General features: G+C 51.7%; 6 protein-coding genes across 14 annotated transcripts in view; 3 read left to right on the forward strand and 3 right to left on the reverse strand.

The window, feature by feature from the left end:
* Positions 1-2,441, reverse strand: part of CFAP20 (cilia and flagella associated protein 20) — a gene marked incomplete at its 3' end in the record, with an annotated part of 11,177 nt that extends 8,736 nt beyond the window's left edge. For both annotated transcript variants that reach the window (XM_082489413.1, XM_082489412.1), the window contains exon 1: positions 2,280-2,441. In XM_082489413.1, the coding sequence (XP_082345539.1) occupies positions 2,280-2,363 (84 nt within the window). In that variant the 5' untranslated portion in view covers positions 2,364-2,441. The remainder of the gene's footprint in view (positions 1-2,279) is intronic.
* Positions 2,442-8,580: 6,139 nt separating this feature from the next.
* On the reverse strand, positions 8,581-36,323 carry CSNK2A2 (casein kinase 2 alpha 2). Of its 2 annotated transcripts, XM_082489140.1 has the most exons (12): positions 36,214-36,323; positions 35,797-35,908; positions 24,689-24,790; positions 23,788-23,838; positions 17,577-17,636; positions 15,342-15,425; positions 14,137-14,247; positions 13,824-13,925; positions 13,402-13,502; positions 12,567-12,715; positions 12,270-12,363; positions 8,581-9,027 (listed from the first exon to the last, which is right to left on the reverse strand). In XM_082489140.1, exons 1-11 carry the CDS (start codon positions 36,315-36,317, stop codon positions 12,287-12,289), a joined length of 1,053 nt encoding a protein of 350 aa, XP_082345266.1. In that variant the 5' UTR covers positions 36,318-36,323; the 3' UTR covers positions 8,581-9,027; positions 12,270-12,286. The 2 variants fall into 2 exon arrangements, with proteins under 2 accessions (XP_082345266.1, XP_082345267.1); XM_082489141.1 differs by lacking the exon at positions 17,577-17,636.
* Positions 36,324-41,931: 5,608 nt separating this feature from the next.
* On the forward strand, positions 41,932-48,997 carry CFAP263 (cilia and flagella associated protein 263). The gene is made up of 7 exons (XM_082489372.1): positions 41,932-42,009; positions 44,563-44,718; positions 45,157-45,237; positions 45,735-45,890; positions 46,583-46,690; positions 47,245-47,400; positions 48,869-48,997. The coding sequence occupies exons 1-7, from the start codon at positions 41,941-41,943 to the stop codon at positions 48,929-48,931; spliced, it is 789 nt and encodes a 262-aa protein (XP_082345498.1). The 5' UTR covers positions 41,932-41,940; the 3' UTR covers positions 48,932-48,997.
* A 6,318-nt stretch (positions 48,998-55,315) lies between these two features.
* LOC309676617 (diacylglycerol O-acyltransferase 1-like) lies at positions 55,316-85,869 on the reverse strand. Of its 2 annotated transcripts, XM_082489209.1 has the most exons (6): positions 85,731-85,869; positions 83,870-83,993; positions 63,015-63,057; positions 59,969-60,035; positions 58,301-58,388; positions 55,316-55,783 (listed from the first exon to the last, which is right to left on the reverse strand). In XM_082489209.1, exons 2-6 carry the CDS (start codon positions 83,927-83,929, stop codon positions 55,655-55,657), a joined length of 387 nt encoding a protein of 128 aa, XP_082345335.1. In that variant the 5' UTR covers positions 83,930-83,993; positions 85,731-85,869; the 3' UTR covers positions 55,316-55,654. The 2 variants fall into 2 exon arrangements, with proteins under 2 accessions (XP_082345335.1, XP_082345334.1); XM_082489208.1 differs by lacking the exons at positions 63,015-63,057; positions 85,731-85,869 and adding an exon at positions 72,080-72,163 and having other exon boundaries at positions 83,810-83,930.
* Positions 85,870-85,966: 97 nt separating this feature from the next.
* GINS3 (GINS complex subunit 3) lies at positions 85,967-92,874 on the forward strand. 2 transcript variants are annotated; one of them, XR_014269612.1, is made up of 4 exons: positions 85,967-86,174; positions 86,671-86,904; positions 89,967-91,759; positions 92,588-92,874. XR_014269612.1 is itself a non-coding variant. In XM_082489270.1 (3 exons), exons 1-3 carry the CDS (start codon positions 86,001-86,003, stop codon positions 90,195-90,197), a joined length of 639 nt encoding a protein of 212 aa, XP_082345396.1. In that variant the 5' UTR covers positions 85,967-86,000; the 3' UTR covers positions 90,198-91,882. The 2 variants fall into 2 exon arrangements, 1 of the variants encoding a protein (XP_082345396.1); XM_082489270.1 differs by lacking the exon at positions 92,588-92,874 and having other exon boundaries at positions 89,967-91,882.
* Positions 92,875-110,770: 17,896 nt separating this feature from the next.
* NDRG4 (NDRG family member 4) lies at positions 110,771-128,144 on the forward strand (the record flags this gene model as incomplete). Of its 5 annotated transcripts, none has more annotated exons than XM_082489170.1 (17): positions 110,771-110,807; positions 114,608-114,699; positions 115,014-115,058; positions 121,408-121,597; positions 122,821-122,941; positions 123,211-123,273; positions 123,481-123,541; positions 123,840-123,926; positions 124,023-124,079; positions 124,459-124,562; positions 125,077-125,133; positions 125,229-125,280; positions 125,979-126,026; positions 126,268-126,303; positions 126,498-126,549; positions 127,048-127,086; positions 127,725-128,144. In XM_082489170.1, 17 exons carry the CDS (start codon positions 110,771-110,773, stop codon positions 127,877-127,879), a joined length of 1,296 nt encoding a protein of 431 aa, XP_082345296.1. In that variant the 3' UTR covers positions 127,880-128,144. The 5 variants fall into 5 exon arrangements, with proteins under 5 accessions (XP_082345296.1, XP_082345298.1, XP_082345297.1 ...); XM_082489172.1 differs by having other exon boundaries at positions 121,492-121,597; XM_082489171.1 differs by lacking the exon at positions 127,048-127,086 and having other exon boundaries at positions 121,492-121,597.
* Positions 128,145-139,697: the final 11,553 nt, after the last annotated feature.

Here is a 139,697-nt window from a genome sequence, read left to right on the forward strand (position 1 = left end):
CTCGAGCCAGAGAGGCTTCATCAACAACTTAGCACCCAGCTCCCTGCTTGCAGCACCCAAACCATCAGCAGCACTTCCCCATGCCGTGAGTTCACGCAGTCTTCGCACTGCCCAACACAAGACTCAGCAGCACGAACAGGGTTTTCTGAAGGGGCTGAGCAGGTGAGATGCACCCACGCACGGTGGGGTGAAGACCTGAAGGATTCCTCTTTCTCAGCTCCAAGGCAGTGAGATGCCCTAGGTGCCACCCTTCACCTCCTGCTGCTGCAAACACACCATGGGTGCCAGATCAGGAATGCCAAAGCTATTACAAACCCACCACCCAAACTCCTTTAAAATGGAAATGCAAGGCAAAAGAGCAAGCAACATTGATATCTGCAGGCACAAAACCCACTCTGGTTTCACACCATACCTTTGTGAGCAGGGCAATCCTCACAACAAGCTCGCCTCAACTGGCCGTGTTTCCTCAGGACAGACAGACCTCTGAGCGAGGAAGAGCACCCGCACACAGCCCTGCTGCTCACAAGGACACAGGGCTGCTGCCACCAGACAGTGCCAGAGGAGCCCAGCCACATGCAAGCCCCACAGCAGGTGATGGAAACAGCCTGCACACCCATCTGCTGTTCTTGGGAAGAGCAGCACTAATTTTTCATTAGTCCTTTCTGGCCAATCCAGTGACTATTGCACCTGAACGGACCACTGCTTACGTCCACCCTGCAAGAAGAGCTCCTGCTGGCCACCCCACGAGCTGCACAATTGCAACAGTACCACCCTGCACAGGACAATTCATGTTGGAAGGTACCTCAGGAGGTCTCCAGTCCAACCTCCGCCTCCAAGCAGGGTTAGCCCAGATTGCTTATGGCTTTATCAAGTCTGGAAGCATGCAACATGCTTTTGACTAAGACTCTTTAACGTGTCTCATCCTCACACCATCCAAATAAGCTGCCAATCCTTTTTTAAAGTCATGAATATTTGTGCAAAAGCCCTACCACAGGCACATGCAGACAGCGGGGCAACCAAGTTCTCAGAGCTGCATGGGTAGCCCATTGATGGCAAAAGGGATGGGTCTGTGCTGCCTGTCCCCCATCCCACGACTTGTAAATGCTCATTTGAGCCCACTAAGGTCAAACACCACTGCTGTCCATTGAACTGCCTTGAAGGCTTTCACCCCTGCTGAAACCACAAGAAATTCAGGTTAGGTTCAAGAACAAGTAACTGAATACCCATTGCAACCTCAGAGAGGGGAGCCTGCTCTCAGACAGCATAACAAGTGTTTTGCCAAATCGCTTTTAGGCAATGATGCAACCATGGGTGCTTTGCGAAGGGGACGAAGCAGCAGGTCTCAGCACCTCCAAGCTTCCTGATACAGGTCCCCTGAAGCAAGATACCCAGGAGAAGGCAGGGAACTTCTTCAGGAGACTCCAGGGACACCTTATAGCAGCCTTCCAGTATCTGAAGGGAGCCTACAGGAGGGCTGGAGAGGGACTTTTTACAAGGACATGTAGTGATAGGACAAGGGGGAATGGCTTCAAACTGGAAGAGGGGAGATTTAGAATAGATATTAAGAAGAAAGTCTTCACTGTGAAGGTGGTGAGGCACCGGAACAGGTTGCCCCAAAAAGCTGTGGCTGCCCCATCCCTGGAGGTGTTCAAGGACAGGTTGGACAGGGCTTGGAGCAACCTGGGCTGGTGGGAGGCTTTAAGGGCCCTTCCAACCCAAACCATCCTATGGTTCTATGACCCTCAGCAGAGCCACTCCAGAAACCGACAGGAAGGAAAAATAAGCAGATCAAACATTCATGACTTCTTGTACCCTCTAAAAGCCACCACACAGCCTACCTTTAAATACCTTTAGCAAGCCTGTTTAAAAAAATGGGTCACATAGGAGAGAAGACCCCCACCCTCCATTATATCCAGCTACCATAGGGAAGCGTAATTTTGTTTTCTACTGCTTATTTCCAGCGTTCGACGTTTTTTGGAGCCTCTCGCCACGCTGCATCTCCTCACACCGGCCCTGCCCGCTCCGCTGGCGGGGCTCTGCTGCTCAGCAAAGGCAGAAAACACACTTCCCTCCCCCCCCGCAAAAAAAAAAAAACACAAATCCCCGGAGGGCTCCCGGTAACCTGGCACGGGAGGTCTGCCGAGAGCGGCCCCAAGGGTGCCCGGGCCCCACACGGTGGGCCGTCGGCGCCGAGCCTGCCCCGGGGAGGCTGAGGCGAGCGGCCGCGCTGCTTCCCCGGCCCCGGCCCCGGCCCCCCACCACCGGCACCTCGTCCTCACCTTCTTGTCCCAGATCTGGAGCGGCTTGCTGCCGATGCTGTACAGCACCGAGAGGAACCCGCTCTGGAACGTATTCTTGAACATGCCGGGGCCGCGGCTGGCCGGGCCGGGCCGGGCGCTGCTCTCCCTCCCGCCACCGCCGCTCTGCGCAAGGATACGTCGACAGTACTCTCTCTCTCTCTCCTCCCTACGCCGATCCCTCCGCGCTTCCGGGTGGCGGCGCCGCCGTCACCAGGGACCTACTTGCCGCGCCTGCTGGCTGACGCCGGATCTACTTCCGCCCGCCGCTGAGGTGGTGTGGAAGCGCGCGCTGCCATGGCAACGGGGATGGGCGGGGCCGGGGGAAGGCCCGGGGAAGGCCGAGCGCTCTGAGGGAGTGTTTCTCAGTTCGGGCTCTGCCGTTTCCTCCCGGGGGCCTCCGCTTCTCTCCGTGCTGGTTTTATGAGACCAGAGTGTCTGGACGGTGTTTACTGCAATTTGCTGCTTCCCTTAGCCCCAGGCTTGCTGAGTTCCCAAGCTTCACTTGTCCCAGCAGGTGATGCCCACCCGTCTGTCCATCCATCCACCTGTCCGTCCATCCATCCTTCCGTCCGTCCATCCATCCTTCCGTCCGTCCATCCGTCCATCCATCCTTCCATACGTCATTTGTCCATCCACCCACCCATCCATCCGTCCACCCATCCATCCGTCCATCCGCCCGTCCATCCATCCACCCATCCGTCCATCCACCCACCCTCCCAGTCCTGGTGCTGCTGGAGCAGGCTGTGGACACGCCCAGTGGAAATCCAGTGCGGCTGTGCATGCCAGCAGCTTCGTTAACACCCCAGTGGGGAACACCCTTGGCTGCACCCTGCACCTGTGGACCTGCATTTTTGGGTAGCACTACCGCAAAGTGTGAGCACCAGGAAGCACTTCCTGTTACTCCCACACCGTTTCCTGACTTGGGTCTCCCAAGACGTGGCTGGCCCCTTTCCTGGACCGCTGTGGCCCAGGGAAAAGCAAACACCTTTGATGGGAGTGGAAGGGAAGGATGTTCCGGTCACACAATGGCAGTGGGCACGTCCCACCAGGCCGTTTCTGATGCTGTCCAGGTGGGAGCTGGCCGCAGCCATATGCTCGGAGCTCTGTTTCTTCTGCGCATTAATGTGGCACTAACAGGGTTGCGTCGGTGCTGGAGGCTGCTACCTCGTTAGGTGAGAAACTGCTGGGACATCTGCAAATCCATGCTGTCCAGAGGAGCCTCCTGCATATCAGCCAGTGCGGGAGGTTGTCCCAGTCCTGCCTTATGCTTGCTGTCATGGTGGCATTTCCTCAGACAGCATTTCAGGCCTGAACTGCTCCATCTCCGTGCAGAAATGGGCTGCATTCTGCACCGGCTGACACCAGAGATACCCATCATGAGACAGACCAGTAGGAGGAAGGAGCAGGAAAGCTCTCGAACACAGCGGCACCGCCCGTGCAATACCTCCAGCTCCTGTTGCAGTATCAAGCACAAACGTATTTGCTCAAGCAAATAAAGGTGCCCGAGGAGTGAACCTCCAGAAGAAAACTTTCCCAAAGGCAAGAAACCAAAGCAGCTTCCCTCGGGTGTGAGGAACAGCTGATGGGATGTGGCTGTACACCCTCTCCCTCCCTGCCCTCCACCACCTGCCACTGCTTAAGCCAAAACAGTGCCTCTGGCCTTTGCCCGTACCGCTCGGTGAAACCCTTCTGCACTCAGGAGTCACAGAACTCCTTGCAGAGGAGCAGACGGGTGGGCAGAGCCCCCTCCCTGCTGCCCGCCTGCCATTTCTTCTTCTTCATGGACCATTTCTTTGTCCGGGGAATCTCTGGGACATGAGGGACCCAGGGACACGAGCCAAACCCAGTTCATCTCCAGAAGCAGCCTATACCTGCACACGAGCAAGAAGCAGCAGTGTACACCGTACAAGCCTAAATTTCCATGCTGTTTACTTATTTTTAATTGTTAGTGCATTTGGCTCTGGCCTGGCCTCCTGCAGAAAGCTTTATCTGTTGGAGGATGTTCATCTTCGTGCTCCAAGATAACAGTGCCAGCAACAACCCTTATCTCTTACTGCGTGACTGTAAAGAAATGTGGGGGTTTTTTTGCCCTTTTTGTGAGCCGGGATAAGATGCAGTACCTTGACATCATAAGGGGGGGCTGATGCACAGCTTTACCGGGGTGAAAATGCTTTCCAGTACAGCCAGGGCCTCACACCGCTGAAGAGCCTTAACGGGACCATCTTGGGCTAGAAATTACATTTTTAAACTGAAATATATTACATTTCTTCCTGCTGTAATAACACCCGTAGCATCTATTTTCAATGTACAGACACTAAACAGCATACAAATTACCATTTTGAATCAGCTTTATGGTCCTGCACTTTAACTCTGGGCGCGCTGTATAGCTCTTGTTGCTAACTAATGCCCCATCCAAATCCCGCTGACAACCCCAGTGTCATCTCCTAGTCGTGCTTGTCCTTCCCTTGGGTTACAAATGCTCTGACCATCCCTCGCAGCGTCCAGGTTTGCAGCACTTTTTCCTTCATTTACAACTCCTCGCACAGACGAGTGGAGAAATGACCAGCTATATTTAGTCAGTGGGTTAGAGTACACTTTACATGGCATGATTAAATAACTTCTTCCCTGAATGAGATGGTAAGAGACAACTGGGACAAATATCCAGCTGCCATTCCTGAACAGCCTGCTCTTTCACACGCTCTCCGCTTACCGTCTTAATGTCATGTTTTGCTGCAAGCGATGTACGTGGAAATACATCGTGGTTTCACGTTGTCCCCGTTTCTCAATGAATTTCAATGAAAAATAATACCCGTTGCCTCTCCTCCTTCCCCAGGCATGTGTGGCCTAAAGGTGAGGGCAGATGCAGAGAAGCCTAACGAGACGTTAACGCATGTGGATAGTCAAGACCAGCATTCGGAAAGAGGCTACTGGGAGATGGGTTTCAGTGAGACTCACACACCGATGTTATCCACCTGGAAGATCACTGGGAAGGTGTTGCTGTTACATCATCCCCCATCCCCAGTTCCCAGGGTGTAGAGCGATGGGATTTTGGGGAGCAGGTGGAAGGACCATCCTAAGAGAATCATAGAATGGCTTAGGTTGGAAGAGACCTTAAAGATCATCTAGTCCACCCCTCTGCCCTGGGCAGGGACACCTCCCACCAGCCCAGGTTGCTCCAAGCCCCGTCCAACCTGGCCTTGAACACCTCCAGGGATGGGGCAGCCACACCTGCTCTGGGCAACCTGGGCCAGGGGCTCACCACCCTCACAGTGAAAATTTCCTCCTGACATCTATTCTAAATCTCCCCTCTTCCAGTTTGAAGCCTTTCCCCTTCATCCTATCACTCCACGCCCTTGTAAAAAGTCCCTCTCCAGCTCTCCTGTAGGCCCCTTCAGATACTGGAAAGCTGCTATAAGGTCTCCCCAGAGCCTTCTCTTCTTCAGGCTGAACACCCCCAACTCTCCCAACCTGTCCTCACAGCAGAGGTGCTCCAGCCGTGTGATCATCTTTGTGGCCTCCTCTGCACCCACTCCAACAGGTCCATACCCTTCTTACGTTGAGGGCCCCACAGATGGATGCAATATTCCAGATGGGGTTTCCCCAGAGCAGAGTGCAGCAGAGGGGCACACCCCCCCCCCCCCACTCGCCCTGCTGGCCACGCTGCAGGGGATGCAGCCCGGGATGCCGGGGGCTCGCTGGGCTGCCAGCGCACATTGCCAGCTCACGTTGAGCTTCTCATCCACCAACACCCCTGAGTCCCTCTCCTCAGGGCTGCTCCCAATCCATTCTCTGCCCAGCCTGTATTTGTGCATGGGATTGCCCCAGCCCATGTGCAGGACCTTGCACTTGGCCTTGTTGAACTTAATGAGGTTTGCACAGGCCCACCTCTCCAGCCTGTCTAGGTCCCTTTGGATGGCATCCCTCCCCTCCAGTGTGTGGACTGCTCCACACAGCTTGGTGTCATTGGCAAACTTGCAGAGGTTGCGCTCAATCCCAACATCCATGTTGCCAACAAAGATGTTAACATTAAGAATAATCTGGTCCAAGAAGTGAGCAGAGGTTGTCTGCTCCAGAAATAACTGTCCACTAAAGCATTTCCTGCCCCTCAGAGCTGCCAGCAATCCAATGCCTTCAGAGGAATGAGATCTTCAGGAAGCTCCTGAAACATTGCTCCTCTTAAGTTTCACATTGCTGGGTGCAGTTACTAGAGCCAAACCCAGGAGCTGTCTCCAGTATCCCCAAGTCTGTGCTTGCCTTGGAGTACACAGTCCAGGTTCACGGCCTGGGAAATCCTAGCCTGGACCATCACCCTCTCAGCTTAAACCCTCGTTGGAGAGCAGATGCCTGGGACGGGCTGCATAGCCCAGTGGGCCAGCTGATGGGATGGTGCTTGGACCAATGAAACCAGAACCAGATTCAGTTAGTACCTTTGTGAGCCAAAAGTCTTCACCGCGTGGCAAAAAACAGAACAAAGCAAGGAGTGTGAGATCCTGGGATTTGTCCAGATGACTCCGGCCGTCTCTCCCAGCCTGGATTTTCCTATGGGAGAAGGACTGGATGAAGGGCAGCTGTAATGAGGAAGCCAGAAAGGAATTGGGCAGGAGATCCATAGCCACTACATGCAAAGGGAGGCAAGGTGCAAAAGTGCCTTGGGGTGCTGAGGGAACCTGGACGAAGGCTTTGGACCTCACGCTGGCTGAACTCCAAGCAGCACAGGAGGAGGAGGAGGAAGCTGTGCTGCTGCACAGCAGAGGATGAGAAGAGAACAGGGGTGTAAGCATCAGTGGGTGCAGAAGGAAGCAGTGCCAGTGTGTGCTGGAGCTCTTTGGCAGCTAAAGTCAAAGAAGTAGGACACACTGCCTTGGTGGGACCACCATACGATGGATGTCACAGTGGAGCAAGGGGCAAGAATGAACAAAACCTTTCTGACTCTGGACAAACTGGAGACAAAAAACAGGCAGGCAAAGAAGAGTTTATTTCTGACAAGTAACAGTTAAAAAGAGCATCCTTTAGCTGTTGACTTGGAGAGGACCTGGGCTGCAGCAGGCAGGAGGTGGGAAAGGGGGGCACAACCCAACAGTGTCGGGAAAGGGATGGATGAGGCAGCAACAGCACTTGGATGTGCCGCCATGCTGCAAGGACCTCAGTTCAGAATGTGCTCACAGCACTGCTTCTGCCCAGCACTTGTGGACCTCAAATGGACTCCGTCACGGACTCCTCCCTGCAGGGACAGGCTCTCACCACTGGCCAGATCTACACCAGCCAAAAAAGTCTTGCTGAATTTAGGCACCAGAGATCAGCCCAGTCCTGGATACAAGGCTATCATGGCACTGTGCCTTGGCAATGGACCCAGCCCTGCCTTACAGCACCAGTAGCTTGAACTTACCTGAGGTACACATCCACGCCTGGCCCCACAGCTCCTGGGGCAATGCCCGAGGACAGTGTTGGCCAGTTTCCACCTGTACCACTCACAGGCTTCACATGAGGACTCACTCCTGCATTTCCACTTTGGCCACTGCCCAGGGCTGGGGGAGAGCAGCACCAGCAGGAGCCCGTGGCTCACCTTACCTGAGCTCCCCTCCCAGGAACCAGCAACAGGTCTACCTTTTCCAGTCAAGTCTTGCCTCAGAGGTACCCTGAGCCTGGGCAGCTGTGATATAGGGGAAAACTGCTTAGGGAAAAACACATGGGCAGTGAAGGAATGGCACAACAGAAATAACCATGTACAGTCGTACAGAGTCCAGATGGAGGTTTTTGGACCAGAGTTTCAAGTGGTCCATTAACATCTAAGACCAGAGCACGGCTTGGACAACTGCCAGCATTGCAGCCAGGCTCTCCTGAGAGCTGCTGGTGAAGCACCATGTCTCTAGGGGAACTCCTGCGATGCAGAGGCCCATGGGCAGGAGCTCCAAGCTCAGGGCTTTGCAGTGATGGTGCTGGGGAGGAGGAGGAGGAGAGTCTCAGGCCAAGAAAAATGAAGAGATGGGAGCTCCTGGGGTGCAGAGAGCACCATGCCCAAGCCCCATGGGCTGGGAAAAGCAGGTACCAGCATTAGCACCTCCAGAAGAGTGTGAGGGCATAAGAACGGTCACCCCCAAAAGGTGGCAAATGGCTTCTTTGCCTCTGCCCATGGTGATTTTGTACCAGTTCCTCCTGCTCTCCTTGCCCAGCCTGTCCCAGTAGGGCACAGGGAACAGCTCACGCTGCCAGCATCCTCCAGTGCAGTCAGTCCTGCCCCACAGCTCCCTTCCCACTGAATACTCCTCCTCGTATGCTTCTTTTAAAACTTTTATTCAACAATATAGAATTCTTTTAGTTATAATATAGAACTGTCCATTTTGATACTACATCCCCTGCCACCCCTGTGCCCTGGCAGAGACAGGCGCAAGCTGGCTACCTGTGGTCTGTCAGAGGTTAGGGGCAGGGGGGAACAGCCAGAACGGAGGAAGGAACAACTAACCAACAACTGCTTCGCACACCCTTCACATTTCCACGCTTTCTGGGTCAGGAAGAGCTCAACAAGGAACCAAAGGCAGAAGAACCTTTAACACTCGGAGGGAAGGGCTGCAGTCATAAAGAGGTGAGTGCCGTCCAGCCAGGCGTGCTGCCCCGCTCTCAGCCCTGCCCGTGCCGCGCAGTCTGCCCGCCGTCGCTCTACACACACCGATAGGATGTTTGATTTGGTTCTCATTCTGCTTATGGAAAATTGGGAGCAACAGCATCGGACCTGAGGAGAGACGGGAGGAGGGAAGTGAGCATCCCGGGGCACTGCCAGCTCGACACAGAGCTCTGCCAGCCCCAGGTGACGAGGAGATGGCTGGCCACGCTGCCCCACATCCTGCCACACGGCTCCCAGCCAGGCCTGGCCGCAGCCTCCATGCCCCTCTGGATGTGGGGACAGTGGAGGATCCTCAGCCTGCTTTAGAAGGTGTGGCAGGGTGAGAGGAGAAGGCAGGGCCGAGCAAGGCAAGGGAGAGACGCCGTCCAGCAAAGCAGCGCTTTCACGGGTAGCCAGACACAACTTGGACTTTTTTCTCCCCAACCTCCTGCGTGAAGTCTCCCTCCACTGCTGCAAACATCTCCTCTAGCCCTGCTGAAGGCTCCTGTCATGCCACGTCACGCTTGCAACAGGCACAGACAAGCTGGGGAAGTTGCTTACCATATCCCTCTCCTACCGCATCCCTCAATGGCTGCTGCGGTTTGGGTTTTGAGCCTTTCCTCTTACAAGGTGCTCAGCCAAACCCACGCTTTACCTCTGTTAGAAAGCTGGAGCCAGGCCAGCTGCAAGGCTAGGCCATGCAGCAGGACTTTCCCAACTTTCTCTGGGAGAAAGCACATGAAGATGCATGTTCCCCAGCCTCCTTCCTTCCTAAGGACAAGACACCGTCTTCTCCAGCTCCCAGCTGTCCCTACAGGCAGGACAACGCTTTGCTATAGTCCAGAGGAGAGCAGGGTTTTCTGCTCCGAGTGCTGGAAGGGCCGATGGACGCAGAGAGGAATTGGCCCGAGCTGCAGCCAAGCATCCACAGGGTGCTGGGATCGGGGGACTCCACACCCTCCTCGCTTCCAGGCTACACTTGCTCAGCTGCCATGTGTCCCTCCAGGATGAATCTGTCACAGCAATCAACGTTTTTTGCCTCTCAAAATTCCCACACTGAACCCGTTCTTCTCCCCCAAGCCTCTTCTGCCTTAGCCCTCAGGAAGATGGGAATGCCAACACACAAGAGCTGGAAAATGGACAAGTTTCCCCCAGAGAAACTTGGAAAGGCCACGAGAAACATTTGCTCCTGCCTCTTCTCAATGGAGCGAGTCAATACGTGTTTAAAACGAGTTCAGAAATTGATGTTAAAACCCCAAACCAACCCTGCTGGTATTAGCACAGCTTAAAAGCATGAGACCCCCCCAAACTCTCAGGCCAGGCAGATGGAAGGACAAAAGGCTGAAAATGCTCGCCAAGGCCTTCAGCAGCATCTGCAGGAGAGTTAACGTTAGTGAGGGCCCTGTGGTGTGGCAGGAACACCACAGGTGACTCCTCAGCCCGCACACCGATAATTGAGCTCACGCAGCAGCCGCATCCAGGGTGGAGGAAAGAAGAGCTACTCCCTGCTCAGCACATCTTCAGAAAAAGCCATCCACCCAGGCTGAGAGGAGACAAGCATGGGGGTAATGCACGTGGAGAACACCCAACTTCCAGCCATGCATTGGTGACTTCTCTGACCAGCCATGTAAGAGACCGAGACCGCTACCGTGGGCACTGCCTGATTGAGTCCAGTGTACCGCAACAGCCGATTCTCACGCTGCACCCAAAACCTTGCGCCTCCTCTGCGGCCCTGTGGAAGCAGAGACAACCTGCCACAGTGAAACCCTCAGGGCTGACAGCACAAAGAACTGCAACCAAAGCCTACGAGATCCCAAAATACTCAGACAAGAGGGGCTTGGAAGAGCCAACCTGACCTCCTCGAGGAGGCGATGCCTTGAGCTCTCACGCTTTCTGGCTATCCCATAGATTGGAGACGGCAGACGTTCAGACGTATAGATATTTATTGGTTTCAGTGAATTATACAAATGGATTGACCTGCTAATTGATGCCAATAGAACTTTATTGGAATATGGAATGTAAACAGATGTTTCAAATAGAAACATTGCAACCTTATAAAAAAATCAACTATTTCAACAATGCCGCAGAAGGAAATTCTGTGTTTAGGTGCTGGTGGGAAAACACTATCTCCAGCTTCTAGGTTTGAGTGTCACCAGAACCACTTGATGAAGTTACACACAGAACAAGTAGAGGAGGCAACTGTGAATTGTGGGGCTATAAAGCCATCGAGGGATCTGATGAAAGAACCCGCAAGACGAAACCCCCCCACCCCCCACGACAGGATCGGCACCCCGGCATTCAACAATTGGCTGACTTTGTTCAAACACTACGTGGGATCCCAAGTCCTAGATCAGTAGCCGCACAGCCCCATCCCCAACAGACCACGCCGCTAGCTGCTGATCCCTTCCCCCTCCCTGCACTCTCCTCCCCGGCCTCCTCTCCACTCCTCCATCCCACGGCACTGGGCTGAATCGCCCCAGAGCTCTGCTCCGGGCACAAGTCTGCATCTGGCACAAATTCTCATGGGAGCCACGTTCATGAGGTACGTGGTTGCACACCTATCACAAGAAGTCTTGCAACACTGACTTTCCTGAGCTCGGTGGGAAAGTCTGGATAGCCCCTGCCCCCTCCTGCCACCAGCGCAGCCCTCATGCACACATTTCCAAAGCAGGTCTAATTGAGTATCTTCTCAGCTCAAGCTGTTGTCAAACACGCTTGGAGGGAGGATGTCACCTCTCCCCAGCAACTCGGATCAGTGCCTTCGTTTTAACGCTCCAAACCAATCCTGAGATGCTGCTGGGTTTGTGGGCTGGTTTGTTGTGGAACCTCCTCTCCCTCCCCCCAACCGCCCCCTGGCATTCACAATTGAAACTGGAATTCAAGGGCCAAATTCAAGCCCAGAGTGAGCAGTAGGACTTGGACCTCAAAACCGAGTTGCACCTGCTGACCCCCAGCCCGAATTTGGGTCATCCAGTCTACAAGTCAGAAAGGCATGTTTAGAAAGAGGCATGCTAAGGGCTGATGGTGGAATGACCAATTTGTCCCCACCAGTGTGGTGGGGAAGGCTGGACTGAGAAGGAAGAGAAGGATCCATAAAGATGTGAACCAGAACCAGTTGTGTTGAGCCCTGGGGAATATCACTACATATTTAGCTCTTGCAAGACCATTTGCCCAGGGCTTTGGTACCACAGGGTTAGAGTTACATTAACCACAACCACCAGAGAGGAACTGAGGTTTATGACCCCCCCCCGCAAGGTTAGATTTCTGCCGAGTATAAAGGGGAGGGGAAGGAGGGGGGGGGGGTCCTTGGTTCTTTTCCCTTCACTGTGTGACCGAAGGTTTTGCTTTTATTTGTAAACATCTTGAATTACCCGTCGTTTTCCAGTCTTCATCGCGCTGTTGTCAGGCCACTGGAGAGCACAGCGTTTTCTGAGCTGGGCTGGGACTGCTCCTTCACCACTGGATCTGCAAGAGACACAGACCAGGCAGGAAGGGGAAACAGCATTTAATAAAGCGGAAGCTCCACCCTGGCAAACCCTTCCAGAGAATCTGCCCTCAAAATCCACACAGCTGCCAAGGCTTTCACAGAGTGGGGAGCTGAAATTTGCCCCCTACCAACCCAAGACCCCTCTCCATCCCAGCTGGCCCCAGCTTCTCCACAAACTCACAGAAATAGGGGTGTTCCATAGCCTCCTTGGCAGTCAGCCTCTGTTGATGGTCATATCGCAGGAGCTTGTCCAGGAGGTCTAGGACTTCAGGACTGACCAGGTGTCTGTTCTCACTGTGGATGAAGTTCTCCCAACGCTTCCGGGAATGCCTGCAAAGGGACCAGCTGTCACTGGCCAGCTCCGACCAGCAGAGCAGTACCCAGAGGTCCCGGGGGAATCACCTGCCACTATCCACTTCTGAGAAGAGATGGCTGTGACAGACACTGCCTACCGGTCTTCCTTGCACAAGCTACTGCTCAGGAAGCACTTGCTGAAGGGGAAAAACCCTCTTTAGGTACATAATTGTGTGCATGTCGTATGCCTGGGAAAGGCACAGTATTGCGCATTCCCTTCTGTCTACAGGGACTAGACAACAGCATGCAGGGTAACACCCTTGGGACTAGAAGTGCTCCAGCTTGCCAGCCAGCCTCACAGAAGCTGTCCTCGCTATCCCATCCACCTTCCAACCTTTTCAGAAATCTCAACTGGGAGATTTTGAGCCCCTCAGCCCACACTCAACTCCAGCATCTACATCTCCACTTCTAGGATGTCAATGAGCAGAAGGAAGAAACAGGGGATGGCTCGTAAATCATGGGAGAGGCAAAAGGAAAGAGCCTGCACTTCAGTGGCCTCCTGAGAGGACATGAGCAGCCAGATGGGAAGCCAGCAAGCAGCACTGTGACCCAGAAGACCAAAACAAGGCCTTTGCTGAGCGTCCTTCAAGGGGATGGACATCAGTTTATCTCCCTCTCCGTGTTACAAGGAAACAAAGGCTGCATTTCACTTCTCCACTTACTGCCCGAGGATATCATTGAAGTGCGGGTCCAGTTCTATGTGGTACTTCTTGAGATACCCATACAGCTCATCTGTGCCCAGGACCTTTGCGATGCGAACCAGCTGGAACAAAAGGCACGATGAGAGAGAGCAGAAGGGCAGGCCACCACTCTTGCAGAAGCAGAGCTGCCCTGATCTAAGAGCTCTCCTTCTAGAAACATCCCAGATGAAAGGAATATCTCCCTTGAAAATTGTTTTTGCAACATGTGCAGAAAACAAGTCTCCAACACAAGGCACTAAAGCATAATCCCAGATGTCTTAACTAAGCAAGTAGCAATATCCTCCCAGCCTGGTGGTCTGACCCCCAGAACCTCCCCACTATACACACAGACATGAGGCAGTGACAAACGTCTCAAGAAATAAGCCAGGTAGCAAAGCCTTTACTTGGTCATAATTGTCCTGGCCGTGGAAGAAGGGCTCCTTTCGGAAGATCATGCTTGCCAGCATACAGCCTAAACTCCACATGTCTAAGCTGTAGTCATACATCTGAGGGAAAAAGGAGAAGCTGTCAGAGAAGGCATGCTCACCACAGCCTGGTTCCCCAACCGCAATGGGGCAGCCTCAGCCCTTTCACTTCACAGCCAGCTTCTTTCCAACCCAGGCAATGTCCTGGCAGGCAAAACCAGCCAATCCAAAGGTGGCCAAAGTGCAACCACAAATGGTGTCACCGGCTAGCAAGGAGGAGGCAGACTCTTACTTGGTAGTCCACAAGGAGCTCCGGTCCCTTGAAGTACCTAGAGGCCACACGGACATTGTATTCCTGAGCTGGATGGTAGAATTCGGCCAGACCCCAGTCTATGAGCCGCAGCTGAACATGTGATAAAGAGACACAGAGTCAGGAGCCTCAGTATGAGCCGGTGAAGCCACAGTGGCCAAACCCCTCAATTCTGTGACGCAAGCACGGAGCCCAAGATGCAGGGAGGCGCTCGGAGGACAGGACACGCTCTCAGCAGTGCTCTGGTCAGGCTCTTCCCTTCCCCCTATCACCAGTTGGTGGGCAAAGCCCAGCTTAGAGAGCTCCTCTGCCTCCTGAGACCAAGCACATTTACTGCTGGGCAACTTGCTCCTTACCAGCACCACCAGCCACAGCAGACAGGCCATCGTGTACTAGGGAACAGGCACAAGCCAGCTGACTTATCCTGCAGTTTAGAGGGTCTGGGCTGAAGGCAGTACTGATTTTTAACTAGAGGCTGAGAGCAGGAAAGGAGGTAGGAGGGGGGCCCACCACATCCTACAAGGCAGACCATCTCCTCCACAGCCACAGGGATGGATGACCTGCTGTGTTACTGAAGGACAGCAGGTCTAGTAAGAGATTTCCCCCTCCTTATAAACCTTGCCTTGCCTACACAGCCACCGCTGATTGTCAGGGACGGACCTATGGACCAGCAACTAATTCACTGCTGCAAATACCAGGTCCCTCGGGAGACAGGTATGCACAGCACCTGATGAGGTAGGAGTACCAGGATGGGGTGGGGAAGCACCCGATGAGGTAGGAGTACCAGGATGGGGTGGGGAAGCACCCTGTGCTGCCCATTTCCATGGTAGTGAGCTGGATACAAATGTTACGTGTGATGTAACTAGCATGCCCTGGAAGCGAGGAAGCCACTGCAGGACCAGCAGGCTGTACTACAGGAAGAGTTTATGTTCCTTAGGTAAAAATATCCACATGTGTTTCGGACAAGGCCACCCTTCTGGCCAGGGCCTCTGCACCCTACTGCCACACCTCCCCAGGTGGAGATTGACAGCCCAAACCCACTCCTCTCAGCAAAGAAACCCAGTGTGGGGAGCCGGTGAAGAAAGATTAAAGGGGTAAGTACGGCTGCCTAGGATTTGGGTACAGACACGGCAGAGTTTCAAGTTTCCCTGGAAAACCCCTGCTTGTAAGCCCTGGTGCCACAGTACCTTTTTCTGTTGGTGGTCTATCATGACGTTGTGGGGTTTGACGTCCCTGTGCATGATCCCCATGCTGTGACAGTAATCCAGGGCCTGGCAGACACATGCACATACATTAGACATGTCTGTAACCACAGGCATAGCATTAACACTATAACAGGCAGTTCTCGGCCAGCAGCAAGAGTGCCCCATCCATGAGGAAGCGCTGCAACCCTGGCACAAGAAACTGGCATTTTCAGGTCTTATGCTGCATGTGATGAAGTGACAAGCCGGCAATAAAACTGTATTGATCTTGTGTCCTACTGCAGTTATAGGTCCTGGAACCGTGTTCCTTGCAGAGTCTTTGAAGAACACGATGAAAAGAGGTGGCCCATCTGGTCACAAGCCCAATGCTCCAACCTGGGTAGCCCTGTGCTTCCTAGGTCACGCTCTCTTCCCCAGAAGGGGACGATTCTTACAGGCATACAGTTTTCTGGCCTTCCAGTGCACCTTTTCACTTGTGTCCCTAAACATGCTTAAGCTAGAAAGTCACCTCTGCCCTGCTCATTTAAGCCAAAACTGCACTTACAAAAGGCAGGTGATAGCACACGAGGGAGGGCAACGCTGCTTAAAGCTTGAAGGCAGGAGCACACATAAGCTCTCCAGCTCCATGACCTTGCACCACTCGCCTCCCCCACAGCTGTTCCCTTGAGCAAGGGGGCGAGAATGTTGTTTTCGCATCTCCAAGGGGGAGGGAGATCCATCCATCAACATCTATCAGATGCTCTGAGATCTCCAGCAGCACGGAAGGAGGGTACAGCCTGCAGTCATTCAATATCCAAGACTCCAGTGCCAGGGAAATAGCACCATCCTTGGGCCCCTGCCACAGCAGGAAGCCTAGCAGACAACAGCTTCCATCACAGCAAGGTGTCAGGGAATAACCCTGAAATGACACATGACCTCGCAACCAACAGAAGTCTCACAGCAAACTGTGGTCCTGGGATCTCCAGTACAGGAGAGCTATAACAGGTTGGACAAACTGTTTCCAGGAATGCAGCTGTTCTAGTGTCTTGCTTGTCTCAAGGCTGGATCATCTAAACCTCATCACCCCTCACCCTAATCCCGGGCTGCCTCAGGCTCCCTCCAACCTTCAGCAGGAAGGTCTTTCTCTTGCAGGCAGGTGCAGAGAAGAAAGCCTCCCTCAAGTCCACTAGATCTATTTCAGGAAGTCTCCTGTAGTCATCAAGTCCTGCAGCACAAAGGGCTTTCCCTAGCCTGTCCCACTCATTTCCAGAGGCAGGGGACCTGCAAAGTGCCGGCCCAGAAGTCCCAATGCCCCGCTAAGGACCTGACACAGCCAAGCTCCTGCTCCAGCAGGTCAGCCCTGGGGTCAGCTGAAACGTATAAGCTCTCCCTAACGCCCTGCTGGGTCCCGTGTCCTACAGCCAGAGACTGCAGAGAGGCAGAGCAGCAGATCTCAGATCTGCCATGTGGGTCCATGAGCATTTCCATGGCGAGGTACAAGCCAGGCTAGGTAAGGAGGTATTTAGGGCACTCCTCACCCTTCACCAGAGGGGCAGGGAAAGCTTTGCCTGGGAGGTCTCAAAGGAAAATACCAGTGTTATATCAATATGTAACAGCCAGCATAACCAGAAGCTTAGTTCCCCAAGACCCTATCCATGGGGTTTTCTGTGACCACAGGGCACTGAGCTGGCCAGCTTGTTCCTGAAGTACCCTAGATCTCCCACCCAGAGACAGAGGGGTCTAAGATCAAGTGGGCAGCGGTCACCTTCTGGGGCTGCATTTGAATACAGCAGCAGAAGAAAGCCTGGAGCTGGCAATCCCTCTCTTCCACTCTCCCTAGAGTTCTCCAGACCTGCAAACACCTCTTGGTGCTTGTACTGGGTCTGGCCAGGGAGGAAGTCGATTTTCCTCATAGCAGCCCAACGGTGCTAGAGACACAGGGAGACCAAGCACAGCTCTACCTGGTGACTAACAATCACAAATGCTTCATGGGGAAATAACAGACCCCAGAGAATCAGAGACACTTTGGAGGTGACCAAAGGTCCCCAGTTTTGCTGTAATACCTTACAGCAAGAAGTCAGGTAACCAGATCTCTTCCCAAACCTTCCCAGCTTATGAGACATGGATTCTGCATTGAACATGAGACAAGTAACCACTTAGGAGCACTGCCCTGTGAGCCCCGCTACTGCCTCTCTCGTTCCTGGTCTCCCCATCCAGACTGCCATATGCAATGCCACTCACCTTCAGCAGCTCATACATATAAAACCGAATATCAAAGTCTGTCAGGATCTGGTACAGTTGCTGAAACAGATTTGGGGAGGAAGGGGAAAAAAAAAAAGAGAAAAAAAATAAATACTCCAGATATGGATTAGTTTCCCTCACCCCACCTGCCTCCAATCACTAACCCCATTCCAGAACCCCTGTGAATGCTGCCACTCCTGAGGGCTGTCCTGGTCTCAGACTGGCCAGGGCTACACGCTAGGAAACCCAGAAAGGGCACAAGAGCTCCTGTGAAATGCTGCTGGGATCATTCAGACCTGTCACGACTTCTTTCCAGTGGGAGATAGGCAGGCTGTCTGTCCAACGAGAAGACAGCAAGCCCTTCAGAGCACGCTGGAGTTGGCACAGATGATCTTGACTCTCTGTGCATATACAGACTTGACAACATGGGTAATAGCATTCAGAGCAGGTAGGCTGGGAACACACGAGCAAGTACTCAAGGTGGGACAGGGAGAGAAAAACATTAACCTCCAGGAGCATAGGGTGGGGAAGCACAAAGGGTAGAGACAGCCTCAGAGCTGCAGAGGCTCCCCTCTATCCCAGAGTAACAGCTGATGCAACTCAAGACCACAGAAATGCTTGTGGGGCCAAGGAGAGCACAGCTCAGAGTCTCAGGGAAGTGCCTGTTGTCAGCACGTGTTCACCACCCTCCTCTCCTCTGTGTCCTATGGCTACTCACGCGGAAGTGACAAAGATCCAGGGTGCGCTTCAACCTGCACCGTGCCACCAGCACTGTCACTGGACAACTCATCATCCTGCTGCTCCCACTCCAGGTCACAACCAGCCCCAAATGTGCCTTCTGCTCTATGCCTGTCATTGGCAGAAGTGCTGGCTCAACCCCACTGGGCTGTGTTCTCATCCAGGGAAAGCAAGGCGAGAGGCCAGGACAGGGCAAGGAAGGACATTCACAGGGCAGCAAGACCAGACCCCTCTGCTCTTTCTAACAAACAAGAATTGTCTCGCAGCTCAGTCAAATCACCCATTGCATCGGCACTGGAGCCAGCTGCCCATCACAGGCACCACTCGGCACCTTCATGAAAAATCCCAGAGCAAGGGATTGGAATTCACATTCCAAGAAAGCAGCTCTGGCCCCGGGTCCCCTCCAGGCCCATGCCGAGATCCTCAGGATCCTGCCTTACTTAGGACCAGCTCCAAATAGTCCCACCACCCCCAATACTGCTCTGGGAAATCATTTGACAACACACAACACACAGGTGTCACTCACACGCAGAGCTTTAACAACCTCCAAGACACAAGCTGTATTGTATTCTCATGAGCTGGGATGATCCTAATGCTTTGGAACAACCCACTGAGGCAGACAAGTGAGGAGGGAGCAAAAAAGGCATAGCCACAAGCTACAGCAGGGACAGAATTCCTGACTCGGTTGCGCACGCCTTTGATGCACGACCCAGGGCCAGCAGAGCCTTTCCAGGAGTTTGTTTAAATGGCTTGCTTAGGTAACAAGCACTATAGGGGAGCAGAGATGCTTAAAACATGCATTTCTCGGAATCACCACCCTGTTCATCTTCATCTGGCAACAGCAGTGCACCTGGGGAAGGAGGAGGGCAGGAGAGGCCGTGGCAGAATGGGGCTAGACCCCAGTTTTCCCTGTTCCCTGGCTCCTCTGCCTCTGGCTGCCTGTAAGTAGGGTGGGGATGGAATGGAGGTCACCGATGCATTTCTTCTCAGGCCCACAGGGCTGTTGCTTCTCCAACTCATAGCCTTCAGCAGAGGCAGCCGTTGGGCAACCAGCTTTCAACAGACTTCCCTAGAAACCCAGCACCTCTGACCCTCTCGCTGTGCCAAGGCCAACAGTGTGGCTAGCAGCGCCCAGGCTCTGCTGGCTGCAGGCAACAGTCCCTGCGGGAGCATGCTCAATCCCACTGCAGGCAGCCAGTGAGCACAGAAGGCTTTTAAGGACAGAGACAAGGTTTCTACTGCAAGTGGGTCCCGCACAGCAGCTGCCCCAAGAAGGCTTTGACAGTGAGCTCCAAATCCCCTTTGCCCAGCCTAGCAGGGGAGACATGTCCCATGCTCTGCTCTTACAGCTGATTCTTCAGACTAAAACTATCAGAAACATCACTGTGGGAATCACTCAGACCCAGCTCAAACATATGCTCAGCTAGTTGCCAGCACTCAGGACCATGCAAGGCCTCGGAGACCTGGGCTGGTCTCCCTTCTCCATACAGAGCACAAGGAAAGGCCAAACTGACCCACCAGCAGCCTCTACCCCTCTCCAGCTTTCAGTGACATTTTGGCATGTATCACGTAACCAATCGTAAACTAATCCTGTTAGTGCTTGAGGACACAGAGACATGCTTCCCCTCTCCATGGGGCTAACAGGAGTTAAACACTTGTTCCCTTGCATGAGCAACGCAGCTGGCTACGTGCGGGAAGCAGCATTTGCAAAGCTACAGGACGGCTGCGAGGAGCTGTTGGAGGAGAGAGACGCTGCTTTGGGGTGCAAGGCAGGCAGCAGTAAAAGAAAAGGAAAAAGCTCTCAAAGCATCCCAGCCTCAGCAGCTACCCAAGGGAAGAGAATCTTCCACACTTCTGTATCGTCTATGCACGGCAACAACTGTTTTTTAAAACAACCTCGGATGTACAAGGATAAAATGCAGGCACACACTTCCCTCACAGCAACTTAGCCTAAAAATCCACTGAGGTGCACGCAAAGTGGAAGATTTGACTCAAAAGCCCTCTGTCCCCCCAACTCCAACAGGCTGAACATCCTGAAGCAACCTTTCATCGCTCACCTTTCTTGCCCATCTCCTCTTCTTCAGCTGCAAACCTGCTAGTGTGTTTTAAGAATGCAGTAGCAAACCCAGCTCAGCACCGCTCCCGGAGACCTGCCTCTGCCCCCTTCTTTCCTGAGGTATTTGCCTCTTCGGAGCAATGGAAGGCACAGTACCAGCCACGCTCATGGACTACACAAAATACGTGACAGCTGACAGTGGCTGAAGGACAAGCGTCTCATTTCTAATTTGAAACCAATTAGCAAAAGACAATTAATTTCACTGAGGGCTACTCAATCGACTGCATGGCTCTGCAGTGCAGCCATCATTTAAGGCAGATGACTGTGGGTAGCTTGAGTGCTCACAGATGACAAGTAATACAGCAGGTCTGAAGAGAAACACTAGCTCCATACACAAGCTGCCCTCCTCACATAGCAGAATACACACAGTCTAGTTACAACTCATCATCTCTGCGAGTACCAAGCCGTCACTTTCAGAAGGGACCCAGCCAGGTAATTTAAGAATATATGATCAGCTCTAGGGTGGCATCACCTAAATCTCCTGTTTATATCGCCATTTAAAAATAGCTAAACCACGTGGAACACAAGCCTGCACTTCTGATCTGGAATTGTCCACAGCCATGGCTTAGGTCCCACAGAACTGCAGCTTCTGCATGTGCGCAGAGAGCTGAGGAAACCCAGCAGCCGTTTTCATGAGTGCACGGACATGAATAGTGTCCTGCCGTTTGAATGGGCAAAGGGGTGAAAGTATTAGCATTAAGCAAAAAATAATAAGGTTGAAGGAAAGAAACTGCCAGAAAGGAGACAACTGAGGAGACATCCAAGCTCACGAGGAGCAACTATTGCCAACAGGACAGAGAAGATTGCAATCCTGTAAAGCGGTCAGCAACCAGCTGCTGTACACAAGCTGCCCTGGGAACCCCCTCACACACCCTGAAGGTGATTTGCCAGGGGGATGCATAGCACTCATCAGTCCTGCTGAATCCAGAAGTCAATGCAGAGATGGGCAGATAATCAGCAGCCAATTCCAAGCACAGAGGTGAGGTCCCTGTCACCAGAATTACCTCCTGTGGCACTTAACTCCAGCAGAATTTGGCTGCCTGGGGAGATCAAGACTGTGGAGCAAAAGGGACAATGACTGGGTGCTCTCCAGCTGCTTCATGTATAGGGCAAGCCAAGACCTCCAACAAAAGTGGTCTCATCTACTCTCAGCACTTTCTGCTCATCAAGGACACTTCAGAGCAAGGGAAGAGGCAGCTTGGGAGCCTCTGTATAGGAGACATCCACAGGCACTTGTGAGCAGCAGCAGCTCTGTAATCTGCCAGTTAGCTGCAGCCCCAAGAACCTACCCAAATAGGCAGCAGAGCTCGTGGGAGTGGCGCTCAAATAACCCACATGCCCCATACACAGCTAGTGAAATTCAGGTCACAAATAAGCTCTGAACACGAACTGCCACACTGCATGCCCTGGGGGACATGCTTGCATTCGCAAGACAAGTTATTCCTGCCCTGTACCAATCAGCATCAAAAGCGTCAATACCTTCTGTCTCGGACTTGTACAGCTGTGAATCTGGACTTCCTCAAGGACACAGGCCTTCTCCTCGGAGCCTAGAAATCATCTGCTGCAAACTCACACCACTGTTTCTAATGCAACAATCAGAGCTGAGCACTGTTACTTCTGCTGTGGCCAGATCAATATTGCCTTACCGGCTGCAGCAGTGACTGTGACGGCTCTCAGCATGGCTGGGACAGCTGACCTACCATGTGCTCCAAGCCCTGCCTTTTTCAGTTAGGAGTCCCCGTTGGCCACTGGCCTCAAGTCACTACTTAACGCTCCACTTTGTGAACATATTTCAGTTACTGGGTGATAGCTTTGATGATAATTTTTTCCTCTAAGGACGCGACAGAGTGTTGGAATCACATTTTGACTAGGAGACAAAGTGATCCTCAGCAAGGTGCGCTGCTGCCCTGGCAACCTATTTTATCTCAAGCCATATATTAAAAATAAAAATTCTCTAAATAGAAAGTTAAAAACTTCCAGGATCAGCCTTATGAAGAGTCCCTGGGTCACCAGGAGAAGCACAGTTCCCAACATACAATGCGGCACTGGAACAGCCCAGCTGATGTCGATGAAGCCCAGACAAACAAAGCCTGCTTTAATTAGCCCCGAAAGGTCACCATGTAGCACTCATGGCTGTTTACTTGATGGAGACAACACTCATCTCCCTGCCCAGAGCTGTCAGGGCAGACGCTGCTGCAAGTTACTATTATTCTACCCTCTGCACTAATTCTCTACATGAGATTAAATAGCACTAAGACTACCACCACCAGCATGGCTTCAGCTCTGGCTATGTGCAGGGTCCCACCCAGCAGGATTCAGCTCGCCAGACCAAACCCAGATGGACAGAAAAAACCCATGTGCTTCCTCAGAGTGCAGGGCCACAGGTGAGACGGTCTGTGGACCAGCTGACAAGCCGCCTCCTTTCCACCAACAACCCAGGGTCCTTCTTGGGGTGTTTGGTGTATCTGCTGAAGCTGCATCCCACAAGGTGTGCACCTACACAACGCTCTGGCACACACAGGAAGAAAAAAAGCACCAGCCCATAACATGGAACGAAGAGATCTCTGAACAATGCAGGAGGGGACGACTACTGGCTTTCAAATGGCAACCGCCCAATTAATTCTCCACCACTGACTTAATGACATAGGGTAAAGATTCACATGGGGGAAGCAAAGAGACCATTAAAATAGCGGCGGTTGCTAATTATATATCCCTTTTCTGTATCAGGTTGCTGCTGCCAGCCAGCAGCATCTCAGTAGCACAGGCAGTTGCAGCTGCACGCGGACAGAAGGACCCCTGTTTCAGGAAAGTGTAATACCACTTGGGGCTCCCCAGAAATCAGAAGAGCCAGGGAATACCCTGCAGCCTCAGGCGAGCAGAAAGGCTCTTAAGATGTATTCATCTTGCTCCCCTGCTACCAAGCCCACCAGCAGTGGGAGACCATGCTCTCCAGCCTCTGCTACCCCACAGGCCCCAGGTCTGAAGGATTCCAGCATAAATGGGTGTCACCTGCTCCATCAACTGCACTGCTGTAAATAGAGCATCACAGCACAGGGATTAACTTGGGCTGAATATATAGCACAGCAGAAATTACTAAATGAGAGGGGAGTAAGAATATCTAACCTGTTGAACTTACTCCTCTCAAAGTTGGGAGGAGATTCAGCCCACAAGCTTTTTATTCCTTCTCGTCTAGAGCCCGTTTACAGGTTTCTGATTTACAGGGGAAAAGGAAGGTGAAGCTGACATAAGTGAAAGCCCCAAACTCCTCCCACAGCTCTCAAGTAGTATCTCACAACCACGACCACAGCACTCAACAGAAACGGGAAGCCTCCCCCTTCCACACTCATGCAGACTCACCTTAAAATCTGTGTTATTGATGTACTCAAACACCAGAGCAGGGGTCTTTGACTGCAAGAGAGAGAGACAGTCATGGTTTAAAACACCCTCTTGACCTTTCTTTGCTCCAAGAGACCCGAGAAAACTTTTGCTTCCTGCCCAACCCTCACTGCAGAGTGGGGAGGGAGCAGGACAGCAAGAGAAACGCAGCCCTGCTCCCGCAGCAGGCAGAGGCAAGCTCCGCTTTACCCCCCGTGCAGCAAGCACCAACGCGGCATTTTGGCCAGTGCTGCTCCTCCCCATGCCACAGAGTGGAGACAGCACTGGGCAAGGCAAAAAGTGTCACCAGGGGCTAAGGCCTTGCAGTCCATCGCAGGAGGAAGGTCAGCCAGGACTGCCAATGCTACAGCAGTGTCGTTTTCTCTCCGTGGCTGCCAGGAGGCCAGGAGTCACAGACCCCAGCCAGCTGCTGGTCAGAGAAAACTTCCCAGGAATGGGGTAATTGTGGCAATGCAGACAAAGGATATGACCTCTGGTCACTGGGCGGGACAGCAACCGGAAGGATGAAAAGTGCTCAATATCCAATTGCCTTGGCAGATACTTATGTTCCAGATGCCAGGCAGGAGCTGAAAGGCTACAAGCTCTGCTTTCTTAGAGGAAATTTGTAGGGCTACAAAACTCGCATCAGCCACGGGAAAGTCACAGAAGGGGTGTAAGGAGTCTGGGGAGCATGAGCCGATCCAAACCAACCCATCTCAGGAGACCCTAATGAGCCGGACACTGCTTGCCCCTGGCTGGCACGAAGGCGCAGGCAGCCCCTAGCTCGAGCTGAGAGCAGAAGTCACGTGGCAGTGCCTGTCCCACACCTGCAGCCAGAAGGGAGGCAAGCCCATCACACACACCGCAACACACGGGCACCTACCACTGGATCCTTGACAGTGTCAATCAGATTAATGATGTTGGTGCCACCACGTAGATTCTCCAGAATCTTAACCTCGCGTTTTATCTTCTTTTTCTTCACTGGCTTAAATAGACAAAAGAAATTAGAAGTGAGAGTCCTTTCAGAAATTAACACGGATTTCTGCCACTGATTTTGATTGGATCCCATATCCTCCCTTCCTCTCTGCTCCCACCCTCACAAGGGAACATTTTTAACTTCAAGGAGGAGACAAGACACCTTGCACAAACTAGGATTTCCCTCTCATCAGTGGAAGCTTTCCCCTCATCAGGGGAAAAATCAAACCACTCCAGGCAAGCATAATTGTGACTCCAGTAACTGTGGTTAAAAGTGCCTTGACTGCTATGTGGAAATCTCAGCACACTCCTACATTATGCATTTAGGGCCACAGGACAAGCACGGGGGATCTCATATCTCAGATTCTTTTTACCAGCACAAACCAGTTTTTCACTCCTTGTCCCAACCCATTTCCCAACGAGTACTTTAATCCAATGAAACAACAACCTGAGAGTCTCCAACACCAAGATTTCTAGTAAGCTCAGACACTGCTACATCTAATTATGTGCACACGTCTTTCACAATCACCTCAAGACCACAAACCTAACTGCACAATGTGCCATCGCATCCATATATTGTGATTATTTTTAAAGCCTACAGACATTTTAAACAGTTTTGGATGACTCCTTGAATCTGTGTAGTCCCAGGAACTCCCCTTGCAAAGTAAGCTTTTTTTTTTTACATCACCCTGCAGAGAGTGACAAAGAACAGCTGCTCCCAAGGCAGGGGCTCAGAGGTTGGGTTAGCTTTCTGCTGATCCAGCGGTTTGCTTCAATGCAAAGGAATGACCATTTCTGCTATTCATCCACTCCCAGGACAACTCTAGCTCTCTGCCTGCTTGAAAAGAACGGCAGCTTAGAGCAGCTAAGAGGTGAGATTTTTTTAATGAGCTAATGACTGGTGTGGGCATCACCGGTTGTGAGTCACTGAGTCTAGCAGGCCTCCGTTGCAGAGCTGGAACATCCCCTCCTGCACCATGGGTACCACTGCAGAGACATCTTGCAGGGACTGGTAAAGCCCTTGCCCTGTCTGCGAGGTTTGCTGATGAAAACACTCCTCTCCAAACATTTAGCTTTCTAAAACATTCACCATCAGTCACAGAGTCTGGGGTGTGAGGAGGGGAGGAATGAGGAACGGCAAAGACGTATGAGGCACCTTACCAAAGTGACACATGTTATCAGATGTCTATGTGAAAAACAAGGTGCCCCAAGAGCTCAACAGCTCACGTTCGCCATCTCGCCTCTACCACAGCCTTCCACTTCGATGATGGCTGCAGAGTGCTGATGGGGCAAGCTTGCACTCCCGTTACAGGCAAATCCAAGGCAATCCCCGGTTTCAGACCCTTTGCAGGAATGTACGAGCAGACGGGAGAAGGAACAGAAGCTTTTTATATAGTGGGGAAAATATGCCATTTATATAAGTGATAAAATATGCTGTCTTTCTAGGCTCTTCAGGTGGCTGAAACCTTCAGATTCAAATCCTGCCCTTCTCCTCTTCCAAGTTAAAAGGCAGGAGCTAGACTTTCAAGCCAAAAGATGAGATCTCAGCCCGAAGCAAAGTGCCAAAAATAACACCGATACCAGCACAGGGAGCGTCGGCACCTCATAAAGCCGCTGTGGAAAACAGCAGCAAGGCCACTGCAGCTGTCAGCCAGAGCTGGAGCGACACGGGGCAGGATTTGCTGGGGAGGGGGTGACCAACAGCCCCAGGGCTGTACCCAGAGGGAGGTTGGACAGACAGGGAGAAGCCACCAGAGCAGGGGGACGGAAACCAGCAGAAGTGAGGACTACATTTCTGAATCTGAGAGGAAGATGCTTCATTAGGGACTAATTTCATTTATGTCAGCATGGGGACAGACACCACCCTCGCGTCGCCCACATGCACTGATCTTACCAGAAGGCCAAGATGGAATTAGAGGATGTAATTTGGTTACTCTGCTCGTCCAGAGAGGCAGATGCACACACAAGATGTTTTCCAAGGAACTTCAAAGCGGGAGCTGAGCCACTGCCGTCCTGAAGGCGCTCGCTGAATGGCCTGGCTACTGCCAGACCTGCATCACAGCCTGTCTGCTGCAACACCTGCACCTGATCAGGAGTTGAAACAGTGCCCGGACACATCCAGAAGAACTCAAAGCCCACTTTGAAATACCTTTTCCCTGGTACTGTAGTTATTTCAAGGGCGTTTTGCATCAGCTAGGCAGGGGAGGATATCCCTTTGAGATTTCCATTTCTCCTTCCTTAGTAACCACCACCTCACTGGGGCAGAAGATATTGTCTTCCAGTCACTTCCACATGTCTCTACCTTTTTCAGGATGGGAAAATGATGCCTGGCATGATCTCCACCAGAAATCTACCCCTACCCACAACACACTTGTTAAAAGACACAAGCAGACAGAATCAGCGATTTTTGGAAAAAAAAAGAACAGAAACTCAGTCTTCTTTTAATGCAATGCCTGCAGGTAATCACCAACAGCAGCATGTCCGACATCACCAAGGGAAGACGCTCCAGTGAACGCTGTCTCGGCAAGAGGGGGAGTTAAGCACCACTTGCTGCTTGCATGTTTTCTGCTAAGCCACAGCAGAAGAGAGCTCAGGCCAGGCTGTCCACACACGGCTACGCCACCTCCAGGTCAGCTGTGAGCCGGGGCAAGGGCCCCGCAGGCCTCTGGGCAGGGCGGGGGTATGGGAAGCCCTGCTCATTGCAGGGTGGTGAGCAGTACACCACCAGAGCACTCTTCCTGCCTGCGACCAGTGGTCAGGACAGGGTTTTCCACCACTAGGTAAACAGGGATGAGGCAGGGAGAAATGCCACAGGCTGAAGTAATGTCATCAGAGGAAAAGCTATTGCTGAAAGTTTCCTCAGAGAGCAACACAGGGGAATGGAGGATTTCCCCATTTCAGATTTGCAGGAGAAAACAGTAGTGACCACTGGCCTCCACCCCACACAGCCTACCCAGCCACATGCCGCCACCTCCTACCCACACGCTGTCGCACGCCATTGCTCCAGCTACAACTGCCAACACTGTTTGCTAGCCAAGAGCACATCACTGGGGCTCAGATTTTGCCCAGTAACTCGTTCCAAGCCCAAGCTCTTACATCTGGCAAGTTTGCGCACCTCAGTGCAAACCACTCCAGCGCATGGCCAGTACTGCACTGGAGCTAACCACGTACAACCAGAAAAACTCTGCTGACATCCCTCTTGTCCCCAGACCCCAATACTCCCAAACCCACAGGCAATCAGCAGTATATCCTCCAAGAACCAGGATTAAGTCTGGCTTGCTACAACCATCTCTGAGAGTCACTCGATCCGTCTCTCCAAGGATGTCTCCAAACACACATGGATTAAACGTGCACTAACTGAAGCTATTATGGCCTCCAACCATCTGCCTCTCCCAGCAGGGATAGCTTCTAAAACACTAGCCCTTGCTGCCACAGTACTCATTTAAGGCTATTTTATTAAACCAGGCTACGAACAGCGGCATCTCAGGTTGTGTTTCCTACATGGCTCAGTCCCCCTGCCCCGGAAGGTGGATTCCCAGCGGAGGAACAGAACAGGCACCCAGGGAAAATTAACTGCTCCCGAGTTTGATCTGCCTGTGTTTGCAAGGCAATGTTTTATACAGGTGCAGACTCCAACTCCATCTGTTCCCACAGCAGAAGAATTTCAAAGCTTTCCTCCATGCTGGGATTCTCCAGTGACCAGTATGAGTAAAAGCCTCGCTGCAGCCTTTCCCTCCAAGACAGGCTCCGACAGAGTCCCTCTGCTCTATGGAAACACCTATTTCCATGAAATCTGTAGAAACTTGACAGCTTGGAGACTTCTGTTGCATTTGGTTGAAATTGGCCAACCAGTACAAAAACTACTGGGGGGGGTGGGGGGGGAGGGGGAGAAAGGCTGACAGACAGCAGGATTGCATAAGGCTCGTTTCCATAGGAAACCAGGCTAAAAGACATGTCTCAGTTTAACCGCGTCTACATTGGGAGCGGTTTAATTACTTCAACTGCAGCAGTACCCTTAGAACACGACTTGTCTCGCGCAAGCCAGTTTTCCAGTTTCCCAGGAAATCGCTTCCTTCCTCAGGCAAACTGGAAGTGAGGTGGCTGTAGATGGTGGAGACCAAACACACAGCTCCCGGCTGTCCACTACGCTGAGCACCCAGAGCAGAGGGAAAAGGTGACCTCCAGCCACAGGAGGATGGTCTCTACTGGACCAGGCAGTTCTCACTCAACTGTCCCCAGCCAGCCACCCTTGTCTGCAGGTTTCCCACCCTACTAGCCAAAAGGATCCCATGAGGGTGCTTCAATCCACTTGGAAGTCAGGCAGAAGAGGCAGCGACAGTGGCCTGCGCTATCCCAGATTGGGGAGCATCACGCAATGCCATGCCTCTGCAGAGGTGAGAAATGGCATGGGCTAAGTAGTTGCTTTGCAGTCAGGTAGATGCAGAAGAAAACACCTCTCTGTGACTGAGAGATCATATCCTGGGTCATTTTCCATGAGATCGTGTAAACTTGTAAGCAGGGAAGGAGTCCAGCTGCAGCAAACACCAGCTGGGAGAATTAACATTGTTTGCTAAAATAAACCTTTAAATACAAGGCTCCAATCATCACTTCCTGTCTCATACAAATAAATGGCTGCCTGGTTAATCACCTTTTTTGCTTTGTTTCTAAAGCAAAGGGACTACACTCTTCTGTCAGACACTTCAGTTCCAGCCTTCCCCAACAACGTGGGGACCCACAGCTTGAATTCAAGTAAAGAGAAAAAGGAAATTTGTTACCCAAAGTTCTCTGCGCATTTCCACACTGATAAAGAAAAGTAGCGACCAGGAAGGCAAGTGAAACACGAGTTAAATCCAAAGCATAAAAATAATTTTACATTAGCCAAAAGCAGGCAGGGTGCACACGCTGCCAGCCGAGGAGCACACGTGCTGCTCTGAAGGAGTCACAGAAGGTACTGGGTTTTGCCCAGCAGGTGCTCTGAAAAAAGAACTGGGGTTAGCGCAGCAGGGGAGGAGGTTTAGCAGTCAGAAGATACAAAACCACAAGAAACTACAGTCTTGTGTAGTTTATGGGATGATTCCACCATCCCATAAAGAAAGAGATCTATTCTTTGCTCACCGAACCTGAATAGCCTGGAAACACCATGATGCTTGCAGTGAACAAGCAGGGAAATCTCAACGCACAATGTCCAGGACCAGCAAAAGGCTCACGCAGCATCCTTATGACAGGCTTTAAACATTGAAAAGCTGGCACTAGGAGCTCATTGGTCTCTAGCAAGTATTATCTAAAGGATCGCAATAATCGGCCTATGAAGCGCGACACCAATTGCTCAATAGGAAAATTGGCTTCAGAGCAGCAGTGCTTATTTTGCCAGATATCAGCTCGGAAACCAAATAATCATATTCAAAAGAGCTACGAAAATCAAGGAGCCCAGTTGTGTCAATATTCTGTCGGTTGTTTGCATCTTACAACTTCCATTATGGGAACTCACACTTTACCAAGCTGCTCTTGAATTTTAGAAGAGAGGGGAAAGAAAACCCCTACCCTGAAACTACTAAAGCGCTTTCGCTTTTTTATTTAAGTTCTATAGAATATGCCACCATGTGTTTTGAGGGCAGTGCTGTTCTTTTCTTCAGAATGCCTTTCGTCCCCTTATAGCACAATCCCAAACCAGCCTTCCTGGGGCTTCAGGACTGCCCACAATGCATCAAGACTTCTGCAGTCAACTCAAAGGAAGACGTGCAAGGACCAACCCCCGATCTCCACCACCACCATGACAACGGATGAGAATCCTTCGCTCAGGCTCTGCCCTGGGCCACTGCTGACAGACACAGTGCCATTAACTCACCCTCCTCCTTGCAGGAGCCGCAGCTTTGCAGCTCACCAGTTCCTGGGTGCTAGAACACCATTGCAAGAGTTATCAGCTGCATCTCCAGGCCTCTGCGAGACAACCGGTACCGTCTCAGTTGGTCTCAGTTCCAAACAAGGCTGGACTCCAGCAGCCAACTGTGCCAAGCTCAGTGTGGGCAACTGGTGTTTAAAAGAGAAGAGCTGTGTACCCAGCTCTCTTGCAAAAGGGGTCATTTCGAGACTGCCAGAGGAGGAAGTGGGCCAGGGAGAGCTGATTCAGTGCATGCAAACACAGGAGGAGCCAGGGACACAGATAGCTACCAGGAGCAGGCATTGAACGGCTTTGGTGGAATGTCACCAATGCAGTCAAAAGTTCCAGCCCGAGGGGCCAACATCATCCAATCCTATTTCCCTGTGCAATCCCTTCTGCGCACCAGCATGGGAGTCATTTCAGACCCCATCTAGGACATGCTGATGGATGCAGGCTCTAAAGCTTTTAGAGACAGAAGAGAATTTACCAGACCCACAGGGCTACCTCCCCCAAATGGTTCTCTAGCTACTAGAGCAGTAATTTGAGTTCAACACTGGAAGGACCTTGCAGCAGTGCCTGGTATGAGCAGCAGCTCTGGAGGGTTCACACAGCCCAAAAGGGGGAACAGGGGAAAAACAAAACCAAACAAACAAGAATGCACTTGTGAAACCACGTACATGGTTGAAAGTTCCAGCTCATGGACTAAGCACAGAGGGACAAAAGCCACCAAAGGCAAAAGGGGCTATTTCGTCACCGCCGCAGAGCCTCCATTTCACTGGTCCCTCTCCTTGTAACTGCATTCTTCCCCTAACCTCCTCCTGCGTATTGTGCCTATGCAGATAGCAACCATACAAGGAGACAAAACAGTCTCTTTATGTGATGGTTCAGTGCTTCACCGGCAAGCTGAGCGTACATAGACATGTACGTGCATCAGGAAAGCAGAAGGACTCCTGCACAGAGCTGACAACATGGATGCTGTAATCTCCGTACTGAGCGGACGCTCAGGTGGCAGCAATCGGTACAAGAGAACAGGCTGTGAACAAAGCCGAAACTCACCAACAGCCATCACTACAGGTAACTTTAACAGCAGCATGCTCACCACAAATAACAACCCACAAAAGTTACAAGCAATGCAGAAAGTTTAACTTTGGCTATTAGAGTGGCAACTTGCAATGCCGTTCACATCCCCCAGGAACACTGTTACCCCAGAGTGGAGGATTCACAAGAGGCACAAGAGGAGACTTGCAGACGCTTTGGAGCTGCATTAGCAGAAAAGCAAAATGAGAAGTTCATCAAAGAGACAGCCCAAAGGTCGCAGATGGACTTCAGCGGTCCATCAAAAATCTATACCTATGTGGTTAGATGCAAAAGAGCAGACCTGTGCTTTAGATACCTGCATTGGATGTAGACCATATGTGACTCACTGGAACCAAAGATGGCTTAAACTCCCTTTGTAGGCGCCAAGGAATGCCAGACCTCATCCTGGGAGTCAAACTATCGTATCAAACTTAAGCAAGACACAAAAGCACATACTGGACACATTTACAAGTTCCCTCTTCTTGGCTTGGCCCTCTCCTATGCATGCAGGAAGCATGCCTGCAGCTGTACCAAGGCCAGCCAGATCAAAAAGCCCACAAGAGCCTCCTATACCAGCCAGGGACTCCAGAAGCACAGCTGCTGGCTAACTCCATGCCCTACTACCCCTGAGGGGTAGGAAGGTCAGTACAGTGCAGAGTCCACCACTACCTACAAAGATTACTTCAACCCCACAGCTTTTTTTTTTTTTTTCTGAATCTTTCCTCCCTGAACAGGTTAAAAAGGTGGGGAGTTGCCCTCTGCTTCGCTTCAAGATCAAAACTTTTCGCTTCAAGATCAAAACTTTTGAGGGATGCTTGGCATGGGGTGTCTCATGTGGCAAATGAGGGCTCCTGCCTTTGCTTTGTCCTACAGGGCACATCCTGATGTCTTGCTGCAGCAGAGTGAGAAGTAACCTGCTTGCTTTGTCTGCCTTTATTTAAGAGGGCTGCAGAATTTTCCTGGGAAAAGTGACATTAAAAGCATTGTATTTGCAAAGAAAAGCAGTTGACCCAGGAAATGGTAATGTTATAGTCAACTGCATGACCTTAATTCTACTCCTTTGCTGACAGATGTTATAACCACAACTAGTGGCATGAGCACATCCCATTTTGCTGCAGGATTACGCCTGGTCCTGCACTTGGGGTAGCAGAACAGAAAGGCAATGCTGGGTACTGGCCAGGGAAATGGGGCATCTTGCTTTATGCAAGCCCGAAAGGCCTGGGGCACTTCCATTCACAGCCATTAGTTCCATGGCTTAGTCCAATGGTAAAGTCTTCACAGGGCACTTAAACAAACAAGGCAAGTGACCGCCAGAAGAGGAAGAGCAGTTATCTCTTCACAAAGCACTAGACTAGGACCTATGCTCTAGTCTCAGCTTTGTTGAGGCTAAGGGACTTGCCCAAAGTCACACAGGAAATCTCTGTGGCTCAGTTCTGCATCAAAGAAAGAGTGATAAAATTTCCTGACCTCTCTGGAGGAAGGTACAAGGCATTCAGGTAGCACAACACCAACGAAGGGGAGAAAAAAAGGCAGGGGAAGTACTTGCTACACACTAACCGGAGGTCAGTAAGGATAAGCTGGTTCAAAGAGCAAGGATGGGAAGAGACGCCAGTCACCTCCCATGAGGCACAGATACTAAAACAGTGACTCTTGCTAAAAATCACTCTTAACACACCACATAAATTGTCCTCTCAAAAAACTCTTCAAGAGGAAGGAGCAATTGTGCTGAACAGCCGCATCCATCGCCCAGCAACAGTCTTCCCCTTTGTCCTACACCGACAGGCACAAAAAAAACCTGAAGGCTTTGGGTTGCATTTCCCACCTCACAGGATCCAGCCTGACTTAGGAGGAACAGAGAGACACAGCCTCTTTGCTAAGGCTCCACTGTATGTACATGCAACTACATTTGCAATTAAGTTTAAGTCTAGCTACAGGAAACCAGAGGCACTTTCCACAGATCAGAGTGATGTTATTGCCACACTTCACAGGTTTTCATAACATGCACAACGTCGTGCTCTGAAACTCACTTTTCACTGACCCACTTTCCATGGAGAAGAAAGTTCATCTTTATTTATCTGGACTTTCTGCTTTTCCTTGCTCTCTCGCAGGAATGCCGTCTGCATGTTAATACAAGTGGAGGGAGCCAGGGGAACTGGCGGCAACACCATCCGCTTCAAATCTGGGACAATTCAGTCCCCTGCTCTTGGGGCATTAAGGCAATGCATTCACGCCCCAAGGAGGAGCACCCAGCCACCCTCAGATGACTCTTGCCAGCTGACTCAGTCCAACGCTGACAGGCTCCCTTAGACATGACAGAGTTCGGCTGCCGCAGGGAGAGGAGCATTGCTCCAGGGGAGGCTCTTTAGGCTGGGAAGAGGCAAGGAGGAAGACTTCTGACGACTTTCCCTGCAGTCTCTTCTCAGCCTTGTGGTGCCTTTCTACATGGGGCAAGACATAGGGTCTCAACAAACCACAGCAGTCCCAAAGAGACCATCGGGAGCTGCAGAGCAGAGTGGAGAAGCGCACAGTGTCCCCAGCCTAGCCACAAGCCATGTTGCTGTAAAACCCAGCTCTGCACTGGCTACCTTTGACTACTGTCTCAGAGCACAAACTGCTCCTACTTAAAAAAAAAAAAACACAACACAACAACAACAAAAAAAAAAACAAAAAACCAAAACCACATAAAAGCACCCAAAGAAGGGGGAGGCGCAAACAGTGTGCCAGAGGTGCTCAGCTCAGCGAGGACACGTGAGCCTCACCACTCTGCCCTGACGTCAGGCTCGGCCACAGGGGCTCTCCCAAACAGCTCACCTGGCCACCACCTTGACCACAGCCAAAGCAGGGGTGTGCATACCTCCTCCCAGAGGCAGACAGGAGATCACACCTTGCCTAGGAGCAGTGCCAGACAAACCCTGACAAGTTCTCTGGAAAGCCAAGGAAGATCCCAAGGAAGCAGGGGATATCAGCAGAGACAACTAGCCACACTATCTGAGTGGATCTAGCAAATGCCTTAAGGCTACAGCCCTGCAGAGAGATGTGTCCTAGGTAGACACTAGTTTTAGTGGCTGCAAGGGCAGGTTAAGCTCAGACCCCCCTGCACGCTGCGGACCAACATGTGCCCAAATTCTTAGAACACCCATGGTCAGACACCGGCTCCCACGTGCTCTTGGGGAACAAGTGACATGCGTTGCTGGTCCAACAAGTGACAGCCACAAGTGTCAGCCAAGCCCAAACCAAAACCACCTCAACTCTTAACTTTTCATTTCTGTTGGTTTTTTTTTTAATGTCCCTTTCTACCCTCAGATCACCAACACAGATTGCTGCTAGGACAGTTACCACAATTTGCTGTAAGCCTGCTGCTTCAGTGCCAAACACAGTAAGGCATGCTATGCAGCGGCTAACTTGCACCCCAGAGAACAACCTGTTAACTGCTGCACAAATGTCCCCACAGCCCAATGCCACTAGGGCCAACACACCAGAATATAGGTCACCGACAAATTTCAGCCAGTCTCTTTCAGTTTCCACGTTGGTTTTGGCCTGCCTGTGGTGAAGTTCTTTCTCATGTCAGATCCTCTAAAAGACTGAATATAAAATTTTTGCCTGCTTTTTTTGACTACTGAGTATCCCACAGCCTGGCTCTGAAAAGGCCACATGCCAGCCGTCTAGATGTTAACAGAAGGATTTGCCCCTCCAGGCTTCGCGTTCCCATTGACACGGCAGTCCCTGGGCTGTTTCAGACAGGCATTGCCAGACGCAATTTACCAAACACAGGCAGCACATGCAACCCTGTTCAAACGTGAGGGCTCGCCACTCTCCTCCTCCAGAGCGGCTCTCAGCCCACAGCTACGCTGGACAGGATGGATGGAGACACCAAAACATTGCTACAGCACGTGGGACACCACATCCATTTCCAAACCCACCATCCCGAAGTACTTAACAAGAAAACAAGACTTTTAGGGTGAAAGAGGAGATCCAACAGCCCTTTGGCCCTGCCAACTTGGCTCCGCTCCCTCTCGCTTCCAGCCACCGCAAGCCCCTAACACCATCAACGGGACACTCACCTTGAGGATCTTCACGACGACCCTCTCGTTGTTGGTGATGTTGATGGCCTCGAAGACCTCGCTGTACTTCCCTCGCCCGAGCTTGCGAACCAGCTGGTAATCGTCCTGATTGCTGCGGGCACCAAGGGGAGAGAGGAGGAGGAGGAGGAGGAGGAGGAGGAGGAGGAGGAGGAGGAGTGGGGGGGGGAGGGAGAAGCAGGATAACTGACAGGGCAGCAGGCCGGGAGGGGGTGCTGGGAGTGGGTCCCCCCCTCAGCCGCCCACAGCCCGCCGGGGACACCCCAAAACGGGGGGACGGGACGGGACGGACACAGGGAACCCTCCCGGTGTGCTGAGGCCCGCAGGAGGGTCCGAGGCCGCCGGTGGCCTGGGGAAGGGGGGTTGGGGGGAGGAGGGGGTCCCCGCGGGGAGCTTTACCCCCAGCTCGGGACGTGCGCCTCGTAGTCCCAGTACTCGCGGCTCCTCAGGCTGTTCACCTCGGCGTACACCCGCGCCCGGCTGCCGGCGGCCGGGCCGGGCATGGCGGCGCCGGGCGGCGGCTGCAGGAGGAGGAGGAGGGCGCGGGGCCGGCGCGGGAGGCCGGCGAGGCGGGGCGCGACGCGCAGGAGGGCGGCGGCGGCGGCGGCGGCGGGTGGCGGCAGGGCCAGGCCGGAGCGGGGCGGGGCGGGGCCGGCCCGGGGGCGGCGGGCGCGGGGCCCGCGCGGAGCGTGCCGAGGCCCGGGCCCGGTGCCGGCGGCGGCGGCTGCAGCCTGGGCCGGCCCCGAGCGCCGCGCAGCCAACCCGGAAAAGGCGCAGCCGCCGCCGCCCGTCGCGTAGCGCCCCCCAGCGGTGCGGAGGACCGTCCCGCCTCGTCACGTCTCGTCACGCCTCCTCACATCTCGTCATGGCACCCCCCACCCCATCGCAACATTCACTCACCCGTCTGGCCCTCGTCATCCCCCCCTCAGCCGCCTCGTGTCACCCGCCACCCTCGCCATCCCCTGTCACCCGCCCGAACTCCTCCCGTCCCCGTCACGGCTTCATCGCACCCCTGTCACACCCTGGTCACCCCCTCGCACCCTATCACGGACCCTGTCACCCCCCCTCAGGCCTGTCACAGCCCTCGTTACACCGTCACCCCCATGGTTACCTGCTACAGCCCCCATCACAGGCCCTCATTACCACCTGTCATCCCACCACCTCTTGTCACCATGCCCAAGGTGAGACCTTGGACTGAGGAAAGGCTTCATGCTCCTCCAGAGGGACTTCACAGGACCACAGCCTGGCTGAGGTTGGAGGCACCCTGGAGGTCATCTGATCCAACCAGGGCCACCCAGAGCCGGCTGACCACGACTGTGCCCAGATGACTTCTGAATACCACCATGGATGGAGACTCCACAGCCTCTCTGGGCAACCTGTGCCAGCACTTGGTCACCCTCACAGTGAAAGTGTCTCCTGATGTTCAGAGGGAACCTCCTGTGTGTCAGTTTGTGCCCAGTCCTGGCACTGGGCACCACTGAGAAGACCTTGGCTCCCTCTTCTTTGCACGCTCCCTCTGGTGCCTTGTTCACCTTTGGGGCCCTTCGCTGGGCTTTCCCCAGTATGTCCCTGTCTCTCTTGTACTGAGGAGCCCAGCACTGGACACAGCACCCCAGGGGTGGCCCCACCATTGCTGAGCAGAGGGGAAACAGTCCCTCCCTCTACCTCCTGGCAAAATTTTGCCTAACGCAGCCCAGGACACCATTAGTCTTCTTTGTGGCTTATGTTCAGCTCAGCATCCACCAAGATCCTCAGGTCCTTTTCAGCCAAGCTGCTTCCCAGCTGGGTGGCCCCCAGTGTATTTTGGTGCCTGGGGTTGTTCTGCCCCAAGGGCAGGATTTTGCACATCTCCTTGTTCAGGAGAACTTCAGGAGGTTCCTGTCAGCCCATTTCCCTGGCCTGTCCAGGTCCCTCTGGATGGCAGCAAGATCCTCTGGAGTATCAGCCACTCCTCCCAGTTTGGTGTCACCTGCTAGCCTGCTGGGGGTGTGCCCTGCCCCATCATCCTGATCATTAATGGAGATGATTGGACTGGCAATGCTTTACCTAATGCAGAGCCCAGGAGACCATTCACCTTCTCTGCAGCAAGGGCACATTGCTGGCCCCTGTTCAGCTTGGTGTCCACCGGGAACCCCAGGTCCTTTCCAGAAAAGCTGCTTCCCAACAGGACTGGACGCAGGATTGATCCCTGAGGTACATCGCTGGTGACTGGCCTCCAGCAAGACTTTGTGCCACTAATCATCACCCTCTGGGCCAGTTTTCAACTCACCTCACACCGTCATCTCCCAATGCCTGCTGCGTCCCAGGGGACCTGCCAACTCCAGCCCTTCCCCGAGCCCACGCTGACTGGGTGCAGCCAGGTCTCAGCACCAGCCCCCAGCCCATGAGGTGACAGAGTGGAGCTTGGGACACAGGTTGCTTGGTCTTACTCTGGTGCTCCTCCTGGCTGGCCTCCAAATATCAGCTTAGGCTAGGCTGGGAATTAGACCTGGCTCCAGGCTGGCTCATGCTGGCTGCCGAGAAGCCTTCAAGCTGAGTGTGAATTTTGCACTGCTTGGTATTGCTATTAATGGGCAAAGCAGCACTTGGTAAACAAAGCAGAGAAGGTTTGGGCTACTCTCCCTGGTGGAGGTACACAGAGAGATGATTTGCTTTTCCTTTGGGTGCTAAGAAAGGAAAAGGACCCACAGGGCTCCTCGATTCACAGGGCTAAAGCTGATGGGAGCTCTGGGCTTTGAGGGTTTGGGGAAACCTAAGGAAAGTATCCCTGGAAAGGAAAGCACCTGGAGTCATCTGTGCACTGCAAAAATCAGTGAGACTTCTGGGTGCCTGAGACTGAACAATGAGAAAACCCAACGAGACTTTGTTATTTTACACTTTGGGTCCTGCCTGAGCACAGTCCAGGCCAAGACTTCCACAGGATCTTTGGGAAATGAGTGGGATGTATTCAAAATGCTCCCAGGGCACTTGGCACTGGAGAGACGAGGCGAGCTCAACATCAGCTCCTGCGAAACCTGTCTTAGCAAAGCCAGAGGAAAACCAGCTGTCCTCGGGGATGTCTGCCATGTCCAGAGACCAGCTTACTGGCCTCTTCCTACCAGGACTGCAGAGCAATGATGAACAGCATCTCCTAGGCCCTGAAGGAGATGCAGAAATGCGTAAGCAAAGCAGTCAGCCCTTTCAGAAACTAGCATTTATGACAGCGTTGAGGCATTGAGTCATGGGTTTAAAGTGGCACTGTGACACTGGCATGTGTATATAGCCTTTTTGTGGGGTGGGACGGCTGCAGCTGCAGCCCTACACAACTGAGACACTCCTCTCTTCCAGGGAATTCCGCACAGGACCAGGGTAAAATCCTGTGTTAAAAGGGAGTATTTGCATTCCACAGGGTGCTGCTATTTGGGTAGAGGCACTTGACCATCGAGTTGGCTCCAATTTTTCTGCAGGATCATTTTCCCGGTGGAGTCCATCAGGTTGGCAGCAGTTTCACCACTGCCAGTCTTCCTTGGCACTTTCCAGTGGGACACACAGGCAGGATGCCAAACCCGGGACGCCAGGCTGATTTCTGCAGGAAGGCTGGCCGGTGTGCTGCCAGCTCCTCCAGTGGATGCCCCGGCTGCGGGAACCGGGGTTTCTGATGCTGCCTGGCGTTTCCCCCAGCAAAAAGCCCTGTTTGCAGTTTCAGGGCAGTTTGCCAGGCTTTACCTACTTGCTCTGAAATGCTTGTGAGCTGTTTTTATTATTAGTAGTACTGTTTTCAAATCTGGCCAGAAAGATCCAGCTGTTTCCCAGAGCAAAGACAGGGAAAATATGTTTTCAGCCATTAAAACCACCTGGAGATCTTGTCCAGAAGGTACTTCAGAGCTCTGGAGCCTGGTGCTTGGCAAGGGACAAATCTTCTGGCAGTGACATGCTGAGCCTCCTGCTGGCCTCTGAAAAGCTTTGTGCAGCCAGACAAGAGCGATAAACATCTTAAAATCTGCACTTCACATTCCTGCAGCTGCAAAAACTCCTGCACAACATTGCTGGACCCTCCAGAGATGCCATCCCTGCCCACCATCCCACCACGGCTGCCCTGGGTCACTCAGCTGCCTCTCCCCATCCTGCCGAATGACAAAATACTGGCTGTCTCACATTGGAGCAGCACAAAATGTGGGCCAGTGCAGAGACTCACAGTCTGGTGTTAATTATATCTGTGGTCTTAATCAGCCAGCTCATGCAAGCACACTGCTTTTAACACAGGTTTTAATTCATGACCCCATGTTAAGCTTCTTCATGGGATGCCTGTCCCCCCTCTCAGGCAGAAAGGACCTCCAGGCTGTGCCACATATGTGCCGTCCCCTCCTCCTTGTCTCGAAACGCTTCGTTTCTGGCATCGTGTTCTGTAAGTGCTGAAGATCCTGCAGTGAGGGGTGTTCATCCCTGCGCCTGAGGAGGCTGGGAAATGTGGTTCCTCCCATGGATCAGATGTGGTTATGACTCAAGATGCGTTTCGAAGATGAGTTTTGACATATTCTGGCCTGAAATAGGACCGGCATTGCCAGGGCATTGATTTTTCCCCTCTTTTATATAATTAGGTTGACTTGCATCCCTCATTCCAGAAAAGCAGGGGAGATGCATCACCGGCCGCATCATCAACTTTCAGGGGACATATGCACATTTAAACAGAACTGTCACCTGCCGCCATTGGTCCTGAGCACCCAGCCTGAAGAAGTCAGAGCCCATTGCCGTGATGTGGTCTGGACCCAGTGACAGGGACACTCGGGGAAACGATGCTCCACACCCTCACAAAGCTCTGAAAACGAGGCCTGCCTGTGGGGGCAGCTGCCTTCGGGACTGGTTCCCCTTGGTATTACCGGGATAAAGCGGAATCTGTAAGAAGCAGAGAAGGCCCCATCGTGGTGGAGGTGCTGTCCCCATGTCCCCCCATACCCTGTGTCCCGTGTCCATGTCCCATGTCCCCTGTCCCTGTGCCTTTGTCCCCCATGTCCCCGTCCCTGTGTCCCTGTTCCCCCACGCGTCCTGTGCCCCTGTCCCCCAATCCCCCTGTCCCCATGTGCCCCTGCATCCATGTCCCATGCCCTGTGTCCCATGTCCTGGCATGTCTTCATGCCCTGTCCCTGTGCCCCTATATCCCCCCATACCCCATATGCCTGTCCCTGTGTCCCCATGTCCCCCTGTGTCCCCGTGCCTCATGCCCCCTGTCCCTGTGTGCCCATGTCACCTTGTGTCCCGTGTCCCCTGTGCCCCCATCCTCCCGTTCCCCAGGTGGCCCCATGTCCCATGCCCCCCTGGGCTTGTGTCCACTGTCCTGATTTGTCCCCATGCCCCTGCCTCTGTGTCCCCTATGCTCCCTGCCCCCCCTGTGTCCCCGTGTCCCATGTCCCCCCGGGCCTGTGTCCCATGTCCCACCCTGTCCCACGCCTCTTGTCCCCATGCCCCCTGTGCCCGCGTGCCCTGTGCCCCCATCCCCGATGTCCCCATGTCCCATGACCCCCCGGGCCTGTGTCCCGTGACCGCCCACGCGCCACGCCTCCTGTCCCCAGCGCCCCCCCCCGCCCGTTGCCAGGAGACGGCCATGGCGGAGCGGGGCCTGGCGGTGCTGCCGCTGCCTCAGCTGCGGGCGCGGCTGGGGGAGGCTCGGTACCGGCGGCCGGGCGGGGATGGGGGGCCCTGGGACTGCGGGGCCCTGCTGGGGGCTGCAGGGGCCGGGCCGGGTGGGCCGGGCCGGGCGGGTGTCCCCAGGGTGTCCCCGCACTGGCCACCATCCCCAGAGGTCCCGGTGGCCCGGCTGGGCCGTGGGTGCCGCCTGGCTGCCCGCAGCCGGGCGCTCCCGCCCCAGACCCCCGGGAGGACGTGGTGTCCCAGGCTCTGCCGGCTGCCTAGGGTCTGGGAAGGAGCGAGTTTGGCAGAGCCCCTGTGTCGTGGCAGGGGTGACGGACCCCAGGCCCCGCTGCCCCGCCAGGGTTGGCCACTGTTGCCCTGCTGTGGCCTGTGTTGGCTCAGCCGCTCTCTGGCACGGCTCTGAGCTCAACCGAGGCCTCAGCCTGACCTGCTTCTCCTCGCAGCCACGCCAACACGCTGCTCCGAACGGAGGCGGAAATGTTTGAGAAATGGTACCATAAGATGGAGCCGTGCAGCCCGTCGCTCCAGCCGCTGTCTGAGACTCATGATGCCCAGCCGGAGCCGGCACAGGTACTGCTCCGGAGCCAGGGCAGTGCCTCTACTGCTGCAGGCACTGGGTTTTTAGGTCTGGCTGCCGCCTTACCGCAGAGAGCCACGACCCTGCCTCCCTCTGCTACCCCTCTGACCTCCTGGTCTCAGTGCTCATCTGACTGGAGGGCAGCAGGGAAGCTCCCTGGTTTGAGGTGGGATGAAGAATGTCCCCCAGCAGTGCTCTGCATGTGGGCTGCACACCGATGAGGCCTTAACCCACGCACCTGCCTGCAAAAAGGTGCTGCTGGACTTGCAGGTGTAAGAATTTGGGCTGCCTTGCCGTTCCTGTACTCAGTGCGAAAGCCAGGCTGCCTTCTCCTTTCTCCTCCAGCTCTCCTCTGTCTCTTCTCTTGGTGACAGCACTGTGTCCTCCTGAACGGCCGGGTGCCAGGGAGATCTGGAATGAGTTAACCCCCACACAGCATAATTTGAAGCAGAAGTTAAACAAATAGCGAGGCTGGTGACAAGAAAGTGGGAGTCTTGCCCAAGGCCATGCCAGGTCTGTGACAGGAGGCTCTGCTCCCTCGTGGGAAAGCCCACGTGGGCTCAGCCTGCATGCATCCACACTCTGGTACCTCCACTGAGTGTTTGTTGCTCTCTTCCTTCTTGCTGGAGCTGTGAATGGGCTTTTGGAGTGGATTTTTACCTCCTGGCCTGAACATCACGTTTTGACCAGAGACACAGTGAACAGAAGCTCTAGACCCGTGGCAGCGGAGCTCCTTTCAGCCAGCTGGGTTTTAGTACCTGCCTGAGTCCAAAGTAGCTGCTTTCTGGTTTGTCCCAGGCTGAGTCCTTCAAAACTTTGCCTTTGGCCAGGTGGGCACTTGCCCTCTGCCATGCGGTGCCTGCCACGCTGTGTCCCCATAGTGCTGGGAATTGCTCCTGAGTGGTGCCAGTTCTGCTGAGAGCATGGTCCAGCCTGCCCATGCTGCAGGAAGCTCAGCTCCTTTGGGGTGTCTGGCCCTGGCAGTAGTAGGAGGCCCCATCTGTCCTACAAAACAATTAGTGTCTTTGCTAGAAAGAGGTGTTTTATGTGCTCACATGGAGCTGTCACGTTGGCTTTAACCTCTAGCCCTGGATTTGCCTGTTGAATTGAACTGAAAGTGCTTGCGTAGGAGGGTTTTGAGGGTGGATGAGAGGACAGACTGGGTCAGCCCAGGTGTGGCCCTGAGTTACCTCTGCTCTGGAGAGGCCTCCCGGTCCTTGCTGTAAGCTGGAATCCCACCAACGTGACCATTGAGATGATTTTCTTTCTGAATGTAGGAAAATGCAGCAACTGTTGGCTAGTGCTGGCTTTCTAATGGTGTCTGCGATGTTCCTTGGTTGTTGCAGACACGTGGCAGGTACAAATCCAAGTTGCATGGGGCGACGGACTATTTTGTAGGCTTGACAGTGGAGCAGAAATGTGAGCTGGCTGAGCGGGAGCTGACTGAGATGAAGGATGAGATTCAGAGGATGAAGGAGGACTCGGAGCAGACCTTGCAGAACCTTGAGGTATAGCTCTCCAGGATCCTTAGGATCACCACGGTGTCAAACAGTCTTGTTACTTTTCACACCTCTTTTGACATGCCGTGCCTCAGGCAGTGAGACAGACTTGCTTGGTGAGGGCTCTTCCGAGCAGAGCATTGCTGTGAGTGGAACTGAGTTGAAGGTGGGAGCCAGAACTGTCCTCTCACCTCATCCCTTTCTTGAGGCAGGTACACCAGCAGAGATCAGAAGTCTCTAAAGATAGATCTTATTATGGCAGGAACTAATAATACAGGCAAGGGGAAGATTTTTAGGTAGAGGAGCTCAGATCTGCTGCGTGAGATGAAGAAGTCAATGCTTGAAAGAAAAATCTCCTTTCAGTCAGCTTCTTGAAGGTGGGCCCTTTGTACTAGACATATTTTTCATTCTAGCAGCTCCCAGAAGCTTCCTGATTTGGCTGGGCTCCACGCAGTCCTTTCTGGGGTCTGCCTTTCCACTGTCTCTGGGATTTCTTCAGGGCATGCTCCAAGTCTCTGAGGCTGCGTTCCTGCTGCAGGCTCCTTGTGGCTGTATCACCATGCCTGCCTGCCCTGTGCTGCCTGCCAAGACCTCCTCTTAGCCAGGATGCTCAGGAGCTTTCGGGGAAGGAGAGACCTCTGCATTCAGTTCAGACCACTGATGCTGCCTGCAGTAGCCAGGAAAGGTTGAAGCAGACGGCCCGTCCCAGGGCATATGCAGTAAACAAAGGGTGGTAATTTGTCTTGCGTTGGCTTTGTCAGACTGGCAACATTTGTAGGCCAGGATGGAGTGACAGATGTTGAAGTTCAAGCACCTGAGGTATTTTTTTCCTGTTCTTTTTAAGTCAGTGAAGCAGCAGTGCTGTGTGAGCCTGCACCGTGTGCCTGGAGCTGCAGAGGATGAAACGCAGGATTTCTCTCACAGGAGAAATGCTAGTAACGCCAGCAGAGAGCATGCCTGGTCCTTTACAACATTCTCTGTTCCCAAAGCTGTTTGAATAAGGGTAGTTAGCACCTCTTGACTGTTAACGTGACTTTATTTCTGCAGGCAGCCATAGAAGAAGCAGATGTTTGGTGGACCGATGTTAAGAAAGCCATCAGTGACTTTGAGAAAGACATCATCAGTGCCATCTCCAGCAAGAAAGGGAGTATCATAGCTTCTGAGAAGCTGCTGAGATACATGGAGGAGAAGAACCGCCAGAGGGTCAGTCCATCATGGCAAATTTTGAGGCTGGTCTGTCACCTGACAAGTATGTTGGTTAGGGAAAGTCCTAGTTCCCATACTCCTGTGTGGCCTACATCATGTTTTCAGACTGTCTTAGCAAGTGTCTTTGGACAGCCCTTGTCACACCTGTTGGTCAGTGACTAGCCCAGGTGCTCATCAGGCTGCTGAGCTGCAGCACAGCTGCGAGCACAGACCATGCAGGGCTCCTAGGAGAGCCCAGGAAAGTGCATGGCCATGCCCCCACATTTGGGGCAGGGTGATGCTGAGCAGCATTTCTTGCTGGGCTCCTTTCTAAGCCAGCAGTGAAGACCACAGTGCGGATGAGGTGAACGGGAACCGCACCAATAAGGAGTGGGGTCTGGGTGCTCTTTCTCCTCCCAGGCTCTGCTGTTCCACTCATTTGCTGTCTTTCTTTAGGATCTGCTGAGAGAGAAGTTGCGCTTGAAAAATTACTTGCTCAAGGGTTACAAGAAGAAGCTGCAGCAGCAGCTCAGGCAGGTGTGTGTGGCAGTTGAGGAGAAGCAGGGCCTAGGTGGGCCTGCTCTGCGTAGAGATGCGTGGCCCTCCTCCTCTTCTTCCCCTTCCTCCTTTGCTCCTGGCCTTGCTGCCTTTGTCAAAGGGCATGGGTCTGCCCATGTTCAGACCCTGCATGCATGGGATGAGACCAGAAGTCTCACAGTGTGGCAGCTGGCAGATGTCTTTGTGCCCTTGGTGCCCTGGAAAAGATATTTGGTGGATCAGAGCAGTTCCCTGGGGACTGGCTGCTGCTGGCACGCCAGAGGGGGACCTGTCTGCACTGCTTGGACCCTCTAAGCTAGGACACAGAGCACAGGCTCAGTGGCACGCTGTGTCTCACATTTCTCCCCAAGCCCCAGGTTTGCAGCCAGGCTGAAGACTGTGTTCTTCAGGTCTGCTTTCCCCACAGAGCAAAGCTCTCTTACTTGGGATGCAGCTTTGGTCAGCAACCTACAGCTCTGCTTCCTTGGGGTTTGCAGAAGGAGCAGGTGGGAGAGAAACTCTGTGAGGTCCGTCTGCAGCAGCTGCAGGTTAGAAATGCCCAGTACCTGGAGAAGATTGATGAGAAGAACCAGGAGCTGCTGCAACTAAAACTGACCTCAGGGAAGACTGTCCAAGTCCTCAACTTCTATAAAGTGAGTGAACCTCCCAGGACCTCCGTTTTGCCTTTCTTCTGCTTCTGAAGGTCACACACAAGCTGATTAACAGCTCTTGCATCCTTCCCTTTCTCAGTCAGACAATGCTGAACACCTCTTTGCCTTCCCACTGACTTAGCAGTTGGGTTGGCAGGTTTGCCCAACACACCAAAAGCAGTGATGCCTTCAGTCGTTTGGCTGTGGCCTGATGATGGGGTTCATGCTTTGCAGCATGGTTATTTTACACCCGAGGGGAAAATTCTAGTAGGAAAGAGTTTCAGTGCTGACTGGCAGGGGAAAATACATTTTTTACATAACCTGTGACATTTCAAAAGATGTCATGAGCTGCAGCCATCACTGTGAGTCTCTGCTTTTGTCAGTGAAAAGTGCTTCTCAGCTGGGTGTGTTTGCATCTCTCCGATCAGCCATTCAGCCTGTGTCAGTCCTAAACTCCAGCTGCTGTGCCATGGGCTCTCCTGCAGTGTGACACACAGGACAGAGCGAAGCAGGAGCTGCATCACCACAGCATGACGCTGCCTGCTGCGGGGGACGAGTGATGCAGCAGAGCTCCCTTGGGAGCAGAGCTCCTGCATGGCCAGCTGAGACCAAGCTGGAGGAGTAGAGGGGTGGCTTTGTAGGTGGCTGGGAACTGCCGTTGCACCCGCTGATGCCGTCCTGCTCTTATCTTCCAGAGGAAGCTGCAGGACTCCATGGAAATGTCCATGTCTCTGATGAAAGACATCTCCCAGAGGAAGGAGCTGCTGGAGAAAATTGAAAGAGAAGCTGCTGTGGTGGAGGAGGTAAGGGAACAATTTGGGAAGCCCTGAGACTTCACTTGGGGGGAGTCTTTTGAGGGACTTTTTGTGGTATGTTGGATACCAGTGCCCATCTGAGGCCCAGCACTGGGCTGGGTACCTGTGTGCCTTTCTGGGTCTGAGCAAGTCCTGGGGCTCCTGCCAGCGCCAGTGAGCAGGAGCAGGTTTGCAAAACAGGCCATGTTGCGGATTTTGGCCCTGGTTCCACAAGGACCTGCTGCCGCCTTACTGAAATTCAGTTTCCTTGAACTTTTCATCGGCAGTGTCCTCCCCAGGGAGAAGTGGCTCTGCTGTCATACCAGTCTGGGGACACATAGCCTGGTGGGGAAACCACAGCTTTGGGAAGTGGGTTCAAGGGGCTCCCTAGCAGTGCTGCTTGGGAGGGATGGAGGCACTGGTGGATGCATCCCACTGCTCCCCCCACAGTGCTGGGCATTTAATTTATCCTGCCTGCCTACTTTGCTGGAGGACTGGCCACCAGCTGGCAAAAGGACATTTCCCTGGGATCTCCTTGCCCTCTGTCCCTATTCCTCTGGCAGCAACGAGCTGAAGCTGAGAGCGTGAATCAGCAGCTGTGGAAGCAGCTCTCAGACTACAGCGTCCCCCCCGTGCTGAGTTACGTGCAGAAGAAGATGGCTGTTACTGACCTTGAAAACAGCCTCAAGGCTTGGGAGAGGAAGGTGGCTGTTGCCGAGGTGAGTGAGATGGGGCTGGGTGTGCAGGAGTCCTGATGTGTGACAGCTGGGCGCTGGGTCCTGGTGGAGCTGCATCTCTGCCTACCCACCCTGCAGCCACTCTGGGGACCGGAGTGCTCACTCCTGACCCCCAGGAAGTCATGCAAGAGTTCTTGCCCGGCGGTTTCACCAGTGCCTAACAGAGCTGGAGGCTTTTCCTGTTTACAGAGCACCAATTGCTCCCTACCCCAAGGATGGAAGCTGAATTTTAATGACTGAGCTCTGAGGGGAAGCCAAGGCAAGGACACAGCTTGTAATTTGACAGGAAGCACCATCGGGCTGTTGCTATACTGAAACCTCTCATGCGTGTAAGGACAGGGGGTCATACCGCAGCCCGATATGTTTCCAGCTCTGCATATGTAACTGCACTGGCCTCTTCCAGAGCCCCTGATGGTTTCCTGGTGTTTGTAGTCCTCTTTGATCCTCTTTTGACATTTCCTACTTGCTTGTATCTTGACTCTTTCCTGGTAAGGAAAGGCTAGCCAAGATCCAAACATGAGTGCATGGCAAAGTGGCAAGAATATCTTTAACTCTTCTCTTGCCCCGGCTCCTGCAGCCTGGAGATGGAGAGAGAACACAGAGGAGCACAGTCAGAGCCTGGAGGTAGCAGGACATGTTTGTACCCCTGCCCCGTATGCACAGCAGCAGGGGGAGAGAAGTGGCTGGGCTGGATAGTGTGGTCCTGTACCCTGACACCCTGCTAGTTTTCAAGAGGAGGTGGGCTTAGCTGGGACAGGGAAGGCTCTGGGCTTGCGCCTGTCCAGCACTTAGCTCCCCTGCACCCCCCTCCGCAGTGGACAGGGCTCATGTGGTCCAGCCCTTCTTGGAGGTCAGAACTGTGTGGTTTTCAGCTTGACCCATCAGCACCAGCGCTGTGAGGTCAGAAACAGGGGTCTGGCTGTGGCTACCCTGGGGCTGGTGGGCAGCCTGCCTGTTGGCCTGTCTTTGTGCAAGCAGATCCCTTCTCACCCAGCTGCTCTCCTTGACCAGGAGACCCAGGCGCTGGCTTGCAGCAGTGCCCAGAGTCCTGCCAGCCTCTAGGAGCTGGAGAGCAGTGAGGGCTCAAGGGGCTAAAGAAGGAACCTGTATTTGCCCCTGGGATAAGAGTGAGGCTATAAACCTGTTTTCTTTGCCGGCCTCTCTATGGCAGGGCACATTCAACAACCCTGCTGCCATGCAAGGGGTCTGCCATGTGTGGGGTCTTCAGGCTTCATGTAGCATTCAGGGGAGGAAGCAAAGCTGGTGTAGACCTGAAGGAGCTCTCCTCAGCATGCCACAGCCAGCACCAACCTCTGGTGGGAGCAGCAGGGGATGAAGGGGCAAGCAATACAGCAGCTCAGGCCAGGCTAGGTTCCAGCCTTGCTGTTTTCTCCACAACACATCACTGCTGTCTGAACATATTAAGGCCTTCTCCTTTCTCCTTTTGCAGATGTCCTTGCAAAGATACCGCAGAACATGGAACCAGGTCAAGATGTCTGCTAACCAGCACTAGGCTTGTTGATGCTGTGAGGTGGGCAGTGGAAACTGCAGACCCTGTGGGGAAGTTTGCTGTCAAGTGGGTAAATGTAGCACCCTGCAAGCTGCCATGAGATGAAAGCACTTCTGTGTGAAATTATAAAGAAACCCTGGATCAGTTGTGAGGCCATCTCTTTGTTCTGTCCAAGTATGTGCTGGCTTCTACCAGGGTCTGCTGCCTGGCCCCTTTGCAGGCCCTGCTTGGTCAGCCAGCTCTGCTCTGGGTGCTGCCCCCTCCCTCCGTCACCACAAGGAGTTATTCTCTGGTGATGAAATCTGACATGTTCACAGGAACTGTCCTTTCTTTCTGGACAAGCCCTGGTGATCACTTAATGCAGGAGGAACCAGAGGGGATTCCCTGCGAGACCTGGGAGTACAACACCTCTGAGCATGCACTGACAAGAGAATGGAGCAGTGTGAGCATATAGGGCAAATCATTTCAACATGGCACACATGAACCAAGCAGGCTTTCTGATCGCAAAAGGATACTTCATTTACCTAAAGAAATAAAACAGCAAGAAGGGAGCAGCTACCCCTCTCCCAAGAACCTGGGGCAAGTGTAAGTGCCCCTTGGAGATGGGGAAGCGTTTTCCCACTGCAGGAGTTATATATTATCTCAGATGGCCCAGCCTCAGATGAGTTCAGGTCTGTCTGTCCCTTCTTGGGGTTGAAACCAACTGCCTGAAATATCCTCACTGGTGGTCTGGAAGCCTCTTCCCGGTCTTTGGGTGGAGCCTGCAGATCAGCTCGCACCCTGACTAGTATGGGGAGGTCCTGTCCTCTTGGTGGTGGCCAAGATCCAGTTGCTGTAGGAGGACACTGAGGTGTAGAGGAACAGTCCATAGCATCTCATGCCACCCTCACTGAGGATGCCTTTCAGGACCCACTTCTCAGTCCCTCTAATCTGGCACATGATGGGGTTGCCAGCATCACCCTTTTGAGAGACAAAACTGGTAGGGTTGTGTCTCAGCAGTGTCCCTCCTGCCATCGCTCTCAGTGGACTTCACTTGGCTGAGAGGAGGGCAGATTGCAGCAGTTTGGTCCTTTATCATCACTGGTAGCAAAGCACCACTGATTCAGGGGGCTGGCTGCCTTTGGACTGATGATGTCCCTGTGTGTCCCAGATGGAAGTGACCAGCATTGCTCCCTGTGGCTGCCCATGCCCCCACCAGCCCAGCCCCACGTCTGATCCTTTGGTATGTACTACAAGGAACCCCTCTCTGTTTTACCTCCTGAGCATCTCTGACCCTGGCCACATCAAAGGCCCTTGGAGGCCTCGGCAGTGTGAGACCAGAAGCAGCACCCTGCAGGGAGACAGTCACCCCGCAGCTCATGCAGAGACGGGTGTCACACGTTCAGACAGTCTCCCACGCCTGCTATTTGCAGGCTGCACAGAAGGGATCTTTTCCTGTAAGGACTAAGAAGGAGAAGCCCAACAAGTGTTTTGGCAGCTCTCCCAGCCTGGAGTTGAAGACGAGCAGAACAGGAAGGAGGCGTTTTGGCTATATGTCTGCTCGGTCTGGCTTGGCGCTCTGTGTCCTTTACCAAACAGCCCGCCACTTTGTCAGCATCCCTGTGGCTGCAGCAATCCTTAGCAGTGGGCAGGGATCCACGTTCACAACAAAGAGCATCCTCAGAAAGTTGCTGCAGCACTTTCCCCTGCCTGGCTGAGGGACCACTGTGAGCCTGTGGCTCTGGGCAGCCCCTGGCCTCCAAAAAACAGGGGTGGGTGACCAGTGGGTGCTTCTTCCTCCTGGGACAAGCCCTGTTCCCCTTCCTCCCATTGGGACTGTTGGCAGGAGGGAGCAGGAAGGCAGCTCTCTGCTCTGCCGGAGGGAGCTCTTTGCCACAGGAGCCGAGGGTTACCTGTGGTGGGGTGGATCCAGCCTGAGACCCAGCAGTTCTTGAGGTCTGAGGCAGAGAGGCGCCTGTGGGGCAAGCAGATGGGCTGAACGATGCTGCTGAACTCAAGCGGGGCAGCTGTCCTGAGCAGAGCGATGTTGTAGAACGTTGCCTTATCGAACTCCTCATGGGTGATGACAAGAGTTGATGAAATTCTGGGGCTGGTTCTCCCATGGCACTCAGCCCAACCGCGGCCAGCGCCTGCTGCCAGCAGGGGGTGGACGGAGGGCACTGGGTGCAAGGAAACGCCCAGGGCAAACTCTGCCTGCCCCTACTCTGGCTGAAGGATGCTCACCCAGCTGCTGGGTGGCGACAAGACCCTCCCGAGCACTGGGAGGTGGTGTTATTCCCTGCTGACTCCCAAGCCTTGCCTGGGGGGACACAGGGCCCCTCGCAGGTCACAGACCTATTTTGCAGGCTGGATGCAGTGCTGAGGATCCAGCGCTTGTTCAGGATGGAGTGGAAGGCTGGGAGGTTGAGCTGCATGTCCTGCAGTGTCACCACCCACAGGAACTGGTCTGTCACTGCAAACTCCTGCACTGATCTCCAGGGGGACGGGCTAGCCTGGATCCCACAGGCTGCAAGGAAACAGGATGGACATCGCTTGGTGCGCCTCGTGCTACAGTATCCCACCGCCCCCCTCTTCCCTCTGATGCCCCCTTGCTGCGGATGTCCTGACCTTTGACCTCGCCTGGGACTGATGCCAGCATCACCCACAGGGCCAAGCTGGTGGCATGGCGTGTGGTGCATGACGGTCAGATTGTGCCACCTCTCTCACCTGATGCTGGGATGGCGCAGAGACACACAGCATGAGGCCCTACACTGCCACTGTCGGGCAAAGAGCTGGGGCCAGGGAGTCAGGGCCCTTCTCTGCCTGCCCATGGGGAGAGGGGGACACGGCATGCTGGGTGCCGGCTGGCAGCCGGCCTGGAAGGGCTTGGCATGCTTGTGCTGAGCACACCAGGCCGGTTCCTCGCCCTGGTTGTGGGCACTGCATGTCCCAAACACGCTGGCAGTGGGCAGGAACACTGGGAGACCCAGTGGGTCCAGTCCCAGATACCTTGGCCTCATCCTGCTGCACTCTGCCTGCTCCATCACACCCCTGCCGATACCCCACCGGCCCCATGCTGTCCCCCTGCTCAGCACCCTGCTGCTGCCGTGGTGCCCAGGCTCAGCACCCGCGGTGCAGGCACAAGCAGCTGGCAGTTCCTGCAGGGTGGAGGGGGCCCTTGGAGGCTTGTGCAGGGCATCTGCTGGCACAGAAAGGACCTCTGGGGCACAGCTCCTCCTGCCCTGGGTGCTGCTGGATGGTTTTTCCCTGGAACAGCCTGTCCTGCCCAGGAGGTTCCTTTCTGCGTGCACACTGGAGTCTCTGCCTACCCTGGTCCCACTTATCATAGAATCACAGAATGGTTTGGGTTGGTGGGGACCTTAAAGACCATCTCGTTCCAACCCCTGTGCCACGGGCTGGGACACCTTTCACTAGTCTAGGTTGCTCAAGGCCCCATCCAGCCTGGCCTTGAACACTTGCAGGCAGAAGCAAGGGCAGCAGGAGGCAGGAGGAGCTCTGGTGCTGCATAAGGAGATTTATAAAAACCTGATGGAGCCCAGAGCGCGTAGGGGTGGTGGGGAAGGAACCTGGAGGGCAGCAGGGGCTGTTACAGGGGCACCACCAGGCTACAGTTGCCTGCGGCTGGGCTTTCCTGCAAGAAGGTCCCTTTCCAGCTCATGAAAAGTCCCCGTGTGCCTTTGGACATTGATAATACTAAAGAACCAGTATTGATCCTGATACCAATATAAAATATACCAGGATTACACTTGGCCCATTCTATCCGTAGAAGCCGTGCGCTCCCCGCAGGGGACAGCACATGTGGGACACTGCGAGCGCTGTGGCTTCAGGAGGAAGGGAAGGGCTCAGGGCTCCAGCAGTGGAGCATGGAGTTCTCAGGATGGCAGCCATCATGGGAGAGAGAATTCCTCAGCAAACTTTCTAATTTATACTGAATGTGCTGTTCGTGGTATGAAATAATGCTGTTGGCCAGCTTGGGTCAAAGCGGGGTCTCGCTCCTCCTCATCCCTGCACCTGGTAAGCTCGAAAACACTGAGACCTTGAAACCTGTATCCTGTAGCTGGCTCAAAAGTAAATATTTTTACAAATTCAGATGCTGGAGTCTTCTAAAAGTGCAGTTTTCCCAAGTATTAGAAGAGAAATTAGTCCTGTGTGGCTCAAACCAGGACTTACCTGTCCCACTGAGAAGAGCCTTTGGCCCTGGCTCTTGTGATGCTGTGGCTGAAATGCTGCAGGAACCAGCTGGGAGGCAGCTGATGATCCCACAGCCTGTTTATAGTTGATTTGTGCCAAAACGGGCCGCTTAACCCTGCAAGAGTGAGGAAAACATCCCTGAGGTGGGTTTCACCCTGCCCTCCCCATGGGGATGCCACTCTGAGGCTGGTCCCTGATCACCGGCTGGGCCGTTCCAACATGATGCCGGTGTTACCACAGACTGTTTCCAAAGGTGATGCTGGCAGCTGACAGTGACGCTGCCTGAGCCGGAGGTACCTGGAACCTTTGAGCATGACTTGACTTCTTTCCCATTATCTGGATCCGCAGGGGTCAAAGACAACCTACATGAGACCAGGTGCTGGTGGAACCATGACCAACCCATGCCCTTGACCTCTGTGGGTCAGTCAGCTTGGTGACACCGGTCCCTTCCCACTTTGCAGGTCTCAGAAGAGGTCAGCACTGCCAAAGAAGCACGACCCCATGGCAGCTCTCCTGGGCAGCATGGGACCTTCCCTGAGGCCAGCCAAGCCTTTCCCTTTGCCCAAAAGACCAGCTGCCTCCTTGCCACTGCTGCTGGGAGACAGATACCTCTCGCCAGGAACTGCAGCCTCCCAGCAGCCTGGCTGCGACCTCAGAACTAATGAGTTTTAAGCCTCATGGTTAACGAACCCGGCCCAACTGCATAGAGAGAAAGCCCGAAGCCTGCCTCCAGCTCTGCCCACAGCAAGATGAACGCAGCGCTTCAGTGAGCTTGCACAAAGCCTCCCTTGTGCAGGAGGGGATCCAGCCAAACAAGCTATCTCCTTGGCTGCATATCTCCTGGTGCTCCATATTATTTGCCGGATTGTTCCCACTACCAAGGAAAATTTAACAAGTAAAAGCATCTGATAAAAATCTAACGACTGCAGTGAAACGCCAAGCCAGCCAAACCAGTCTGTACAACACGACCTTCGCAGCCTTTGGGACACGTTCGTTCAGTTTACCACCTAGAAAAACAAATGCTGTGTGGTACTTGCAACACCGCCAGCACGCAGGCTTCAATTAAAGCTTGCATTACCACAGCGCAGTGAGATGTTTGAGAGCTGAGCGCTGCTTCCTTCCCCAAGCCCTGTTCTTTGTTGTGCAATGACACATCTCTTAAGTCATCGCCTTGGCATTTCATGCTTTGCCTTTTGTGTTTCCAGATCACGCTGCTCCCCTCACTGCCCACCTTAGCACAAAGGTCCTGATGCCTGGCTTCTGGTGACAGCACTTTTGGCTGGCTGTCCAGCAGTAACAACGCACCTCGTCTTTGCTGAGGAACTCTGAGAAAACAACTTTTGGCTACTGGTGCCTTCAAGTCTACAGGATTACTCACAGGTGGTTCAAATCTTGCCTTGGAGACAAATCTTGGAGGCAAGATTTGAACCTTCTGTGAGTAATCCTGTAAGACTTCCGGTGCCATGATGGTTTTGGTTCTGTGCTGGAGGCAGCAGCTGCAACAGAGGCTCCCATAGGGAAGGCATGCATGGCCTAGATGGGTCAGGTACCAGCACACATGGCAGAATGAGGCCACCAGCATGTTCCTCTTAGTTGAATTCATTTCAGCAGTTAGTGAGCACACGTGAGCAAACCCATCTAACACCCAGAGACGATGGCGTTTGCCATCCTCAGAGAAGGTGGCCTGGGACACTGCAGCCAGTAGTGAATGACGCCAGGCAAGTAGAGCTGTTGCACAGGAGATCTGCTGCACAGCTTGCTTAGCCGCTCCACAGCTTGAATACCTCTGTGGATGGGCGCCTTGCTTTTTTATCAAAGCACACATGGAGACCATTGAGGCTGTTGCCTGCAGCAGCTGTGGCAGGGCACAGCTCCCTGGCGTGACCCACGGTGCCCAAGGGCATGGGCTGTAGTAGCTCAGTGGAGCCATTTGGCTGGAGTTTCCATGGAGCAGCCTGGTGTTGCAGAGGGCACCGAGTGACCTAAGAGACATTTTGTGAATCGGCTCAATACCTTTTGAAGGACACTGGAGTCTGTGGACTCTTAAGATCCTTTCCAGTCCTGTCCCACATGAAATCCCTCCGTCCCAATAAGAACAGAGGACAGCAAATAAAAAGAGAGGGAAGGTATTGAGAAATCCGAGGCAGAAGAGGAAGTGTCTGAGGAGGCCTTTGTTCAACATTATAACAATGGTGCAAAGAGCTGATCCAGGATAAAGCCACCTTGCTAGCTCAGATTTGCTTCCACTTGGCAGTGTGTCAATGCTTCACTGGAGGCTTTATGCCAGATCGGGTACCAGCCACCCTTCAGCCACTTGGCTCCCTCACCTTCGCTATGGAGAGACACCAACCTGCAATTATTTATTTTTCTCTCTGTAGCCACATGGGAGTTTCACAGCTTTGGTAGGTTCTTCCTACTAAGGATAGGGTACTTCAAATCTGGGGTTCTATTGCCAGTTATGTTTTTTGTAGAAAGGAAGGCAGAAAGTAGAGGGCAACTAGGTTCTGGGCAGGTCAGTCTCCAAGCTGAGTCCTTCTAGCAGTGGATGAGGCACTGGAAGTACAGCTTCACTGTTAGAGGAGGGCCCCGGACCAGGCTGATCCCACACGAGCATGTCACCCTTGCGGCCATCAAAAGCCATTTCCACAGGCAGGACAGTGGGATCTGTCAGGAAAAGCAAACAGCAGTTACTGGCAGAAGTCTTGTTGGTCGGTAATACCATTCTCTAAGGGATGTGCATGCCCTTAACTGGAGGACAGATCCATACTGAATTAGCTTTTCTATTACAAGGACGATGACTCAATTTATTTCTAAAGGGTGTCCTTGCCAAAGGGCTCTGTGTCTGTGTGCTTCATAGTAAAACAATTTAAAACCCCATGAATGTTAAAATTTTACCAGGCTAGCACAGAAAGGAGAAAGAAAGGGTCTTTCCCTACCCACACAGCCAAGAGCTGCCAAATCTACAGGCATCATGGGAATGGAAAGAGTTTGAAATAATTTTTAAAGGCTGGAAGAGCTTAGATGGGAAGGATTACAGATGGCCATGGGTTTTGCACTCAGAAATCATCGCTGTTTGACAGATCATTACAGTGACGATATCTGCCCCGAGACAATGCTCAGGGGCTTTCAAGTTAGTGACAGGGTCATTGTGGATCGAGTGACCTCGTCCACCCTCACTGGGCTGGTTACAAAGCCCTTCTGGCTCTGGTCTCACTCGCTGAGACTGGAAGTTCAAGTACCAATAGCTCAAAGACCTGATTTATGTTTTCTCACCTCTCCATTGGCTCTAGATGTTAGGCAAAGCCTCCAGAGAATAAGGACATGCCGTCCCGATCGACTTACAAACAAGGGGTGCTGGATGCTTGGCTGGTTTTTGTGACAGAAACAAAGGATGCTCTGCGATGCAGCGGGAATGATGCTGCCATGGAGCACTCCACCCTGAAACCAATCTTTCAGTCTTGCCTGTTTCATTTGTGTCAGAAAATCAAAATTGCCAGTTTTAACTAACGGCCTAAAACTACAATCTTTGTGCTTTAATTGTTAAATATCATTAAAAAACAGTAGCAAGAGCTCTGTGATCAGTGCCCTGATAGATTTATGTTTGCTGGCAGATTCCTCATCCTAATGTCCATCTTCCCATACTTGAGAGAGCACAGCAGTAAACATCCCAAACTGGAACACCTCCAGTGAGATGGCAATTAGATCCTGGAAAAGTACCAAGATCAAGCGTTTGACATGCACTATCCTGTGTGATCATGCCTTGCATTGGATCTGTGTGATAGCAGGCAAGGTGTAGTTGAGTGACCATGAAGGACCCAATGCTAGTGGGACTTCACCGACAGGTCTTCTTCATATTGGAGTGAAACATAAGTTAAAAGGAATTTAAAAGGGGAAAGAAAGCCTTGAGATTCACAGCTTCTGCCAGGGAATCAGTCTGTGCCACCGTTCCTACCGAGTGGAGCAAAACCGAGCTGGCCAGCCAAGATGTCTGTCCCAAGTATGATTCTTCCAACTTTGATCATCTGTTTTTTCTGATGGTCCCATCACCGTGGTCTAAACAGCAAGGATCAGGAGTATACAAAGGGAATTCCCTTTAACACTCCAGTCTCTGCCTTGGACTGGGGCACCACTGCCTTCTTAGGGCTTCCCCAGTGCAATAGCTGGAAGTCACAAAGCAATGTTCTTGGTTTAAGTGGTGGTGTAACGTGCGCTACAAATTGTTCTGTCCTAGGAGGAGGAGATGCCACGCAGACTGATGGCTCTTCCAGTTTCTGCCTTCATCCTCACCTACATCCAGCTATCCTGCCTCATCGATGTGAGGATATGAAAGCTCCCTAAATTTTCTTGTGGGGATCTCTAATCCTTGTGGGAACTGGGCTGTTCTACCACCTGCAAAGCTGCGGGATACCCAAAGACATGGATGACTGGTAGAGCATCCAATGACTAATGCAGTGGTTTGCACTGCAGAACAGGGTCATACTTAATAGCCTACAACAGAAAACTGGCCAGGGCCAAGATACTTGGCACAGATACTTTTATGAACAACTCTGCCCATTGGGTATGGGATCCTTTGCAGTGGGAGGCAGAGTGTGGCACAGCCTGCTCACACTTGCTGAATTGCCACAGTGCCACTTGCCTCCAGGCATTCTTACCTTTTAAGTGACCCCACACTGTTTCCCAGCCACTGTTTCCTAGGTCCTGGGAAACTAAAAATTTTCTTCAAAGGTCAGCTAAAGGTCTCTCCTCTAAACATTGACATTTCTAGCTTAAGCCAAAGTAAGCCAAAGCTTACTTTGAACCCAAGCTATTGGATTGTCAGCATGGGCAGAAGGTCAAGAACTGCAAGCACTCAAGCTACTAATGCAGTGGGGACACGGCCACTCAGCACTGTGAACACAAGCATGCTGGAGTGCTAATCTAATCAATTCGTGAAGCTTGAGTGTTATTTTGCAATGTGACTCCTCTCACATCAGTATTTAAAACTGTTTGCCATCTAACTTGCAACCCCAAACCTTATTCCTTTCGTCTGGATGCCGGTCTCAGCACATGGCACCCAGCTTAGGTTGGGATCTGTAGGCAACGAGAGCAAATCTCAAAATCTCAGCTGCTGCACATAACGCTATGAGTTTATGTGAACGAGAGGTCACGGCCATAACCGGGACGGCTGATACAGTGACCTACCTTGCAGAAACACGCCGAGAGAAGGAACGCAGCCAGCCGGGCCTGCCACTTATCATAACTGGGATGCAGTAAGGGCTTGTAGACGTGTCTGTTTACAGAGCACAGAAAATCAGAAAGAAGCTTGATAAATTGTTCCCAGTGCACTGCTAGACATTAACATCAGGATTAATCGCTCAGAGCAAGATAATGCAGTTTATAACAATCAGCCCACCAAAGCTGAAGGCGTTGCTCCAAATGCACGCACAAATGAGCGAGGGGAGCATCTTGCACAACAGCTTGGCTGACTCGTGGAAACGCGCTTCATTTCTAAGACCTCAGCACTGAGTGACGGCACTCAGGAGGTGGCTGCTCTGAACTGCCGCCTGAAATGAAGTCTAAACCTTCACATGCTGCCCAGACCCTCGTGCTTCGCTACAGGACCTGTTTTAACCACTCCTTTGCCTCTTTTACTCTGCACATGTCAGATATCTATTAATACAGGAGGAGAAGAACTTAAAAAATGGGCTTCTTAAGTTAGGCTCTCTGTCCATACTGAGGGTACTGAAAACAAGCAACTTTCTTCTGGTTTTCCTGAGTGCTGAGCACTTTTTGGATGCCATGAAAATATCTGAGGCCATTTATTTGGCTTCCAATTTATTGGCCTCAGGAGCCTGATTTTATGAACTACTTTTTCAAGCTCAGCAAAAGCTCTTATCACCAGGAGATTGACACAAGGGTCCTCCAGAAAACGCTTGTTACTTTGTAGGGGGTGAGTCGTCATCAGAGTGTCACAGATGCTGCCAGTCCTGACCTCTTTGCTTAAAAGGCACAGTGTTTACACTGCTGCCTTTTCAATGCCACTCAAGCAGTGCAACAGCAGCAATCCTGACTTGTGTACCCGCTTGCCGGCTGTCACTGGGTGGCAGGTGACTGTGTCTCTCTCCTGGAGGCTTTTGGGCTTTTTTTGGGGGTCGTTCTTTACCTTTCTGAATCTGCCAATGTTCATCTGACGATGAACAGCCTCCCAGAGGCACCGATGCAAAGAAACATATTCTGGCTATTTATAGATGTAAATAAGATCCAGTTTCCAGCTGAAATATTAAGCAGTGCTTTGGAATCTGCCTCCTTCCTAGACAGCTCCTGGAGATGCTCACAGCCTGGGCTCCCAGCACCTTCCCAAGACTTTGGGGTGAAGTAGCAGAGCTGCTGATGTCAAAGGTGTTCCCTCATGGGGAATACTAACTCCTGCCCTCAGTTTCCTGCAGTGGGACTCCCCTCTCCAACCCCTCCTTAGAGAAGGGCCAAGATTTAGATTACTACAGTGCTCTTTCTGAAAAGCTTGTTCCCAGCAGTACAAGCTACATGCTTACAGAAAGTTTGACGCTTTTAAATTAACAAAGTTATTTCATTTCTGTCAGCACCCTGCTGTTCCTTTGAGACTATGCTAAACTATAAAGCTCACTCATTAATTACTTCAAATGTCAATGTTTAATTACAATGTCTCCGAGTTAAATTTCAAGCCAGCCACACTTTCAGAGCTATACAGGAGACAGACAGACATACCCACAGCAAGTTAATCCTTCAAAAAAGATGATGATGATGATTAATGTTACTGATTCCCCAGCAGCAGTATTTTATCTTTCAAACACAGCGCACTTTAATGGAAGTGTGCAGAAGCCAGGGTCGTACCTGTCTAGCCATCTCTGGGCTGGGGTATTCCACCTGGACCACAACCAGCAACAGTGAACCTGCGTTTCTGCAAGGAAAGGAGGAGTAAAACCAGGCTTCATTATATAGCTCCAGAAAAAACACACACCCGCCCTACTGGATGGACGTCCTTCCCCATGGGTGAGGTAAAGGTGCATTAAAAAGCAAATTGCATGTGGGCTGGTTATCACAGCACAGCTGAAAATATTCCTGTAAGCATGCTGGATTCCCAGCCACCCTTGCAGCTAGAAATGAAGGCAACACTTGCTGTTTGTTGCTAACCATGCCAATTTGAATGTCAGTGTTCCTATAGCAGTATCCCATATTTTTTCCGACTTCAAACACAAGATAACAGCTACAGTGCTGATGTGGTATATCATCTAACTTAAAGCTGATTAATAATTTTTAGCCCTTCTCAGCCATGAAGGTGTATCAGGCTTAGTTATGAAAGCATGACTGAAGTCCTGGGTAGCAAGAGAAAGCCCCTAAAACCTGGCAGCTTTAGATTTCAGCAAAATCAAGTGCTGAAAAGTGTTACAGAGATTAGCTGCTAGCTGTAGGTATTTCCCAGGAGGACAAAAGGAAACGCCTCTCAGCAGTCTCCGCACCTGGCTGGCGGGGCGCCTGACCTGTGATGCACGTTGCTGCTGCGGAGAGCAACATCAGGCTGAAGGTTTCAGAGTGTAATTTAAATGGCACCAGTCCCAGTTTCCCTTTTCAAGCTGTGGCAGTCTGAGAGAAACTGGAACGGTTCCTCAGTCAAGGTGACAAACGTCTGCTAGACGAGAGGTACCAGTACACATTGCCTTGTCATTGACTCTGCCAGAACATAAAAGTCTCATCCTCCTGACGCTTTCAGCAGTGAAGGAGGATGAAGCATCCAAACAAAGCATTTCCCGATTACACTCTAAGGACTGCAATCTTGTCCTCTTAGATGCTGTGTCTGTATCAGAAACTTACGTTTAATTTATACGGTCTTAATAATGAACAGTCAGGATTTAGAAGACTGAGGCATGTTTTCATCTTGCAATATTTTCTGTCTCCCTTAAAGTTCCAGCCCTGGAGCCGTGTTTCAGGAGGAGGGAAAAAAAATTAGTACTTTCTGAAAAATTATAAATTGATAAGAATTAGATATCAGAAGGATATTAAAAAAAAAGACCTGCTGAAAAAAAAAAATCTATGACTTCTAAGCCAGCTTCATGACTTTTAGAGCCCAATTCATTATTTTCTAAAATACATCGTTGTCAAAGCTGTAAGTTTGCTCATAAAAATGTTTGTTGTTCTAGGGATAATAACAAATCCTGGGGTTAATGGATTCTGTAACCTCCTATGTTTTGGTTATTTTTAAAAATCAGTCATTGGCAGTCAGCTGGAGAGCGCTTTATTAGCGAACATCCCCGGAGAGCAGACACTCTAACACTTGATATCTTTTTGGCTTAGAGGATATGGCAAGGACACAAAGCTCCTCACTGCACCTTGGAAAATGAGAGAACAGCAATGACGCAGCCTAAAATGTGCTGTGCAGCATCTCACTGACCAGTGGCACAGGGGTTCCCTCGTCCCAGGTCTGCCCTGTACTGCTGCCACCACAGTCAGGGAGCAGGGCAGGTCACCTGCTGCACGTGTAGCTGAGTTTTATTCTTCATATAAAGTAATACTACAATATCAACATTAAGTATTAACAAGTTTGAATGCATTTTACAATTTTTTAACGATGTTTGAAAGCAAAGGGCTGTATTCTTGACTAATGTGACACCACCTGAGAGATGAAAATCAACATTATTAACATCATGCCTTACATAAATATCCATATATCAGGGCAAATGCCTTTCCTTTAGAGCATTGCAGATCCTTTTTCCCTTTTAGGTCGATATATGTTCCTGTTCTATGTGGAAATCCACGTTATAACTTGTGTGCCATCAACATTTAACTTTTTAATATTTTTTAATAGAATAATCAGTGATCTATATGGTAAATATGTATCTGAAGAATGTATAAATACATAATACACCTCTATACCTATATGTGCAAATAGTATTAACACATATTAATGGTGTTTTATTGGCTAAAGTATAAAAGTATAACGAATTCAGCTACGCCTAAAGAAGATACAACTGTTCATTTGAAAATCAAATCAACATTTCAAAATCAATCAGACAACAAGGGTAACCAAAATGAATTTCTGAGAACGTGTTGTCTCACCTTTTTTTTTTTAAACCTCCTACCAGAAGTGGTTTTTCCCAATGTGAAGTACATCAGGCTTCTGAATGACTTCAGCGCTAGTCAATAGCTGGACACACACTCATTTTTGTCTAGCTGCCGACTCCTTGTCATCTGTTAGTGATACCAAGATGTCTAGCTTTTTTTAGCTAATCATGCTGGAAAAGGAGCTCCCATTATAGAAAATCCAGCAAAGTCTAAAAATGTAAACTTCATTTAGAGATTCCTGGCACCTTTTTTCACAGATCTACCTCCTTGTATGGGGATGCTAAGGGAAGCAAGAAACACTGGTTAAAATAGTATTAGGTGCAGGATTATACACTCAGCCGAAACAGGAAGGATGTGCTATTTTGGGATCTTGTCCATATATTACTTGCATATATCAAGTGTCTATTTCTGAAGAAATAGTAGTGAAAGCAAAAGTTAATTCTTACTCCTAAAGTGAACAATGTATATTAGCTGCAGTCATTTATACCACAACAGGTATGAAGTCATCGTCACCATGTCAGTAACGCTTACTGTTTTCTCCACAACGTAAATAACAATACTAATTGTGAGATACACAAGGTATATGATTTTTTGTTTTTTGCTTTTGCCGAGCATATGTGACCCACTGAACCTGACTTGCCAAATTCTACGACATCAGTCACGCTAGAGATCTGTCAAACTAGACCTGTATCAGCTAATCAGCATTCTTGTTTGAAAACTGATTTACAGTTCTTAATAAACCTAAACCATGTCACCTAGCAGTCTTATTCCGAACAAAGCAGCAGTATGCTCTTTTTGCAAGAGGGGAAAGACACCTTACCACTCATCTCAGTAATACTGCCAGTCTCCAAAGCGCAGCAATTCTGCAAGGCAATTGAGGCAGGAGCGAAAGTACCAATTAAAAAAAAAAAAAAAGAGCCAGATGAAATGATTTGCCACTTATAGGAGAAACAGGCAATAAAAATAATCTTTCCCTCTTGGTTCAATTCCACTCCTTCAGCACAGTTGAATATAATCTAATATAAATGTGCCTTTTCCAGAGGAACTGTTCTTATAGAGAAATTTACCTCGGCTTGATTTAAAGTATCCATTTGCAGCCCAAGCACCACGGGAAGCTTTTAAATATGACATTAATATAAAAGATGACAAATAAAAACGGTTCAGATATAAATAAGTTCACAGACCAAAAGAGGGCAAGGTACTAAGAGTAAATTGCAAAGCAATATGGGTCTATGGTGTGTAATGAAATAATTTTGGAATTAAGAGCACGAGAAACAGGGAGCCCTTAAGGGAACAAGGCTAACTAAGATAGCTTTGCTCTCTGCTCATGCTCCTCAGCCCCTTTTCCAGGCATGAATGAGGAGGGATGTCCTGCGGTGATGGCATGTGTGCAATTTGTGTGGTGTGTGCAATTTGCTATTTTAAGTAGAAAAGGCCTCATTAAGTGAATTTGATAACGGTAAACACATCTACCCAGGACCTATAATACAGAAATCATAGTACATTAAACACAGCATCACGTTCACTGAGTACTATCAACCCAAACCTTGCCCGTATACAAAAGTTGTAACACTTTTTATTTATCATGAACTACACCAATAGTATTCTCCTAGCATGATTGCTGTTACACAAGACTAAAGATACACGTGTACAAGTATTAATGATACAAGCAGAGGAATATAAGAAATAGCATAAAACCCATTTTATATATGGTTTCACCGGAAAAGCAAATGGAGGTATTGGGCCTTTGAGCTTTAAACTCTGGAATTCCAGGGAATTCCCCTGACACATCTCTGGATCGCACAGGAATTGCCTGGGTGATTTTTTGAACGTTCTTTTGAGAGAGACACTGCCCATGCTCAGGCAACTTAGGGCAACTAAGATGATTAAGGGATTGGAGCATCTGCCTTATGAGGAAAGGCTGAGAGCGCTGGGACTCGTTAGCCTGGAGAAGAGAAGGCTGAGGGGAGACCTTATTATGGCATACAAGTATCTAAAGGGTGGGTTGAAGGAGGATGGAGCCAGGCTCTTTTCAATGGTTCCCAGTGACAGGACGAGGGGCAATGGGCACAAGTTAGTACACAGGAATTTCTGTTCAAATACACGGAAAAACTTCTTTACAGTGAGGGTGACAGAGCACTGGCACAGGCTGCCCAGGGAGGGGGGGGAGTCCCCTTCTCTGGAGATTTTCAAGACCCGCCTGGATGCAGTCCTGAGTAATGTGCTCTGGGCAATCCTGCTTTAGCAGGGGAGTGGGACTAGATGCTCTCTAGAGGTCCCTTCCAATTCTGAAATTTCCATGATTCCATGATAATGACCTGCGCATGTACACCAGCCACCTTCTGCTTGGGAGTCATGCAGCCGTGTAAGTGTGGCAATGAATCATGGAATAACTTGGAAGACATTGGGCTCGGTGTCCTACCCAAAGCAGGGAAAACTTTGAAGTTAAAGCCAGTCTGAGCCAAGGGGTGACATTAGCTTGAGCTCAGTGCTGTGTAATGCAGGATTAACTGGAACTGGTGCACGTCTGGCAGGCTTCGGGCACGGTTGGAACAGGCACGTAGCTGTCTGCACCTCACTGTGTTGATATGCCTGCTATCTGCTAAGAATACACTAAAGGGTTTTGCCATTTTCTGCTCCTTAATTAAACAGGGAAAGATCTTTGCATTGGCCTTAAAAAAAAAAAAGAAAAAAGAAAAAAAAGCCAAGGGACAGAAAGGGGTCTTTTAACACAAGGTGCATGTTCTAAGGTACGAGACGCTAACGCTGCATCAAACTGCCAATGTGGAAAACAACTTTACCGGCCTTCGTTAGACCCTGTGATATCCAGGCGCAAACAAAACACATTGAAAGATGTAATTAAAAGGTTAAATGCTGCAAAACTGCAAGGAAGCAAACAAGGCAAGATACTGCAAACTTGCCAGGATTAGAAGAGTGGTAAACACCACCTAGTATTTCAGCAGAAACATGGGAGCAGGAAAAGCCTTCAGACAAGGGGAAAACGCCAATAATATCAAACCACAACACTGGGAAGGGTGTTGCCCTGTGCGGGGCTGGGCAGGGTAGAAGAAATTGAGCTAAAGCTAAGGAAAAAGCTAGGTAAATTGCAGACAGAAAGTAGCTGTCAGACCCTCACTGTAAGACTAATAGCTGAAGAAAACAACAAATGGTAAAAGCCACTCCTCACAGCCCTCAGACAAGAGAGCATTAGATACCTTTCCTGCACAATCCACTCTGGATCATGCCAAAGCATAGCGTTGGGGCAAGAAAAATAACTAAACACACCAGGGTGCAATGTCAAGATGCACTTTGCACTGTTAAAAGTAAACATGCGCTTGGGTGGATGCTGTAAGGGAAACACTGATGTCAGACAACGTCCTCTCACTTCATTTGCCTGACATCATCATTGACTATGCTCTCAGAGAACCTGTTGGTGGATACAGCACCTGGCTCAGCTTTCATACAACGGAAGGTCTGGATTTTGTTGGCATTAGATTCACTGTACGTGCACAGCTTGAAAGGCCAGCAGCAACAAAGGAAATCAGATGCAACCTAGCTGAGAAAATGCACGTATAACGAGAATCTCAGCTCCTTTGAATCACATCTGCACATTAAGGCACACAACCACAAGTCAATTCTCATGTCTTGACAGTGGTGTGCATAGTAGTGGGGTAAAAACATGGTAGAATCATGAAATCATAGAATTGTCTAAGTTGGAAGAGACCTTTAAGATCATCAAGTCCAACCACCAACCTAACACTGCCAAAACCATGTCCCTCATCACCACGTCTGCCTGTCTGCTAAATCCCTCCAGGGATGGCGACTCCACCACTGCCCTTGGCAGCCTCTTCCAGTGCTTGACAACACTTTCGGTGAAGAAATTTTCCCTAATATCCAATCTAAACCTCCCCTGGCGCAACTTGAGGCTGTTTCCTCTTGTCCCATCGCCTGTTCTTGGGAGAAGAGACCGACCTCCCCCTCGCTACACCCTCCTTTCAGGGAGCTGTAGAGAGCGAGGAGGTCTCCCCTCAGCCTCCTTTTCTTCAGGCTGAACACCCCCAGGTCCCCGAGACCCCTCACCAGCTCTGTTGCCCTTCTCTGGACATGCTCCAGCACCTCAATGTCTTTCGTGTCGTGAGACTGAACACAGCACTCCAGGCATGGCCTCACCAGTGCTGAGTACAGGGGAATGATCACTTCCCTAGTCCTGCTCACCACACTAGTAGTGGGGTAAAAAAGCCACCGGTGGCAGCTGCTTCCCCAAGATTAACAAGACTCATTCACTGGAGATCTACAGCTCTCCAAGGCAAACGGCAAAGCTTCAGTGCCAGTTATTTCTGTCTTCACATTGGGGTGTAAAAGCTGGAAATACCTTAAGAGTCAGGACAAATGTGTAAGGGCTCTTATCCAGGCCACCTATAAATTAGTCCTGCTAGTGACCAGTGTTTCACGCTGCAATGGGGACAGCAGGTGATGGTGGCTTACCCAGGGAAGGCAGCCACGTAAGAAGTCAGTGTCTGGCAGCCCCACAGAGCAGGCAGTCCGAATGTAGTCCTAGATGCCTTCAAAGCTAGGCCCTAGGCAGAATCCTAGCTATTAACACTCTTTCACAAATACCATGGAATTTAACAATCTGAAGGGTGTGCAAAGACCACCGTGCAAACAGCAGAGATGGCAGAGCTGTGCTCATACCCTATACATGCTGGATAGACCAGAAAAGGTTTCAGATCCAGAAAAAGGCAATGAATGAATCACAAGAGATAAATCCCACTAAAGTCAATATGAATGTTGCAGCCCATTAATTTCAGCAGGAAGTTTGGAGATTAAATTGGTTGTTGAGTCTGGGCCCAGGTCCACTTAAAATAATACAAATGATTGGGAGGGCAATCAACCACCATAAAGGTCACTAAGGCTTAGAGGTGGAGCAGCAGAAGATCCCTTACCCCTCCTGAGCAGCAGCTTTGTTCATAAATTACCATGTAATGGGTGCAGACCCACAGAGAATGGTGCCAGCAGCTGGGGAAAGGCTGAGAGGCTTTGCACAGGGAAAATGACGTGACTGCAGTGGGTAGACTAAAAATAGGGAAAAAGAAAATAACATACTTGGTTCCCTCAGGTATGGGATGGTTCTTCTTGCACAAGTGTTTGGAGAAGGGACATGGCTGCTAAAAAGTGCTGGAATTTTTCCCTCCCGCTCTAAGAAATGCTGTTTCTTCTTCTCAGCCCAGACTCTGTGTGTTCTTTGTTCACTTGTGTCACCACAAGTCACTGCATGAAGCCAGCTGTGAATGTGGGGCATGTGCTCCAGCCAGTACAGCCTACTACCGCCCAGCTCATGCACGGCAGTTTAAAGTCTTGTTCCTTAGGATCCTCACGATGCATACAATACTGCCGTATCAGCACATTTTGATCCCCAAACCACCAAAAGTTACACTTCTAGGAGACAATAGCCCAAAAAGAAGCCAGGGGAGAGATGGAAATGAAATACTCTCCAGCTAGGGAATTAAGTTCCAGGGCAGATTTTAAGAAACACTGCAAAAATACTCTTCTCCAAAAAAGCCTTCCTAGTGCAAAGATACCTCTTCAAGCCCTTTTGATTCACTGCCCCCATGTCAAAACTGACGAAACACCGTACACAAAGTAACGATTCTTACAAGAGATGCTAAGCAGAGACTCCATGAAATCCACTGGTTTTGATACTGGTATTTTGCATGAAGTCGTTTCGGTAATGCTACCATGAAGGGCAATGAATGGTATTTGACAGTATTTGGAAGGGAACAGAACTGACATGCTTCATTTCCTGACCTCCTTTGTTTTCTGTTGCAAGGTGTACTCTCTAAGAAACATGCATCAGGCTAGCCGTCCACCAAAAAGCTCACAGAGTGACCTTACTGCTAATTTCAAGATGTATTCTGTAGGCAGAAATAAATAAACCAGACTAGAACATTACCTCCAGCAACGACATGAAGTATAATATGCTTAAAGAAAATAAACTGGCATTATTTGCTTACGTTTATAAGCTTCACTGATTCATGTATATTTGGTAAAATCCACTGAAACAAAAAAAAAATAGAGAGCAATTAAGGTACAGTTTTGATCAGAAGGCCCTGTAAAGTCACTCATTATTCTGGGTCTGCTACGATGAGAAAACACAGCTGCAGCCCCTGCCGCAGGCGAGCCCACGCAGACTAACGAGATACTGGCACTGGGAAACAGCCAGCAGATAACCCATGGGTGACTCTTTCCCGTCGTACCAAGGGTGGCTGTAAAGCCTTCACCATTGAAACTCCCTTGTGTAAGCGGGACAGGCTAGTGGCAGCAAGACAAAGTCCTCCAGCCTTCTCTACCCAGGACAGAAAGGCACAAAACCCATCCGTTGGGATGTATTAAGAGGAGAGTATCCATGGCACATCCTCTTGTGTGAAAAGGGCTGCATCTGAGGTGAGCAGCTTGCAGGGATAGCTATTTTAAGTGCTTTGTTACAGCAAGGGCTTTATGAGAACTACATCATACTTATACTGGCATGAAAAAGATACTTTATACCCCTCAAAATCTTTGAAAAAATATTCCTTTACTGTTCGCAGCTGCCCACACTGCTGGCAGAAAGGGTTCTGGAGAAATTCTGCAGGGGATCCTGAACAAGCCGAGTGACAGCTTCTGGGAGACTGTCACGGGAAGTACAGGAAATAATTATTTGTATTAACGCAGCTACAAAGCTTCTCTTCTGTAGATCCCAAAGTACCTTAAAAAGTTACAGCCTTTCACAGAGAAGAGAAAACTTAGACCCAGAGATGCAAAGGGTCATCTAGCAGGCCATAAAATGAGACAGGCAGCAGCCCTGACCCCAGTGTCTTCCCTGTCCTTTCTTTACACCGAGTAGCCACTGGAATCGTCATCTGTGGGGTAGCTGCTGTGTTTAAGGAGATGAGGATAAGTATGGACATGATAAGTGAGCCATTTCTATGGTACAATTTTATGGTACAAAAGCATTAAGGTAGTTGCAGAGGTGGTTAGGAGAATAAAGTGGTGCAGCCCAGCCATAACTTTCCTATAATGTTAGATGCATCCCAGCTGTCCTTTTATGTGACACCTGAATCCCTGGGTTTTAACATTAAACAAAAACCCGATACCTGTTGAAATAGCACCAGCATGAGATGAAAGAGAAATATCTGCAAAGAAAACAAGAAGAGACTTCAAAGCCCTTCACTGATTCCCTCACGCTAAAGTCACCATGCCCTGAGGCATCACTCCATATCTCCATCTATTTTGTGTTTAGATACCACAACCACCACAATATCTTCAAGTGTAATTAACCGATGCTGAAATTGCTTATGCTGCAGCCATCCTGTGAAGGTCTCGGAGGCTGGCACGCATCCCAGCACATTACTCGCTCAAACACAAGATGTCAACATTTTAGTGCAAGGACTCTTCTCACTGTCCGTGTTTCAGAGCACTCACCATGCAAGTTGCCTGCACTGACAACAGACCACGTTCAGCCTTGCCTGGCTGGGCCAATGGATCTGTGATGAGCGGCTAGACCATGGGGCTTAATGTGGTCTGGTTCATTGGCAGAAGGAGAAAGAGTTCCACACACTTCACATCACCTCTATGAAATTGCCAGATCCTTCAAAATCTCCTTTAAAGGTTAATCCATGATGATCAAATAGTAACTTCCATTCAAATATCCAAAAAAAAGGAGAGAGGGATTAGAAAGGACTGTGTGAAATCCCCACAATTAGCAAAATACCACTGTGTGATGTCTGAAATTTTCATTATTTCACAGCATAATTGCATCACGGTTGGACTTAGACACAAGGAAAGCAAATGCAGACAGTTCTGGTGATTGCTGCATTTTTAGCAGAGTGTACACAAGAGTTTTTAGGACATTTGTTTACTCCTCCAGGGCCCTGCAGAGTCAAGAAAATAGTTTTGTAATATCAGAAATAGCGTCCCGCTTTTTGTCAAACATCAGGAGAAATATGCCTGTGCTATAAGGCAATGTTTGACACACGATTGTAATGTCAGCATCCGAGGGAGCAACGTCAACCTTGGTATGAAACTCATGGCTCAATACAAGAAGTGTTACTATCCAAGGAGAGTCTCAGAAGTTGACAGGTTTAAGTACAGTGTAATTTTCTCACCACTTCCAGGAGCCTCTTAATGATATAGCTGTGCCTGCAGAGTGAATTTCTTGGGAAATTCAGGTGGTAGCAAGGTGTGGGGGCTAGAAGAAAGTAGTACAAGTCTGGGAGGAAAGAAGGGAAATAACACACCATTTTCTTGTATAAAGTCTAGTGAAAAAACGGTCTGCTCCAACATTCAGATCCCAGCTTGTTCTGTGGAATTCTGGGAGCTATATCAGCGCATATCTTGTCATCGTTTCACTAGCTGTAGCTGGGAGATAGGTGGGAGTCATCGTATTGTTGAAACCCATGTAGATATACCAATCTTAAGCAGAGCCTCAGGCTTTATGAAGACCATTCCCAGCCCATGGGGCAAGTACATCCTCTTGTGACTGCACAGAACCATGACCAGCACATCACTGAATCCCTACTGTAAGTTAACCTCATGTATAAAGAACAGGGACTTTAAGCTTCCTTTCAGAACTAATTATGTGGTAGTAAACAGAATGAGATGCAACTGATGCCAAGGGCAGGACTGCAACACATGGGATGACACTGAATGACACGGATAGAGAAAACAGTATGTACACTGTATTGACATAGGGTGATTGCTGGCTTGGTGAAGTCAATGAGAAAGTTCTTGATATTAAAGGTGGGACAGTGAAGAACTTGTTCTCTATTTTTGCATATCCTAGGTGCCCATGCACTCATCAAATTTATAACCTTGATCTCTAAGAACAAAGCTGAAAGAGCCTTGTAAGCCCAAATCGTACTGCATGGCAGATGAAATTCACTGCATTTGTAAATCGGACTGCCCAACTGCTGCCTTGTCACATTTCATTCAAAACGTTTTGCAACGCGTAAGGGTATAGTGCCCCAAAGCTGCATGCTAAAAAGCCGATATGGTGTTTGTTCAGCGGAATTTAGCAGACCCAGCACTCAACTCTCGTAAATGAGAGGGGAACTGGGATCCAATCAAAGAGAGATTCAAAGGCAAACACATCCTCTTAGCAGGGTCTTATCTCTGCACCGGTAGATTAAGAGCACTCTCGCACAGCTGTACAGCGTGCAGGCGCTATTGCTAGTCCTCTACAAAACAGACTGGCTTGTGTGTTGACTGGCATCACACGTGAAACTCACGATGAAGAGCTTGGGGATTTTTAATAACAGATATCTAATGTTAGACTATTGTTTAGGAACCTAAACTAATACCCTGACTTTCAGAACACGAGAAGTTCCACACTACCCAAGGAGTCCAAGTGAAGGGATTTTTCAAAGATATTTTATCAGCCACCAAAAAGAGATGATACAAAAACACATTTGAAAATGTTTCCAGGAACTTCATGTGCGCCAGAATACTCACTAGCCACCAACACTTGTCATTTTATAAAAATGTTTGCCATTTGGCATTTTTTTTCAATGCCTCCATTGCCTAGTGAAAGACACATACACACAAAAAAGACCAGACAGGAGGAATCAGCAGTGCTTTTTATATCCGAAGTGCTGTCAACTATACAACATCAAGCTTGAAGATGGCAATCTTAGGTCACTTCTAAAAACAGTAATTTCCAACAAAGGTTTGATTTTGAAAGAATAATATCACATCTAAGAGATTATGAAAGAAATAGTTGTTCCTTTGGCAGAAGCAGAAACTACCTGCTTGCTAGCATATCTCTGCAACTTGATGTAGCATTTGTTATAAAAATCCTACTCTGCTGACGGAGAAGAGGTAACTGCTGTAAAAGGATGACTAGTTAGTTACCTTTTGCTTTCAGGTTCACTGGGTACGTGATCTGCTCTGACTTTCCTCTTTTATTCTTCCTGGAGCCATGGCTGGAATGTTCTGCTGCGAACAAAAAGCATAAAAGGGATCATAGCGATCAGGTGAATCCGAGGCCACAACCAACGCTATGTAACCAGGAATGGCTGATACTGCACCAGTCAACTTCTCGTGAAGTCAAGGTGATGGTATGAGCAGGAATATTTTATCCCCTTCTGCTTTTGCTTTGCTCCCTGGGCAAACCGCGTCAGGGATCTCATCCTTTCCCTCCATCTTCTGAGATTCAATGGACCCTTCCACCACCCCAGACTCTGAGCACCTGCAGTCTCTAACTGGTGTACCTTCTTAACCCACCTGGTAATTAGGACAACGCTGCTGTCCTCTTCTTGCAAATGGGGCACAAAGGAACTGACAAACTGTTCCACAAATTCTTAATTGTGTTTAATTGTCTTTTGGCATTTGACTCTTCCTCATCACCACTTCTTCCCTCTAAGGTTTCAAAAAAATCTCCCCTTTGAGATTATGTGCCTCCCAAAATTCTAGTAGTATAACCAGAAAGCAGGATTTTCTTGCAAGATCGTATATTACATTAAAAAAGATTCATATGTTTTAAGAAGGGGAGAAGAGAGAGGTTAAAAAGCAGAATAAATAAGACTTTGACTACAAAGAAGCATGCAGCGTGGTATTAAAAAAAAGCCCAGCATCAGCTTAACACTACTTTCAAATTTGCCAAACGCAGAGAGGAACTGAAATAATTTTAGCCATTATCCCCCATTAAGGCTACACCTTCATAGCAAAAAAGGCATATTTTTACACTGAATTAGTTATGCAGCTTGAATCAGGCACTTCGTGCAGGCACTTTACCCAGTCTTTACTTATGTGACCCCCTGTCTGTCTTCCACAGAGCCTCTGCTCCACTCACTCCACAAAACAGAGATGCAGAGGAACTTACTCTGACTCACCAGATCGGATGAGTTGTATTAGTTCCAAGTAAAGAGCACAGAATGAATCAAAGTGCCTTTTTCAAGCAGAAGAGCTCTGTCAGACAGAACAGTGGGAACAAACAATGCTCAGGAGAAAACAGAGCCTGAAGATTGGGCAGGAATATTATTAAGTTAATAAGAAAAGCAAACAGAGAGGTTTAGAGGAGAGAGGGGAAGGAATTTATGCATTAACTTGCCCCATCGTTTGTCCATTTGTAGCCACTTGGACCACAGTCCTCCTCCCCTCAAAGTCAATAGTAAAACCTCCCTTTGATGCACTAATGCAGGGTCTGGCACTGCATATCAATTTATGCCTTGAAATGTGCAAGTTAATTAAGCCTTCCAGTCTTGGTGAGGCATGAGATGTCTACATGGCCCAAAGGCTCTCTATCGGTAGAATAGGGAAACTGAAAAAGAGAGAACTGACTTTCTCCAAGTCACAAACTACATTCTTGGCAGACCTGGGAGAGGTTCAGAACGCTGTAGGGTGAAGAAATCCCAGTTCGGAGCTCAGCCCATGCATAAACAGATCACAGTTTTTAATGTCTGCTGCCAGTCATACTGACAGAAGGGTTCTGGGATCTGCTGATTTTGTGTCCTGGCAGTTCTTCTGATAGACTTTGCGCTCCCCTCCCTGTGCCATCGATTCATCTGGTAGTAGAATAGTTTCAGGGTAATGATGAGATACACAAACAAGGTCAGCAACCCTCCCAACTAAGAGAAAGGAGAGAAAAAACATTAAAGTGAAGCAGGAGCTAATGCACCAAGTTATCATAGCTTCCCAAGTGCAGACAGTGCAAGAAACTCCTCTATGTTTGCTAATGAGAGAGCAGATATCTCTGTTTATACAGCCTGCCATCTACAAATCATTCTCATCTAAAATGAGATGCAACGACACTCAGCTGTGCAGGTATAATTTTATTTTATACATACTTCGAACTCAACTCAGCCCAGTTGTGTGTCAACATAGATACAGCGTCTGCCATGACGAGTCCCCCTAGACCTGAAAGGATGGGAGCAGTCAGCCTCCTCCCAGTCTGAATTCGTTCAGCAGTGAGATACAGGGACCTTAACAGGAAACACACTCTGCACTGGAAAGGACAACTGGGACACGTTGTCAGCTAGGACATCAGTAACACCACCGAAAAGCAATCATTTGGCAATATGTGAACCCATAGGTGCCAGAAGAGCTATCATCTGCCACTGTACTTAGAATAGGAAGTAACTGTGGTGGGGTTTGTTTGTATTTTTTAATAGCAGCCAGTATAGATAGTTAAAACCATAGAACACAGCAGAAAAAAACCCAAAACCTCACTCTAATACCTTTCTCTCTGCCCAGCTATCACTGTACAATTTAGATGGTGCCATTAAATCTTTACTTGCACACAGCAAGCCCTACACCACAGCCCGTATCAAAACAGGGACACTCGGAGAAAAGTGACTTCATTCACCACCATTTATTATTCCACTTGACTGAATGGCAGCCACATGCCTGTTGCTCTCATCCCTCTGTTGTGTGGACACACATACACACAAAGAAACCACAAGATGTTCTTAGTCTATTCTTAAGTAGCCCATCCTGGACATAGAAACACAAGAGGACATTAATAGTGCAGACGATAGGAGAAAGAAGCCCATTTGCTGCAACTTTCTGAAGTTTCCAGTGATTTATGAGTTGTTTCAGCAGATGGAGCCATTGCAGTATACACCATGAATTGTGAACTAGGCCATTTCGGCGTGTTCAAAGGGAAAAAAAAGCTTCTGCCTGCTATGAGGATATCTTCAAAAGAATCCTTGGCTGTATCCAGGCAAATATATGTCATCCAGGCAACTACACGGTCTTTTAGCAAATGGATTACCTTGCCCCGAATCTTCTAGGACTGATTTTTAGATCTATAGGATCATTAGTAATTATACATCAGTACCAAAACCTAAGTTTTAACATGCATTTGAAAACTGGCAGGTGTCCAAGTCATGCCCACTCAGTAATTCTGGTACACACAGACCAGCCTTTGCCATGATAATCAGCCAGTTCCCCTTACTGGTGCCGAAATCCAATTTTTTAAAGGTCAGATGTCACTGCCATGGAAATGGCATTCAGCAGCAATTGCTGAATTGTTACGTTGCAGGATACCCCTGGCTGATTGAGTGAGGCTTTCAGAACATTTACACACACACATATTGAGGAAAGTAATACAAATAAGAATACAACAGTTCAAGTTTCCAGAAATACATTCATTTACGAGTATGACACTTTAAAGGTTCTAGGAAGGTAACTATGATCATAAACTTAGGCATAAAACAGCGAGCAATTCATGGTACAATTAGAATTTGAGATAAATGGATTAATAATCCCCTGCTCAAGCATCTAATTAAGAAGAAGCTGCATTCATCAAAGGCTTCTGTTGACATTATACATTACGGAAGGGAAATTGGGATTTAATATCTCCTTGGTGTGCAAACTCATTACCATTTTCCCTGATGGAGTCTACACACATATATAAGGGGCAGAGATTATTACACTTAATATAGAAAGACAGAACGCCTTCAAGAATTGACCCCTTACGTTTTGCATGTTTCATAAGACCTGCTCATAAGCTACACAAGACTTACTTTGCAAGGCTGCCCCATAAACTTTTAAATGCTTTGTAATTCTGAGTGTTAAAGATAGCACAGCAGCTCTTCTCCAGTGACAATCACATCAGTTCTGGGATGTGTTGTCATTGTATTGCTGGGCTGATGGTAAATCAGGGTAACACTCCTAGCCCAAAACGAATCTCTCACCTGGAGTTATGGTTTTCACCCTACAGACCACCACAGCAGGGAACGTTACAGTGAAAGCACGTTAAAAGGCTGCAGCACCAAGCCTATGCTTTCATCACCACGAACCTACGCAGGACATGAATGGTATGTTATTACATTATCCAGGGACAGCTTGGCCTTATGAGTAACATGCTGTAAATCAAGGTGAATTTGGTGAAATTGAGAGCTCACAGAAGGGCTGGACAGAGACCAAAGTCAGGCCTGCAAGGAATTCCTGCCATGCATCTCCACTAAAGGCTGGAGGTCTAGCTTCTAATGTATCATTCAGTCCCAGGCACCAAATCAAAGCCTTCTCATCGCGCTAACTCCTGTGGTAGCTTTGGATTGAAACAGCTATTGAAATTGAGGCCACAAAACCCTTCTCATTGGGGAATAAATCTAAATTTAGACCCTAATCTTCAAATGAACACATGAGGCTGATCTACTTCACTGCATTACTAATGTTCTTTACAAATATATGATGTCTTGAAGGCATTTCGTTTCCCTCAGTGTATATGTGGCAAAGAGTCAGATTAAAAGGATGGATTCTGCTAGAAATACCCATGATAATACAGCAAGCACAACTAATACAGAATCAGTTTGCCCACCCTTTTTTAAATACCTTTCTACAAAAATTGTAGGAAGCCCAAGCAAAACAGAAGCTGAAAAGAAGGAAATAATAAAACATCAAGAAGTAACGGTATGATACACTGGTGTGAAGACACAGGTATGTCTGCTCAGAGGCTGGGTTAAGCTGAACTTGCTAGCAGCAATGGCAAACCAAAACTTCTTTGGCAATCATCAGTCAGGCTGCTGCCCAGTTAGGAGCTGCATTTATGGAGCTGAAGCTTCTGAGCCCATGGGCTCAGAAGAAGTTACTTAGAACTGACACAGTGAAATGATGAGACAGCAAATAAGACAAAGCATATTCATAACCAGCTGCTAAACCATCTTCCTGGGGAAATCAGACCTCTCTCGTAAGGAACCTTCTGCGGATGAAGTAGCTTGCAATGGCATCAGGTGAAAAAACTGGGCAGAGAATCTATATGAATCTACAGTTTTAAGCTGCTCCTGTAGAGTTGTCCGTGTAGTCCAGGAGTGGCTCTTCAAACTTTTTAGCACCAGCCTGCTGAATTAGGGAAGGGAATCAATTCTGTCTCTCTGACGTCTTGGGAAGCTGGTTTTCCATGAGACACTGAGTCTGAAACCTAAATGCTAATATAAATTCGCTGGTTTTAACGGTGTCATGCCTTATCAGCTTTGCAGAAATAGCTAACTTTTTTGGTGTGGATAGTCAGAGTGTTTTGGTGTGGACAGTCAGATCAGAATGTGCCATTACCTCATAACTAATTATTCAGAAGGAAACTGAGTATTTTAAAGTAGAGGAACATTCTGCAGTAAAAATCTAACCTCATGCAGGGAAACAAGACAAGCAATGTTTATTAGGAACAGGAGCTAAGGGCCTATTTTCTAGCACTTGTGATGAGTTGAACTCAGCCAGCAGCCAAACACCCACTCAGCCTCTTGCTCTCTCACCTCTCCTGCAGGATGGGGAGAAAACAGAAGGAAGGAAAAAAGACTCATGCATCAAGTTTAATAGCGAAAGCAAAAGCAAAAAGAGGAATTCATTCACTACCTCCCATTGGCAGGCAGATATCCAGTCACTGCCTGGGAAGCACGGTCTCAGCATGCGTAACCATTGCTTAGGAAGACAAACACGAACCATGAATGCACCCCCTTCCACCTCCTTTCCCTGAGCTTTTATTGCTGAGCACAGTATCATACGGTATGGCATATCGCTTTGGTCGGCTGTTCCAGCCATGCGCCTTCCCCATCTCTTGCCCAGCTCCAGCCCACTCACTGGAGGAAGGAGCAGAGAAAGCCTTGCTGCTGCGCAAGCACTATTCAGCAATAGCCAAAACACTGGTGCGCTACCAACATTGTTTTAGTCACAAATGGAAAGCAGAGCACAATACAGGCTACTATGGAGAAAGTTAACTCCATCCCAGCCAGACACAGTACAATGCTCCATAATAAAATTATTCCTGATGTTTAAAGCCAAGGTAGGCTTGAATGCAAAGGATGTTATAAACAACCTGCTGCATTTTAAGCAATTGCATTAGACCTTTATCTTCAAGGTGTGAGTCACGCATTTCACATCACTAACATTTTAGAAATGCTAACCATCTCTGTGTTTCCATCCTTTGTGGAAAAGGGGCAACAAACTGCTGTGTGCACCAATAAGTCCCCAACACCAGACATTCTGACATTGGCCCAAACTGTCTCTGCTGAGACACACCAGCAGGTTTCACCTGGTTGAGATTTTAATCTCCTTCATTTGCTGCTGTTTGGAACAATGATTTCTACCACATGAACAAAGCTCATCCCTACAGGAAACCAATAAGCCATAGCTACAGAGCCACGAAGTCTCTCTTTGGTACCTTGTGTCTTATTGATAATCACCTCCTAAGAGAGTTGGGCATCTAAGAAATGTTGCAGAGCTGAGCTTTGATCTGTGGAATGAGCTCGTTGGAAACCACAAACCCCACCACGTTCCACCTGAAGTAAAAACAACTGTCATCCAGTCTGACATCTCTACTAGAAAGCCATAGAAGTGTGGGCATTTAGAAATGAAGCACAGAAACAACTCCATACCGCATACCAGTCTCACAAAGGACATAAGCGAAAGGCTAAAATGTATATGACAGATTACTTAAGGCACTCAGAGGCTCCAGGATGGAGACTATTAGTCAAAAGAGAAGAAAAGCAACGCATTTGCATTGAAGCAGCAATCAAAGAAGGTTTCAATCTCTTTAAGGACTGCTAATTGTAATATTGAAACATGCTATCGACAAATAAAAGCATCAGTGGTGAACGGAGGTAACTGCACTTTCTGTAGTGGATTTATGTCTATTTATGCCATGGAGATATTTGGCTCTGAAATTCTGTGAGAAGGAGATAGATTTTTGAACTCCGTATTTTGAAAATAAGGCCTAAAACTATGACTCATCTCAATGAGATTACTCTGGGTTTGCCAACCTTCCCACTGAATGTGCTTTTCTGTTATTTTACTAGCTCTGCTTGTAAATACAGGATTATAAGAAAATTAGAAAATCAAAAGATAGGCAGTCTCTCCCAGAAGAGGTTAAAAGCCTGCCAAAAATCCACATCTGGGTTTGTGTGATAAAGCCTGCCACTGAGTACAAGCCACAGAGTCCAGAGAAAATATATCTGCTTTTAAAATACCTCATAGGGTTTTGTCACTTTTGAATGTAACATTCCTGGATATTTACCTGACGACACTTGCACACTGCTGGTTTACCAGCAATGAGATCTATCGCTGGCCACTTACAGGGGCATTTCGTGAAAACCAAGATAAACTTTATAGGATCAAAGAGTAGTCCATGCCTGAAAGTCAAAAGCTGTCAGATTTGAGGATACACTGTGACAGGATGTTCTCAGAACTACAGAGCCACTCAACGATGCAAGCTGCCTGTCTTGTCTCTTCTCCGCATTCCCCCACACCGTAAATCACTGGACTTCTTCCAGACGGGATGTTCAACATGAACTGCATCATCCCCTTAATCCTTTGACTCCAAGGGTTCATTTCTCAAACTCTCCCCACACGCTTCGCAAGGTCCCACAGCCCGGGATCACTTGCCTGGTCTGGCGAGTGATAGTGAGGAGAACGGGAGGATCCTCAGAAAATGCTGCTGCTATCAGCCCACCTCTTAGACGGTTTCCTCTCATCCACAGTAGATACTTCTCTATCTCCCAAAGATGCCAGGAATGCAAGCAATTAACTCTGGTTTTGCTCTGCTCCTCGTGGACCCCCTAGTTGTTACTATACTAATAGTCTTTCCTACCAGGGCACAGAATGTTTGGTGTGCTAATTCTGACTATAATCGCATTATACTAGCCCAATTCTCAGTATGTATTCAGTGTAATGTGACATCTCTGTAGCATATTTTACACTGAAGGATGAAAGAGACCTTTTCACAAGCTACGAACAAGATTCTCTGCTTTTTGACACACAGGTGCTGTTAGATTGCACTTCCCGTATGTGATCAGAAAAGAAACAGTTTGGATCTTTTCCTATTCTAGAATGCCTCAAAAACGTGGGACAGCCTGACCAGATATCCACAGTCCAGAAATGAAAAGCAGCAGCCAAGAGGCAATCACATTTAAGGTATTCAGAGATTTTGCTGGCCAAAGACAGCAAGCCATAGGCCAAAAGGAGCATTCACACACTGACAAAGCAAATGGAGATTCTGTTTCTATGAATCCTGGAATATCAGCATTCTGCTCATCCAACGCTGACGGATTAGTTCAAAGAGCACAGGCAGTGGAAAACATGAAATGCAGATGACTGCCATCCTCTTCAGCTAGTGATCCTGGGTCACTGGTATCAACAACATGGCAGATAAGGGGGGGGTGGGGGGTGGAGGAAAGCCAGATACAAGAAATCTGAATGAAGGCAGGGAAGAAATCGGTAGCATTCATGTTTTGGTAACTTACTGATCACCTATTAATTAACTATTAATTGGTAACTTACACATAAGTGAGTTGATATGAAGCTGCTCTCCCTGCAATTCAGAATTCAAGCTCTTACTCTAGAACTTGAGAAACAAGTAATGTTGCCTTTCTTTTCAGCAACTCATTCACTCAATAAAACTCTACAGACTAATGTAAATAAGAGCGAGAACCTAGAATGAAGAAAAAAAAATTACCATGATATAAAGAGAAAAACATTAAAAATATCTGTAGTTAGGTATTACAACTGCTTATTTGAGTCTGAAAGACAAAGAATAATCTTTTCTTTTCTTTACAGGGATAAAATTTGCAAATTTTAGGTTGCTTTTACTGGAAATGTCCTGGATAGCTCAGAAAAAAAGCCCAATATCAGCTAGAAAGTAAAGCTTATACAGCACCCCACCCCCATATCTTCCTTTCAAACAGGTCATCAGTTTGTAGTTTTCATGTAATTTCTTAAAAATCAAAATGCTTTCTTCTGTGCACAAAGATTGATTCATTAGATGCTTTTTTTTGTCTGGGCATTGAGCAGCCTTTTGCTGAATGGAGTTGGAGCACATGCAACTTAACTTGAAGAGCATCATTTCCAACAATACCCTAAGATATTTACTGTGAATGGTGAGACATAAGAAAAAACGAAATTGCTGATGTTTAATATTTTATACTGTGGAAAGGATTAATTGCTTTGCTCAGCAGCTTAAGTACTTTACAAGTAGGAAAGGGTCTCCCTCTCAAGAACACTACTTTTCTTTCATCCATCTCATGTGAATGGGTGTGAATGAAATAAAAAAACACGTGCGTTTTCTACTCACATCATCACAGTCACCCCAAGACACCAAAAGTTTGAGAAATCTCACCCTTTTTGAATTTACTGCAGATATACAATTCTGCAAAGTAATCAGCAATTTCCTTAATTTCTTGCCAAAGGCAGTTATCATAATTACCATTTTCCCACACTTCTAAACCAAAACAATTAGTCAATTGCCATCTAGGGAACTCCAAATGCAAGAAACACCAACAATTTTGGCAGTATTCCCATCTAAGTCATAAAAAGATTTAGCAACATGGCACCACTCCTTAAAACAAGAAACCTTCATCACATGCCTGCTGCTGATTTAACTGTGACTTTCCACTTCCAGCAAAACTACACAAGGGTGAAACATGCCTTGGAAATTGCTGAATTCACTCCTGCGTAATAACAGAGATAAACACAGTGAATGACAGCTGGGAAAAAAATATTGCAGAAAATATTCTAGAAATGCTTCTATTTTCACTTTGGTTGTCAAAAATGCTGTTTGCAATACCTCCTATAGCATCTGGTTTATCTTATCACTTCAATACTCCTTTTTAGTAGGTGCCTAAAAAAATTTTTAAATTCATTCTACAAGCTGGCCAGAGTCCCTGCTTGACATAGCTGCCTTGTGGCTAAGAGACCCTTGGCTAGAAGCTGGAAGCCAGAACACCCTTCCTGTTGGATGCCTGGTTACCCTAAATCCCTTCGCTGCTTCTGCGGCTCTTCTCCTGTCTGCAAAATGTGTCACAATCCTCTTCCCTTCCTTCACGGGGAAAGGAATGATACTTTGAGATGTAAATACAAATGTGGTGTATCGTTAATACGGTTGCTGAATTGCTCACATTTGCAGATAAACTAACAGGAAAGTGATTACCTCCTTGGTTTAATGACTGACTTGTACTGCTACCCCCTTTCCTTCAAAAAATAAAGTTGTACTGGACTGCAGAATCTGTCTCTTGGAGAGCAGTATTTATTCATATGACGTCGCACTTAACTCTTATGATAATCCTACTGAAGCCAATTGGCTTACTTGAGTTCTGTGCCCGTATTTGCACAACAAAGGGGTTTGCCAAAGCTTGTATCAAAGATACAGTATGGCATTACTTCCAAATAAGAACTCCCACTGCTGCAGGCAAGTTAGCTGATTAGGAAATGCAAATTTGTTGAGTGAAAGTTCCAGGAGGGAAAGGAATGATTTAAGTAGCATCAGAAAGCCTGATGATGTGGGTGAAGGGTAGGTGCTGCAGCGTGTTGGTTTCTATCAGCAGAACACCATGAACCAGAAAACTCCACTCTCAGAAGTGTGCACACCACAGGCCTGAGTTTCAGTCGTGCACTCAAGATCCTTTGGCCAGGATTAGACAGTGTGATTCTGGCTCCACCGGAGTCAGTTGTCTCATCTAGGTATCTTAAAGCAGCAAAAAACCCTGGCAGCATTTCTTGATAAGAAACACAAATAAGAAAAGCAAGTTATACTATAATCCTTTACGGTAATTGAGATTCTACATGAGTGGGGACAAAGGCTCAATATCAACCTTAGTTTGTGCGGTGGTTTAGTCCAATCCATAGAGAATGATGATTCCTCTCTCACTTTGACCTTAAAAAGTAAGGTATGGAGAGGTCAAAGGTAGCGGTACTTGCTGCTCTGATCAACATCCTGCAACTTTTTCAGTTGTCTTACTTTATGTATTTAATGTTATTTAAATTACCCGTGTTGGCAATTATGAGCTGACTCTGTCATAACATCACATATACGTGCTGTCATGACACATCTCAGCAACCGTGCAATACACACAGACACCAGCCTGCTCTGATCAAATGAAAGGCCCTAGAAGAAGCAAGTGACATAATTTCACTTCCCTGAATTTATCTGAGATATCAAATTGGCTGAATTTTGTGGTATTGAAGATTTAAGAGTACACAGATGGGAAGTAACAGCTGTCCCTTGATTTCTAAGTTTTCATTCTTTCCCATACTTTGCAATACTCTCAATTTATCTACCATACCTGAAAGTAATTTGGGTTGTACCCATCACAGCTCAAACTTACTTATGTAATATTTTGCTCTGACATTACTCAGTTTTTTGGTAAATGCCTTCGCCTACTGCCTCTTTTGCTCCACCACCACCTTCTCTCACCATCTCTTTCCCTCTCTTCTTCGCACACACTTTTGCTCCTTGCTCTGGTTATTGAGATATTCTGTTATTCTTTGTCTCTGTTAAGCTACAAGGACTGATTCCCCTCTCATACTTCTGCTAGTGTAGCTCCATGTGACAAAGAATTTTGACTTTACCCAAATGCAAGAGGAGAATGAAGTCTCCAGTTTACAAATCCTCCAAGTACAAACAGGCTGTTACGACACAGGACATTCCTTTTCTTTCAGGAAGGTCTTAAAATCATATTTACGAAAATATATTATAGTTTAGGATGCTGGGCTCATTATGCATATTTTTATACTAAGATTCACACACAAATGTTTAAGAATACCTGCCTAATACCTTTCTCAGGATGAGAAGGCAAATATACTACAAAAAGGGATGATGTAATTTTGCCAACCAAACCCATCATTCTTTAAAATTCTCACAAAAGAACACTTCTTCACCTGATTTTGCAGTAAGTGTAAACATCTTTCCCTTTGTGTTCTTTCAGCATTGTGCAGTACCTTTGGCTTTCTGCACCTCTGGGCCTTATTTTCAGTACCACACACTACAGGCTGAGGCATCTTGGGACACAGGTAAAAACAGTGCTTCTCTTTCTTCTTTTTCCAGATGTCTTACTTCTGCACCCTGGAAAAAGAGCATATTCCATTTGCATAGTTCTCTGTTCTTGCTCACAGTGCAAGCTTTCGTATTTAGCATATAGATGTTGTTTCCTAAACCTGATTAAGCAGGGAACATTTTTACTAATCCAATCCAGCAAATTATAATTTTATCAGAACAGCCCTTTAGAAAGAGCTTTTAGAAATTGCTCTGTAACTCATTTGGAATAGGTACACAGATAGAAGGGTTTCTTTCTCAAACAGAAAGACTTCATCTCTCATTAAAACCCCGCAAAACCAACACAGGACAATAGTTAGCAATGTTAACTCTAATATAATGTCTGTTTTCTGTACCATAGGTAAAAATTCAGTCTTACAAGATTTACATTAAGTCTCTTTTAAGTACTTTTTATATTAAGTGTCTTTTCAGGAGCATGCATTTCCCTTACAGCCACTGTCAGGATTTAACATACCTGACTAATGGGAAAAGGGGACATTCTAAAATCAGCAGTGTGCAGGCGTCACGTTGCCAAACGCACGTGCACACATTTATTCTGCTCCTGGGGTCTCTATTTCTGATCCTTGTCTTACGAATTAATGGCATTTAGATTTTCGCAAATCCAGCATGCCACAGTTCACAAAAAGCTTGCAATTTCTTTGTTGGTTGGATTTTTATGGCATATACTGCCATGGTACCAAAACAATGTGTGACAGAAGTACATCATCCTAAGGTCTCAGCCTCCACTGCCTGTGCTTTATTTTTCTTAGTATGAAATAAAATAGCACAAGATTTAATAAACTGCTGCAAATTTGATTATTTTTGCATGGGTTTGACTTTGCTCAAGATATTAAAATACCAGCACGCTAATTAATGAAGACAAAACAGTAGCAAATCACAATGGATCCAGCTTGAGCAAGGAATGCTCAGGAAGAATGAAGAGGTCATAAGAATTAAAAGATAATTGAAGAGGCATTGGCTTACGCCTTAGTCATGGACTGAAAACGTCATTAAACAAATCATCAAGTCTCCTATAAATATCTTTCTCATTATTTTTCAGGGACATTGTCAGGTCGAGTTTCAACCCTGCTCAATTGTTTGTTTTGCTTCCTCAGCAGAACAAAGACTGAAACATTTACTAGATTATTTAAATGTTATTTTATAGACCACTGCATATAGAACGAGTAACATTTTCAGCATATACAGCTTAGGGAATAGCAAGAAAACTTGAATGTGATGAAAAACGAACAAATCTTGAAACAACAAAACAATGAACATGCACGCGCACACACACACACACACACACAAGCACAAGGTCAGGTTCTAATACAAAGTAGAATTCAGATAAAAATGGGGGTAACCACTGTTTTTCTGCTAATAGAATCAAACCCAGAATTTAGCACAGGGTATTTGATTCTGCCATCAAAATATGAGTTCATTACTTATTTTATAGCACTACAATAAATTACTTTGGGATGTAGCCTTTGAAACTCATGGCACACACAGCCCACTAATTGCCACTTTTGCCTACTTAGCACAGCCACGTCTGTCACTCTTATCTTCTACTCTGCACGATGACCCACGTCCTTAATTGCCAAAAAGAAACAAGGGGATAACAAAACCCACCGAGCAGCATTTGCTTGGCTTTTCATACAGCTAGCTGGTAGGTTCAGATGAATGTGTTTCAGCTGCAGGGAAAGCCCCTCTGCCGGCCACAACAGCCCTTGAGGGGCCGGACATCGCAGCCGGCCCTTACTGTTGCTCTACCTGGAGGTCCTGCCGGGGGTCGGGCCTGAGGCCTGGCCTCGCCTCCCCTCGTCTCCACAGCGCGCCCGCCCGGGCCCCGGCGCCGCCCGCCCCCGCTGCCGCTCGCGCTACCCCTGCCGCCGCGAAGCCGCTCCGCAGAGGCAGCGCGGGCCCCACCGGGCCTGCCCAGGCCCCCGGGCGCTGGGGGCGGGCGGCACCAGGGCGCATGCGCGGCGGCGGGAGCGGCCGCGCGGAAGTCGCGGGGAGTTTGCAGTGCTTGTTGGCCCGGCCATGTCCGAGGCGTATTTCCCCGTCGCCCCCGGGCTGGGCCTGGAGGAGAACTTTCTGTCGCTGGACGATATCCTGATGTCTCAGGAGAAGCTGCCGGGCCGCGCCGAGAGCGCCTTGCCGCGCCTGGCTTTCGCGCTGGGCCAGGGGGCCGGCTCCGGCGACGCCATCCCGGAGGTAACCGGACGCGGGGGTGAGGCGGGGGGGACGACAAACTACAGCTCCCAGCAGCCACCGCGCGGGGCGGGGGCGCGGGGGGTGCTGGGAGCTGTAGGCGCGCGGCCCGTAGGCCCGCTGCCGACCGGGGCCCCTGCGGCCCGCTGGTTTTGGGGTCACGGCGAGGAAATTTATGCTTCTAGCTACTTTTTTAAAAATTAGTTTTACTTTTATTGTATTCACGTTGCATGGATTTTTTTTTTCCTTCTTGTGCTTAATAATCTGACAGTTGTTAGATTATACGACAGCAATAAACACTTCCATCAGTGTTGCCATGATAATTAACGCCTCTAAAGTGCGCCTGTTTTATATTCCAATTACAGTAGACCGTTTGAAAACAAAGTTCACGTTTTGTAATGATGGATCTTCACTGCTAGAAGTTTACTGTCGGTCTTTGGGGTCACTTTACATGCATTTTCATGGAGCGGACAACTTTTGTTTTTTCTCATTGGTGCAGGGATCAAAGCTGGAAGTACCCCTGTGGCTTGCTAAAGGTCTACATGACAGCAAAAGAAGAATAATTTCTGTGGAACTGCCGAAGATTTACAAGGAAGCCTGGAGGACGGTGTTCAGTGCAGATGCCAATGTGGTCGATCTACATAAAATGGGGCCATACTACTACGGATTTGGCTCCCAGCTCCTGAATTTTGACAATCCGGAGAATCCTGACATAGCTCAGACAATCCTGCAGGCAAGTATCTGAGCTAAATCTTGAAATTTGGTTTTGCGTTTTTGTCTTCTGCTTCTTCCCAGCTGCTCAGCAGTCTTCAGGAAAAATATACTGTTTTAATCCAAGTCACTTCAGTGTTGAATATGGATTTTCTAGATCAAGCTGTAGGACGAGGCTTTTGGTGACTGCACAGTCCAGTGGTGGAAACCTCAAGTACACATCCAGGAGTGTAATTTTAACTTGGAGTTTCCACGCTGTAAATGCAGTATTTAATAAGATCCTATAAAACAAGGCTGGAGGAGACATAAGATTATTTAATCATGCCTGTGCTGCAAGGCGGAATTAATCCACCCTCTACTACTTCTATTTTTCGACCCTGTTTTTAAAGTACTGTGGCGATAAGACTTCACACTGCTCTGGGCAATTGGTTTCAGTGCTTCACCATCCTAATCTTAGAAGGTTTCCTCTAATGTCTGAACTAAAGCTCCTTCACGGGAACACAAACTCTGTTCTGTTTGTCTCATACAAAGTACACACTGAGGACAGATTCACAGAATCACAGAATCTCCTAGATTGGAAAAGACCTGTAAGATCATGTAGTCCAATCATCAACCTAACACTGACAAGCCCACCACTAAACCATGTCCCTGAGCACTATATCTACGCAACCCTTAAATCTCTCCAGGGATGGGGGCTCCACCACTGCCCTGGGTAACACGTTCCAATGCCTGATGACCCTTTCAGTAAAGAAATTCTTCCTAATATCCAATCTAAACTTCCCTTGGCACAGCTTGAAGCCATTTCCTCTTGTTCTATCCCCTGTTACTTGACAGAACAGGTTGACTCCCACCTCTCTGCAACCTCCTTTCAGATAGTTGTAGAGAGATTGTTCTCTTCCTTCCTGCAGCAGTCCCAACTCATTTGGTAACTCTTTGTGGGTCGTGCTTTCTAACCTCTGATTGTCCTTATTGTGCAGGGCTGGTATCTTTCCAGTTGATCTGCATCCCCTGTGACCTGCAGTGTCCTGAACAGCATACAGCCTCCTGTTCAGGACTTGCACTGAGGAAAAAAAAGATTGCTTTGTGAATTTTGTAGCTGGTGATGCTCTTTGCTCATTGTGGTGTAGCAGCTTGTTTTTCATGATAGACACTGATACGTGTTCGATTTGCACTCCACAGTAGATGGTACAGACTGCGTATGCACACAATTGTTCCTTTTCCTGCGTTTGCATGGTTCCCTATTTCTGCCTTAATGTAAAACCTTACATTAATCCAAGCTGAATTACATGCTATTGTTTTCACACCATTTTACTAATTTTTCAGGATCATTATGAATTAAGAGTTCTGCTCCCCGACATGCTTGCAGTCATCCCTCCTCCTTCTCCTGCATGCTGTTTGCTAATTTAATAAGCATGACTTTGCTTCCTTTAGTAAGCTTATTAATTAATATATCAAAAACTACTCAGTTCCAGATAGACCCCTGCTGAACTCCACTCAATATGCTCTTCCCTCCTGACAGGAGTGATGGGTAATTGTCTTTACTGACCACCCGCGGGCAGTTTAGCTAAATCATGCAAGAACGCCCCATGACAGATACCTGTCTGCTGCTTTTCCTCCTTCACAAAGCATCCTGCATCCTGCCACAGGAGGAAACTAGGCTGGTCTCTCAAAGTTTGTTCTTGGCAGGTCCGTGTTGACTGTTATTCTTCTCTCTATTTTCTGTCAGAAGTTTATGTATAGTGTGTTTGTTCCAGTATGTTTCCAGGAATTGATACTGATGGGTTTATAATTCCCTGGCTGTTCCTTCCTCTCCATCTCCCCTTTCTCTTTTAAAAGATAGATACCATCTTTGCCAGTTTCCGGACTTCTGTGCTCCATGAGCTTTTAAAGATAACCACTAACAGCTCTGAGATTTCTTCAGCCGGCTCTCTGAGTAGTCCGGATGATTGCTATTGGCTTTTTTTTTTCTTCCTTGTTTTTTTTTTTTTTTCTTTCTCTATTCTTCAAATGAAGGCTGCAGAGAGGCTTTAAAGCACTGCTGCTTTCTTGGAGTTATCCACTGAAAGCTTGCTTTCTGCGTTCAGGAGGTGACCACGCCTTTCCTTGTCTTTTCTCTTTCTGTTAATGGACACCCTAGGAAAAAAGCCATGTTAACACAAATCACTTGTTGACAGAAAAATCAAAGCATGCATGGTATGCTTTCTCTTTATTAAAAGCAAACAAGAGGGGAGTTGTGCTGACTTAAATGAAAGACCAAAAAAACCTCTCTCCCAAATATTCAGGAACTATAAATGTGAAGTATAACTATTTGGTGACAGAGCCAAAATTATTAATTTATAATATATTTATCCTAAAAGTAAATCTCTAAAATACCACAGTTCTGATGATTCTAAAATCAGCTTCTGAAATAACATGGCACAGTTTTCAGAGTTTTGACCTTTTTTTTTCATTCCCAAAAGCAAAGTAGGGAAATAAAAATCCTTAACTATATCTTGTTGCTTAGATTTTTGAATGTTTTTTATTAGTTTTTTATTTTTATTTTTATTAGGTTTTTTTATTAGTTGTGTGCATTGGTTTTTATTAATTGTAGTTGTAGTTTTCTTTTTACTTTTCTCATGGTTAAGTGTTTTTTTTTCCACCACTGTAAAGCATTCAGTATGCCGGTTTGGCTTAACTTCCAGGCCGTTCACGAGTTGCAGCTCGCATGTTCCTGCAGCAGCTCCTGTGGCATGAGATTCATTCCATCTGCTCTAAAGCACTGATTGCTTGTGAAGTGCGATGGAATAGATTGTAATTGTGTTATGCCCTGTAGTCTGCTCAAACCTGTCATTAGGAAGTGGCCAAAATCTAATTCCGTGCTTGCTTCCCATCCAGTATATCAGACACTTGCTCTCCCAGCTCAGGCAGGAAACGGTTTGCCTTTGTGTCCAGAGTTAATAGGTGCTATGCTGTTCGCAGACCCTCGCCTAGTGGTGAATTAGAGCCTGCACCTTTGGCTTTTCAGTCTTGCAAACTCAGGCCTCTAGCATTTGAGCTGAAGAAGCCTCTGTGTTACCTGTCAGTAATTCTGCTTATCTTCTTTAGACATTTATTAGCCGCTTTCGTCGAATCATGGACTCCTCTCAGAATGCCTATAATGAAGACACATCAGCGCTGGTGGCTCGGCTGGATGAATTGGAGCGAGCTTTATTTCGAGCTGGCCAGAAAGGGCTGAATGACTTCCAGTGCTGGGAAAAGGGACAGGCTTCTCAGATCACAGCTTCCAGTCTGGTCCAGAATTATGGGAAGAGAAAGTTCACAGATATGGATGGTTAAAAGCCTGAAGAATGTGCAGCTACAGTGGGGGACACCAGAAGATTTACAGTCTGTCTGTCACAGAAGAGAAAGATGAATCAGCTTAGGGGAAGGACAGGTTCCCTGTTCATTAATGGGAATTCTTCTCTATAACATCTTCGGATTAGACTAGTGCAAATTTTAAAGGCAGACAGCAAGGGTATGAAAAAATAGATTGCATCACATCCCTAGATAGCTTTACAGCTTACTCATACCACTCCTGAGGATTTGCAGTTAAAGTGTTTGCTAGGTGGCTGAAAGGGTTTGAGAGGATTTTCTAAAAGAGTAATTAATATTTACTATTCTTTATCTTCCAAATTGATATTTACAATACCAGATCTGTTTGGAAAAAAAAAAGTGTAATTCTATGTATTTCATTTTGCCCTTCCCATTCCAGGGAACAGCTGTTTCCAGGTTGCCTGTTCTTTGGAGAATGCATCCCAGTGATGTGGAAAAAAAAATGTGGTACAAACCACATTGAATTTTTCCCATGTATTTTACATTGAGATGGAACAGGTACTCTTTGTGAGGCAGGAATGTTTTTCTTTGCTAAATTTTGTACACAGTGTTAGTGCCCTGGAGAAAAATACCTCTTCTAACCCATGTAGCAAGCGAAGTGGCTGTGCAGGTCTCACAGGCTGCCTCATCCTCTCGCTTTTGGCCCTTGTGGGCTTGATGCTGCACGGGGTGGAGAATATTCTCTTTTGATGTGAGTGGCTTTTGTGATGGATGCATCTCTATGATAGGTGTTGAGCTCCTCCGCTTGTTTTACGGAGGAGGCAACAGAAGGCAACAAAGAGTTAGTCTGGACCAGATCAGAAGCAGCAACTTTAATGGAAACTTCCCCATTATCAACCCCTGAGCTATCTGTTTTCCCATGAGAAATACTTCTGATTACTGAATTTGGTTAGTAGAAGGGACAGAGCAAATGAACTGAGTTTCCTTCCTTCTGATCCATATAAATGATCCTAACAAATTGATCCTAGTACATGTCATTCTTGCCAGTAGGAATGACTGGAGTTGGAACTTGCTAAGCAGCACAGTGGTTATCACCCTGGGTGGGTGCCTTGAAACCTCGGTGATCTGAAGTCCCATTGGACTGGAGACAGAAAACAGATGGTTATCTCTGTAGGACTTAGTTCCTGTGGTCATCAGGATGGTTGTCCTTTGAAAGCAGATATTAAATGTCTTATGGCTGCTTCTTAGAAGGTGGAACTTGCAGAGTGCCAAAGTGGAGGAGCCAGATTGTAATGCTACTGAGCGCTGCTTCTTCTGTGGGAATCACTGGGAGGTGATGGCACAGGGAGGTGATGGCAAGATCCAAATCTTGGAGAAGTTGTTACTGGATTTGCAGATGTACCTGGATATTGGATACTTCAAACTGGAGACCTCAAGTACAAACAGTGTGTGGCCGTTCCTTGCCCAGAGGAGTAAAAGCTCTTCCTCTGGAGGTGGTGAGAGGGGACAGCGTGCGGGCTTCACGAGCACCTCTGCCTCCTGCCACAGGAGACTAATTGGAAGCTGTGCCTTACAGAGTATTGAAAGTACGTGCAAGATCAAATGCTGCTGCACTTAATGACTTAATGGCACATAATAGCCTATGCATTTTCATGAAGCTTTTGTCTGTTGTCCATTTCTGGATTTTTGTGTTGAATAAATATTTTGTAAGGGGACAATTGTAACGTAATACATCTGTTGTTAATTGCCCTGCAGCAGAAAAATTAGTGATAGATCAGAAAGTGCAGTTCTCTACAAAACTGTGGCCATGATAGATAATGCAGTCCTGCTTTATATCATTCCCCTTCTCTTAGAGGTAACACAGTCAAGAGCTGCATTTGTGCAGTCATGCGAGTGTAGAAGTAATTCCTGTCTGACTTAGCCCACGTGGGTAATAGCTCTTTGCTCAAGTTATGGGAGAGACACTGCCGACCAATCAATAAGCTATTGATTTCATAAATTGCATTTTTATGAAACACAAGATGGATGGAGGTGATTTCTGTGTTACCTTGACTTTGTTGCAGAGTGGTGGGTAGCGGGTGGAAATGGCTGTCCCTGTGTTCGTACCCTGCTGCTCCGAGCGCTGTAGCACAGGCTTCACATAGCATGTCAAAGCTGTGTTCAGTGCTTCAGCTGCAAGGGAAGCAAGTTTAAGTCCATCTGTGATGAGAAGCATTTTTGAATGGGAAGGATTATTTTAATGAAACGTGGCTTTGAGATCTAGTTGGTTTATAAGCAAAATCACTAGTTCATCAATTTCTGGGCTGGTTGACTATCCAAACTCATTTTCCTACTTTTGTAAGAACGTTTTTCTTCTCTACTGCTGGGTGCAAAATCCAAGCAGACAGTTGCTCATTTGCCAACATTTTGGGCAGCTACTTTCAGAGTGGGGAGGAAAAACGCCTGAAGTAGTCCTCAATGTCACTGGCTTCCGGTAAGTAGGCAATGTCACTTTTAGTAATCCTGAGTGTTTAGGAATAAACACCTGTAAGATCCTTAAAAAATGTGATCCTGTAACTTTAAATTACAGCATTTGGTTAGTAGATTTGGTATTCTGTTGATTTTTTTTTCTCTTTTTTTTTTCTTGTTTTTTTCCTTGCTGGCTGGAGTGTTTTTTTTTTTCTGTCCAGAAATAAAACAAAGGAGCGCTCTACTTTTTATGAACACAGACTGTCCTTTATGATTGCACCGCAGCAAGATATAAGTTAGAGGAGTTTGAACTTGTGTGTATTTTCAGAATGGCACAATAAATTGTCATTACAGAACTATACAAAAGAAGTCTGAAAAGGACTTTCAAGTGTCACTTCTCCCCATTTCCCTCAGCTTTTGAACTGGAGGCTACTGATGTTTATGAGAAAGCAGTCCATAGACACATTTTACAGTATTGCCACAGTGGTTTTCATTGCAATCAAATAAAAAACAGGCAGAATTTGAGATGCTGATTAGTTATGTGTTCACATAAGAATATTTATTTGGATTTTAATGGCCTGTTTTTGAGAAGAGGTATGAGCTGACCTGGCCCCATCCTTCCCCTAAAGCAAGGAGTTGGACTCAGTGATCCTTATGGGTCCCTTCCAATTTGAGATACTCTATAATTAGCCCTGTCTAATCCATCTTGGGCTGATGTTTGTCCAGCCAGGCCTTTGGAAGCTTCCTCTGCAGGAGAACCCACAGCCTCCCCAGGCAGTCTGTTCCCGTGCCTGACTGCAATGTATGATGAACAAAGTTGGAGCTGCACATTCACTGACGCTGCAGAAGACACAGTCTGTCAAGCTTCCCGGCAGTGAACTCCTGTTGGAATGGTTAGTGAAGCTGAAAAATTTTCCTCACCTGAGTTTTACATTAACTTCACGTAAAACTCTCAGCTCCTCTTGTTAATCTCTTCTGTGTGTTTTTTCAAGCAGGTGAGGCAGCTGTGGAGGTTAACCTGTAGTTAAATACAAATAGCTTTGCAACCAGCACATACACACTTTCTCACCTGTCTAAATTACCCTTTCACAAAACGTTCATGTTTCTTTGTCTCCTTTGCTCTAAACAATGTCTTAGTTTGTCCTCTGGCATTGATTTATTTTTGGTCAGCAGAATGAAGCAGTTGGCGGCTTCTGCCAGCATGGAAGCAAGAGGTGGTGTCATTTGGACCAACAGCAACCAGGAGGAGCAGCAGCAAGAAATATTTTAAGAACTGACCTACTGATACGCCACATATTATTTTTATGAGAGAAACAGTGGCATGTAACTGAGGTAGGAGCACAAGCCTTTCTGATCTTGATAGGTGATTTTCTACCCATTTTTTGGTGACCAGCTATTACAAGAGCTTCATTCAAAATTTTAATTGAACTAGCTGCTTAACAGATGTGTGATGTAATCAGTAGAGGCACAGTGTGAATGCTTTATTCACACAGAGCTGCTTCTGTCCCCACATGTGCTTTTTGTAAAACACATTGGTAGCATAACATATGGCTCAGGAGTTCATGGTTTTATTTAAAAAAAACCCTAGCTATTCATCTAGCGCTGCCTCTGCCTGGCAGGAGGCAACTCAGAGCCTCAGGTTCCTTTTCTGACAAACGAAGGTAGCCCTCCCTTATTGAGAGTGTGTTTTGCCTTCTGGATTGTAGGCAGCGTCTTTGTTATAGCAAATATGCCAGCCAGATTTTCCCAGGTCTGCTGCACCTGCCAGAGCTCAGATGCTTACTTGGTAAGTTCTTGTCAGAGCTAAAAGATTCCCTTTGTCAGAAATCACTCTGGCTTCCTTGATCAGTCCCATGAGACCCTTACTGCTAAGCTTCTTCAAGACTGCCACATATCTGATAAGTGCTTTTCCCACTCTCTGCCCTTCTCTCCTCCCTGAACAGCCACTTGGACCTACAGAGAGTGGCTAAGTGGGCAGTTCTGAGCCCACGTTTCTCCTCTGTTTTTTCTGATCTTACCAGCTCAGGAGTGCTTTCGCTAGAGTTGACGGCAACCTGAGCAGAATTGTCAGTGGGACTTGGTGCAAAAACTGGTGGAAGGATAACGGATTGCCCTGGTTTCATCACGTCACATGAGTGAGTAATGGGGCAAGGCCCTGCACACTTCCAGCTTATGTCTGATGGTTTTGCTTTGCAAGGCTGGCTTTGGGAGCTGAACTCTCGTGGGTGTAACATGCTTTTCTGTGTTTTGTGCTGATAAGGCAATGTCATTCAAGTCTGGGGCAGGCAGATGCTGCTTTTGAAAGAAGCTATGCCAGTTTGGGCTTCCCTTGAATGTGTCTCCTAGGTGCAGACCAGCTGAGTACTTCCCTTGAGTTGTATCTTCTGCTGCAGTGCTGCTGACTGAGAGCTGCTTCTTACTTCTAGGCCCAGGGGGCTTTTGGGTATGGGAACAGCTGATGGCCTTTGTTCTGCAGCTAAATCTGCCAGTGGTGTCAGGAGGACCTTGAGGATGGTGTCAACCCGTTAATGTCATGCACACATTACTATGGACAGGATGCCAACCTGGCTGGGCTGGAGCTGAACATACATGTTACTAGTTTTTATCTAGTTTATTGTGTCCTCTGACCCTGTGTGCACAAATCAGTCTGATCCCTTCAGCACTAAGATACTTCGGCAATGAATCAGGGTCAACAAAGCTGGAAGCTTCACATTGTGCTCTCTGCTCAAACAGTATCGTCATCTCAGCCCACATTAGGTACACGGTCGGGTTGGAGCTTTATACCCTGCTGGTGTTATGCAGTTTTAGCGACACCATCTTGCTCCTTTTCTGCCAGAGTCTGCAGTAACCTCTCTGCTGCTGGCTGAAGTGCGCATGTTGGGTTTTCCCAGTAGTTCCTCAGCGAGTTTGAAACAATGACTGTGGGAAGGCCGTGGCCTGGAAGGGCCCGTGCATGCACTGCTTGTCAGCAGCCAGGAGAGGGGGCACCGAGCTTAGGGCATTGTTTTTGTGCAGGTCCTATAACTGTTTCAAGTTGTAGGTAGCAAGAACCCTATTTGGCCTGTGAGATCAAACTAGGTGTTTAAGTGACTTTGTGTTGTATCTGCCAGGCAAAAACACAAGTCAAGTGAGATTCAAAGTGGAGTTTAGGTTGCGGTGCCTTGTCCTAGATTTGAGCATACACGAAGAGTGGATGACATGGTTGGCAGAGGCAATGAAAATGAAGTTCTTCTGATTGCTGTGTAAGGAGGGAAGCGGTGAGAAAACTGCCAAGAAAGAGTAGCAGAGGAGGAGATGGGCAGACACTTGGCTGTGCCGCTTCGGTAGATGAGATGTGCTGGCTACAACCTGAGCGGGTACAGGACTTGCTTGGTGCTGGAACAGTCAGTGCCCCAAGGGGTCCTGTGGCACTGTGGTAGCCTGGGAGGAGTGGGCTGCAGGAGTTAGTGCCGTGGCTTCTGCTGCCTTCTCCTTCACAAAATGCTGCTTGCTCGTTCCTCCCTTGGAAAGCCTGACAAGTGGAGTTAGGATTGACTGTGTTTAAAGGCTGTGATTCACAGAGATCAGAGAGGGAGGAGACCAGCAGGTTGTCTCCGCATCTGTTCTCTGTCTGCCAGCCTGAGCGCAGCGCTCAACACGTACCATCCAGAAATTCAAAACCCTTCTGCCAGGGACAAATTTGCCATCCTGTGGGCCCTGGCTGCCATGGATGGAGCTGTGGCTGTTCCCATTTCTACAAATATGCCCTCAAGAATTTTTCTGGGACAATGAGAGACAGGGAGAAGAAGTAAAGTTGTATCTGCCCTCTTCTCCCCACCACTTGTTAGAGGGATCTCTCCTTGGTGCCAAGGAGTAAGAAAAGCAGCCTTGGAGAAGTTGCCACCCGCAGTAGCTGTGGAAACATCTGGCCATGGGAAGGCAGGCAGCTGCACGGAGCAAGGCAGAGGTCTGCTTGGGCAGAAGACAAGAGGTGGAAAGAGATGCTGGGAAGCACAGCAGTCAGGGAGAGGAGGAGTATCCGGAGGCTCTCAGGAAGCAGGTCAGCATTCAGTGTGGTACTCCTTCGTTTGAAGGGGTCCCAAAGTGCCTCCGCTTACCATTGTAAACAGTGTAACATCTTGGGAGATAAACTGCAGGAGCATTTCTAGGCTGTGCATCATTGCATGGTTTGTCTGAGACCAAAGACTGGGGTGAAGAGAGCTGGAGATGTGCAGGGAGGTAAAGGACAGGAGGAGGAGGAGGAGGAGGGAGGAGCGGGAGATGGGCTCAGGGAGTGAAAGAGAACCCAGAGGGGGATTGAGACAAGAGGGAAGAGGAACACAGTGAGCCTCCACCTCTCGCAGGCACTATTTCCATTGAGTATGCTTAAGGGGTTTTGCTTCCCAGAGGAAATTGCTCCTGGGAACCTCTTCTTCCCTGGGCGCTGAGGGCTGACCAGGCTTTCCTGCGCAGGTCCCAGGCTCGCAAGGGAGCCCGGCACAGCCAACCACACACCGCTGCTCCCGGGGAAGCTGCATACAGGAGAGCAGAGTGGCACGAAGAGCAACGCGCTGCTGCTGCTGCTGGGCCACTCCTCGGCTGCTGTGGAAAATTACAAGGGGCGGCACAGCCCCAAAAAGCCAAGGCATTTGTTCTGGTTTTCGAAACACTTCATTAATGTCATTGACAATACTAGCAGGTTCCTGAGATTAGCACGCTGCTATTTTTGAAGAGTTATTTCTCCTGTCAGGCTGCCAAGCAGTGCTAGTGGCCTTAGTATCCTTTCTATCTGGATTGGCAGGAGACGCTGTGGTCTCTCGCCTTTCGTTAGCCTCTGTAAAGCTGTACAGCTGCAGCTCTTTACAATGCTCCCCTGTGCCTTGGGGGAAACGTACCTTCTTCAGGTTTTCCAGCTAGCCCTGTGGCAAGGCAGAAATCCCTTGTGTTTTAGGACGGAATCCACTTTTTCTCTAGGTGCTGGGTTGCAGGCAAGGCATGGGCAGCACCCAGGCTGAGCAGGGTTTGGGGTGTGAGGGCATGTAGGGACAGAGATGGAGTTTGCAGGGTGCAGTGTGTACCACCTCAGGGTGCTCTCTGGCCATGCCAAGGTCTAAGTGTGGAGTTTCGGGCACAGCTTCTCAGGGGAACGGCACGTCATGCTGATGGAGCAAGTGAGGGATGTGGCTGCCTAGGTGCCATGTTCCTGGGCAGGGCCGCAGCTGCAGCCCCTGCGTCCTGCTGTGTCAGGATGTGGCATTGCTGGAGTCATGGAGAAAGCAGCTGGCATTCCCTGGGGGAAGGTGAGGTTCCTCTGCTCATCAGCTCAGCCCCCTTGGAAACACAGACCTTGGGGCCTGCTTCTCCCCGGCTCCAGCTGGAAGAGGTAGGAATCCAGCAGCACCCCAGGACCAAACCCATTTCATTCTGGAATTCTCTCCTAAGTGTGTCTTTGGTGCCTGATGGGATATCTGAACTGTGCTTGAGTCAAATGGCACTCAAATGCATTGCAAACTGCTCTTGCCCCTGTTTCAGGCTCAGGTTCTCATTGACAACTACTCATTAAAAGCATTTTACTTTCAATTAGGCTATGAAATGGAGGGGGGACCCCAAGGGTGAAGACTGCTTTAAAGTTTGGAAGCCATCTTCCGTTTATGCTGGGATCCTGTAAGATCAGAGAAAAATAGTTTCAATGTCAGAAATCCCAGTTTGCCTGCAGGTGAGCTTGAGAAACTGCAACCCTAAAGACAGTCCCACCCTTACCCCGCCCCCAGGTTTCCCTGGGCCTAGAAACAGGCAGTGGTAAGGAGATGCCTCCTGAAGGTCGTGATGGTGCTGTTCCATCTCTTTTGTGATGCTCTGATACAAAAAATGTGGCAAAAGGCAAACGAAGGTTGCAAAAGCCCAACTTGTGCTCTCAGCTTGTGTGGCTTATAAGGCTGGGCCTGTCTCTGGCTATCCTGTTGGTCCCTCAAGGGCTCTGGGTTCTCCCTAGGTAAAGCAGAAGCACGAGGAGGATTATGACAAGCCTTCAAAACTGGGAGGTTTTTTTGCTAGACGTAAAAAGCAAATTTTTCCCTGACTTCAGATCGAGAAGCTGCCAAATGCTTAGGATGCTGTGTGTTTGTTTTTTTTTTTTCTCAGGCTTTAGAGCAAAAAGAGTGAGGAGATGACCATGCGGCAACATAGCCCTGTAGCTGGGAGGCTTGGCAGCGATGGACTCGGGAGGAAGCAGTAGAGCAGGTACAGAAATCAAGGCACCATCAAAACAATCCTCAAATGTGCCTGTTTCTCCTTTTGCACTGTGAGTGTGTCTTGGTGGGCAGGCTCCCGTCACAGCAGTGATCGAAGACGAGTTCATTGCCTTTGCCTTGCTTACAAATGCAAGGTTTGCAGTTTAGGTGTTTTATTTAACACCTGGGGGAGTAGGAGCTGATGCATCCTGCAGCCCCTTTCCTAAGTGGGCTGAAGGGTCACTTTTACTGCTGGTGTGCAGCTCTGCGGCTGGTGTCAGGGAGTGGAGGGCTCGTGAGCTTGTGGGGGAAGCCATGCACAGCTCCTGACCATAATCCTGTTGGAGTTGCACCCTTTGCAAAGGCTTTCAGAGAAGAGTCCCTCCTCACCTGTGCTGGCAGAGACACAAGGAGCGCTGGTGGAGACCTGAGGAGAGCTGGTGGAGCAAAGCAGAGCTGGACGCAGCCTGTGTTTTCCTGAGCAGGGCTGTACCCCATTGTACTGCCTCTGTGATTCTGGGCTGGCACCAGTAACACCAGTAGGGTTACTCCAGGTTTGCACCAAATCAGCAGGGTTTATTGCAGTCGTAGTGGATTTACCAAGCCCTGCCTGGAGGCTGAGCTGTGATTTTTCCTTTCAGTTTGGCCTCTCAGGTGCACAAATGCAGCTCTAGCTGCCTGGCTCTGAGTCTGTCCCATGCTGACACAGGCAGAATGGGGTGAACGGATCATCGCCTCCCTGGATGGCCGGGTCTTGTGGCAGCCATGCTAATGAGCACTGCTCTGGATTTACACCACTGTCCTCCAAGTGAGACCCTCCCTGTGCAGCCCTGGGCATGCAGTAGCATTTAACCCCTGAGCATCTCTGCAAAGCCATCCCACCCTCACCCCCGGCGCCCCCCAAGTCCTGACTGGCCAGGCTGCATCCATCATCTTGGGGTCATCGGGGCAGGATGGCAGGGAGTAAGGAAATTCACTGTGGATCGGGCCTTGGGAACAGCATCTGCTTCATGGCAGAGACCAATTTAATCTCCTTAGCCATCACCTCAATCGTAGAATCAGCAGGATGCTAATTAATTGAGAGGCACTCAGCGACAGACATTGAGATCCCTCTTGGCTTTAAGTGGAAGCCTTTTGGGTTTGGCAGTTGTAGCTGGCTGCTCTCCTAACGCCAGTGGTCTGCCTTGGGGCTAAAGCGCTGTGTGGGGGTGTCTCCACACTGGTTACCCCACAGCTGCCCATCCGTCTCGGCTGTCTCTGGCTGGGGCCGGGGTGTCCCCACACCAGTGAGATGATGCCACATCTGTGCGCTGCTGGTTGAGCACCCACATCAGACTCCTGCTCCTGGCTCTCCGCCGAGGGCACCAGCAGACAGGGGTGGCTGTGACCCACCAGACCCCTCACCCTGCCTCCCCCCAGCCCCTCTGGCCTGGAGCCGGCCCCTCACCTCCACCCTGAAAGCCCACAAGCCGACTAAGCCCAGCATGTTAACTGGCTGCGACAGCTCATTTTGTTATCTTTCTTTTAGTTGTTGATGGGGTGTGTGTGATTGGATTCACAGCAAAGGTCAGTGCCAGGCTGAGCCAGAGCCCCTTGTTTGGTCCACCCTAGGACATGGGATGGCGCTCCAGAAGCTCTGCCAGGACCAGCTGTAAGCAGTCACACAGCCAGCAGCAACAACGTCAAAGATGATTTTACCCCAGGGTTGTGCAACACCCTGCCGCAGGAGGACGTGGAGGCTGGAAAAGAAGTGGGTTTGAAAGGGTGAAAACCGTTCTTTTCAGGGCTGTTTGACACAAGGATTGGACTTAAAGCTCCCGAGCTGGAAGGGTGCACAGGCCAGGATAGCACCTGATATCCAGCCATCCCCAAAGCATCTTGGTGACTTCATCTTAGTTTTGTCTTGTGCTTCTCCTCTAAGGGACAGGGCTAGAATGGGCAGGAGAGGATGAGAGGGCAGGGAGGTGTGTGCTGTGTGGCTGGGTTGGTGTTCCCACACATGCAGCCCAGCAGTGCTCCTGGTGCCAGGTGGGCTCCATGCTGCTCTTAATGGGAAACCGCTGAAAGTCAGTGCCTCCAGCTTGGGCAGGCGTGGTAGGGGCTGGAGGGGCAGCAGGCTGGCCACCCGAAAGGGCTGGACCTGCAGGCAGGCAGGCAGCTGTGTGCAGGGCAGAGGGGCATGTTCAACTCTCCACCGTTACCTGAGCGCTTGCACTTTCATCCTGGCTAAAAAAGTTGGATGCCTTGAGAAAAGGACTCTAGAAATGTTGGCTCCTGCTTCCCATCACTGATGGGTCAGGGGATCCTCGAGACCCCCCTTCTCCTGACAGGCACAGGGAGTTTGATGGAGGCTCTCCAGAGAGGAGCAGCTGCCGAATGAAGAGGCAATGAGGGATTGTGACGATACATTGGTGGGTTTTGGTTAAAAGCTCCAAAATCCCGACTGAGGCACTCAAACATACTGAATGTGCTTTTCCAAGGAGCTGGAGAGCCGAGAGAGGAAGGTTTATGGTCCTCCAGCAAGCCATGAGCCATGGGAGGAAGGGCTGAAGACCTGCCTGGTGGTGGTGAGGGTTCTGTTGCAAAGGGGTGATGTTAAGAGTTAGTCTGCTGTCCTGGGCCAGCGTGTGACGGTTCCTTTGGCCAGCCCTCTGCCTCGCTCCCCAGCATCCACCAGGTCCACAGCCCAAATGCAATGCAATGAGAGAGCGCATTAGCAAAAAGCTGGCTCAAATCGTTAGGATTGATGGATCCCCCCCCAGAGCTAGAGGTATTGATCAGCTGCAGGCCAAGGAGAAGGTCAGGGGCAGAGCTGGTGGGGTGCAGGCAGGGGGAGATGGGTATTTGGCTGCTGCTGTGAAGGCTTTCGGGACGAGCAAGGACGAAGGGCTGTGGGCTGTTGCTTGGGCCCCTCCAGATGCCTTCTCCTGCCTGGGCGAGGACTGACTGTGCTGGAGCCCCTCCTACATGTGCTGCTCTGCCCCGCTGCATCCCCTGACCCTGACCCAGGCACCCCGGCGGGGAAGCAGATTCCTGGAAAAACCCAGGTGTGTTCCCTGTGCTCCAGGCTCCTCTCTTTTCATGACTGTGCCCCTAGGGAGCCTCCAGCCCTCAGGGCAGAGCTGGCTCCACTCCTGCCAGCCTCCCCCACCCAAGCATAGAGAATTAATTCACTCCTCGGCTGGTTTTACCCAAGGCTTTGCTGTCCCTCCTGTGTGACAGCCCCTCCTTGGCTCTGCCACCCACCCAGGAGCCTGGCCCAGGGCCCCTGGATGTGCTGACAAGGTCCTGGGAGTTTGGGTGGTGCAAAAGGAGCGGACTTGGCTCACCTGCATCACTCTCTGCCTGCACAAGCAAAAGAGCACCAAAGCCACCCAGGGCCGCTGTGGCCACCTGCGAGGCTCCCCGAGAGCCCCCCTCTGGCCCGGGGACATGTGTATCAGTCCAGGCTTAGGTTTGAACTAGAGCAGCTTATTTTCATGGACAGCTTGCTGACGTGTCCACCACGGGCAATGGGCATCTGCCACCTCCCAGGGAGAGGTGGTGGGTGACCCATCCCACCAGGGCTCCCTGCAGTTTGAGTGCAGAGGGGAAAACCCAGATCCAGCCTTCTGCAGGGATCAGCAGCATCTTGCTGCCTCAGCGGGAGGGTTGCTGGGCTCACCTGAGCTTGCTTCTTACCTTTGTGATGTCAGAAGCCAAATCTGCTTTCAAAACTCTGCCCTGCCAGCCTGAGGGCCTCCTCACCCCTGGGAAAGTGGTCTGTGTTTTGAGACCTAAGTGCCCTCAGCTGCTGGCACGTCCTGGTCTCACCACGAGGTGACCTTGGTATGTGCTCATGAGGTTCCCTGGTACCCAGGCAGGAGTGGGACCCCTTTCCCACCTCCTGGCCAAACTACATGCAGCCAGCCAGCGGAGAGGTGCAGCCCCCAGCATGCCTGGCCTCTGTGTCCCCAAATGCAGTCGGTGGCAATCGGGTAATGGTGGAAACTCTGAAAACAATTGTGTCTTCCCACTCCATCACCCTCCCCTTAAACCAGGGCGGCAGCTCACTGTCAAGAGAAGCCAGCCCTCAGAAATGGCGTTATCTGGCTCTCAAGGAAGGTAAGAGTGGGCAACTTTGCTCCGTCGTGATGGGTGCTGTGTAATTGAAAATGCTGATTAACGCTACCTTTGAGAACGTGCTGGTCTCTGGCCTCGGAGGAGCGAGACCCCGCTGTCTCTGCTCTGTCTCATGCCTGTCAACTTGCTAAATGCATCCCACACACATGCAGTCACTCTCCAAACAGCTTGGCTTGGCTCTGCTGACAGGTATCTATTTAGAGCCTGGCTTGGCTCTGAAAAGGGGCTGTCACAGCAGTGGCACGGCAGCAGGGCCAAGTGCAGCCCCTGCCTGCTCCTGCGGCTGGGAGGAGGCAGGGAGGGATGGAGGGGGCTGCTCAGGAGAGATGGGCAGGAGGTTGGCCTGTGGGCCCCCAAGGCCTTGGCAGCCCAGGAAGTCACTGAGGAGCTGCAGGTAGGCTCTGCAGGTGAGGATCTGGGAAATGGCACCTCCAGAAGAGGTGTCTTCTGGCGGTGGGAGGACTCTTCATGCGCCATGCCTGTTCCCACAGCTGTCTGTCTCTCCTGGTGCCTCACTGCATGTTTTGAGGCACCTCTTGTCCAAAGCACCATGTTTGCTGAGACACCTTGACACCATATAAATTATCCTTCATTTTGCAGTTTTGAGTGCCCGCCTTTGTCCCTGGTGCAGCCCCAAGGAGTTTTGGGGGGGGCACACTGCAGTGGCGGTGGAGGTTGTACCTGCTTTGGTGCTTGCAAAACCCAAGGGAGACGGGTGAACCCTTCTGTGGTTTCCATATATTTTAATCGAGGCTCTGGTGCTCCTGGAGGTGGTTTGAGACTTTTGAGATGGAGACTCTTGGGATGCTCAGCTCCTCCCTGGCTGCAGCGGGCTCCTTGGAGCCCAGAGCAGTGGGGGGATCCCCTCAGTGCCTGCCTTCAGCCTCCTCTCTGCCCCTCCTGGGACAAGCTGTTCCCAGGGCAGGCCAGGGGGTGTTTGTGTCTACACTCCTGGCTGCGTACAGCATCTGATCCCCCCAGCTCTGGAGCAGTGAGGGCAGGTGCTGGAGCCATGCCTGGTCTCATCGCCTCGCTGGGCTGGTGTGGGAGGAGGAGGAGGAGGCCCTGCCTTTCCACCTTCTGCTCACTTAGGAGCGGGAATATCTCCCACTGGCTCCCCAGAGCCACAAAGTGCAACCCCTAAGCTGCGATCAGAGTTGAGCAGCTTCATTGCAAGGAGGAAGGGTGTTCAAGGCAGCAGGGTGCTGCACGCAGCCTGTGGGCACACTGAGCTCCAGGGCCAGGTATCTCCCTCCATAAATCAACTTTGCTCTGCCATGCTTGGCCGATTGATGCAGCCGATGGACCCAGACCTTCAATTCCAGCCAGAGGTGCCTATGCAGAGGCAGCTTTGGAAAAGGCTGACAGCAAAGTCCCCCGGGGCTGCCCTGTTCCTGGCCCAAGAGTGCAGCTGAGCCATGGGAATTTTTCTTGGCTGCTTGCTGAGCTTTCTCGCTGCCCTCCCACCCCTCCACCCCCCTCCCCCGGCTTTTGAACAAAATCCTCTCGTTTCCCTGAGACAGAGGGGCTGTGAGCACAGGGAGGAGCAGGGCTCAGAGGAGCCGTCATCCTGTAGAACTGGTGGGTGGGTGGAGCAGTGAAAGATGAGGGGGGCTCAGGGTCTGAATGAACAGAGAAACTTGAACGGGGCCCAGGGAGGTAGGGGAACATCTCGTTAGGGCAGAGCCTGCAGCCAGGATGGAAAATTACTGGTAGCCCCGCATTGGGAGGGCAGGAGGCAGCCGGGGCGGGGGGGGGACGGACAACTGGCGGCTCGCCATCCCTAGCACATGCTTTGTGCCGTGGTGGGGGAGCAGACAGGCCACAGTGCATCTGTGCCCTGCGCCAGGTCACGCAGGCAATGCGCCCTGTCCCCAGGCTCCTGGGCTGCGTTCCAGGGAGAGGGTGCTGGGCTTCCTGGCAGGATCGCATCTTCCCCTGGGCAGCTCCAGGAAAATGGTGGGGTGGGTAAGCTGGAGAGCGGCATGGACGGCTCCTGCCTGTTGCTGCTTGCAGGCCAAGCCATCAGCTCGTCACGGGCAGTGCCACGTCACAGCCTCCCCTTGTTCCGCATGAAGCCCGGCAGTTCTGGGGGGACCAACACATCCTGGGACCAACCTGGGGGCTCTGGACAGGGTTTGAGGGGTCTCTTGAAGGTGCCCTGCTGTCGTTCTGGCCCTGATTATTTTGGAACCAGTGAGCTGTGGGCCTTTTGCTGCCCTGCAGATGTGAGGCTGGTGCAGATCATGCCTGCCCTAGCGTGGGCAGGTGGTGGGATGCAGGATGGGGCCTATCACCAACAGCCAGTGCTCCAGCACCGCTGCCTCCAGCCCAAGCCAGCCTGGTAGCCCTCTTGCTGGGGCCATGGCTCTGTGGCATGTGGTCCTGTGCCTGTGGAGTAGCTCTGTCTGTCCAGCACCTCTGCCTCAGCACAAGCATGTCCCCATGGCCACCGAGGTCACCCTCTTGCTGCTTTGTATTGCACTGCTGTTTTCTGAGAGATGGCTCCTGGGCATTTTTGGAAACAGGCCCTTGGGATATGCCTCACCAACCGCCAAGTCTCCTTCTTTCTGCCCCTTTTGAACAGCTTGACTGAAACAGCTCATCAGAGTTCCAGGGCTGAGCAGGGCAGGGCCAGCAGCCACATGCTCCAAACAATGTCTTTATTTAAGGACAGCAATAAAAACATCACACTCGTGCACAACCAAGGCTAAATTTAGCTCTGAGTCCTCTGCACATCGTCACTGGACTGCATGTGCCTCGGGGCGGTACCTAATCCCCGTGAAACCCTTCAATACAGGCACGTCAACCGCACCGATCCCCTGCCTGGCCAACACAGGCAGTCAGCACGTCTGTCCCAGGCTGCTTCTCCTCCTGCCCTCAAATTAGCCCCGTGTGCAGCGCAGGATGCACGCTGGAGCTGTCAGCCATGTGTCAAACCCTGCCCTGCCTCGGAGCTTCTTGCAGGCCTCTGTTACACTTGCTGGTCAGCTCTACAGTCGCTCTCTGCCGTTGATGGCTATGTGCTCCATCCATCACCAAGCTGTCTTCCACCAGGCGGGTCCTTGTGGCACTGCCGGCACTGGGTGCCGCTGTGGGAAGGGTGGCCAAAGGGTGCGGAGGTACCTGCAGTGGGGTTGGGTGTCCCAGCTTGCCTCTGCCAGGTTGAGATGGCACCGTGGTCCTTGCAACAGGAGCATTGGGGAGGAACAGGGCCGGACTGGAGCATTTTTGTTAGAGTTTTATGGCCTTTACCCTCTTTTTCATGAAATATCTCCAGTTTTTTTCCAGAGATGGGGGAATTGAAAAGTCCCAGAATCTTGTGTCCTGCCCAGCAGCGGCATCGCTGGGTTCAGCAGTTCTGGCCCCTCTGCCTCTCCACTTGCAGGCGTGAGTGCTGAGGCAGCTCCAACGCCAGGGATCCCAGCTGGAAGGGCAACCCATAGCTCTCAAGCTGTGCTTGTTCACAAGAGGTCACTCTTGGAGAGGGAGCAGGGCCCTGCTGGGAGCTGAGCTTTCTCTGGAGGTTTTTTCTGGAACCCCAGCAGCATCCCCGTCTCAGCTCCCTTTTCCCCATCCTCCTGCTCCCCCGCTCTCCCCAACACCATGCTGAAAGCGGAGCTACTGTAAGGCTGCCTGTGGCTATGGCTTGTGAGCCCGGGCCCAGCCACTCTGTGCCTCAGTTTCCCTACCGAGGCAGAAGACTGCAAGAAGACCTCCTACATGGAGATATGTGTAACCTTCACATGGATGTTTCTGGCTTGTGGTGGCTTGACAGAACCTCCCGTGCTCCCTGTGCTGCTGCTGGCATTGCCCGTGCTGTGGAAAATTACTCTGCACTGCTGGTGGAGGAGTAAACCCATCCACAGGGGAAGGAGAGGGCTACAAAATGATGCTGTCCTTGGGAAACACATCAGACAGCTGGGGTGGAGGGGTCCAGCTCCCAGCCAGGGGGCTTCAAATAGCATCTCCTGCTGCCTGGCTCGACCTCCTATGCTCACCATGGGAGATGGATGCTGGCTGGGGATGAGGGGGGTAATGGCCCCGGGATGGCACACTCGGCTCCAGCCTGCAGCAGCAGGGCAGAGGCTTGGGTCTGGCAAGGGGCATCATGCTTCTGGCAGCCTTTCCTACGCCACTTATGACCCGAACCACCCCACAGCACCCAACTTCTTCCTCCCACTTCTGGCTCCCCTCCCTCTGGGGTGGATGCCTGGCACACTGCACCTCGGACAAGGTGGCTCCTGGTCTGCTGGGGCTTTGCAGCAGTGTGGCCAGGAGTTCCTGTGCTGCTGGGGAAGCCAATGGCTGGCTGCCAGCACGGTTGGGGACCCCAGCCCTGAGCGGCACAGGGGACAGCTCACTGCGGGGTGTACATCCCTCAGAGAGCTGCAGCCCAACTTCAACATCATCACCAACATCTCCGGGCAGAGGGCTCCTTGGGAAGCGCTGGTGCCACAGCCGCTCCTGGAAATGAGTATTGGGGTGTGTGACTGAATGCCAGGAGATCACCCAAGTCTGCGAGCGGCATCCCTAAACCCCCAGCAAGGTCCTGGGAAGTCCCTGTCTGGGGCTGTGACTTCCCTGATGCCATGTCTGGAGCCAGACCCTCTGTTCGACTGGCTTAGTGTCGCATGGCTGAGCTAAAAGCACAGGGAAAGCCACGTGGAAAATGCTACATTGACCTGCATTAAAAGCGCAATGAAAAATAATGTGGAAAAATCTGTGCTGTAAAACTCCCTCGCTTCCCTTTAATCATGGAGTTCAGGGTGCAGATGATGCCGTGTGCTGGCAATTTCTGAACCCCCCCTGTAGGGTGACACCCCAGTCCCTCCAGCTTAGAGTGCAGAGAGCTTGTGCTCTTCCCAAGCTTAATTAATTGTGCAATTATTTCAGCCACATGGTCCCACTCCTTTGGCAAGGTAGCCATCTAAAAGCTGTTATTTGATAAAGTTGGACTTCATGTGGAGAAGATAAGTCCCCAGTGTGAAAAATCATTTATTCCTGTAAAAATCCCTGGCGATTGGAGGAGGAGGAGGTTTAAATTTGCACAATGTCAGGAAGATCTGAATCAGGCCCTATCTCATCCCTGACCAGTTCAGAGGAAACCCTTTGGCTGCTGGAACCACAGAAGAGGGTGAAAGGCAGCCCTGAAGGCAGGGAAGAGCTGACCCCATTGCAGTGCTGGGTACTGGGCTGGCTCCTAGTTGAGGGATTAAGGGGACCCTGACATCCTGGGTGTTTTCTCCCTTCGAGGTGAGAAGGCGAACACAGCCTGGATGCAGAGCTCCTGGTGACTCAGCGGGAGAGGCTGAAATCAGCTGAATTTTGGTTGCCATCCAAAAAGCCTGGGACAAGCTGTTAAAACAGATGTACTAGGGATGGAGATGGATGTCTGTATCAGCAGACATTCCTCCAGCCCCTCAAGAGGCGTTTGTAGGATGAGCTGCCTGTAGCCACTCTCAAAGCACCCCATGGCCCAGCAGTGAAAGGTGCCATGAAGCACAGGGGTCCGTTGGCCACCACAGCTGGCTGAGGGGTGATGGGGCTGCGGTCTGGGATGCCTGGTTCAACACGGTGCTGAGAGCAGCTTGTGGGCACCTGCTACCATCCTGGCAATTTAGGGTTAGGGGCCAGATGCCAGTGCTGCTCCCAAGGCCCATGGCTGGTGGTTAAAGGGACCACCAAGAAATCCCTTTCCAGGGCCAGCTTAGGTCTGCTGCTGGCTGGTCCCCAGGACCTCCAGGCAGAGATTGTCTCTGAGAACCCGGGACCCAAATCCCAACCCTCTTACAGCTCTTCCATGGACCCCTCTTTTTGTAGGAGAACCTGAGCCTCAAGCGTCCTACAAGAAACCTTGGCTTTCCCATGCTGACAAGTAAATAGCACCGAAACACAGGATGGAGCAGCATCAGGCCCTGACTCATGCGCACCAGCTTTGCAATGGAGATATGAAATGCTTGGCCTAGACTCTCCTGGCAGAAATGCCCAGCAGGGAAGAGAAGTGAGTGATAGCCTGGCCACCAGACCAGACCACAGCCCTGCCTCTGGGGAGCAGCCTGAGTCCTCCCAGGTGAGCATCACATGGGGCTGGGTTCAATGGGGAACCAAGCCCACGGGGGGGAGGTGATGGGGTTCTCTGCAGTTTCCCCGTGGGGATGTTTTGGTAAGGGCCAGTTTTGAATGGCATATCCTAACTGTGGAAAAAAATGAATTAAAGTGATACCAAAGAAGTACAGAGGAAGGAACAGTGGCAGGATGGGCTTGCCCAGCTCAGACGCAAGTGGCGATCAGCCCTTGCTCTAGGGGCAGGCTGGAGCCCTCTGTCCTCGCTGGACCAGCTGTGCCAATTCAGGACATGGCCTTGCTTCACACCCTGCCACCTTGGGAGCTTCTGGCTCCTTTAGAAACCTGGGCACCACTACAAAGGTGGTGGGCCAAACCTTCACAGGCTGCCTGCCCTGCAGAGCTGGCGGCCCATGACAATGCAGATCACAGCCAGGGCAGAGGGAGGCACCACCAGCATCCGTGCCCCACACAGAAGATGACGGTCCTGCATCTTCCCCACCGTGGGACTGGCCCTCTCCAACCCCCCCCACCTGCAACCCCATGGCAGTATTCACAGCCCTTGTTTTTGCCAGACCCAAACAGCCACTCCACAACCTCTTGCTGCCACCCTACACCCCCAGTATCAATGTGGGGGACTCATCACAACCCCAGCCATGGCCTCCACTCCTGGGTGGTTCTTCAGACACCATGGCTATCACCACCCTCACTCCCCGGCACCCCCAGACCATTCTGCCCTGCTGTGGCGACCCTCATTGCACAGGTCCCCCTCATCCTGGGACCACCTGGGCGTCTTGACCATGACCATCCTATGCTCAGGGGAACCCGCACCCCTGTGCTCCCAAGGACCCCCAGGTCCCTTGTCAGCCTTATTCTTGTTCCTGGATATTCCCACACCCTTTGGCCTTCATGGCTCCACTCCCTGGGACTCCCTAGACCCCTTGGCCATAATAGCTCTGTTCCAGGTATCCCCGTTGCCCAGGTTGTCCGGGCATCCTCCCCAGGCACCTTGATCATCACCATCCCCTGCTCTCGGGGTCCCCCAGACCCTTTGGGCATAGCCCCATGCCTGGGGCTCCCCAAGGCTCCCACTGTCCCCTGCTCCTGGGACCCCACGATCACAGGGGACACCCTGGACCCATTGGCCATTATAATCCAGCTCTGGGATCTTCATGGTTGCCTACAGGGTGATGTGTGCCACCCCCACTGGCAGCGCTCCATCTCCTGTCTAACACCCCTATCGCTGCATCTCTCGTGTAACTCCCCCCATCGCTCCACCTCCCGTGTTCCCCCCCCCCCCCCCCCCCGCTGCCGTGTAACCCCCCCTCATCGCTCCATCCCCCGTGTAACACCCCCCCCCCCCCCCCGCCTTGGCTCCATCTCCCGCGTAAGCCCCTCCGGGCAGCGCTTCATCTCCCGTGATATCCCCCCCCCCACCCCTCCGCGCTCCATCTCCCGGTTCATCCCCTCTCCCCCGTCCCCGCGCCCGGGCCCATTGCCCTCCTGCCCCCCCCCCCCCCCCCCCCAACTTCCCGTTCCCGGCCCCGTCCCCTCCCTCCAGCCCCGGCGAGGGGAGGAACCGGCCGGGCGGGGGCCGTGCCCAGCCTCGCCCCTGCGCCGCCCCGACCTCCTCGCACCGGCACCGGCTCCGCTCGCTCCCCGCGCCGGGCCCCGCCACCGCCCCCTCCCTCCGCCCCGCCCCGCCCGCCGGCGGCGGCGCCGGGACCCCCCCCCTCCCCCCGCCGCCCCGGCATGAAGGTGCTCCGGCACAAGATCGAGCTGCTGACAGGTACGGGGAGGGCCCGGCGCGCTGCGTTGGATGGGGGGGGGGGGGGATAAGGCTGGGAGGAGCCGGATGATGGGGTCTGGGGGGGGCCCTTCAGCCCCTGCCTCGGATATGGGGCTACCGCCCCCCCCCCCCCCCCCCCCCCCGCCGCCTGCCTCTTCTCCCCAAGGTACGGGCTGCTGTGGGGAGCGGTGATTTTTTGGGGGGTCCGGGGGGGTGATGCCTGGGGAGCTGCAGCGGGGGAAGCCCAGCCTGGTGGTGCTGGGGAGGGGGGGCTAAAAGGGGGGGGGGGGTGGGTGTCAGCCGTCAGCCTCCTGGCACGGGGGTCCGCCGAGCAGCCAGCCGGGGGGTGCTGGAGCATCCCTGCAGCCCCTGCTCCTCCGCCAGCCTCCCCTGGGAGCCTCCCCGCTCCTTGGGAGCCTCCCCGCTGCCTGGGTGCCCCGAGGATGGGGCTGGAGCTGGGGAGGGGGTTGCTCTGAGCAACAGCTACTGCGAGACGGGCTGAGCCCCCTCACAATCCCCTCCCCCCCCCGCTGCCACCACCGCCCCTCGAGCCCCCCTGGGATGCTGAGGCCCTGCATCGGTGGCATCAGCCTTCCCCCTCCCTGCCTGGCATGGTGGGTCTCCTGCTGTGGCCTGCCCTCTCCTGTGCTCCCCAGTTGGACCACACCATTAGGCTGGTTTGTGGCGGCTGCTGGAGTGCACACCTCTGCCCCCCCCCCCCCCCCCCCGGAAGGGCAGAGCAAGCCGTGCCTGTTTATCCTGCACCGGCAGGGCAGGAGGTGGCCCAGGCTGGGTGGCATTGGGGTTTTCCTCCACCCCGTGGCGGTTCCTCAGCGGTCCTGCTCGGGGGGTGATGCTGCGGGCACGCTTCTGTGTCTTGGAGTGGGCTGCAGGTTCCCTTCTTTCCTCTCCCTGCCTCCCTGGAGGTCGCCTTGGCTTGGGCGCCTGGCAGGGGCCAGCCCTCGCTCCTGGAGATTTGCCTCCCCGTCTGTCACACGCAGCTCAGAGAATCCCTGCCCTTATCCCCGGGGTGCCACAGCCGCGCCAGGGCCAGACAAAAGTACTCAGTGGGTGAGACTCCTGGCAGGCTGGTGCGTCGTCCAAGGGACCCCTGCCTTCCAGCCGGACGCACTGCCCAGTGTTAAACCTTTCCCTCAGCCTCGTCATGATGATGATAATAATAACAATAATAGTAATGATGATAATAGTGTATTTCCTTGCCACGAGCTGGTTCTCCTCCAATAAGCTGACCCTGGGCTGCGGATCCCCGGGGAAGGTAAGCCAGTGTCCCTGGCTGTACATGCAGTGCCAGGGCCCCGGCAGGGCAGAGCAGTAGTCCCAAACAGAGCACTAACATTGCGCCAGGTTTGGGACTGATTTGGGATTTGGGAGGAGTCACATCCCAGCTATGCCCAGGAGACGGTGGTACTGTGCCGGTGAGGCAGGGTGGGAGTAGAGCTGGGTGGTGTTGGGGAGCATTGTGGCCAGCTGCAGGGAAAAGGGCTTATTGCCAGTCACATTGCCCCAGTGTGCGATGAGAGCCGAGTTGTTCTGACTAGGAGACCCGGAGTTGGGGCTTCCTCACCAGCCCTCTGCAGTGAGGGTGGCCCAGCCATGCTGGGTGACACTGCCCCACAGACTCATCGCTGTGCTGGCAGGAGCGGGGACAAGGGTACCTGTGGGGTGGCATGGGAAGCAGAGCACCCCTGACAGCATGGCTGTGATCCTGCTTGCAGGCTGTTGCACCTGTGGCACTCCCCGACATACCCATCCCTCCTCTGTTCCCGTGCTAAGCATCACTTTAGGTGACCGTCCATCCCATGCTCAGGATGCTGGATGGCACAGGGCTCTGCCATGTCCCTTGTGAGCCAGCTTTCCCCCCACCACACAAGTAAGGTCACGGGGCCTTTCCTCATTGCTCGGCCACCCTCCCTCCCATGTTAGCTGGAGGCTTTAATTAATAAAGGCATTCACCATATGCTAAGTGCTGTTCCCAGCCGCCCTGGGGCTGCAGCCACACACTGGGTTGGGGTGGTCGGCGTGGGACGCTCCTGCTCTCTTCCAGACCTGGCTACTGGTGAGGCTGATTTTTCTCCCATTTTTCAACCCCGGGATCGTGCCCCAGGGGACGGCGGGGTTGCTCGGTCAGTGGCTCTGTGGGCTGCATCGGCTCGGCTGCACTGGTGGGCTGCAGGCAAGGGCTGTCCCCTCATGCAAAGCCATTTCCCCAGCAGCAGCTTGGCCTGGAGCAGCGCACCCCAGATGTGTGTCTCTCCATGGGGCTGGTGGCACCTCTTCCCTCTGGGACCCTCCATGCAGGGGGTGATGCAGAGAACCCTGTTGCTGGGACTCCTGGGAGGCTTGGCGGTGGTGTTTCTGCCTCCAAATGGTTCTGGTTTGTTGGATGGCTCCCAAGGAGCAAAGCAAAGTGCGATGGCTGCAGAAAGCAGCCAGGTGGCACAGCCTTCTTGGTCTTTGAATGGAAAACCTGGTCGGATGAGCTTTGGAGGGGAGTCCATGACCAGCTCCCGTATTCCTGGTGGCCTTACAAGGCTCGTGGTGTTGCTTGGCCTTTCCACATCGCCAACCCGGGCTGACCCAAGTTTGAAGGTGGACAAAGCGTGGAGCAGGCTTTGCCAAGGCTGTGGATGGAGTGGGGTCCATGCATGCTGTGGTGCTAGAGTGGCCCCATGTCATCCTCGAGGAGATTGCAGAGCGTGTGTAGCTGGTTGCGGGACATGGGACCAGTGCTGGCCCATCTGGAGCAATGACAACTTGTCTGAAGGCTTGGCCTTGGGGGAAGGGGGGAAATGGGAGCTGCAAATGCAAACACCTGAGGTCCGGATGCTGCCTGAGTGCAGATAATCCCCCTTGTGCTGGGACCTGCCCGTTACCCGCCCCATCTATACGCAGGGGAGCCTGCATTGTCCCCCGTATCCCCCACACCTGTCACCTCCCGTGTACAGCTGGCTGTGGGGTGCACAGGAATCCCCTTGCTTCCCTCTGCCTTTGAAGCTGGGCTTGCGCCTGGGGGTGTTTTTGGAAGTGCTGGGGGGGGGTTACCAAGTCCCTGTGCCCTGGTCAGCAGCATCCAGTCTAACACCTCTGCTGAGTGGTGGCTTGAGGGTGACGTCTGACCCTGCCAGCCCTGGGGCTGAGCTGCTGGTTGGCCAGCACCTGCTTGGCAGGCAAGGAGAAGACTTCAGGAATAAAAGCTTCACGTTTGGTTTTCTCCCATCATTACAATACAAACTTCAGGCTGTGTCTCTGCTCCCCTGCAGCTCAGAGCATCCTTCTGCCTCCCAGCATGGCTGAGAAACGTCACCCCTCATTCTGGCTGTGCAGGGACATCTCCCTTGGTCCCTCTGTCCCTCTGTCTGCATCCTAAAACCAGCCAAAATGTTGTATTTTCTCCCTCTGATCAAAGCTGGAAGCTAGGGTGGGAATTGGGATGTTCTTGGTTGAGTTCTTACAGGGGTGACCAGCATGGACAGATCAGGTTGGTCTTTCAGTTTGCCTAAGACACGTCTGTCCTTAACTGGGAGAACTGGATGTGGGTGGGAGCTGGGAGCCGAGCTCCTCCAGGCACTGCCTGCCCTGTGCCTGCTTCCAGCTCCCAGTGGAGGGGCTCACTGTGACCCCTGGACAAGCTGAAGCACCAAGCCCCAGTGGTAGATGGGTGGAGTGAAGCTGCTTTGGGTCCTGTCCCTATGGGCAGACCCAGGAGGTTCCAGGGGCTGGGGCAAAGGGGACCAAGGCAGGTCCCCCATGGGTACTGACATCTCCCTCGCCCTGGGCAGGGCTGCTGCTGCAGGAGATGACCATGGCGGGGCTGCATGAGCTGCGCTTCACCGAGGAGAAACCGCTGCTGCGGGGCCAGGATGCTGAGCTGGTGAGTCCAGGGACCACACTGGCTCTGGCTTCTGCATTTGGGTGCCGGGATGCATGGGCTTAAGTGGGAGCTTGGGTGGCGATATGCTGGTATTGGGTAAATGTTTGTGCACGTGTGTTGGTATTCCGTGCGCATGTGTGTGCAGGTGTGCTGGTATTGATGCGCATGCATGGGTGAGCATGGGTTCTGGTTTGGTGTGATGGTGTATGCTCTGGGGAGTGGGTGCTTGTGCTGTCCAGGGGCTTCCTGTGTTGGGTGGGAGGAGGGTGCCGTGGGGGAATGTCTCTGTCCCTAATGGCTCCTTCTCTCCCCAGGAGAACTCGGATGTCTTCCTCTCCACTGTGGACACGGACTGGAAGGTAGGATGGGCCATGGGGGGTCCTGGGTCCTGCCTGGGACAGCAGCCTGAGGCTGGGGAAGGCTGAGGGGTGCTGAGCAGACCCGAGGGTGTTGCTGTTCCCCCCGCTTCCATGGGGTCACAGTGCCTGGCTGGTGTCTGTGCATGGGGTTGCATGCCCATTGCGGTCCCTGGCAGGAAGGGACTGGGGGGGGACACGCTGCCAGGCATGCTCTGTGCTGGTGCTCGGATGTGGCTGGCAGGCACTTGGTGACAGGCCGGGGACAAAACCTCTTTAAAACAGGCAATTTCTTCTCAGGAGGGCTGAGCTGCTTTTCCAGCCCCTCTGCCATTGCCATGGCAATGGTTTCCCGGGTGATGCCAGCTCCCTGCTTACATAAGGATGTTTGAAAGCCTCTTTCTTTTTTGGAGGGCTGGGGCATTGCCCCCCCCATAACACCCGCCTCTCAGAGAGCAGGGCTGCTCTGCTCCCCTGGCTGGCTCCTGCCCGTCCTCGTACCTCCCTATTGCCTCTCTGCAGGAGTCCCGTGACATGGCCCTGGGGCTCGCAGGGGCTCTACGTGTTGATCTTCATCATTCTCACACCTCTGCCCAAGCTTGTCCCACACCAGGCTTGCCCTGCAGAGACTGGGCTGACAGCAGACGGGCAGGGAGGGTCGTGGGTCTGCCAGACCCCAGCTGGCTGCCTGTCCCTCTCCCAAAGCATCCCCCCTCCCAGGGGACACCAGTGACCGATTTCAGGTTGTATGTTGCTGCTTTGCCAGCAGCTGAGACCGTTGGCCAGGTCCAGCACTGAAACGGCAGCACCTCCAAGGATAAAATAAATCTGGATTTCATTCATCCTGAGAGAGGGGAAGGGGAGCCCAGGTCCCCGTTTGGGCAGACCCAAAGTGGTGCCCAGGCTTTTGGTGCTGGCCTGCTTGGTCTCCATCACCCATGTGGGTGGCAGGGTGCAGCCAGGCAGGCAGCAAGGACTTTCGCCAGGATGCTGGGTGCTGGCTGCTGTGGTTCGTAGGGTAGGAGATTTCTGATGGGCCTCTTGGAGGCCACAAAATTATTCAAAAATGGCAGGGAAGGAAAAGAAAGGCCACCCTTCCTGGCAGCTCCAAAGCTGGCAAGATGCTGGGCCTGGGAGCAGCAGGGTGTGTGGGTCTGGGCTGCTCCTTGCTTGGCTTGCTCAGGGTCCCTGTTGACCACTGGAGGGGAACCCAAACCTGGTGTCACCAAAGTGAGGGCAAGGAGGGAGAGTGGGGCAGCAGTGCCGGGCTGCCAGGAGGTCCTGGTAGGGCTCTCACTCAGCTGTGCTGGGGCAGGGCTTGGTTGGCATGCAGGGGATGTTAAAGAGCAATGACTCTTCCAGGACAATCTTTGCATATCAATATTTCAGGGTGATGCTGAATTTTGTCCCTGCTGGGCACCAGGTGGAGTGGGTCTGGATGGCAAATGCCACAGCCCTGTGCCCGCATGCCCTCGGTACCTAAAATAATGAACTGGGCAAGAATCAGGCAGGTACCTCTGCCCTGGGACCTGGGTGTGCTGGCTCTGCTGGAGGTCTGGGCCACCCGCCAGGCAGATGGGCTAGTAGCCAATGGGGTAGCGATGCCATTTGATGCCATTCAAGCGCAGTCAGCCTTGCTCAGCCCTGCCGTCCTTTTGCATTCATGCCTTTACTTCCCCTCAGCTTTTCCACCCCTTCTCCCCTCTATTTTGCTACCTTCTGTCTTTTTTTTTTTTTTTTTTTTCCTGCTCATGGCCCTTTGCATCACACTTCTTCATGGAGACTGTGGCTGTTCATGCTCTTCGGTGCCACAGGTAGCGGGGCTGAGGAAAGCAAAAATGGCACCCAGAGCTGTGAATGGCTTTGTACCTGGGCCAGAAACCACCTGGAAGCTGAGCCTCCCCGCACATGCCATCCTTTGTTAGCAGAGATGCATCTCTTCAGGCTTGGGGCTGAGCTCCCTGCAGAACAAAGCGGTGCAGAGGAAAGCCTCTTTGGTGGAGGCAAGGTGGATGCTGTCCTCTTGCTGCCCGTCTGTCTGTCCATCCTTTCTCCCAGGAGACCCCCTGGCTGCCCAGTCCTGGCTTGTTTGCAGGACACTGCTTTCAGTAGCTTCCCACCAGGTGGTTGTTTGTCCAGCTCAGGGAAAGGGCTCTCCCCAGGGAAAAGCGACTCAGCCCTGTTATTAGACATCAGAGACTCCACAGAAACAAGCCTGCTGGGTGACGCTGAGGACATGGGGCTTTGCCATGTGGGGAAGCCTGTGTGTGTGCTGGTGGTGGCGGCTGGAGCCCCTCTGCCCATGGCTGCGGTGTGTGTCAGGGCATGGGGAAGCAAACCGCGGCGAGGTGCCGGGGTGGGGATGATGCAGAGATGATGACAGGCTCCAGCTGGCACGCAGCATCCCTGTGCTGGACAGGGAGGCTGGATCCATCCCTGCTGGATGCTGCCCTGGTCCAGCACTGGCATGTGGCTCTCCATCCCTTTTGGGCAGGTGCTGGATTCTTTCTCCATCCATGATTGCCCAGCTTTGTGCTGGAGCAGCTCGGGTGCTGGTTGTGCCGAGCCGGGCAGTGGTGCTGGGCTGGGCAGGGGCGGGCAGGGTGCTGTGGGATGGCACCTGCCTGCCAGGGGGGTTCAGGGCCATCCGTGGGTGTGAGCTGCAGGTAGACAGACTCACCCTCTCACAAAGCCTCATTGGAATCAGGGCAGAAACCATCTGCCTGCACACATGTGCACACAGGAATACACACGCGTGTGCATGTGCACGCAGCATGCATCAGCCCAGGGATGGGATCCGACCCCTCAGCACTGCTGGGTTGTCTTTCATCCTGCCTGATTTACTAACCACTGGCGACATGCAGGTTGGGGCACATCCCTGGCATGCCAGCATCCCTCAGCAGGCGGGATGACTGTGCTACTGGGTAAGGTAACACAGGTGTCTGGGCAGTGTTCGTGTGTGCACAAGCGTGTGACTGTCCGTGCGCATGTGCACAAGGTTCTGGCTGTGTGCAGGTCATTGTGCATCCATGCGCATAAGTGATGGCGATGGCATACATGCTAAGCACACAGGAGAAGGACGCAGCAGGCGTGCTCCTTACATGCATGTGACTGTGCCCACACATGTACAGGAACATGTACTGACACAGACACACAGGGACCAGCCCCGTGACGGTACACGCAAGCATTTTGTGGGGGTGCATGTGCTTCAGCGTGGGTCATTGTCTGCACACACAGACATGTGGGGGGACATGGTTTTGCCTGGCCCCTGTGTGTCTGTGTCGGTACTGTTGCTGTGCATATATGTGCATGGTCACGTGCATGTGCAGAGCATGCCTCCTGCGTCCTTCTCCTGTGTGTTTAGCATGTGCCCGTGTCTGGTCATGGGTGCGTGTATGCCTCCTGGTGCGTGTGCGTTGCTGCAGGGCCTTGGTCTGGGCGGCTGCAGGCTCGAGCATGATTCTGCTTGTTTACGTGGGGCTGGAGCCCTGTGTGTGCGCATGATGGGTGCGGGCAAGCGGTTGCGGGGTTCTGCCGTGATGATGCTCTGTGTGTGTTGCAAGGGGTGCAAGTGCAACCCTGTCCAGGCAGCCCTGCCTGTCTCGCTCTGCTGAAAGAGGGAAGATGGAGCAGGTACCGCACTGTGCCAGGCGTTTTTTCTTCATAAACAAGGGTATTTGGGGCCAATTGGAGCATGAATAATTCCCGCAGCAGCCAATGGCTGAGTGCTGGCTCCATCGCAGTGCTCGCCTGCAATGGAGGCCAAACCTGCCGGGGCTGCGTGTCGCGTCGAGGGGGAAGGGAGAGGGAGGGCTTAGCGCAGGGCTGGGGCTCCGCTATAAAGCGAGGCAAGGGGCTGAGCCAGCGCAGAGCTCTGCTTCGCTGCTGCGCCACTGTGCCCCACGCCAGGACCCCGTGCTCAGCCCACCCTGCCTGCGCATCTTCGTCCACCCAGTTCCTCACCATGCCTGAGTGCTGGGATGGGGTAGGTACCACCGTTCCGGTGCTTGCTGCCCTCCTTTCCCAGGGAGTTTTGCCCCAGTACTGCCCCTGCTCACCCAGGCTGGACCTTTGCACCCAGGAAGGCTTGGTGTGGGTCAGGCAGGCGTTGGTGCGGGTTGGACCTGCTGCTGGGGAGCCCTTCCTTCCCCCAGCCCCGCTGCCGCATCCCTGACCTGCTGCAGGTTTTGGGGACGCATTGTCCTTGAGCATGTCCTCCCCGAGCCCAGTGGAGATGCTGCGCCGAGGCCGAGGGTGAGCAAGCGCAGCTGCAGCGGCTGGGGCTGACTGCTGATGGCGGGGAGGAGGGGGGGGGAACACTGCCCCTTCCCCACCCCCAGAGTTGCAGAGGGAAAGGGTCTCTTGCTATTTTGAAGCAATCTCTTGGATGCTTTCTGGCCTCTGCGGTGGATGGCAACACCCGATGGCAACAGGCTGGTGTGGAGGGTTGGGGGGGGGGGGTAAGCAAGGTGGGAGCACTGCAGCGGTGAGCAGGCAACCTGGGCAGGGCTGGGCTGTCTCGGGCACCTATAGGTGTTGAGACCTCTGCACCCTTCCTTGCTGGGGCCACGGGTTGTCAGTGCCCGCCCCCTGCTTCCCCGCTGCCTGCATCCCCTGCATCCCTAGCCTCTCCCCCAGAGCAAGCATCCCTGCGGCAAAGGGCAGGGCTGCGATACCCAGTGATGCTGCAGGGGCTGCACCACGGGCAAGGATGCGCCTTGCTTGGCAGAGGCGGGGGAGCCGTGCTGGGGAAGGAGCTGCCACCTTGGTGATGTGATTTTTGGGGTGGGATTGCAGGCTGAGCTGTTGGGGCTGCGATGGGGACCGTGGGCATGGGCATGGCAAGGAGATGTTCCCAGGATCAGACCACATGGATGCCTCCTGCTCGGTGACCTTGGGCCAGGCCCTTCCTCTGCCTCAGGTTCCCCATTCCTTGTTGCGAGGGGATGTCCCTGCTCATTGCTAGCTGCCTGATACAGCCCCAGGGACTGGAGGGACGGCTGTGGATGAGGGCTGGGGCCGAGTTGCCCTTGGGGAGCTGAATGTTGTCTCCACAGACCCTGTGAGCTGCCCTTGGGCACTGCATCCCCCCCGGGGACAGCGGATCTCGGTGGGGAGAGGCTCTGCAGTGAGGAGACCCTGTCCCCAGGCAGTTCCTCCCACCTGAGGCCCATATGTCCTTCAGAGTCCTTGGTGGCATGTAACCCGCAGGACCAACCATGTACCCGCTCCCCTGCCATCCTTGGGGGTGCGAGTACCTGCAGCAAGGACCGTGCTGATTGGGCACCCTGCCAGCATCCCCTGCCTGGCCCTGCTTGGCGCATGATGCTCCTGCACCCACCTGATCCCAGCTTCGAGGTCGTTGCCAGTGGGCTGGCTGACAGGCATGGGCATTTGGAGGGGAACCCTGGTCCCTTGTCCCCAGGTGATGCCTTGACCAGCACCTGGGCTCACAGCTTCAGTTTCCTTTGCTGGCTGGGACCCATGGCCATGAAGGCAAGGCTGGAGCCCTCCCAGCCAGGGAAACTGAGGCACGGAGCAGTCCTGGTCTCTGTATGGGGGCAGAGCCATTTCAGACCAAGGGATTTTAAAGTTATTTTAGCTATCATTTTGGAATCAGTCTGCAGTGTTTCTTGGGGTGGTGTCTGGGGTCTGACCTCTGCTTGTTTGTCCCAGGCACAGTGAATCCAGGTCAACTGGGCCATATTGTGATCCCCCACCCTGTTGCCAAAGCTCCCTCTGTCTCGGGCCCTCAAAGACCTCCTGTCCCATCCTGTGGTCCGCCTGTCCCGTCCCACAATCCTTCTCTCCCAAGCCCTCTTGGATCATCAAATCCTATCCCATCCTTTCCCATCCCAAACTTCTATCCCTTGATCTCATCCAGCAATCCCACCTGTCCAATCCTAAATCCTGTTATCCTATTCCAAGTCCTCCCTTCCCTTCCCTTCCCTTCCCTTCCCTTCCCTTCCCTTCCCTTCCCTTCCCTTCCCTTCCCTTCCCTTCCCTTCCCTTCCCTTCCCTTCCCTTCCCTTCCCTTCCCTTCCCTTCCCTTCCCTTCCCTTCCCTTCCCTTCCCTTCCCTTCCCTTCCCTTCCCTTCCCTTCCCTTCCCTTCCCTTCCCTTCCCTTCCCTTCCCTTCCCTTCCCTTCCCTTCCCTTCCCTTCCCTTCCCTTCCCTTCCCTTCCCTTCCCTTCCCTTCCCTTCCCTTCCCTTCCCTTCCCGTGGAGGCTGGGAGCATTTGTGTGTGATTTGTCCTGCCTTCTGCCATGGCCAAGATGCCCAGTGCTGGGGGCTTTCCCAGGATGGCTGCTCTTCTTTCCCTTGTGCTCCCATGGGACCCAGGCACCCAGGGAAGCAGTGGTGAGGGGTGGGATGGCAGGACAGGAGAGGATATCTTGGGGCAGGCAGGTGTCACCCAATCTCTCCTTTTCACCCAGGAACATGACATTGAGACCCCCTACGGGCTGCTGCATGTGGTCATCCGGGGCTCGCCGAAGGGGAATCGCCCGGCCATCCTGACATACCACGATGTGGGCCTCAACCGTGAGTGCTGGTCCCTGGGCCATGGGCGACAGGGGCAGGGCAGGAGCGAGCTTGGGACTGCACCCAGTGCTGGGATGTTGGCCAAAGCCCCCGGCTCAGCTCCTTTGCCTCCTCCCATGGTGGGTCTCCAGGCTGCATTGGATCTCCCCAGGCATCTGAAAGCACCAGGAGGGCTTGGATGCTCAGCCGAACCTAAAGCCCGGGCCAGGCACAGCCAGGAGTGCTTGGCCAGCCCCAGTCCTGGCTGTCCACCCACCCACGCCAGGCAGGGGCGGGATGCCGGGGATGCTGAGTTGGTCCCCGCTGCCTGTTGGTATTCAGAGCACAGACCCGGCTGGCAGCAGGGTGTAGTCAGGGCCGGAGGAGGCAGGGAATAGCAGGGAAGGAGGGACTCTGAGCCAGGGCTCTGGATGTGGGGATGCTGTGCTCTGTTACCTTTGGGCCTGTACCCCAGAGCCCTATCCCGGGCTGTGCCCCCTGGCAGAGCTGGTATGCCCGGTGCCCTGTGAGCGGGGAGAAGCATCTCCCCCTCCGCTGGCAGCTGAGGCTAAGTCACTGACACGCTATGTGAGCTGCCTTACCATCACAGCAGTGCTCTTGTGTCCGGGGATGCATCATGTTGGTTGCGATGGACCTTACAACCTGCCTTGCCCCCACGTTTTGGGAGGGATGTCCCAGCACTGATGCCATGGGACAAGACCCCTCCAAGCCCTGGCAATGGCTGTATCCCACTGCAATGGTGGTGGCCTGCCTACAGCAGCACTGGGGCAGTTTCTCTGTGTCCAAGCAGGGAGATTTGCAGCTGCTTCTCAAATCCCGTGTTTGCTTGAGCCCTTTCTGGGAATCTTGGTCAGGGCTGATAATACCCCAGGCTGCTAATCCTGCTGCCTGCCGGGTGGTTCTGCAGCTCTGGGCTTTGCATCCCTCAGTCCCATCCCTCCAAGGAGACAAGGCTCATCCCAAACTTCTCATCCTCCTAGCTGTGCCCATCCATCCCCACGCCTCCCAACACCAGGAGGGATGCAGCCCTTGCTAACAGTGGCTGTGATCTTTGCTGTGGGCATGAGGAGCCTGGAGGGAAGGGGATGGAAGGGCTTTGGTGGCATGTCACCTCCTGGTTGAAGGGCAGTGGGAGGGCAGGTGATCTCTCTCCATTCTCCCTTGACCCACTAGGCCCCTGTGCTGGGGCGTTTGGTCTCTGATCCCTGCCTGCCCCTTGACAGACAAGCTTTGCTTCAACACCTTCTTCAACTATGAGGACATGCAGGAGATCACAAAGCACTTTGTGGTGTGCCATGTGGATGCACCGGGCCAGCAGGCAGGAGCCTCGCAGTTCCCTCAGGGGTAAGTGCCAGCTTTGGGGACTCTACACCTGCCGGGATGTCACCTCTCTGCCCGCTGGGTTGTCACTGTCCAGGCAGTCGTGCCCTGCCTGCGGTCTCTCTGAACCGTCTCAAAGCCCGTGGCAGCCGACGGGCCCAGGGTGGGCAATGGGGTGGTTTGTGGGTGGGTGGCATTTTCCTGCACACTTCAAGCAGCCCAGCTGCCCTGTCCCAACCTTCCTGCTCTGTGTGGGCCTCATAACCACTGTCCTGGGTCTCCCTGTGCCGCAGGTACCAGTACCCATCCATGGACCAGCTGGCTGCCATGTTACCCAGCGTGGTGCAGCATTTTGGGTGAGTCAGCCTCTCCTCCACAGCTGCTGGCTGAAGGTGCTGGGCAGGGAGATGGGCAGGAGGCAAGGGTTTGGGGCTGGGGGAGTTGTCCCTGTAAGCTGGCACCCTGCATGTCTTCTTGTGCCCCATGCAGGAGGTGGAGGCGGGCCCCAGGGAATCCATGCTGGAGCCCACCGTCGCCCCCATACGCACCTCTCTGCTTTCCAGGTTCAAGTACGTGATCGGGATCGGTGTTGGGGCAGGAGCCTATGTGCTGGCCAAGTTTGCGGTGAGCCTGGGGCTGGGCTGGGCTGGCCCTGAGTTGCCCCTACCTGCTGTCAGCCTGGGGCAAGGGAAAGAGCAGGAGCTCACACCCTTGGGCAGGCTTCTGGGGGTCAGGAGGGCCAGGACAGCAGTGCCTTGGCGATGGTGGCCTTGCAGTCTTGCCACAGGTCTTCCATCGCTCCCAGGACAGGGCCACATCAGCCCCCGTGCAGTGCCTGTGCAGTGGACAGCGGTGCTGGTGAGGGCCTGCCCTGGGTGCATCTCCCCGTCCTGCTGAGCATCACCCCTCTTGCTCACTGCAGCTCATCTTCCCCGACCTGGTCGAAGGACTGGTCCTCATGAACATCGACCCCAACGGCAAAGGCTGGATTGACTGGGCAGCTGCCAAGGTGGGCAAGGCCCCAACCCCCCCTCCCAGTGCTGGTCGTTCCCTGGGGCAGGAGCCAGCCACAGCCATGCTGTAACTCCCTGTGCTCCCTCCACAGCTCTCTGGCCTCACCAGCACGCTGCCGGACACTGTCCTGTCCCACCTGTTCAGCCAGGTAAGGGCTGTGCATCCTGCCGGCCCCTGCCACTGACCCCCTCACCAGCATGCCAGCCAGGTCCCTTGGGCTGTGCCCTGCTCTGCCTGCCGGCTGCCGCAGTGCCGCTGGACCTGCCCGTGCCCAGGGATGGGATTAGTCAAGCCCTGCCTGTATCCCTTCTGCCTGATCTGGTGGCTTGGCCTTGATGAGTGTGCGACTCGTGCTCACGTCCTGCCTGGGTGTGCTGCCTGCAGCACTGCTGTGCCCAGCCGCATTGCCCAGCATCCTCCCCCTCTGCCCCACCAGCCGGCATGGCATGGGCAGGCCTGGGAGAGTGGGGGGGTCCTTGCCGGCACCCGACAGTGCCTGCTCTGATCTCTATCCCCTGCTGGCACAGGAAGAGCTGGTCAACAACACGGAGCTGGTGCAGAGTTACCGGCAGCAGATCGGCAGTGTGGTGAACCAGTTCAACCTCCAGCTCTTCCTCAACATGTACAACAGGTGAGCACCCCGAGTGGCCCTGTTTGCGCCAGGGCGAGGGGCTGCAGTGCTGGTGGGTGGCCCTGAGGGCACCAGGGGAACCCTGACCACTGTAGGGTGCTGCCATCACCCTCTGGCACAGGCAGGCAGCGGTGCAAAGCTGGCTGCCGGTGCTGGCCAGGGATGCTGGAGTGGTGGCACCTGTACCAGAGCCTTGCCATGTCCCAGAGCCCATGGCCATGGGTGCATGTGCCCTGATCTCCTCCTGTGCTGTGTGCTGGCACAGGCCTGGGGAAGGGGGCAGAGATGCTGTCCCATGCACACAGGGGGTTGGGAGTCTTGCTGCTCTGCTGGGTGCTACATCCCACGGCATGGGCTCTGCTCAGGTCATGGCTGAGATGGCCATGAAGTCCTCCACCCACAGAGTGCCAGGACAGCGGGGCTGGGTGCTGCTTCCCAGAGCTCTTGCTCTTGCGCTATGATGTTAGTGGCAGCACCTGCCCATGGGCTCACACTGGCCTTTCTCCTCCATCAGCCGCAGGGACCTGGACATCAACCGGCCTGGGACTGTGCCCAACGCCAAGACACTGCGGTAAGAGTTGCACCAGCATGGCATGGGAGGACCCAGGGCAGTGGTGTCCACCCAGGCCAAACCCTAACTGTGCCCCTTCCTCCTCTCGCTTCCAGCTGCCCTGTGATGCTGGTGGTTGGAGACAACGCGCCTGCTGAAGAGGGGGTGGTGAGTGATGGGGTAGTGCCTGCAGGGTGGCACGCAGGCGGTGCCCATGCGTGGGCACACTTGTGTTCGCTGCCTGCTCAGACACGTGTGAGCTCCTGTGTGCGGGACTGTGCTCATGTGCAAATCTCCCTGCTCGTGTGGGCACATGTGCACATGCATCTATGTATGGTTGCCACACCTGGAGAACCTCGCCTTCCTCATATGCCCAGACATGCTCACAATGTGCACACTTGTACATGTTGGCACACTCCCTGCTTGGCCACGTGCACACAAATGGCAGCTAGCACATGGATATACTTGCACACATGTACATGGTTGTCCACACTTTTACAATTGGTCACAAGTACTGTGCAGGCAGCCACGTTTGTACATAACGTGTAGTTGCATGTGCAGTCTTCCGTCCTCCAGCGCGTGTACCTCTATGCACATGAGCACACTTGTGTGCTTGTACACACGTGTGATACACAGGATGATGCCTTACCAGCCTCCCTCCCTGCCTGGCAGCAGGAAGGTTCACCCTGTCCCATGGCAAAGGGATGGTGGTTCTGCAGGCTCAGGGCTGGCCTAGCGCCCTGTCTCCACCTGGCTGGGGTGGGATGTGCCAGCTGGGGTGCCATGGGCCAGTGGTGGTACCTGTGGGCAACTTCTGCCAGGCTCAGGGCACCCCAGGGTGCTAATATCATCCCTCTCGCCCACAGGTGGAGTGTAACTCCAAGCTGGATCCCACCAACACCACCTTCCTGAAGGTAGGCGGGTGGCAGGGGGCAGCCAGGTGGTCCCTGCTGCCCATAAAGTGCCCCATTGCCCTCTGCCCCAGGTTTGCAGGGTGTCCCCATCTCCCCATTCCACGTCTGTCTTGGCCATGTGGCTAGGGACAGGAGTGGGGAGCAGGGTGGCCCCAACAGTGGCATCCTGCCAGCGGGTACCAGGGGACAGGGTGGGTGGCAAAGGCACCCTCCCAGACTAAGCAGGACCCTCTCTCTGCAGATGGCTGACTGCGGTGGGCTGCCCCAGGTCACACAGGTAAGCCCCTCCAATTTACCCAGTTAACTGGGTATACTGGGCCCTGAGACATGCGCTGGTGCTGCCCCTGGCTAGCAGGGGATGGGCTGGGGTGGGCACAGGAGTCTTGCGCAGGGGCTGCCAGAGGCAGCTCGGGGCTGAGCAGGGGTCTCGGCCCCTGTGCTGCCTCAACTCAGCCTGCTCTCTTCCTACAGCCTGGCAAGCTGACCGAAGCCTTCAAGTACTTCCTGCAAGGCATGGGCTACAGTGAGTGCCAGGGCTGGGCACGGGGCTGGCGTGTGCCTGTGTGTGCACAAGCGCGTGTGCCTGTGTGTGCGTGTGCTGAGCCTGGCCCCCCTGCCTGCCCCTCCTAATGGAGGGCTGCGCCTGCCTCTGTGGCAGGTCTACAAGATGTCTATCCGTGTGTTCGTAGGGGCATGGGTTGCACAGGCTCTGTGTGCTCGCATGCAGGCGTAAAAGGCCTCTGCGTGTGTAGACAGGGTCGCTGTGCACAAGTCTGTGGGCATACGTGTGTGTATATGACCACTGGCACGTGTGTGTGTGTCCACGCGTACACACATGCATGTGTGTTTGCAGGTCCTTGTGCACATGCACACGTGTCTGTGTGTGTGTGCAGGTGTGTGTGTGCACGTGCAGGTCTGTGTGCCTGCACATGTGGGGCTGGGTGGGGGCTCCTGGCCCTGAGAGTGGCCGGCAGGGCTGACATTCTCTCTCTGCCTCCCTGCCCTTCTCCACTCCTGCCAGTCACCCACCTGAAGGATCGGAGGCTGAGTGGAGGCACAGGTACCTCTCAGTGCTGCTCGGCCCGTGCCCGCTGCTGCATGGTGCCTGCCTGGCCTGTGCCTTCAAGCTGTCTGGGCACCTTTGGGAGCAGCCTGGGTGCAGGGCTGGCCCTTCCTAGCCAGGCGCCCTCTGCCGCGCTCCGCTTTGTCCGAGATGGCACCCCGAGCCAGGGCTGGGGGCTGAGAAATGGCATTTGGAATAGTCCCTTCCTGCTACAATGCGGGCACAGTCTCGGCAGTGTGCCCACTGTGCCCTCTGTGCCCTCCTCCTCCGCTGGACATCCCGGCTGGAGGAGGGGGTCACCTGTCCTGCACATCCTGGGGAGCCAGGAGAGCTCCCATCCCTGTTCATTCCTTCACCAGAGCGTGGCGGCCAGGGGTCCCCACTGCCTCATGCCCAGTGGTCGCATCCCCAGGAGATGTGCCTGCCACAGGGTTCCCCGTCCCTGCCCTACTGTCCCCTGCCAGCCTGGTACTGCTCATGTTGTCACAGCACCGCATGCTGCAAGCTTGTGCCCGGGGTCATTCGCATCAGGGAGCGGGACCAGTGGCTTTGCTTGCGTAAGGCAATGTCAGCTCAGGTCCTGCTGGCTTTCAGAGGGAGCTGAGCACCCTGGCCGTATCTCTCTGCCCCTGCAGTGCCATCTGCCAGCATGACCCGCCTGGCACGCTCCCGCACGGCCTCCCTCACCAGTGCCAGCTCAGTGGATGGCACCCGCCCACGTGCCTGCACCCACTCGGAGAGCACCGAGGCCATGGGGCAGATCAACCACACCATGGAGGTATCATGCTGAGGTCCACGCCAACCGCCGACGTCTCCTCCAGACCCATCTCCCGTCCGTCAGCATCCCGCCAGCACCCACCCACTCCACGGACGTCCTCCATGTCCTCCCTCACTCCTTTGGGGTCGATTTTGTCATCTTTGCAGTTGGCCTCATCCCCTTGTCTGGTACCGGAGAAGGCGAGGGGTTTTGCTTCACTGCCTCCTGGCTCCAGCTCCTGGCTTCACCCAGCAGTCACACATGGTTCTGCATTGGTCCTCAGCCTCCCTAGCATCGGCTTGGCCCTGGCTTGGGAGGGTGGGTGGCAAGGGGACAGGGCCAGGAGGGGGGAGCAGGGGCAGGATGGTGAGATGGGAACAGGATGGTAGGATGGGGCAGGACACTAGGCTGGGGGCAGGACAGCAGGATGTGGTGAGGACGCAGGAGGTAGGTTGGTCCCCCAAGGTCAACCGATGGCTGGCCAAGCCAGATGGAGGCAGCGGCGCTCACTAGGAGGTCACTGGGCCCTTCCTGGGGATGCAGCTCCCATTTCTCCCCGCCAGCCCTCCGTAGGGAGAGCTAGCATGGGATCCCCCAGCACACTCAGGACCTGCTACCCCGGAGCTGGCTGAGCATTGTGAGAAATCGCACCCCAAACTGTCCCCTCGCCCTGGTCACGTACCCAGAGGGCTGCCCCAGGACAGGGGGAGAGGGCTCAGCCCTGTTCCAGAAACCATCGGGGCAGGAGGGTGGCGGAGGGGGGTGGCACCCTGCCTCTGCCCACACCCTGACCCGTGGTGGCACTTCTTTGGTCCCTTGTTGCAAGAAGGACAATCACCACCTGCCACCAAAAACATGCTGGGGGGAAGGGAGGCTGTGTGCCCTGGCTTGCTTGGTCCCTGCCACACTGACAGTTCTGCTCTGAGCCCTTGGGCTGAGGCTGCCAGGGCTCAGAGGCCACTGTGTTTGGGGATGTCGCATGGCAAATCCCCCCTCCATTTTTGCCACAGCCTGTGGGTGTCATTGCAGTGGAGCCATTAGCAATAAGAGACACTCCTCCCCCCCACCCCCCCCCTCACCCCCCCCGTGCTGGGGAGCCCTCAGCACCCTTTGCCCCATAGGGTGCATCACCGCAAGGTGCTGGCAGTGTGGGGTAATCCATGGGAGGTGGGGAACACCCCAGTGTCTGACTTACCATGGTCCCCCACAAAACCACACCCCTCACCCCCGGCATCTCGCCTGCACACTGAGCGGGGCATCTCTCAAGGGCTTGGCTCCCCTCGAGCCATGGGGCCCCATCCGGCCACCGGCTCTGGGTGGATCCAGCCTCTCGTGCTCGGTATGGAGAGCCGCATCATTGCGTAACCCCACCGTCGGCCACCCAGCCTCTGCTGCCATCCCTGGCCCACCCCACAGGCAGCAGAGCCCAGCTCCTCCTGCACCCGGGGTAAGGGAGCCCCCGTCTCTGGCAATGGGTGCTCAGGTCTTTGCGGGTGATCTGTGGGGAACCCAAGCAGGGATCTATAGGAGACCCACCAGGTGCCACCATCTGGGCGAGCAGACCAGCCTGCTGGGAGCAAGACCCCATCCCTGCTCCCCAGCGAGGGGCACAGGGGTCCCGGGGCTCCCAGTGGGTGTCTGAGGACTTTGGGCCCTGAGACCTGTGCCCTGCCCAGCCCCTCCCATATTGAATGGCCACCCCAGAACACCAGTTTCCCCCATTTGTTCCCCCTTTGTTCTGATGTGTGCTTCCTTCTCAGTGTGACTCTCAAAGCTACTTAGCTCCTTTTTACTGTAGATATCGCTGCGATCTTTAGTTTTCTCAGCGTGTCCTTCCAGATGATATATATATAAATACCTATACATAATATATATAAGGATTTGTCCGGTCCCTGACCTTTTTGGGTTCATTTCACCTTGCATTCTTGTCCAAGTGGTGACATGTGGTTCCTTTGGAGATGGTCTGGCCGTGCTCACCTTTGGACCCTCACCTTGGTTTTGTTGGTCGGTTTGGTTTTCCCTGGTGGTTTGTTCTTTTGATTTTTGTTGGTTTTCCTTTTTTTCTCAGTCATAGCAGAATTTACCGTATTTTCCTGTCTGAGCGTAACCAGGTTTTGTCACAGCGGCATCAAGGCCGTGGCACTCATGAGATGGCAATATGTAAACCGAATTTAACTTACCTGTTGTTGTAGAGAGGATTTACTGTGTTGGAAAAAACCCAACAAACTAATAAAACGTTAAGAACCTGCTGTGGCCTTTTCAACATGCTGCAGGGAAATGGGTCCGAGCCCATCCTGGGCCTGCCTGCAGAGATCTGGAGGGCAGGGAGGACAAGGGGGACACCTTGGCCACCAACCCCACCAGGTGTTGCACTGCTGGGTGAGGCAGACCAGCGTGACCATGGAGGAGATCTGTCATGTGCTGTGGCTTCAGGGTAGCCATGGACAAGGTGCCCCATATGTTGGGAGTGAATGGAGACTGGAAAGCTTCCAGTTGTGGCCCAACGAGGTTGGATCCAAGGGGTGCCCCCTGAGGGAGGAAAGACCCATGGCTGCACAACTCTTGGGATGAGCAGGGTCCTCAGGAGACCCAGCCTCCTTGTCCTCTTCCAGGCCTGCAGGCTCCCTGTTTTGTCTGGCCATCAAGGTCTGAATGTCCCAGGCCACAGCCCTTTCCAAGTGCATGAAGCCCTCCCTGGCAAGGATCCCCTCCCTGCATCCTAGCCCTCATCCCTGCTCTGGTGTGTTGGTGTCTGCCTTGTACTGGGACACTTGACTGGTCCCAGGCTCTGAAGAGGGTCCCAGAGCCAGGGCATAGAGGGAGAGTGACCGTATAGCCCACACGTGTGGTTGCCTGGAGTGGGTGGAGAAGAGCCTGGAAACCTGGGGAAGGAGTGCAAACCACCAAGGCTAAGATGAGATGTGGGCAGGCAGCCTGGGAGCCTTTCTTGGCTGGTTTCTCTGGAGGGGTCTACTGGTCTCCTTGTCTTCAGTTCCTCCTCTGACCTGCTCCAGACTTGAGGCTTCTCTCTTGCTGGCCCTTCTCTCTGCCTGCTTGCTTTTTTGAGGCCTCCCTCCTACCCCTTCTCTCTATCTCTTTCCAGCATTAGGCTCTCCCTCCTCTGGTCTTGGGATCTCCTCTGGCAGGGATGTCTATTTCAACCCCCTCTCCCCCCCCCCCCCCTCCCCTTGCTGCCCACCGCCCTGCCACCCTGCCCCAGCCTGGGTGAGCCTCATCTGGAAGGGGGGTGACTGGAATAGTCCTGGTGGAGCTGGGCTGGGATGTCTCCCACCTGGCTCTAGAACTGGAGACCATCGTTGTGGTGTCAGGGCAGCTGCAGCTGGGATAGCCAAGCTGCTAGGAGGGGACTGGCCATGTCAGGAGCTGAAGACCATAGAGGAACAAGGACCTGCTGCTGCAGGATATGGGGAGGCCACAGCTGTGCTTGGGATGCTGGAGGTTCTGTGAAGCCTCCCTTTGAGGTATGTGTGGGGGAGCTCAAGCTGGGAGGTTAGGATGTTATTAATGAGAGGTTTTTGTTAATTAGCACCTTTGTGATGCTGGCAGGATAGAGGGCTTTGAGGGTTTGTGGCAGAGGGGGCTGGATCCAGGGGAGTTGCCCTGAGCCTCCTTGCCACCCTCAGCAACAGTGCTGACACCTGAGCTGCCGGATGTCACCCGGCCTGAAAGGGGCGGGGGCTCAGGTGGGACAGGAGGTATCCTCCCTCTTTGTCCTCTTGGTATGAGGCTGGGTGATCCCAGGGCAGGACTGCAGCATCATAAGGCAGCTGAGGGAGGGGAACTCTTGCTGCATGGCCCTGTCTGGAGCCAGACTCCGCTCCTGGCCATTCGGCCAAGCTGCCACGCAGACAGACTTCTCCTGACAGTCCCTAGCCATGGGTACATACATGATCATCAGCTGTGCTAGAAGGGTCCCCCTTTTCGCAGCTGTTCCAGGGATCCTGATAACATATGCATCCTTGCTCAACCATCAGCTCCCCAAGGATCTGGTTCCAGCTCTCCCATGCTTGGGGTTGGGGGGGAGTCAGGGGCCCCCGTGCTTTGCCATCAGTCCCAGTCAGCCTAGACCCCCTGCCTTCCCTATCCCTCTCCTTAGGGAAGGGGACCCTTGAATTTGCCCCCTCCCCTGGCCCCTTTCATCACTGGCTGCTCCTCCACCACAGGGCCACCCTACATCCTCACCCAGCTCCCCCGTCGGTGTTGCAAGCCTGGGGCACCCCTTTCTCCTGCTTTCCCCTGGGCCCCCGAGGGTTCTGTTCCCCTTGTACCACCTTGGAGACCACCTGCATGGGCTGGGGCTGCCCCAGGCTCCTGTTGCCTGCCTCCCTCTGCTCTCCGTGCCCTGCTGCTGGGGCAGTCCCATGGCAGGGCTCACTGTGATGTGCACAGGGTCCAGCCATCAGCAGAAGCAGCAGCTCTGCCAGGGTCCCCAGAGACATGCTGTGGGGATTGCTGATGGACGTTATGTCAACCACACAGGTTGCACCTCATCTTATGACAATGTAAGATGATTGGGACGGTCTCTTAACTCACTGTTCAGGGTAGGTTTGAATTGTTCTGAATCCTCTTTTTCACGAACAAGTATGATGCAGAATATATCACCTATAGACACCTTCTCCATCATTTATTTACAAAGTGCTGGTTCTAGCAGGAGGTCTGCGAAGATCCACACTTCCAAGTCAAGTGTTAATTGTTCTGTCACACACCTTTTCCTTCATTCTCATCACTCCTTGCAGACTCTGCCTTTCCTCCTACAGGGGCCCCTGGAGCCTGTGGACTGACTGCATGGGTGGCAGCTTTGCTGACCAGGATGCTGAGGCTCTGGGACACAGGAAGCTGCATTGCCACAGGGAGATCCTGTTCTTTGCCATTGGTGTGTGGAGAGCACAGGTGACAACCTGCCTCATGTGAAGGCAGCTGCAATGAGGGGCAGCTCATTCAGCATCGGGTGGCTTTGCTGTCTGCTTCCAGCTACCCTTGAAATAACTCGCCTGTGGCTGTAAACAAGGAGGCACCTACAAAGCACCAGGGTGGAAAATCCTCCAAACCCCCTCCAGGAACTCAACATGCTGAGATGCCTCCCTAAAGTGCCTGTAGGCTAATGCAGGCTGCATGGGGCATAAACATCAGGAATGAGATTTGCTTGCAGTTGCAGGGATACAATATTGTTGGGATCACGGAGACGTGGTGGGATGGCTCCCGTGACTGGAGTTTTGCAATGAAGAGACACAGGCTATTTAGGAACAACAGTGTGGGCGGACGAGGAGGGGGAGTTGCCCTTTATGTGAGAGAGCAGCTGGACTCCGTGGAGCTCTGCCTGGGGATGGAAGAGCTTGGGATTAGAGAGAGGACAGGCAAAGGTGACAGGTATAGTGGGTGTCTGCTAAAGGCCACCTGATGAGGAAGAACAAGGGGCTCAGGCCTTCTACAGGCAGACAGGAGCAGCCTCACATTCACAGGTCCTCATGGGGAGCTTTAGCCACCCTGCTATCTGCTGAAGGGACCACACAGCTGGACATAAGCAATCCAGGAGGCTCCTGCAGTGCAGTGATGATAACTTCCTTGTCCAAGTGACAGAGCAGCCAATGAGGAGAGGTGCTCTGCTGGATCTCACCCTCACAAACCAGGAGGGGCTCGCTGGTGATGTGAAGATCAAAGGCAGCCTTGGCTGCAGCCACCATGAGATGGTGGAGCTCAGATACCTGAGGGCAGGGAGGGGGGTGAAAAACAAGCTCACAACCCTGGACTGCTGGAGAGCAGACTTTGGCCTCACAGAATCACAGAATTTTCAGAGTTGGAAGGGACCTCTAGAGATCATCTAGTCCCACTCCCCTGCTAAAGCAGGATTGCCCAGAGCACATCACTCAGGACTGCATCCAGGCGGGTCTTGAAAATCAAGACCTTTACAGGTCTGCTTGGAAGAGTCCTATGGGATTAGAGCCTGGAGGGAGGGGGGGGGCACGAAAACTGCTTCATATTCAAGGATCACATCCTCCAATCTCAAGAGAGGTCCATCCCAATGAATAGGAAGTTTGGCAAAAATGCCAGGAGGCCTGCATAGCTGAAGAAGGAGCTACTGGCTAAACTCAAACACAAAAGGAAGCAAAGAGGGTGGAAGCAAGGACTGGTAACCTGGGAGGAATACATACACATTGTTTGGGCATTGTTTGGGCATCCTGGCATGAAGTTAGGAGAGCTAAAGCCCAAATGGCACTGAAGCCGGCCAGGGATGTCAAAGACAACAAGAAAAGCTTCTTTAATACATTGGTGACAAAAGGCAGGCTAGGGAAAATGTGGACCCATTGTATTCCCCTTGGCATCCACTGACTTGTGTCTCCCTTTCTTTCTAGGTCCTTGAGGTATGAATCATCTAAACAATGTTCTAAACAATGTCCTCAAGATTTCTTCCTCTAAAGGAGTCCTTGGGCTCTTCTTATGGTCAGAGTAACAGAATGGGGCCCTCTGGGTCCAGTTACCTCATTTTGAAGTAGATGCCCAGAACAGGGACTTCAAAGCTGCAAGTCATGCAGCCTTTTTCTTGCAGCCAACAGCATGGAGACTCTTGGGTGACTCACTCAGATCTCTTTATTTCAATTTTTCTGAAATGAAGGGAAATGAATCCCACCCTGGGTGTCTGTTTCCTGCTCCACCCCACACATGTTTCTGACCACCCTGCTGTTTTTTTCCCCTTTCTAGTCAGTCTCTTCAATGCCAGCTCAGAAAGCCCTTCCATTTTCAAGAAATGACCTGGTCAGTTTCTTCTGGTGTGTCACAAACATTCGGGGAATTTAAGAAGTCACTTATTCAAATGTATTGAAAGAATTCATTTTGGTAGGCACTGTGTAAATCTAATAAAATCTCTGAACACCTACTTAATTTGTAGGCACCTGATTAAGGCATAGTTATCAAACAGTCCATGGTTCTTTCAGCAGTTCTCTCTAAAATTGACTTGCACCAATACCCAACTGCAGGAGATTTTCTGAAAGATACTGATCTCATTCTGCAGCAATGCCTTGGAACATAAACCCAAGAAAATATCCTGGAGGAAAGGATGTGTCTTTGTCCTCCATTTAGAAAACTAAAATATATAGATTGTTAAATGTTGTCTGTGGATAGCAGACTTTGGATTAGATAATTTTAAACATCCACAGAGAGCACTTATGATTAGATTGTAAATGTTGTAGCCTTAAACTACTTGGACATGAAATTGCGATAGAAGTGTTAATCAGTAAGTAGTGCTTTTGCCTTTATAATTAACTTTTTTGTTGTTATGATAAAAATATCTCATGAGACAGCACGCTTGTACTCTGAGAGGTGCTGCATATGCCATAGTGATGGAACAAACATATGAGGATGTAGGGCAACTTTGTGAAGAAATTCAAGAACGTCCTAAAAAAAGAGGTATGTGTTTCAATGCTAAAAATTTTAAGACTGCCCAGCAACTTCTCAGGCTCCTCTCATGGATGGTTCCACTTCAGACTTTACACAGTGCTCACCGAGCTGCTTCACAAAGGCAAAATGCTTGCAAATGGAGCTCAGGCACTGCTCGCTAAGCAGAAGACCATCAGATGCGGTTTTACACGGCTGGCTCTCTTCAGAGCAGTGAAAGACATATACCCATTCCAATGAGGCAGGATTCAGAGTGAAAAAAGGTGATTTTGAGGATTTAGTCACTAGGAAAGAACAGAGTGCTGAAGCCTGTGGGGTGATGAAAGTGCTTCCACGATACAGTGAGGACAAGGCAGAGTTTTCCCTCCTGGCACCTTTGGTGTGGGAGCAGTGGCTGGACGTTTGCTATTTTTTTACCAAGACCCTGCGGAGAGTGCAAAAAGGTGGTTTTAAGGATTTAGTCCCTAGGAAAGAAGAGAGTGCAAAGCGTGTGTGGCAATGAAAATGGTTCCAGGAGGCAGTGAGGACAAGGCAGAGTTTTCCATCCTGGCACCTTTGGTGTGGGAGAAGTGGCAGGATGTTTGCTATTTTGCACTGTGGCACTGCAGAGATTGAAGAAAGGTGGTTTTGAGGATTGAGTCAGCTGGAAAGAAGAGAGTGCCAAAGTGTGTGGGGCATTTAAAGTGGTTCCAGGAGGCAGTGAGGACCAGCATCATTTTTCCCTCCTGGAACCTTTGGTGTGGGAGCAGTGGCTGGCTTTTTTTTTTTTTTTTTTATGGCTTTGCAGCGAGTGAAAAATGATGGTTTTGAGGGCTGAGACAGCAGGAAAGAAGGAAGTGCCAAAGTCTGTTAAAAGTGACAAAATAGGTGGTTTTCAGGCTGAAGTCCAGAGGAAGACCCTGAGCCCCAAGTTTTGTAGGGCGATGAAAGAGGATCCAGGGGACAGCGAGGACAAGGCACAGCTTTGCGTGCTGGCCCCTTTGGTGTGGGAGCAATGGCTGGATGTTGGGTATTTTTGTCCACGGCCATTGGAAACATGAAAAAAAAGGTGTTTTTGAGGCTGAAGTGAAAAGGAAATCCCTGAGCCCCAAGCTTTTTTGGATGATGAACGTGGATCCAGGAGACTGCGAGGATAAGGCATAGCTTTGCATGCTGGCCCCTTTGGTGTGGGAGCAATGGCTGGACGGTCGGTATTTTTGCTCCTGGCCATTGGGAAAATGGCAGAACGTGGTTTTCAGGCTGAAGTCAAGAGGAAAGCCCCGAACCCCAAGGTTTGTGGGGCAATGAAAGCGATTCCAGGGGACAGCGAGGACAAGGCACAGCTTTGCATGCTGGCCCCTTTGGTGTGGGAGCAATGGCTGGACATTGGGTATTTTTGCCCCCTGCCTTTGGGATAATGGAAAAAGGCGGTTTTAAAGCAGAAGTCAAGAGGAAGGCCCTGAGCACCAAGGTTTGTGGTGCGATGATAGCTGTTCCCAGGGGACAGCAAGGAGAAGGCACAGCTCTGCATGCTGGCCCCTTTGGTGTGGGAGCAATGGCTGGACGGTCGGTATTTTTGCTCCCGGTCATTGAGAAAAGGGCAGAACATGGTTTTCAGGCTGAAGTCAAGAGGAAAGCCCCGAACCCCAAGGTTTGTGGGGTGATGAAAGCGATTCTAGGGGACAGCGAGGACAAGGCACAGCTTTGTGTGCTGCCCCCTTTGGTGTGGGAGCAATGGCTGGACGTTGGGTATTTTTGCCCCTGGCCATTGGGAAAATAGAAAAAAATGCAGAATTGAGGCTGAAGTCAAGAGGAAAGCCCTTGTGGAATGATTACTAAAAATGATGAATAATACAGCTTTGGTCGCACATTAAAATCAAAAGACTTCTAGGGTAAACTAGAGCTGCAGCTGATAAGTGATGAATCCACTACATCTGCAATTCCCTGTACAATATGGCTTGCAAAGCAACACGGGGAGTGGAGTGGGGTGGAGACTCCAAGGCCAAATCATGTGATAATCTGGAAAACATGGGAACGAGATGGCACCATGGAAGAAAAACAGTGCGAAGGATGGAGCAGAGTGGAGTCACCTCGGCTAAAACTCTGTGATAAACTGGGAACTTGGGGACCAAATGGACCCCTCGAAGGTCTTACAAAACTGATAAACTGCCCACTTGCTACCCTGAGCCAACAATCTGTCATTTTTTTTGCTGAAATGCTGTCCGTTAGTGAACTTTGCTCATTATAGTGTCATTATAATACCAAAACACACCTCCATCCCAAAAGCCACCCGCCTCCAAGGTGCGACCCCTCCTCCTTGAGTCTGTGCCCTGAATTTTTCGTAAACTATACCTTTAAATGCGAGGTGAGAAAATTTAACACCAATCGTAATGAAAGTATTTCATAGAATCATAGAATGGTTTAAGTTGGAAAGGGCCTTAAAGACCATCAAGTTCCAACCCCCCTGCCATAGGCAGGGACACCTCCCACTAGACCAGGTCGCCCAAGGCCATGTCCAGCCTGGCCTTGAACACCTCCAGGGATGGGGCCTCAACAACCTCTCTGGGCAACCTGTTCCAGCGCCTTACCACCCTTAAAGTGAAAAACTTCTTCCTAATCTTTAATCTGAACCTGCCCTCTTCCAGTTTAAAGCCAGTCTCCCTCATCCTATTGCTACATGCCCTAGTAAAAAGTCCTTCCCCCATCTGCTGCCAGCAAGCCTGGTGCTGCATAGTTTATTCCATTCCTGAAAAACCCAAAATTATGGCGGTGACACCAGCCACAGAGCCACGTATTAGCAGACTGAGCTCGTCTGTTCCTTTCAATGTCGTTGTCCGCAACAGGAAGTAGGGATGAAAAAATAACCTGTCTTTCCATTGCTCCCACACCAAAGGGACCAGCACACAAAGCTGTGCCTTGACCTCGCTGTTCCCTGGAACTGCTGTCATCGCCCCACAAACTTTGGGGCTCAGGGCTTTCCTCTGGACTTCAGCCTCAAAACCACCTAATATTCCATTTTCCCAAGGGCCAACGTCCAGCCATTCCTCCAACACCGAAGGGGTCAGCACGCATAGCTGTGCCTTGTCCTCGCCGTCCCATGGAACCGCTTTCATTGCCCCACAAACCTTGGGGCTCAGGGCTGTTGCGTTAAAGGGGCAAAGTAGTTTTGGCAGAAAATAAACCCCCTTGCATTCTAACAGTCCTCGCCGAGGTGGGAGGCTAGGTGTGGCTAGGTTTAAATTCTGAGGGATGCTCAATTCACCACTATCAGCCCAGGGATGTTTAATATATTAAACTGTTATGGTTCTGGATACACTAATAACAGACTGCACTTTCAGCCCTGTTATGTTCATGAACTAACGTGGCCTCGCTTCGGTCACGTTCAGTGAGAAACCCAAACGACGAGCTGCCTACACAGTACAGTTTATTTAAACAACAGCTACACAAGTTTTGGATTGCCAGTGATAGTGACTGTCTGCAAAGCATGTGCAAATACTAAAGATGCTAGCAATAGAGCTCAGATACAAAAACGCTAAGTTATAAAACCACTCTATATAGAGATTTCTAAGTTTCCAGGGGAAGCACTTGGTATAGCCAAGTGTTTGAATCTTACCCACAAGCGTCCTTATGGGGGGGGAAGAGAGGGTCAGCCCGTCGACTGGTTCCAGAAGTCCACGATGGTGTCTTACCTCACATCCCTCTTTTCTTGACCTATTTTTATACTATTTTTTATCTTCAAGGTGGAGTTTGAGTGACTCTAGTCATAAATGGCAGCTCGAGAGAGAGCAGCTGACGTGAAGGGGCGGGACCAACTGCAATGGCGGCGGATTTAAACAGGGTGTAACCACCAGTAACAGTCACTTGCCGAGACGAACAACTCCGGTGCAGGCACGTCTGCAGCGGAGCCGGCTGATCTCAGTGAAAAAAAGGCTTTTTCTGAGCTTTTTTGAGCGAGGGAAGCACCAGGGCAGCACAGGGACCCGCAGGGCTCTGGCAGCTCGAGAGAGCAGCTGACGTGAAGGGGCAGGACCAACTGCAACGGTGGCTCTGCCACTCCCATAAAAGGCAGCCCGAGGGAGCGCCGCGACCAGAGGCCGTGGCGCGGCAGTTTGCGCTGCGGTTCGCGCGGAAGGGCGCTGAGGGTGCTGCGGCTGCTGCCAGTTCCAGACGTGGGTTCACCTGGTAAGAGAAGCTCAGACATGGTCTCCACCTGCAGGAAAGCCATGTCCTCAGCACCCGCCAGAATAGATGCAGCAACACAGACAGCGCTCCCTCGGAAACACACAGGCCGCCCATGCCTCAGGCTGCAGGGAGCGCCTCAGCCTCACACAGCGATCAAGGGGTAGCGGTAATAACAACTGTGTGAGGTGTGAGCAAGTGGACGATCTGCTGAGCCTGGTGGCTGAGCTCAGGGAGGAAGTTGAGCGACTAAGGTACTCCTCAGGGAGAGTGAGGAGGAAAT

The sequence above is a fragment of the Vanellus vanellus genome (assembly GCF_965231255.1).
Source record: "Vanellus vanellus genome assembly, chromosome: 12".
Classification (NCBI taxonomy): domain Eukaryota; kingdom Metazoa; phylum Chordata; class Aves; order Charadriiformes; family Charadriidae; genus Vanellus; species Vanellus vanellus.

Coding starts and splice junctions, on each gene's coding strand:
- CSNK2A2 (XM_082489140.1), bottom strand. CDS start 36,317: ATGCCCGGCCCGGCCGCCGGCAGCCGGGCGCGGGTGTACGCCGAGGTG. Junction 35,909..36,213: donor GCGCACGTCCCGAGCTGGGG/GTAAAGCTCCCC, acceptor TGGTGCCCGCAG/CAATCAGGACGATTACCAGC. Junction 24,791..35,796: donor TCGTCGTGAAGATCCTCAAG/GTGAGTGTCCCG, acceptor TGTCTATTTAAG/CCAGTGAAGAAAAAGAAGAT.
- CFAP263 (XM_082489372.1), top strand. CDS start 41,941: ATGGAGCCGTGCAGCCCGTCGCTCCAGCCGCTGTCTGAGACTCATGAT. Junction 44,719..45,156: donor AGGAGAAGAACCGCCAGAGG/GTCAGTCCATCA, acceptor GTCTTTCTTTAG/GATCTGCTGAGAGAGAAGTT. Junction 45,238..45,734: donor TGCAGCAGCAGCTCAGGCAG/GTGTGTGTGGCA, acceptor TGGGGTTTGCAG/AAGGAGCAGGTGGGAGAGAA.
- LOC309676617 (XM_082489208.1), bottom strand. CDS start 83,834: ATGTTTACACTTACTGCAAAATCAG. Junction 58,389..59,968: donor GCCCAGAGATGGCTAGACAG/GTACGACCCTGG, acceptor CTCTGTAAACAG/ACACGTCTACAAGCCCTTAC. Junction 55,784..58,300: donor TCTCGGCGTGTTTCTGCAAG/GTAGGTCACTGT, acceptor TTTTCCTGACAG/ATCCCACTGTCCTGCCTGTG.
- GINS3 (XM_082489270.1), top strand. CDS start 86,001: ATGTCCGAGGCGTATTTCCCCGTCGCCCCCGGGCTGGGCCTGGAGGAG. Junction 86,175..86,670: donor CCGGCGACGCCATCCCGGAG/GTAACCGGACGC, acceptor TCATTGGTGCAG/GGATCAAAGCTGGAAGTACC. Junction 86,905..89,966: donor TAGCTCAGACAATCCTGCAG/GCAAGTATCTGA, acceptor TATCTTCTTTAG/ACATTTATTAGCCGCTTTCG.